The sequence below is a fragment of the Pituophis catenifer genome, unplaced genomic scaffold, assembly GCF_029215685.1.
Source record: "Pituophis catenifer annectens isolate HBS135680 unplaced genomic scaffold, rPitCat1.0.hap2 SCAF_4, whole genome shotgun sequence".
Classification (NCBI taxonomy): domain Eukaryota; kingdom Metazoa; phylum Chordata; class Lepidosauria; order Squamata; family Colubridae; genus Pituophis; species Pituophis catenifer.
The window spans coordinates 32,217,060-32,361,238 of NW_027256884.1; the positions used below are offsets into that span (position 1 = coordinate 32,217,060).

At 38.8% G+C, this 144,179-nt stretch overlaps 1 protein-coding gene across 1 annotated transcript; it reads right to left on the reverse strand.

Annotated features, from left to right (window-relative positions):
• Positions 1–13,997: 13,997 nt before the first annotated feature.
• RASA3 (RAS p21 protein activator 3) lies at positions 13,998–112,452 on the reverse strand. The gene is made up of 23 exons (XM_070942880.1): positions 112,337–112,452; positions 101,516–101,619; positions 94,009–94,103; positions 72,228–72,304; positions 52,716–52,796; positions 51,679–51,751; positions 40,273–40,352; positions 38,742–38,846; positions 38,272–38,428; positions 35,446–35,594; positions 33,078–33,192; positions 32,045–32,119; positions 29,345–29,468; positions 27,191–27,297; positions 26,079–26,156; positions 24,510–24,587; positions 22,808–22,881; positions 21,336–21,442; positions 21,054–21,136; positions 20,452–20,660; positions 18,384–18,487; positions 16,343–16,526; positions 13,998–14,211 (listed from the first exon to the last, which is right to left on the reverse strand). The coding sequence occupies exons 1-23, from the start codon at positions 112,411–112,413 to the stop codon at positions 14,136–14,138; spliced, it is 2,412 nt and encodes an 803-aa protein (XP_070798981.1). The 5' UTR covers positions 112,414–112,452; the 3' UTR covers positions 13,998–14,135.
• Between the last annotated feature and the right edge of the window lie 31,727 nt (positions 112,453–144,179).

Sequence of the window (144,179 nt, forward strand, 5' to 3'; positions counted from 1 at the left end):
ACCCTTGTGGCACCCCACAAGCAAGGTGCCTCGGGGTCGACCACTGCCCCCCTGTCAACACAGATTGCGACCGGTGAGAGAGGTAGGAGGAGAACCACCGCAGAACGGTGCCCCCCACCCCCAGCCCCTCCAACCGGTGCAACATGATACCATGGTCGATAGTATCACAAGCCGCTGAGAGGTCTAACAGGACCAGGATAGAGGAGCAACCCCTATCCCGAGCCCTCCAGAGATCATCCACCAACGTGACCAATGCCGTTTCCGTGCTGTGCCCAGGCCGGAAGCCGGACTGGAGCGGGTCTAGACAGACAGCTTCATTCAGGTACCGGGGAAGCTGCTGCGCCACCACACTCTCAACAACCTTCGCAACAAAGCGAAGGTTGGAGACTGGACGATAGTTAGCCAAAACAGCCAGATCCAGAGAGGGCTTCTTGAGGAGGGGTCTCACCACCGCTTCTTTCAAAGCGGCCGGCAGGACCCCCTCACTCAGAGAAGCATTAACAATCCTCTGGAGCCAGCCTCGTGTAACCTCCCAGGAAGCCAGTACCAACCAGGAGGGACACGGGTCCAATAAACATGTAGTCGCGTTCAGCCGTCCCAGGATCCTGTCCATGTCCTCGGGAGCCACAGGATCGAACTCCTCCCAGATAACACTCTCAAGACCTGCCTCAGTCATCCCGTCCGGACATACCCAGTCAGAGGCCAGCCCTTCCCGAATCTGAGCGATTTTGTCATACAGATACTGCACAAAATCCTTGGCTCGACCCTGCAAGGGGTCATCCCGCACTTCCAGATGGAGGAGGGAGCGGGTCACCCTAAACAGAAATCACTTTTTTCAGCCCTCTGGGTAGTCCTTTTGTGCACATGGACTACTCAGAGGGCTGAAAAAGTTATTTTTGACTGATCCTCACACTTTTGACCAGTTCTTGAATTTACGACTGTCCTCACATTTTACGTTTTTTGCCCTATTTTATCACCATGGTGAAAAGAAGCAGTTGTGAAATGAGTGACATGGTTGTTAAGAATGCTGCATGGGCATAAATGTGAGGATGGTCATAAGTGTGGGGACCAGTCAAAAGTGCGAGGACCTGTCAGAAATGACTTTTTTCAGCCCTCTGAGTAATCCCTATACACATAGCCGTGGCCACCCGGTCACATGACCAGCTAGCCACGCCCACCCGGTCACATGACCTCCAAGCCACGCCCACAAAATAAGCCATGCCCACAGAACCGGTAGTAAAAAAAATTAGAACCCACCCCTGGTTGGGGGTCACCACAACATGAGGAACTGTATTAAAGGGTCACGACATTAGGAAGGTTGAGAACCACTGCGTTAGAGCATGTTATATCGTTAACGTGTATAAAGGTATCTGAAGCTGAATGACTGTGGTTAAAGAAGGTCAAGATGATGGTTAAAGGTAAAGGTTCTCCTCGCACATATGTGCTAGTCGTTCCCAACTCTAGGGGGCAGTGCTTATCTCCGTTTCAAAGCCGAAGAGCCAGCGCTGTCCAAAGACGTCTTCGTAGTCATGTGGCCGGCATGCAAGTGTGACAGGTTTACAACCTCACTTCTGCTACAGTTGTTAAGGCAATATCCAAAACTCTCTCAAACTGTAAGAAAACCCTCCCTATGGTGCTGATTCTGCTGTATATCTTCCATAGGATAAATGTGATGAAAAAGTACTCTCCTTTTAACTTTTACGTGAGGAAAAAAAAGCAAATGTTCCTCCTAAGAAGTAGCTCTCCTAATTATTCCCCAATCAAAAAGAAAAAAAAAATGCAGTACAGAACCCAATTTTTTTTAATATGTTACTATTTATAAATGCCAGTGGAGCTGTGATTTAATAAACTTCCTATGATCTATATGGCTAAAAATAAATTTGGTCTAAAAATGGAGAGTCATACTGCTCACATTGCCTGTTGCAAAACACAAGGAAATAACTATAACTTTAGCATAACATTTTATAATGGCTATTTTATAAAAGATTTTAAAAACCCTCCAGCTTTATTGGGTATTAATGCTTTTCTGATTGTTAGCTAGCTACCTACTGCAAAGAAAGATTGGGGATAAATATTTAAAAATACGAATTCTAATTCTAATTCTAAAATTCTAACTCTAATTCTATTCAAAATACTTTTTTTTAAAATTTGATTTATATGCCACCCTTCTCCGGAGACTCAGGGCGGCTTACAATGCATTAAGCAATAGCCTTCATACTTTTTGTATATTTATACAAAGTCATCTTATTGCCCCCACAAACTGGGTCCTCAATTTACCTACCTTAGAAAGGATGGAAGGCTGAGTCAACCTTGAGCCTGGTGAGATTAGAATTTACAGTAATTGCAGACAGCTGGTGTTAATTACAATGCTATCAGTCTGCTGAGCCACCAGGCTCACTTGTAGTTCCAGCACCACTTCCTTTTGGACTGGGTTCCTAGCAGAGAAGTCTATGAGGTGGAAAGTGATGTTCAAACCACCATTTTGACTTTTGCCTTCAATATAATGCCCGAAGATGTATATCACTTTTTAAACTAAATATCCTATGGCTTTAATAAATTTAACATATTTGGTAGAAGAACTAGAACAGTGGTCCCCAACCTTTTTATCGCCGCGGACCAATCAGCCTTTGATAATTTTACCGTGGCCCGCTGAGCGCGCGCAGGGGTGGGGGCTTTGGGCCACACGTGCGTACCTGCGCAGGGCTCTCTTCCCTGGAGCCTTTGCACACGGCCCAGGAGCTTTTACGCACGGCCCAGGAGCCTTTGCGCTGCAGCGTTCATGTCCCCCGGCCGCTGCGCGGCCCGGTGCCAGGTACTCCACGGCCCGGCACCGGTCCGCGGACCGGGGGTTGGGGACCACTGAACTAGAATATGTCTTTCCGTGTCTTTGTGGCAGGATCGTATGTATAACAAGTTAAAAAGATGTTTCTCTGACTTACTTCTTCAATTCTATCTCTCAGGTCAATTTCCACAAATGATGACAAGTCTTTCTGTAGTTGCTAAGATAAAAGAAAATGCAATATAGTTGAAAAGCATCTATGGGTGGAATTGCATCTTAAATATAGATGGGTCTAATGAAGAAGTAAGGGATACTTTTCATAAGGAAAATCAGTTGTTTTGTTTATAATTTCATTGTTTCATTATAAAGCAAAGCAATATCAAAGAATTATGTAAAACTCAGGTATCTCAAATTGGCATTTTTCAAAACAATGAATTTGCAAGAGAGGAGGGGGGGAGAATATTGTGAAATTCATTGCTAGGGAAAATTTTTGTTTTTATCTTCCAGAATACAGTACATCTTCTGTTTCAGTTTCTGCCTTCACATTTAAACATAATTTTTTTAAAAAAAAAAGCTGCTCAGCTATTGGCAGTGTTTTCTCTAAAGCTACCACAAGCTTGTGACACTGATGTTTTTCTTCTCTGCTCGGTTGTTATCGTTTTGTTTGCTTGATTAGTATTTCTAGCGAGGTTTGCCAAAAGACAAGAAGTCTATAATTTGTTTCTGCCACCCTGGGAATGTCAGAGTCCCTGCTTGTCCTGCCACCATGGTGTGTTGATAGGATAGGCATAGGAAGTGTTGGCAGGAAGTATGGAACTTTGGAATGGGTAGTTATTAAGAGAGTATCATTGTTCAGAATGTTCTAATTATTGTCTACACTGTTTGTGATTAATTTTAGCAAATCTTCTCAACATCTGAGCCCTCCAGGACTCGGAATCCGTGGAGGCAGGGGGGAAGAGAGAAACAAGTGTTGTAATGTGCACCCAGATGTTCTCACCAAAGTAATTTATGTTGCCTACTTTTCATATAGAAACTCTAATGGTCTAGCCCAGTGGTGGGTTGCCCCCGGTTCGTACCGGTTCTATAGAACCGGTAGTAAAACCGGCGGGAGGCTCTGCCTACCGACCCCAACGTCATCAAAATGCTTCTGCGCATGCGCAGAAGAGCACGCATGTGCACGGGCGAGCGAAGCGAGCGTGCACGCGCAGCCCCATTGCGAACCGGTAGTAAAGGTAAGTAGAACCCACCTCTGGTATAGCCATAGTCTAATTAAAAATAGAACAAAACAAAACAAAAAGTCTTAAGTGATGTACATCTGAAACCACCCTTATATCTTTTTTCTGTGAAACAGTGGGGACTGTAATGCACTCATTATGTCAAATCCAGCTGTACTACATCTGCATCAGCATGGATTTGCCCACTCTTTCATTAGCATGAAGAGATGGGTTGACAATGCCATTTATTTAGGAGCTGCATTGGTTTTTCTAACTCTACTCCCAGCTGCAAAACTCCAGTCACTTTATAAATCTAACACAGATGAACAACTAATGAGCCACATGATGCATTTAAGGAATATATCATTCTTAGTACAATATATTGGTTAACACCGAAATGATTTTTAAAAATCCCTGTTGTCCAACCTTTTGTTTACTGCTGTCCACTCTAGCAGATTCAGCTTGTCCATGGCTGATCTCTTTATCTTTGTTAATTTCACACACTTTCCTCTTTATCACTTTCAGACTGGATGGGAAAGGAAAAGGCAACATTTAATCCCCTTGCATAAGGATTCAGCTGAACAACTGAAAATAAATTGGAATTCAGAGCAATAACTTATATTTCATCTTTTTTTATATGTTATTACTATAGAGTAAATTACTTTTATACAAGGGGATGATGGCAAAAATTTCCAAATGGGAATTGCAGCTCTGCTGTTTTAGCTCTGCATATTTTTAATTTGTTGGTTGTATGATGGACATAAAAAGGGGGCAATATTATGACTGTGTTGCTGCGACTGCCGTCTTGCCTATTGTTATCCTTCGGTGAATGATTATGATGCTATACAGCTCAAGCTAAAACAGAATTAAACCAAACAGGAGGAGAACAACGCAATAAGATTCAACAAAACCACCAAAATTAAAATTACTACCAGGTAAGAGTTGGGGGCTGGGGTACTGTATCACAGCAATTGCTCTTATGCCAGGAAACCTCAGGGAGTAACATTGGAGGTCTTCCCACTCAATAGCTATGCTGTTGGGTGCCATGTTCTATCCTTCAATTTTTCCATTTCTATGAAACCACTTGGGAGGGTCATCACGGGTTTTAAAGTTGGTTGTCACTCATAGGCAAAAGACCCTCAGATGTGATAATGTCTCAATAGGGAAAACTGTTCAAGTCCTTGAACCATTGTCTGGCTTCAGTGATAGAATGGATGGGAGCTACTAAACTGAGGCTGGATCTCACTAAAATAGAAATATTTGTAAATATATTGGGGAGATTATCTGTTATAAATAGGGTTGCGTGCTCTCTGAAAAAAATAGTACTGCATTTACTTTCAAGGTATTCTTATCTCTTACTTTACATTTTATTTTTTGTTATCTGTCTCTAAAAATAGGTGAAATGACCTTCAAGTAAGGTCCTTCAATTGCTCCTGGTAATATCTTGGACACATTCATCACATTTTCTTGGCAAAAGTATGGAAACTGTTTGCCATTGCCCTCCAGAATTTTTTTGGCTTCTTCACTTTAATTTCTACTTAAGGTCATTTCTATATTTTTACATAAGGTCATTTCTACGTATTTGTGGCATTTCCATGCAGAGATCCCTTCTGGGGAATACAATTGCTGCATTAGGACTCACAATAAAAGCAGACAATAGTTTTGGTGCAAAAGAATGAAGGATGCGGTGATTACGGTGGCTGATTCTACAAAAGAATTCCAATGAGTTCAACTTGCCCATCAGTAATTCAATTATTAGAACGAAACTGAAAGGTTTGAGCCACTGTTAGGAAGCCATTCTATCTATCCATGAGCATATTTGAAACATTGGTCGTTTTGCATGATTGTGCTATAATAACCATGGGTTGTTAAATAATACACAAAGCTCAATTTACATGCCAAATTGAACCAAACCAAAGAAATAAACTGCAGTTTAGCAGGTTGTTTGGATCCAATCATTGCTGTTTGCAAATTGTGGATTAGGGCTTTATGTGTTTCAAATGCTGTATTAGTCCAGATTGCTTTTTTTCCATTTATGTTTTCCTTTAATCAGTATTAGATTTTGTACGCTATCCAGAGTTTGCTGGAGTGGGCAAATATATTTAATGGAATAAATATTATGCAATCTCAGGTGACTATGATTTGGTAACCATGGCTAAACAAACTGTGCCTTAACATGAAAGCAAACAATATATAGGCATTGTACAAATCAATAAATTGAAATTAAGCAAACAACATTACTGTAATTCTCATTAGACAATAAGTATATTATTGTTACACCATTAGATTGATAACATCTCATTGGCATTGGCATCCTTCAGTCTCATGAGACTATGGTATCGTGCTCTGGAAAGAGGTCCTAAAACAGCATCTAGTGTGACTAAAAAGGCCAATTCAAGAGTGGCAATCCCTTCTACACTGAGGGCAGATACATTCTGTCCCTTGCCTGGCCCCCAGATTTCGCTGGTTCCGGGACTGCCTCTTTGCCTCAGCCTGCCGAACAAGTGTCTCTTCGAATTGGAGAAGGCCATGCTGCGTCTTTAGATAACATGCTGATGTTATCATCCTATCATGCTAAAGACGCAGCATGATAACATAACTTTCACAGAATATATTAATAATATATGGTATGTAAGGTAGATTAGACAAATTTATTCTAGTAAACATATATACAGCTACAGTAGATAGTAGCAGCTGAAAAAGAACCCCAAATACTTGAGCAACATGACAATTAGAGAAAGAATGAAAGAGTGTTGAAGGCTGTTCCCTTCAAACCCTGCTTCACTGTAACATCTGGAAAATCACAATGAAGAACAGAATGTTGGACCACACATCCAGACTTGTTCCTATGTTATTACCAAATTACACTTGCTGTGAAGTTTCCGAAAGATGCCCTAATTAATTCATGACACTTGCATCTGACTGTTACATAGAAATGCTTTTTACCAGTGAAGATCTTCTTCTGAACTCAGTACTTCTTCTTTACCTGAAATTTCTAGAAAAAGGAAAAGTTACATTAGATTTGTAAATAGAGTCCTGGAATCTTATTTTGTTCCAAAGACTGTCTTTTCCCCCATAACACAAAAATTGTAGGGCGGATATCAGAATATGTAGAATTAGTAATTTCTGCAATGAGCTCTTGTAGCAAAAGGCAGAGAACTACAGTATCTTGCAACCCAAAGGTGCTTTCTTTCAGCACCTTTGGGAAAAACATGACCTGGATGACTGAGAATCTTCATAGACACTTGTTGGTGCAACTAATTTTTCAATTAATCATAATAATCGTAGTACAGACCCCTCACATCCTGGACATAAATTGTTTCAACTCCTACCCTCAAAACGACGCTTATAGAGCATTGCACACCAAAACAACTAGACACAAGAACAGTTTTTCCCCGAACGCTATCACTCAGCTAAATGAATAATTCCCTCAACACTGTCAAACTATTCACTAAGTCTGCATTACTATTACTATTAATCTTCTCATCATTCCTATCACCCATCTCCTCCCACTTACACGTACAACGACAATAAAGTTGTTGTTGTTATGATGATGATGATGATGATGATGATGATGACTGTATGACTGTAACTTATTACTGTATCCTTACGATTTATATTGTTTCCTAGTATAATTCGATTATTTGTACCCTATGACTATCATTAAGTGTTGTACCTTATGATTCTTGATGAATGTATCTTTTCTTTTTATGTGCACGGAGAGCGTATGCACCAAAGACAAATTCCTTGTGTGTCCAATCACACTTGGCCAATAAAGAATTCTATCTATTTATCTATCTACAATGTAGGGTTTTTTTTTCTCCTCTCCAAGCTATCTAGCTGGATAAGGAAGTCTTTTTTTTTCATTAAGACCAAAGCTTAATGGAGGCGAGGTTTAAACGGACAAGCAGAACTGTAACTAACTGTTACTAATGTTCTTTCTCAAATGTTGTTCAACAATATGATTTCTAAGTTTCTTACCTGCTTTCTGCAATGTTTTTTCAATTAGACCAGCTAGTTCAGGCTTCAGGGCATGACTGCCAAGTCTGGCACTCTTGCATCTGTGAAGATCAGAGCTTTCGACAACTCGGTGGGTGCCTGGAGATAGCTTAGTTGCAAAAGTCACACCTTGGAATCGTTTCCTGTGTGCTACAGCTATAGCCTTTGGTATCTTTTGATTCTTCATGTTAACTGATCATGGAAAATAATGAAGTCCTGTTTAGGTTATGTATTTCCTTAATGTGCCTTGAAAAGATGTGGCTTTTATTCACACTGAATTGTTGCAAAGTTTCTATGACATCACAAAAGAGACTAAAACAATTGCCACAGTCACCAACACTGCTCAGCTTTGAAGATTCTTCTAAACCTGGTATGTACTCAATTTAGGATTTTTACTTTAGATATCAAAATTTGAGGCAGCTTTTAAAAATATACTGTTTTCCCCAAAATAAGACATCCCCTGATAATAAGCCCTATTGGGCTTTGACTCAGTAGGGTTGCCAGGTCTGCTTCCAAAAAATAATAGACAAGCGGGGGGATGGGGGGGGTTAAGTAGTAAAAAAAATAAAAAAAATTTACAATTAAATTATATATTTTCTTACAAACATTTTAACACATATTAAAATAATCACTTCAAAACTTTACTTAAAATTCAAAACATCAAATATATTATAATAATATGTAAAATATTAAATTACATTTTACTTTGCTGTTGTGTGTATTTTTTATTTGACTGCGCAGCTTTGATCAATTCTTTGTGTTTAAGGAATAATTCTTTAATTTCAGTACAACGTTGAGAAATATTAAAAAATATACAAAGTTCACTTCAAACTGATGGTACAAGCAGTCAGTTACGTTCGTCAGTCCACAAATTTCCCATGACGCTGAAAATTCGTTCAACGTTTGCATTTGATACCGGAATTAATGCACAATACTGGAACAGTTTCAGTAAACTCGGAGCTGGCTCTTTCTTGAAAAAGTACGTCCACTTATCAAGGGATGAATCGCCCTGCAGATGAACATAAACTTCTTCTAAGGCAGAAATTTCATCGAAGAGAGTGTTGGGTGGAAGTTCTTCTCGCCATGGTGATAATAACCAGATGTTCGTCATTTCTTCTAAAGTTGGAGGATTATTGTGATCAATTAGATTGAAACAACTTAGTGACTCATATACTGAATCGGTGAAATTATACCACTTTTCTAGGTATGCAATGGCTCTTTGATACACGTTGATGGCTTCTTTCTTCAACTTTTGCACGGCATTCTCAGGCAAATGTTTTTTACATAAGGCAAATAAAACTTTCATTCCAAAAAACTGCTCATCGTATTTTTTTTGCAAAGAATCACGCAGCTTACACATGATAATGTGAAGATCACATGCAAGAATTTTCTTGCTTTCCAGTTTCAGTAGGGGTCTTGCATTATTGACATGAAGAAGTGCGTGAAATATAAATACAATTCTGAAATTGTTGGTTCATCGTCCTTTGCGAGTTCATTTTCCTGATCTGAAATAAAGTTCCAGATAACCTTATGGCACTCATCAGATCCAAGAGAAATAAAATACGATTTTAGAGGTATCCAGTTTAAAAGAAGTCTTTCGACCGCTTTAAACAAACTTAACCAACGTGTTGGAACATGGCGCAAAACTTCATGGAATTCTGACTCGCAAAACTTACGTACCATTTCATCATAAAGCTTTTGAATAAAAAAAAAAGTCCACTATTTTGTGAAAAAAAATAGTGAACATAATGTGAAAAAAGTGGACTGTCCGCTCAAATAGTGGACACCTGGCAACCTTAAGTTGAGTGCATGGCAATAAGGCCAAACGCTTATTTCAGGGTTCAAAAAAATATAAGATAGGGTCTTATTTTTGGGAAAACACGGTAGCTGGTATGATATAATGATTCAGGAAATGAGTATTACTCATATTTAATGGCAAAGAACTAACAGAATAAAATAAAAGCATAGCAGAATAAATTTCTACTGGAGGATTTTGGCATTCAATTAAATACTTAACATTGCTAACTATCTCCAATACCATTACTGATTTTTAAAAATACAATGTAAGCCATCTACATAATTTTGGGCTTTGTCATTAAATTCTTTGACCTTCCCATTACTCTACAAAATACATCGTTCAGAATTCAGCTACTGATACAGAAAGACCATATTCCTTTTTGTTTTTTTAAAGGGGAAAATACTAGGGGAAAAATGGAGAAAAGGAAACAAAAGAAAACAAAAGATGCAAGTAAATCCATTTCAGGAGCTAAGTCAACTGGAAATAATGTAACAGAAAAATTGAGACGGAAACATACACTTTTCCATTTCCAAAAAAATTCTTTACATAATTACTTCTGTGATGTTAAGCTATGAATACGTATGGGTGAAATAGCACTTTATTTTCGTATTCCTTTCTTATTTTTCAGACACTTAATCTAACAATGGATTAAGTAAGGCCAAGCCTTTTAATTTTATACTGTATTCTTTTTATCCAATGCAAAAATGGACTATCAAATAATTTAGTTGATTGTATGCCTATAACTTTTTCACAGATTAAATTTAATTAATCTTCTATTGTATTAACCCTTTGCATGGGGGGGGGCCTTAAAATACTGAAAGCTGAACACTTAATTATTTACTTGATTACAGAGTCCTTGACTCACAACTACAACTGGGACCAGAATTTCTGTTGGTAAGCAAAGCAGTTAAGTGAATCTGGCAGTTATTAAGCGAATTCAGCTTCCCTCTTTGACTTTGCTTGTCGGGAGCCAGCTGGGAAGGTGACAAATGGTGATCACATGACCCAGGATGTTGTAACCATTGTAAATACATCCCAGTTGCCAAGTGCCCCAATTTTGATCATGTGGGGGTGGTGAAGGCCAAAAGTGCAAGGACGGATTATAAATCACTTTTTTTTAGTGTCTTGTAACTTTGATTACTAAATTGGTTGTAAGTTGAGAAGTACCTACATTTACAAACATGATTGCTGATTCTTAAAATATATTATTTCATATTTTCTTCCTTACATTATTAAAGAATAAGAGTGGTGGCCTAGAGGTGGAGCTCTCACCTCACAATCAGGAGGCTGTGAGTTCAATCCTAGGTAGAGGCAGATATTTCTCTCTCTGGGCATAATGAGACTATATCTGCTGCGAACTCCACATTGGCGAAAGGAAGGGCATCCAGTCAGTAAACACTCAGCTCCATTCAGTTGCCCTGACTCCACCCTGATGCAAGGGATTACGGGGTCATTAAAAGTAAAAAAAAAAAAAAAATTATTAAAGAATTACTTTTTTCTTTTTTTAAAAAAATGGGTTTTGTTTATAATTGAACCAATTAACACTAGATTTCATTGATAGCCAAAGCAATACTGCTTCTCTGCTGCTCTATGAGCCGTGGTAGCGCAGTGGTTAGAGTGCAGTACTGCAGGCTACTTCTGCTGATTGCTGGCTATCTGCAATTTGGCAGTTCAAATCTCACCCGGCTCAAAATAGATTCAGCCTTCCATCCTTCCAAGGTGGGTAAAATGAGGACCCAAATTATTGGGGGCAATATGCTGACTTTGAGGTCTGTAAAGCACTGTAAAGCGGTATATAAGTCTAAGTGCTATTGCTATGTTGTTTGAAAACAAAAGCAGGCTTTCTCCAAAGTGAATGAGAATTGATGGCTATTACAGTTGATTTATTGACTGATCAAACAGATGATCCCTTCGGAATGCAAAGTCTTTGATGAAATGTTGCTGTAGCTACTGTGTGTACCTAGCTGAAGATTCAGCTTCTACCTTTTAAAAAGGTTGTCAATATTGAGTTTGCAATGAATACACATACGCTTTTCAGAAATAAAACACTTTAATTGGCAAATAGAACACAAATTGCAGGTCATTAGTATTTTGTCAAAAGACTATTAAGTTACAAATACATTTTTAAAAAAACAAACAAACTGGCAGTTTCAAATGGCAGTTCAGAGCACATGGTGCCGTTTTTCCCTAGCACTTCTGTTGGCAATTGATAGGATATAAATTCTCACCTTGTAGTTTCCTAATGTAGCCTAATGCTAAAAACAAGAACCCTTAAAAATAGATGCTGCATAAAAGATTTGTCATTCTCTTCTTTGTATGGATTTGACTATATGGGGCTAGTTTTGCAGACATCACTTTTAATATTAGAATCTAAAGAAGCTTTGCATCAAGTTGAATGTTCATTTATTGTGGTCCAAGAGTAGTCTCATTTAGCCTGTAACATACGTTGCTTTACTTTGACTTTTGTCAAAGCCCAACCTGCAGTGAATCAGACTTTTAGAAATATGACATAACCAATCAGCTATATTGGGTTGGATCCAGAAAGTCAGGCATATCTAGGTTAACTGAAATATACAAGGATTATGATGGTCATAATAAATGACTATCTAGCTATCAATGTGGCTTAAAGTGCAACTAACTTGATCTGGGTCCAAACCATTTTATAATTTTATAGCACACATACACCCACCCACATCAACCCCCCCCCAACAATATTTATTTGCATTCATGAGGTACACCGCACATTCCATTTCACCTATTCAGGGGAATCTGTGGAGAGGGGATGTTAAAAGGTCAAGATTGTGATTGTGTGGTTGTCATCTTGATTTTTTTTAAAAAAATTTATGCTCTGCATCTACTCATAACATATTAACAAAGAACAACTGTATGTTAATGTGATGAAAATAACCCAAACTTAACATATCTTTCATTATTGAAGCTGCATTATCTCACAGCTCTTGAAATAGTTCTTGTTTAAATGCTTATACATAACAATCAGGTAGTGCGAGGAGAACAGGAACTTCGGCCTCATGCAACATTCAGTATAAAGCTTCCATAACTTTCTGTTAAAATCTCTTTACTGATATCTTGCTGCTAACACCTTATCTTGCAACTTTAAGGGAGCATGAAGAGTTAATATTACATTATAGCTCGGCCGTCTTGTCTGTTTCATATGGAATGTTTTCCTACATCGATAATACTTCTATGTAGGTTGTGCAAACCATCTCGTAAAAAAATCTTTGTCTCTAGTCCTTGCTGAAATGTTTTAGTATGTTGCAGTCAACCTTGCTAGAGAAGAAATAGGTTTTTGTGTCCGAGACTATAGCCATTCTTTGCTTTCCAAATTCCCTGAGGAAGAACCTAGTGAGGTCACCTACAGTACTACTTATTAAGTCAACTTTTCATTGATTAATTTTTATCTCTAATTTCATCTGTAAATATCATTAAAAAAAAAAGTGTGTGCTCACTTCACTCACTGAGAAATTGCTTATAGTTGATTTTATTTCTTACATGGGAATATTACAGATGTAAGAAATGTATTGCATTTGAAATGGCCCTTAAATAGTAGAAAATCGTTAATTCTGATAATCAAACCATTGTTTTTGCAACTACTCTATGAGCATTCTTGAATTATACATACTTAAGTTGTTTGAATATGTATTTATTCAGGTTTATAACATTTTAAGTTTATAGGAAAAAAAATAGAAATTGATTGCTTTAGTGGAAACAATTTTGTATCAAAAAATTCCAGGGAGTACCATTAAATAGTAGACTTTCTTTTTAGAAGCCAGTTCTTCTTAAACCAATAATATCATGCTAATGCTAACAAAATACCCTGTTGTTCAGTCTTCTTAGGGTCAAGGCAAGCTCCAGTGAGGAGAGATTACATCTATAACCAACTGGGCTTCGCTTCATTAAAAAGCAAATGCTGCAAAGCTTTTCCTAATTGCTCTGTGGCATAATGCAAAGTAGCCCCTAATCAGCCATCAAAAATTAGAAATCTAGAAAAAGGCTCTCAGCCATGTAAAAGGAGTGTGGAAGTTGTCAATATGAAGTCCACAGGCTTTGATCATTGAACTGATCGCTAGATTCCAAGAAACCAGAGCAACACTTTTAAAAATGCAGAACAACACATATGATGAAAACCACCTAGAAGGCAGAGTTCCTTCATCTGTTAACACCAGATGAATAAAGTGCATAGCAACAATTGTAATAGTTCTTGGAGAGAGAGAAAACACTTAGCAAGCCTCCGCAAGCTTGACATTTGATATGTACATCTTGCTACAGGTGGCTTTTCTCTTTCTTCAGTCCTTCAGCTACACCATCTAATAACTTTCTTCAGACTTCAAATGGAATGAGCTGAGATTTCTGACTGTTGCCTTATGTAACTTTGGAAGCTCTTGTCACCAATGGGGTGTTCCCTAGAAAGTGAAAAGAAAGAGGAAAAAGATGAAGGAAAGGTTGACATGTTTATTCTTCATTTTCAGATTAAAAAGAAAAATCCTCCACAAAAATATATGGAGTGAAATCACAATTCACTAGTTTCTGGGCTTTTTTTTCTTCTGGCAGCCAGCAGACCCTTTGCTGCCCATTGGGAGACTAAGATAGATCTATTTCGGCCTTATGTGATTTCACTGAACTAGGGCTGCATAATATTTTGGTTTACATAGGTAGAACCTGGCTAAAGAGAATACACATAAAACCTATGAAAAAGAAAGAAAAACATATATATATATATATATGTAGGTAGGTAGGTAGGTCTTTGGTTATTTGGGTTTTCTCCCGCATAAAATTGGAAGTACCTTGGCGACGTTTCGACGAAGTCTCATTCGTCATCTTCCTGCTGGTGTCTTCGGCCTTGTGCTTCTAGGAGCACAAGGCCGAAGACACCAGCCTGAAGATGACGAATGAGACTTCGTCGAAACGTCGCCAAGGTACTTCCAATTTTACGCGGGAGAAAACCCGAATAACCAAAGACCTACATACAAATACCCACGAAAACCTCAGAAAACAAATACACATACACACACACACACACATCTGTGTAAGTGACACAGATTGTACAGGTTGAAAACCCAAAGATTTAGGGAATAATCACATGATTGTCTGAATTAAGATTTGGCAAAATTAGGCTGTACAGCAAGAACGAGAAAAGACACAGAGTATGTGATTTGCCTGCATAGGACATGCCTTAATACGTTAAAGAAATATCCTGATAGGAAGATTATGACAGTGGCTGTTCTTGTAGTGAATGAGTGAAACAAATAGTTTTGTGCTGAAATTACAATTTACCTTTCTCGGTTAATGTGGCAGAAGAAACAGGTCATTAATCCATCTAACTGAATATGCTGTAAATAAAATACCAGCTTCTTCTGGTATTTGGAAACCTTCTCCAGAATAAAATAGCCTGATATTTCACTGTTTGTCTAGTTTCCTTTGTAAATATCATGGAGTATTGCAAGAGAAAGGGGGGATTGCCCACGACTTTGTGATTTTAATTGCAGTATTAGAAGAGAAGAGAATACCGTGTTTCCCCAAAAATAAGACCACCCAGAAAATAAACCCTAGCATGGTTTTTAGCATGTGCCTAATATAAGTCCTACCCAAAAAAATAAGCCCTACTTAAGAGCCTGCCCACTCCATCCCATCTGTTTTTGTTTGCCCATGGCCATGGCTGTGATGGGGCAGGCAGTCGCACGGCAAATCTGGCAGGCTGGATTGTGTGCCTCTCCCACCCCCGTGCTGGATTGCTTTATCTTTAGAAGGGGAAAGCCGGCATAGCCATGGCTGGAGAACCAGGGAGAGGCATGGGTGGCGAGGCGGGAGCGAGGTGGGGGCCAGGTGTCAGCCGTCCACGAGACTGAAACAGGAGATAGAGGGAGGCAGATACCCAAAGGGTATTGGCCTGTGCACCTCAGATCAACTGTAGCGTGCCGTGGACAGCATGGCTGATATGGGATGAGTGGGTTGAATTGTGTGGGTTTCGTTACCCAATTGGTAACTTCATCAGTGTTACCTAGTTGAATAATGAAATGTCTGCAAGAAAGTAACCAAGCTCGGAAAGCACCAAGGACTCCATATACTTGGAACTTCAAACATTTTCCTGTAATGCTCCAATACTGAGCTACAAAGCATGTGGAATGCTTCTCTTTGTCCAAGACAAACTCATTTTTGCATGCAATATTCAGCAGCACAGATGCTTTAAGCGCTGCTGCTCTGAAGATGTCAATGCAAAACTAGTGTACTGTTAACTTCTGGCTCTCAATAAAATCATACTGCTAATTGTTAATGATTTGAAATTAGCCTGCAGAAAATTGACCTTCTATGACATGAACATTACTGACACATGGTATATGATGGTGGAGCAGAGTGACAGGCTCAATGACAATGCCACAGAGGAACAGATGGTGGAAATATGTTACAAATATGAACAAGTGCTTTATGAGCAACAACTCAAGAAAGGCAACAAATCTATCCATTGCAGGCCATTAGCAAATTGAAACTTAACCAACATTCCTTGTTTCAACATGCTTGAGAGCATCCCACACTTACTGGCTTCCGTATTTTGTCTTCTTGAACTTATCCCTCTTGTACTGGGCATGTTCCTGTTCTAAGGTTTTAACATTTGCTATAATCTGTTTTAGTGTCTTATAGGTCTCTTGAGGGTCATCAATGACAAAAGTTGAATATTCTTCTTGCTCTGGCCCATCATATACTGATTTGCTGCCACAAGCCTCTGTCAAAAGAGATTTCAAAAAAGAAAGATTTATAACTTGTGAGGCTAGTAAGGATTACACATAATCAGGATTCAGTTAATGCTGTATCCTGGGAATGACAAGACAATCTTAAGAATAAAATTGAATAAGAGATAATACACCAGAGTAGTTTGACCATATAAAGAAATCCTGTAAGATCAGGTTTTCATTTGAAAATCCACAGGGAGTCTTTAGAAGCTTCCAAGCTGGGCATGGAGATAACAGTATTCATAAGGAGATTGCTAAAGAGTTTTTATTGACAGTAGCAAGTTACCTTCCATTACTGGTATTAGCTAAAGATTTATTTTACAAGATATTTATTCTTTTTTATGATAATGTTATAAGACATACACAATACATTATATATTTCTCTGCTTTTAAAGCTACCTAAGCTGATGGCCATTAATGGCAATATGAATTCCTGCAGCCTATATCAGCCTTCTTCAACCTGGTGCCCACTTGTAGGTATTCTGGGAGTTCAAGTCCAACACATTTTGAGGCCATCAGATAGGAGAAAACTGTTTTGCAGGTGGCTTAGATAGAAAACTAAGTGTTGCAAAAGCATCTGTTAGTGTAAAGTGTACAACATGCCTGAGAGTCTGAAAATCTAGAAGATTGTAGCATCCTATATGTACTTTTGCATAGCTAAATTATGGCTTACTCAGGGAAGGAAGGACTTGATCCCACTATTATACTAGAGTTTTTGTTATTCACCTTGTGTGGCCTCACCCATACCTCCATTTGGCCAAATTAAAATCTCATAAATTACATTTATAATCTCTTTACTAAATTATAATCTATCAAATAAGAGATGTGAAGAGTCCTCGTTTTAGAATAGGACTGCAAAATGAAAAGCAGTGAGGTTTCATTCTTTCGATAATGGACCTGATCTGAAAGTCACCAATCTTAACAGCTGCTGTCTGCACTGAGGGTAAAGTTTCTACCAATTGGAATGGGACAACGTGCTGCAGCCAACTTGCCACCGCCAACTCACCATGGCCAGCTCGCCACAGGACAACTCGCTGTGGGATAATTCAACAATTCAATTTAATTATTTAAAATAATTAAAAATTATTTTAATTTTTGTCATTCACATTTCATTTTGTCCCTTTCTTTAATGATTCTATTCCACCATTTCTTCCATATGAGTGTAATTCATGTCCTGCAGTGAGTTGGCCATGGCAAGTTGGCTGTAGTGAGTTGGCCGTGATGAGTTGTTGTAGACCCTCCACCAATAGTAATAGAAGTTATCTTCCCAGTACAAATGGTAGCCATTGTGAAAGGAATGTGTGCAGTGAGAGTGGGGGATCCTGGGCAATGCTTTAAAAAATTCTGTCTTGAAGAACCCGATTAATAGCCCCACTCTCTCTGCAACTGTAATTTAAAAAAAGAAAACATTCAGGCAAAAGCTACTCAGATGATTATCTTCCAATCTAATATTGCCATAAGAAAAAAAAAAAATACAAGTCCCTAAACACAAAGATCTAGAAGTGTCTTTAGAGGTGGCCCCAGGATCCAGTGCTATCATTAAAATAATGGGGGAAAAACCTTTGTGTGCAATGTCACAGTGCCTGTACAAAAGCAGCAGAGTTTGTGCTGCTTTGCTGCAAAACTATTTTCCTCATTTGCTCTCCTTGCCCTCCTTTCCCCATTTTGTAAAGAAAGTGACTTACTCAGAATTGGAGAATAAAGAGAAAGAGACAAAATGTTCAGAAATGGAAGAAAAGTCCATTGTTTTTCAAGAAGTCTCTTAAAATTAGATTTTTATATAAAACAAAACATATATTGTATTATATATTGTTTCTATAGACAAAACAATAACTCATTTGCATACCCACCTTGCATTTTCTCCAATTTGGTCATATATAGATTGAATAGGGAGTAGATGCGTTCTGTTTCTCTATCCCCATCGATGTCTAATTGTATATTTGCTGGTAGACCCCTACACAATCATTTAAATATTGTCAAGAAATTTTGAAACTCTGTATTTCATTTATGAAACAGTTGAAATGGGTTTTGATGAAGAGAACGGGATTACACAATCAAATCATTTTCATTACAGACTGATAACACATTTTTAATAAACTGATGTATGAGACAAAGAAATTCTCAGGAACAAAATAATGGAAGGAGGAGACATTCCAAACAAGAACCATAACATTTGTATAAAAGAAAGAAAGCATTCTACTGCCTGCAGTGTATTTCAGCCAATCAGGCTGAGGTTATTAAATGTGTGAGTAAATGCATGACTAAATGCATAACTAAAAATTTGGCAATGAAAACCAAAATTATCTGTCTGTCTGTCTGTCTGTCTGTCTGTCTGTCTGTCTGTCTATCTATCTATCTATCTATCTATCTATCTATCTATCTATCTATCTATCCATCCATCCAATCCATCCATCCACTGATCATATCTATCATATCCATCCATCCATTGATCAAATTTTTGAAACTGCCCATTTCCCTCACAGAGGGATTCTGGGCAGTATACAAGTAAACAAATATTAAAAGATAAAAAACAGTTTGTGAAAATTACAAGTTTAAAAGGGAAGAATTGATTAAAAATTAATATTAAAAGTTAATTACAGTTTAATCATATTTGCCCTAGTTCATCTTCCAGGAAAAAGGCATTCCAAAGCCAGAATGTCCCACAAGGAAGGACTTTTGTTTTCCAATTATGAGCACTGAGGACCCCCTATCTTTCTTTCTTGCTGTCAGCTCCTCAAGGCAGGCCAGACTAGAAAACCAAGCCATGCAAGCTAATACTACTCTTCTTAGAAAGCTATTGTAAGAGAATCTGAATGTGCTTCCCTCCTATGTCCCTTTATCATCCTAAGAGCTAAGAAGGGTTTTGTCTGTAACATCTTATTGATTCTGGTCCACACCCAGATTTCTTTTATCTGATGGTTGTCTTGGTAGGGGTTCTTCTCCTGTTTTTCAAGGTTCTTCCTTACCTCCATCATACTTGCAGATTTTAATACTTCAACAGGTTGAAACCGGGAAGGATGTTCTCTGACCATCAGACTCCTAACTCATTAAGGACCTTACAGCTTACATATTACTAAAATTTTGAAGAATGCTATATATTTGCAGCCAATCTTGGTCCTTTAGGATCACTGTACCATGGGTTCTAAAAGATGTTTCAGACAGAAACCTTGATGCCATGCTCTGTATAAGCTTTTCCAAATCTCATTCAGGAATGACTCCATATAAAATGCACTGTGCTAGCATGAAATAATCATAGCAATGAGTCACATGGCCTGCCCATCCATGTCCAGGAAAATTCATTCTAAGCCACTAAGCAACTCTATACCTCCAGAAGAAGCACACAAAGAGCACTGATTATGGGATGACTTGAATCAACAAAAATATGCATCTGAATTAGTGCATACTAACAAAACTTTTATTTTGCATTTGGATGATGCACAATTTTGTTGGGGATAGGATTGATTTTCTTTTTTCTTTTCTTTTTTTTGAAAAGGCATCTCTTCTTATAGGATAGAGAAACAAGAATTCTTCTTTTAAAGATGGGGGCCTGTTGCAAGGGTTGCATGCACTTTTGGTGAGAACTACAGTATACAAAAAAACCCCCATCCAAATCCCTTCCTAGCTAACTGAGAATATTCATAGTAAATAAAAAGATCTAGCATAACCTACGTACTTAATAATTTCAGTTATAATCCTAGTTTTGTAAGAATGCATCTTCTAAACCTGTACCATATTGAAAAAGTTACTAGGCTTCTAGAGGGAAAACCAGATAGAGAAGAAAAACTAGGGAGTGTTTAATGCATGTTGTCAGGCCTGCCTGTTTATCCACAGCATCAGGTCTCATTCTTTCATCATCCACAGGGATACATCTTATCATCAAATACTTAAAGCAAAATTTAAAGCCGGAAGTGTCCTTACCCAGTGCAAGGAGTACAACCAGGAGCATTATCTGCTATAGATTTGCAGCACAGCCAGTGCCCATTTAGATATGCAGAAGGATGGTAGACAGTGAGCCGTTTCTTGTTACACTGGCTAACTTTGGTGAGGATATCAATCCAGTCCTTGGCCTCAACACAATTATTGGCCTGAATATAGAGCACTCTTTCAGGCTGAATCACTTGGAACATCTTAAAGGGAGAGAGAGAAAAATAATCGATTATTAACAGGGAACAATACTTAAAGTGTAATGTTTTAGAAAACAACTTTTAGGAATATGTATTTTTATCATTGAGTTGCTTAGTAGCTAGTTCTCACTCACACGATGGGCTTGTATCCTGAATCCTTTGATATGAATTGTATAGCAATTTATATTACAAGACACTCACAGACACACACACAATTGAGGTGATCTGAGAAAGAGTGATTGACCGAAATCAGTCATTCATGGCTAAATTGGGATTTGAACTCATAGTCTCCCAGTTTCTACTATGGTGCCTTGACCACTAGACCAAACTGGTTCCTCTAAGAAACAAGTGTATGGTAGGGGTTGTACTTAATAGTTAAGAAGGAGAAGTACTTACATTTTTCATTTTGAAGGATTCTTCTTCCAACTTTTCTACTGCCAGAATGTTTTCAATTGGAATGCTGCATAATGGATGATCACCTAAATGGTGGATAATTACAAGAAAAAATGTTTCAAAACTCCCTGTGTATACAAATACATGTGTTCAGGTCATAAGTGCATTATTCTGTGCCACTTAAATTATTAATCACCATTTGTGGGTTTGGGGTTTTTGATGAACTTTCTCCTGGAAAACAGTGTATTAATGTTTAAATTAAAAGGGAAACAAAAATGTTAGTACCTTTGCTTTTCTGATAGGTAAATTCATGATTGCTGAGCCGAAACCACCTCTTCTTGAAGTTCTTCATGCCAAATCTTTTCCTGCCTTGTGCCCTTTTGATCATAAACCTATTGTAAAAAAGTCCACAGCAGTTTTACATAAAGATATACTCAGCCTGGTCCTTGTCAGAAATTGTGCTCTTCTTATAAAGCAAGCAGTCTTGAAAAATCTCTTAAAGGCTGGGAAGCTTTGCACTATAGAAATCATGGTCAAAGTCAAACCATAATATAGCTGCATCCTCATAAAAAACTACACATTTCAGTTAAGGAGGCACTAGAGAGATAACATCATGTTGATATTTTTTTAAGTCAAATATGTATTTTTCTGAATTGCGCAGCCACCATCTAAGCCCAGGAAAAGGTATGTGTTCTTTAAGGAAGCACCAGAGGTGGGTTTCAGCAGGTTCTGGAGAACCGGTAGCAGAAATTTTGAGAAGTTCGGAGAAGTTCGGTAGTAAAATTTCTGACTGCCCCGCCCCAATCTATTCTCTGCCTTCCAAGTCCCAGCTGATCGGGAGGTAATGGGGATTTTGCAGTAACTTTCCCCTGGATTGGAGAGAGAATGGAGATTTTACAGTATCCTTCCCACGCCCACCAAGCCACACCACGCTCACCAAGCCACACCCACAGAACCGGTAGTAAAAAAATTTGAAACCCACCCACTGGGAAGCACCAACAAGTACAGCAAACAGACCAACATCTGCTATGAGGCATCTTTTTCTATATGCATAAACACTGATACATTTAGGAACTTGTAGCTGAATAGTCAAAGCCCTTAACTGAGGTGCTTAATAAAAGAGGAAGTACCCGGTATATTATATGACAGAAAGCTACAGCTAAATCTCATCTGTCTTTACCATCTTATCTCCATGAAATATTATTATTAACTTTCTTTAAAGTTATTTAAGCATATTTAATACAGCAAGCCAAGCAAAGACAATAAAAATCAGAGAACGAAAATACAGTTGCAAAAGTTCATTTTTTGTTAAAAAGGGGAGGTTAGAAAGTCAAATACTGTATTTGTGCTTTTTACAGACAGTAGAAATATTTTTAAAAAGAAAGCAATAAAGTTTAAGATGGCAGGTACATGTCATGGATCTAATTAAAATTAATTGCATTTAGAAGCAGGTATCCTTTTTACCTTGTAGTTAATTATATTTCATGTTTTTGGTATTTGGGAAATATTTCTGATGGGGAAAAAGTTGGCGTTTTCAACAATAATCCAATCTTCTTAAAACTTAAGAGTAATTATTTGCACTTCTTTTAATTCAATTTTTTTATTTTTTTTTTATTTCTGCACCCAAGCCTTTGACACATATTAGACAGCACAAAACTTACATAGAACTTTATAGAACCCTGCTAGACCCATTATAAACAGAAGGTGAAACATTTAATCTTACACATTTGGAAAAAACAACACTGATGTAAGCTCACCCTTCTTTAAGTAGTATTGGTTGTTCTATAATTTTGTGATCTCTCCTTCCGGAGGATGAAATCAAATCTAAGAACTTGGAGCAAACAATGAATAGATATGAAATAAACATTTAACATGGATGTCATCTAATTCTTACTTGTTGGAGCAAGTAAGTTCAAGTTTTAAAACACTGATTTATTGGCTAATAAGAAACAGAAAGGAATTAATAATTACTCATGTACAAATAAAATATGTTAAATATCTTATGCTTAATCATATTATGGGTCTGCATATATTATGTCTACCGTATTTTTCAGAGTATATGACGCACCTTTCCCCCCCCCTAAAAGGGGGTGAAAATTTAGGTGCGTCTTATACATTGAATGTAGCCCCACCCACCCACTGACCCCCACCCTTTGGCCTGTGCCTCGCAGCAGTTACCTCCTTGTAAGCAAACAGCGAGAAAAAACAGCTCCTTTCAGCTTCAGTACAGCCTAATTAGCACAAGTTGATTCCATCTGACTCCCGACTCTCAGCTGATTTGCTCTCAGCTGTTTTGCCTCTGCTGCTTGCTGCAAAGAGGTAAATTGCTGGAGATTTTTTTTTCCTTGTGCTAATCAAGCTATCCTGAAAATGAAAATGAAAGTAAAGCAGGTTGTTTGCTGTTTGCTGCAAGGAGGCAAAATTGCTCAGAGGCAGAGAGAGATTTCTTTTTCTTCTTTTCCTCACCAAAAAAGGTAGGTGCGTCTTATACTCCGGTGCGTCTTATTCTCCTTCTCCTGAGGCTTAATTTTGATATTTTATTGCAGCTGCAATCGAAGCTGGTGCAATGCCTCCACATTCATTGGAGGATACCTAAATCAGTCTATTTCTGATAGACCTGTGCCCTTCAAACATGTGGGAATCCAGCTATTATAAATTCCAGCCTATATAATAGTCTCTAATCTACATTGGTTTAGAATTAAAAGACCTGCAGTCCAACAGGTATGGAGGGCAACAATGAATTAAAAGTGAATGAAAGGCTTGAATGTTTTGTCAATGGATTCTGTATAGGAGATGCAGACATTTTGATAAGGGTATTGTCAAATATATTGTTCACAAATGTCTTACTAATCCATATGGCAGATGGCTGATTAGCACGGGAAGGAAAAGGAAAAAAAACATCTAAACAATCTTCCCCATTCCAATGTTCCCCAAAGATATTGGGAGCATAATCTTTAACATATTTCAATGGTAAATGGATGGTTGTAAATTCTGTATTTTATAGCCCCAATAAATCTAGAAGTAACAGAAAGTTGGTATATAGTCTAAAGGTGTATTTTTTTTTATAGCTAAGCTACTGAAATATAAAAAACCCCATCCTACCCTTCCTGAATGTTCAAATATCTGAGAATGTTCAAAATGATGATACTATGGCACTATTTCATACTGTTTATTGCAACTCTAAAGATATCTATTGAAGAAAACTTTAAATCAATATGCTAAAACCCATTCAGTGGCCAAAAGATTTATTTCCATATTTCCCTATCTTTTCCATTATTATATTTTTATTTCTAATTAATTATTTAGAATATACACACATGTAATTCAGTCTTCATAAAATATTGTCATTCATAAATTCATGAAATCTATAAAATGTTCTTTTAAAAATAATAAATAATAATTTATGGAACTGGCTGGTATTCCCCCAAAGCAGAACAAAATATTATTTCTAATACTTACATTTTTTACTGCATCTGCATATTTTTGCTCATTAAAGTAGTCGTAAAATATAGCCATATATGATTCCTTGAAACTAGCCTGAAATAAAATCACCATTTTGATCATGAAACTTGAACTCAAAATACAGGGAAAAAAATCAGATTCATTAACTCATGGATGAATAATTTTCTATGGTTAAAAAAAAAAAAGGTTTAAAAAACTCTTCCTGGTGGCCTAGGTTTTGATTTAAGGCTAGAAACAAGTCAGGAGTATTAGTTCATAGGACATGTGGCTCACAAACAAACTTTAAGCTCTAAAGGGAAAACGGATGGCCATACTGAGTGGATAATGTGAATCATCTCTCAGGTTTTTTTTGCCAATTTAGAGAAACTCCTGCATCACAATTCATATATTCTCAAGACCTGCATTGTTTTTGCGTCCTGCTCTTTCTTCCCTCCCAAGCTGATAAAAACATGGATTTATACAGATTATACTACAATCAAATAAAAAATATTCCATATTAGCTTATTCTTACTACTATCTGTTCAGTTGCCCTTTGTACACATCAGGGGATTTGGGACGTCTTATTATATCAGTGTGGTATTAGATGCAGACCCAAGCAGTGTGGCTTTTTGCAATTAATAGAGGGAAATTCTGTCAATGAACCAATTTTCTAAGTGGCATCCAAGATTTTTTGGTACAGCAACCACTATGCTAATATCCCTGGGACATCACGGCCAGTTTATGCCAGAATCTTTCACTTTTAATTTTGATTTTCAGATCTTGATATTTTGTGATCTTTTCCAATCCTTTGTCTTCTATTCTACTATCCCCTGGAATTGCCACATCAATTATCCACATTTTCTTCTTTTCAACTGCAGTTATATCTGGTGTACTTTGAGCCAAGATTTTATCAGTCTCTTTTCAGAAATCTCACAATATTTTAACCTGCTAATTTATTACTTTTGGTATTCTATGTTCATAACTGGTACATGATAATTTTTACAGATGTTCCAGTGAGTCATTTTGGTAATTGCATTATGTCATTGTATATTAACAGTTTGTGTGATCTTTTTGCATGAACTGAGTATATGATCTACTATTTCTTTTGCTTTTTTGCACAATATGCACTTTCAATCATTTGATGGTTTTCGACGAGGGTGAAATGCTCCTGGTTTGGACCGGATCAGGCGATCCGGTAGTGATTGTGGCAGGTGGTTCGGAGAACCAGTAGCAATGGTGGTGCGAGGCTCCGCCTACCTGCCCGGGTGTCATTACTTCCTGGTTTTAACCAGGAAGTAATGTGTTTTTTACGTCTGCGCGTGCATCTGATGTGCGTGCGGCATGTGCACTTCTGAACCGGTAAGGAAGGTAAGTAGATTCACCTCTGGTTTCAACTGATATTATTATTTTTCACCCTCTTAAAAATATATTTTGATCAACTCAAGGCGATCAACATAGCTAGAAATACTTCTATTTTGACTCATGCAGTGCCACTTTAGAGAAGGCTTTGATTACAGAAGTGCAAATGTAATCATAATTCAGGATATTGAAAAAGTTTTGTAGTGGAAAAAACCATGAAATACTTACAGACTTAGACTTTGATAAACTGCCCAATGTTTGTATAGTTTTAGAGATCAGTGTCAAAGTTCTTGAAGTTTGTGGATCCTATACAAAGGAGAAAACCACCATGTTATAATTTGTTGTGGGAAACCATAAAAGCTAGCTTCTGGTTTACGTTCATTAAAATGCATTTTCTTACTCTGTACGTAAAATTTAAGTGAATAAGTGAGAAGAAATTTTAAGGACTTTTGCATCTGGCAAGAATCTCCAGCTACTCTGCTTAGTTTAATGGCTAGTGGTTAAGAACATTTTATTATTTTCCAGTTGGACCAATAAAATTTTAATTTTTTGGTAGGCAGAAAAAACTTAAAAGAACAGAATTCTCTTAGTAGCTGCCCCAAAATTTCTATTAAGTTTCCTTTGAAAGACCCAACATTGCAGAATTAAGTAAATATGCTATTTACAGAACCAGGCTGAAAATAATTTTGTGTTGAAAAGAATTCAGCCTGGAGAAAAATGCTAATTGCCAATTTGGAAATAGAACTTTTTTTTTTTTACTAAGAATACAAAGGAATATGCACATTTACAGAATTCCATAACTGAATTATGCTTTTAATGTTTTTTTTCAGCAGCAAATTGCTGTACATTAATAAGATATATTTGAATTTTAAAACTAAATTGTTGCATATAAAGAAACAAAAATAATTCTTCACATATGCAGATGAACAAGTTAATTTTCCTCATGAGTCAGTTCTCCACCATTTACTTAATTCTTGATTTTTCCAAATTTTCACCACTTACTCTTTTTATGTCTACTGCTGGAACAGTGCCTGCCCTTAAAAGTTGTCAATCTTATGGTAAACATTTCTTGTTCACATTTTATCACCTTTTAGGAATGGCCATGTATGATATTTGACATGAAGTTTAAACACTCATATTAATATCCTGTGTACATATTTAAGTATTGTCCATTTCAGCATTTGAGTTGTAAAAAAGTAATACAAATTATAACTTGTTACTAACCAGATAAAGTCTAAAACCCAAATAATGAAAAAGAACCAACAGTAAATAAGACACAGGGCCTCAAAGGGATGGACACAATGGGCTTGTCATTGACCTCCTGAAGCTGAAGTACTTACTGGGTGATGCGGTGTAAGATGAAAAAGGTTTGGAGAAAGAATTGCAGGAGCAAAGAATCTCAGAAAAATAAAGCTGCTTACTGCTGTGTACCTCACATCTGGGTCATCTATGATTTTAAAACAGAATACAAGTGATCATGTTGCAATTCTACTCTGAAAAATGGTTCAGACCACCCCAAAAAGAAGAGAGTAATAGATGAAAACATCCCAATCAACCCAGGGAAAAATGTTAAGATGCACAATTGCGAGTAAAAAGATGGGAGGACTTGCTATCCAAATTCCATTTTGTCAAAATAAGGGGAAAGGTCAGTATATAAGAGATGCTTCTGCCCATGAAAACAAGAGTTGAGTATGCCAAGAGTAATCTAAAAATAAACTTAATACAGTGGGAATGGATAGTTAAGCATTTAGGTGGTAAAATAAGAAGTGTCAGGGTCAGCAATATGTTTAATGACCATTATTTGAACATGTATTCTGATCACATCTGTGGAAATAACTGCAATTCATAATCTTCCTCTGCAACCAAGGATATACAGCTATCATAAGTGAATGCATAATTTAATTTCCAAAATGAAGATATTTAACAATCTGGATAAAAATAAGGATAACAACAAAACACAAAACATAAGGGAAAGAACATAATCTTCCTCCTTCAACAGGAGTTTAAAGACATATGGGATATATTTCAGTTTCAGTGTGATTATGAGATGATTTCTGAATTCCCCTTAATAATCTTGAAACAATTATAAAGCAATTATAGATGTATGACTTCCCACAATCTTTCAGCTGAGATAATCTTTTCTCAGCTACATTCAGTTTAGAATTTACAATACTAGTAATATCTTTGAAGGCTTTTATATTATATAGAGATTACCCATCGCCTCTTTCTCAATAGCTGCCAAATTGCCTAAGTGGAAGGCAATTGTTGTTAATGTTTATTTATTTGGGTCACTGATGAGCATACGAATTAAAACTATAAAATTTTATAAACCTCCCATTTGAAGTGTCATCCTGACAACTATTAAGCTTCTACTGTCATCAAAACATCCAGTAATAACATGATTCAATAGTAGCGATTAGTTAATGTCCAACCTCTTGACAAATTTATTCCTCCTTGATTGGTTCCTAGTAAAACTCCTTCCAAGGATATCTTTAATATTGTTCACTTACCTTATTTGTTCACTGAACTTTTTTTTACTTCCCTAAGTGCCCCGTTATTAGGATGAAAATGAGGAGAACACTATCTAACAATAGTGTCATATTTATTTGAAGTTCAGTGTGCTCCCTGAATTTCTTTTTCCAGACCTTTTTTCACCTTTTCTCTTTTTCATTATGGAGATCTAGTGGTGCAGTGGTTAGAATGCAATATTGCAGGCAACAGTCTGGAGTTCCATCCTGATGGAACTTAAAGTTCACTCACTTTCCATCCTTCCAAGATTGGTAAAATGAGGTAAAAATAGTGCCATAGTGTCATCAAAATGACCCAGATTGTTGGAGGCAATATGCTGACATTGTGAACAGCCCAGACTGTAAAGCGCTATGGAGCAGTATTTAAGTGTAAGTGCTATTGCTATTGCTAATATTATGAATACTAATTCTAATATTAAATATGTAATAATGTTGAGATTCTACTGTATGAATATTAATTTTGACCCTGATGGTACTGTTCTGCTAATTCATTTCTTTCAAATATAAGATAGACCACAAATCTTATTAAATTTCATACGAAATGTACTATTTAAATAAGGATGTATAAACACACTACTGTAGCTCACAAGTAAGATGTCTATACAAATGTACACACATATCAGAAACATAGAAGAGCTGCAGTGGAGCAATGGTTAGAATATAGTATTGCAGGCTGCTTTTGCTGACTGCCGACTGCTTGCAATTTGGCAGTTCGAATTTCACCAGGCTCAAAGTTGACTCAGCCTTCCATCCTTCCAAGGTGGGTAAAATAAGGACTCAGATTATTGGGGGCAATATGCTGACTCTGTAAACTGCTTAGAGAGGGGCTGTAAAAGCACTGTGACGCAGTATGTAAGTCTAAGTGCTATTGCTATATAGTAAAAATGGCTTCACAAGAATCTACAATAGAGAATGTTCCAATTAGGTTAAACGGGAGAGCAAAAAAGAGTTTAAGTTTTATATTACCTTGGAAACGTATAGCTGCTGATTCCCTCAATGAAAAAAAGATGTCACACATCACTGTAGGGCAACTGACCCCAGATTTTGTAATAACTGTGAAAATTCGATCTACATACTGCCTAAGATTTTCCTAGAATAAAAATGAAGAACATAAAACATTAATTCCAAAATAATTTCAGACCTTTAAAACATTGAACAAGGTACATTTTAATTAATTTTCATATTAATAGAATTTGATTATTATAAGCAATGTCATTATATTAGTAATTATATTACATTAAACCATCTTATACTAATACAGGTAGTCCTCAATTTAGGACCACAACTGAGCCCAAAATTTCTGTTAAGTGAGACGTTTGTAAGGGAGTTTTGCTCCATTTTATGACCTTCTTGCCACAGATGTTAAGTGATTCATTGTAGTTGATAAGTTAGTAATCCAATTGTAATCTGTATTTTCCATTGATTTTGCTTGTCAGAATGGTGCAAAAAGTGATCATATGACGTAGCCAAAAGCCTGGGCCAAGAGACAGTTGTTAAGGCCCTCTGAAACATCCATTAATTCAAATTACTTTCAAAAATCTATTCACAAATATTTTCAAAACCATATCCCACGTATGATAGTAATGGTATTTGCCATGCTCAATTTATGTTACAATCCTCTAGTGTTCCTATATCTAACAAGAAATTTAATCAGATTATGACTTCTTAATTTTTTATTTTGAAATACTATAATTATATTCATTCATTCATTCAGTTTTTATAGCTGCCCATCTCACACATGTGACTATGTTTTAATAATATTGTGATTAGCATTGAAATAATATATTGAAACATTGAGCAATTAAAGAATGAAAGAATATACTTTAATATAAACATGTATATTACTATCAGAATTATATAGATTTGATGATTGTAAAAAATATGATTAGAATAATTTTGTATGTCTAAATAATATTGGAATTGGTATTAGAATTGTGTATTGAAACATTGAATAATGAAATAATGGATGACTGTATCTTAATACAAATAGATGTAGAGGGAAATATGGGAGGTAGGTTAAAAATGAACAGGATTCATAGCACCAAAGTGGGCGAGAGATGTTGGATAGAAAGAAAACGTCTTTTAATAAAAGGGTGACCTGATTAAAAGTTAGAATAGAGATAGAAATAAGAGAAAGGGGGAATATTAGTGTATACATTTTTACATAATAAAATAAAAGCAATTACAAGAGGAAAGTTTAGAAATTGAATGGCGGTATTATTATGTATGATCAAATAATATGGTGAGTGGTATTTGAGCAATATATTAAAACATGGAATAATTAAATAATGATAGACTACAACTTAATATAAATGTGTATTATTATTGGTTGAATGCAATAACTATGATTAATTTTACTAATTTTATTTGTATTCGAATGTATGACACCCAGGTGCCACACATTGATATGTATATGTAAAATAAAATAAAAAACTTGGGGGGAAGCAATTAAAAACAAAACCATTGAAATACATTTAAAACTGTAACAAAACAAAACCATGAGAGTGTGCACTCCAAACTTCCAAAGAATATACTCATATTTCCATGGATTCCCCAGGTCAATGACAAAACCAGGTTTAATAGCCTTTCAGAAAATCATATAAATTGTTTCTGAAGCATTATTTGGCTATGTTGTACTATTAGTTACTCTGTTTTACACCTTCATACATTATTTTTAAATCCAAATCTATGTCTTTACAATGTATCATGTGTCTTACTTATGGCACATAAAACAGGAGTCCTATTGCAAACCACTACTGAAATAAGCCATCAGTAAGTAATTTTAGAAATACTTACAAATAAGAATATTCCCATTTAGAAGTGCTTCAATATAGATGAATTTATATGAAGCCCCAAAATAGATTATAGTACTGTTTACAATACATACACACACACATATATATAAAGCCACATGTATAGATGAATTTTGATATTTTGATTTTGTGTGAAATATTAGGTGCTCACATTCTAGAACAGGGGTGTCAAGGCCTAGGGGTCAGATCCAGCCCACGGGGTGCTTAGATCTGGCCCACGGGGCCACCCTGGAAAGAGCGAAGGATCGGCCCTTGGTGCCTCTGCCAGAGAAAACGAGCTCCCAAGCTCCGTTTTCGGCTGGGACAGCCTTCTGCAACCCTCTGCCAATGAGAACGGAGCTTGGGGGGGGGGGCTCGGGAGCCTGTTTTCTCTGGCAGAGGCACCATGGCCACCACAGGTGCCCCTGACACAAGTGACATCAAGCTAGCTACGCCCACCCTGGCCATGCTCACCCCGGCCCCCTGAGGTCAAACACAACCCTGATGCGGCCTTCAATGAAATTGAGTTTGACATCCCTGTTCTAGAAGATGAACTAAATGGAGGGTCTGGTGGGATTCCATGCCAGAAAAAATGCCTGCCTGACATCAAAAACTACTTTTTTCCTTTCTTTCTTTTTGTGTTGAAATCTGGTAATATATGAAACAATATTTATGAAATATAATTTTCAACATATGGAAATTGGGATCAGTATCACCCTGTTGCAGAGAAGAGTAGCAAATTCACATCGTAATTTCATTTGTATTGAAAACAATGGTCTAGTCCCACCTAGTTTACACTTGGTAACACATTTCAAGGAGTAATCATTTTCATAGGTGAAAAACTGATTTTCTCCCCATCACTTGAACTACCTACCCTATTATTTTCCAAATTTTCAGCATCTTTCAACTTTACAGGATCAATTTCACAAGGTTTATGGAGCTGGCAGATCTGTGAAAAATAAGAAAGAAAATACATAGCTGATATCGGTGTAATGGATTAGTTACCAATGGGATTTGACATGTCTCAATTTTCAGATGAAATTTGCCCTACTGAAGTTGTTTTATAGGAATAAATGATTTGAAAACAATGTTCTTTCTTGGGTTCAATTTCTTATTTCTTTTTACTTTGGCAGTGACACTAACCATTTTTTCCGATTGAGAAATTTATAAACCCATTGCAAATCTAATTTCCAATACTGGCTAAAATGTAAATTCCAGTCTTAATTGTGTTTATTGACATTGCTAATGTGGTGCACATGATGATTAAGGAAAATGAGGTAAGGACAGAAATATTTAGGCTGTAGAGAAAACGTTATCATTTGGAATTAAATGGTCTACAAAAAAATGCAGTTGTAGTTTTTAAACTTTCTCCAGTGCTTTGAAATAGAATTTAGTTAGTTAGTTATTCTATATATTTAAATTTATTAGCCACCTAATTCTAATGGACTCCAATGTTATCAATATCCTATCAAAAGCATATTTAAGGGGGGAAATCTCATTGTTTTGAATAAGACAAAACATGATTATGACATGGTGTTGCAAACTGCAATGTTTTTTTAAAATAGCATAGATAATGGGCTAGCCATGACATTATCAACTCGGAAAATGCTGAATCAACTAAAGGAAATATGTGGTTTGCTTATTTCTGTCATTGGAAAAAAGACAAGACAACTGTAATATGGAGATAACAAGTATTGCCATAAGTTTAAGAAAAAAACATTTTTTCTGGATCTAAGAATAGTTATTTATACCAATTGCTTCTTTTGTATGTAGATTGCATTCTTTTTTAGAAACAAATGTTTACTTCTGTAACATACTGTTTATATGTTCTTGACTTGGAACATTGCTGATGGTCAAACACAACCATAAAAAGATATTGCATGTTCTGCTAATAAAGGTAAACTAACCTCATCAATAATAGGCTTCAGTGTGACTTGAAGATAATGCTTCCCTGCTAGTTTCATGGTTTCATCAATGCACTTGGAAGTTAATGAGTTTCCTCTGAAAATAGTATTTGGATCTCTGAAAGCAAACATCTTGTTAATCATTTAGCCTTCTTATAATAAACTTTTAATCAAAGAATTGCAGGAGATATGGGTGTATAAGGTTTATTTGGAGGCCCATTGAAAAGGACTAGTCATAGTGTGAAGACCACTAATGGTTATCAGCCTCAGACTGCTGCAAAGGAAGGAGGCCACCATAATTTGCTGGGCACAGATTGCTCCTGGGTAGCCAATCCATTGGCATCTCCACAAAAAGTTTCATGTTGGTATTGCAAGGCATGTGAAAAACCTATCCGCAACAAACATTTCAGAGATTTCTGGAACATTCCATTTCTTCCCTATGCCATCCTATCTTCCTGTACTAGTGGACTTGCTTGAACTAGTACCAGTGTGTGGCAGTGGTGGGTTTCTACCGGTTTGCCCCGGTTTAGGTGACCGGTAGTGGCGGTGATGGGAGGCTCTGCTCACCCGCCCGGACATCATCATGGCCGCTGTGCTCATGTGCAGAAGATTCTGCCCATGTGCATAAGCGCTGTGCACGAGCGAAATGAGTGCGTGCATGTGCATGCTCACAGTTCCGAACCGGTAGCAAAGATAAGTGGAACCTACTACTGGTGTGTGGTGTTCCAGATAAAATTGGAACCAAATCACATCTGAGGCATCAGAAAACATCCAACTGAAACAAACTCACTGCATCATTTCTGGAATAGCTGAACTGGTATGGTCCTAAAAAGAATGAAATAGTAGTTTGCACATATCTCTAGCGCTGATTTTTACAACACCCATCAGCATCTTGTTGTGCAAAACTCCTCTCCTTGCTGCCCTCTCTGGCATTAAGATCTGCAGGAGAGATCCTCTTGAAATGTCCCCATTGTCAGTAACTTGGTCAGTCTCAAGATGTGGAAGGCACCTTGCAATATTAGTGTTCTCCAGGCCCTCAGCATTTAAGAAATCCATAAAGGAAAAGCTCTTTTGCCAGGCTTGTATTGATCACATTATTTTAGTACAGGTAGTCCTCAACTTACAACCATTCATTTAGAGACCGTTACAACAGTACTGAAAAATGTGACTTACAACAATACATCACACTTACAATTGTTGCAGCATTCCCACAATCACATGATCAGACTTTGAGGCCTTGGCAACCAGCATGTATTTAGAATAGTTGCAGTGTCCTAGGGCCATGTGATTTCCATTTGCAATCTTCCCAACTGGCTTCCAATAAGCAACGTCACTGGGGGAAAGTGGATTTGCTTAACAGCCACATGATTCATTTAATTCAGTGATTCGCTTAACAAATGTCACAAAAGTATCATAAAATTTTGGACCCAATTGTGGTAGTATGTTGAGGATTACCTATATTCATCATGTTTTTAAATCAGCTGTTTCGTGCTTTAAAATTAGCAATTGTACGTGCTTATTTGAATAGAAAGGCAGGGCAAACTTTAAATGAATAAATAAGCAAACAAACTGGAGCAGCTGTTCTTCAGTTAAGTCTGGTCAGCAAAACCCAGGATTCTTCTAGAAAAGCAGGTAATTGAATAGGATAATTGTTTTAGTGGAGTAGCTGTCTATAAGCTGATAAGTCTATAATTCATAGCTGTAAGAATGAATCTGTAGTGAAGTAAGTGTAGAAGATAAATGAGCTATCCAGGCTTCAAATCTGGCTGCAGAACAAAGAAATACGCAGTTATGCAGCTTGGTCCAATCTTTCTCTACCAGATTTGCATTCTTTCTTTAATCCATGGATATTGTATCTGGTATCAGAATTTCTTCTTATAATAAACATGTGAGGCAAGTTACAAGGTATTTAATGAAATGGGATCTATCCTACTATTGTTCTGTGTGTTCTCTTAGCTAAGTTTTAGGAGAAAATAGTTCCCAGGATATCTTTGGAAACTACTCTCCTTGTATAACTATTCTATTGGTTGGTAAAAATAGCATAAGGAATTTAGCTATGGAGCTTCAGGGCAAAATATTGACCTTATTTTTTTTTTAAAAAAATCCTTATCTTGAAACCATTCATCAGTCTAAATGTTTAGATGATGCAATTCTATTCCTGTCTTTATTAACCACAATCACAACTTTTTGATGGAACATCACACACCAGTAGTGGGTTCCACTTTTTGAAAATACTTGCTATGGAATCCTTATCAAAAATGAATGTGGAAAATCAAAAGCCCATTTGTCCTTATGCATGACCTTCCCCCCAAAAAAATCATTATTTGCTACTCGGTACCTCTTTTTATAATACATGCACTATTGTACTTACTGAGTCCTTTTTATTTCTGCATTTGCAATTGCACTAATGAAAGGCACAATTTTGCCATAGTGGAGGAAGAGTCGAACCAGAGGTATGGCTGCCTCCTGTTTTTCTCTGCAGACTTCACCCAGTATGTGGGCAGTTGATGATGAAACAGGCTAAACAGAGAAAAACAAAAAAGTTTAAATAGAGGCATCCCTAAAAGAATTTTTAAATGAACTGCCAAATTCTTAAGAGCAATGTCCATATACATAGAAACCTATGACACGATGTATTGAGGTCTAATTGTATGTATGTATATCTAACATATTTCTTTCATTTAATGTCAGCTTTTACTTAAGTGGAATTACAAAAGAAAACTTGAATTTTGGGCACTTATCAATTTAAGATATGCTATCTATGACTACATTTTCTCCTTATTTTATTCCAGTCTGGGTTTGTGAAATGAAAAGACTTTGGCTTGGTTGATATGCTGTATTAAGCCATAATGCACAAATTAACAATATGTAATTGTTAATTTGTAAATCCAACAACTATTGCTTTTTCAATAAACTGGTAAAAATAAATGTTTAGTGGAATAAGGTATCCCAGTCTCTGGTATTTTTTGTCAAAGTTGCTACAATATGTCAATATGAGATTTACACTGCATTCTTCTGTGAGGAAAGGAAATTAATATTTGATGAAAGAAAGCTGAGAGCTAGAAGAGATTTTATAGAGGTTTAGAGACCATGGGGACAGGTCACTCAAAAGATTACAGGAGAAACATGGCTCATTAAGAAGAATACAAAGGAAGCATTGACCCTTGGCCTCCTGAAGAAATGACCAAATCACAAGTTCAGGAGAAGCCATGCAGTTGCATCTTCTCAAAGAATAGCAAGAATGCTAAGTAGACTAGAGAAAAGGCTACTTGAATGTTAGAATTAAAATGTAATTTCTGATACAGAACTATAACTCTGCCTAGCAGGCCGCATGTAGCTTGTATGTTATGCAGGGCTGCACTAAGTCAATTTTTCTCAAAGTTTCTGCAATTGTTAGCCACTAAATTAATGTTTGCAAAAATGTGAAGTCCACCCACTGAAAACACCTACTCCTAATGCTTTTTCTCCAATGGGAATTATGTTTTTGACAAATTAGTTAATGACCATAGTTGTGTTTAGGTATGATTTTCTATTACCTCTTAATTTTTCTAAAGATATTTCAGCTAATTTTGTACTCCTGCAATAATAACAAATCTTAACATGAATTTGATCAAGAATGTTCTTGGGTAAAAGTCTTTTAATCCTAAAGACTTGCTTGAAAATAAATGAAATCCCAGTTTTAGATACCTATTAGCATTTTTCTTTTTGAGTTGCTTGTGTGAGATCAGAGATTTACGTAGCAAAGAAAAGGAGGCGTAGCAGTCTACCCTGAAGACCTGTTTATTCTGCCACTGATACATTTTGTCATACCAGCTGACTTACAATATATGTGGGTAGGTTTCAGCTGACCACCTGATAGATCTCTGCAAACAGCCAGTATTCTATAACCACTGTTTGAAAATTGCTGCATTAAGTCAAGGATTACCAATTTATCGAGACAGTAGCTCAAGGGGTGAAACTCGCGGCTTCACATTGCTGTCACATGACGTATCGCGACTTTCCCTTTGCTAAAATGGGGGTGGGGATGGCCAGTGCATGATGCATCCGGGCCGCAGGCCATGAGTTTGACAACCCTGCAGCAGCTGATTCTAATCCAGTAGTAGTCAACCAGCTATCTTCAGAAGCTATCTGTATGATGGGCTTCCTTTCTCCGATAGTTTCTACTAGCTTACTAATCAGACCGTGATGGCGAACTTATGGCACGCGTGCCACAGGTGGCATGCATAGCCATATCAGTGGGCATGCGAGCTCAGCTAAGAATTTCAGTACTAGGGAAACAGGCTGTTTCCTGCCTCTGGAGGGCCTCGGGGGGTTGGTGGGGAATGCCTGTTTTTCTCTCTCCTCAGCCTCCAGAGCCTTTCTAGGAGTCTGGGGAGGGCGAAAATGGCCTCCCCCCCGGATGCCTTCCGGAGGCCGAAAATGGCCCGTTTGCCAACTTCCAGTGCGACCTTTCTAGAAGCCTTTCTAGGAGGCTGGGGAGAGCAAAAAACAGGCCTACCATGCCATCTCGTGCCAGGAGCAGGGGAGCGGGGGTCATGTGTGCATGCGTGGGGGCAGGATGCATAGAATTATGGGTGTGGGCATGCACGTGTGCAACCCCCCCCTCCACTCCTGGCACACGATGGCAAAAAGGTTAGCCATCACTGGACTAGACTATCAAAATAAATTACTGCAGTGAAGTTCTCCATGCAGGATATCAACAGCCTACTGATGAGTCTATGGATAAGATACTGGAGAAAGTTGGGGAGATTATTATTTTCCCACAGTTTACAGATGGAATACAGAAGCAGGTGGAATTCAGAAGGTGAGATACTAACAGGAAAGGGAAAATAGGAAGTTATCAGATGTTCCCTTCTAGGCCCTACTCAAGGAAGAATTGCAATGCAGAGATAAAATCACTAGTTTCTCATTGCTAGTAAGCATAGGAATCCAGAGATTAAAATGGGCTCCCACTGAAGTCTTTTTCTCTTATTTCAATGATCCTGGTCAGGACGGTTGGCTTCCCACAGCCAAATTATTTTGGGGATACAGTCATCATAAACAAGATTATTTCCTGAACATTTGCCCCAGGGGAGGTAGAAAATGCATATTTCAGTATTTGCCTTCTAATTAGCAAGGAGCCCATGTTTGCAGAGAGCGTGAGGACATCAGACCGTTTATTGTAAAATGATAAATATGAGAAGAAAGGAAAAATTACCTCAACATCTGCAGATTTTAATAAGAGGTCTCTAAGGGGGTTGTAATGCTCTGGAAGAAAGACATGGTCTTCTGTGTAAACCACATTTAACCGCAAGGAACCTAGGTCATCAGGTTTCAGTGTTTTGTTGCCATTAACTCTGGGCTGCAGGAAATACCTAACAAAGGAGAAAAACATAAAACAGCTTCTAAAACTATATATAGATTGTATTGCATATAGAAGGCCTTTCTTCCCAGTATTATGAAAGAGTCTATAAATCTTTCTTCATGTCTTTTCATTTTTATGTGCCTAAACACATTATGGTTGTGATGACATGTATTTCTACCTAAAACTGGATTGGGCAGGTAGGAGAAGGATTTAAAAAAAACACACTAGATAAGAAATCAATTATGACAGGGAGCAAAATTGTTCTGAAACAACTTATAAAGAAATACAAATAAAGGCTAAAATAGTTTAATAAAATAGAGTACCATGCTTCATAACAGCTGGACTGTCGAAGAAATTTGAGTGGCAACCTCAACTCTCCCAGAAATTCATCTCCAAACTTCAAGTTGCTTGCATTCCAAAGATCAACTCTGCAACAGAGCAAAAGGCAGAATGAGAGACAGAAGAATAAACCCTTTCTCCTCCTTTTTAATATTTTCATTTCTTTCTTCTCCAAAAAATACAAATCAAAATTCAACTAATTAACTAACCAACTCCAAGACAAAAGAGGAGGTTTTTTTAAAGTCCAAGCTGAAGCAAACATGAGAGTACTGCTATGTTAACTGGTAACTCATTTTAGGTTGACACAGTAAAAGCTTATTTCTATCAACCGAGAAGATCATTAAAGAAATAATAATCTGATTTCAGCATGTGATAAACATATAGAAATAGATTCAGGTATTCCATGTTCACAACACAATGTTTTGGCTGTGTGTATTTGTTTCCATTTCTTCCTGTTGTTTAAATCTAGAAGTTCAGGTTGTAAAATCATAATTCTTATAGCAATGTGTTCATTGATGTGACACACTAGTGAGCTTTGAAAGGAGAGTCATCTTGTTTTCAAGGTAAAGGTAAGTAGAACCCACCCCTGGTCTGTTCATATTTTTCTGTACATGGTGTTTGCTTGAATTTGTTTGGTTGTTTGAAAAAAAACCCGCAGAGATTGCTATGATTCAAAGGAACTTTGATTAAAAAAATCTTTTCAAAAGGCACTGAAATCCTTCTGAAATTTCTTCTCAGCCTCTTTGTCATCACTTTTCTGTTGTATTGAAAAGTTTCTGTAAATTGCTAAAGTGAAATTATGCTGGCAGCAATCAGGCAACTTCCCCAATCGCTCTGATTGAGATTAAATATTACAACAGGGTGAGGATTAGATATGGTAAATTCTAAATGCGTGCAGGAAAAGAGAATAATTACTGGCATCAAGAGAGGGAAGGCGGTATGCAAGAAGCAATCTTCAGAATTGCATGATTCGAAGAAAAATACCAATACTGAATTATCTCAAATAAACTGGAACAGAGCCAGAAACAAACTCAACGTCTCCAACAGATGGTACTGTAAAAAAAGAGGGGAAACCAGTTTCAAAGTGGAACAAAATGCTGATGTAGAAATGTCCCAACTATCCAAGGAGGAAAAGCAAAGGTAACAAATAGAAAGGCACTGCTACTTCCATTCATTGCTGATTTTACCAATAATGCAGAAGGTCCCCAACCTTTGCGGCTCGGTAGACCTGCTGCGAAAGGGGAGAGGAGAACTGGGCCATGTGAGTGACGGGCTGGTGTGTGCACACATCCCTTGCATAAGTGGTGGACCAGTGCGCATGCATGCAGCTCAACTTGTGCAAGTGGTAGGCTAGTGTACACATGTGTGAGTGTTTGCCGGTCTACTGCTTGTGCAACTTGAGCTGCGTGTGTGTATATTCTGGCCAGCCATCCACACAGCCCAATTCTGAATAGGCCACAGCCGGTAGTGGGCCACAGCTCAGGGGTTGGGGACTCCTGATATAAAGTATTTTACCTGATTTCCATCTTGTCAACTTCATCAGCATCTTCAATTTCAAAGTGAGATTTCTTGCTATAGCTGCTTGGCCTAGTAATCTAGTGCAAATAAGAATTTTTTAAAAAGGATCTTATTATTAAGAAAAATCCATTGGACACTTTATATAAGGAACCTCTGTGCAATTGCACATTATATTTGATTCAGTTTCATAAATTTAATTGTATTAAACTCCAACCTGTTTAGATAATGCTTTTATAAGCCTACATATGAAGCTGCATCACATATTGTAGTATAAGTTATCTATAACTCTTTTAATAAAGATATATGCAAGCCATTGAAACAGTAGGTATTTGTATACCACTGACTCATTTAAAATACTAAAAGGATCATTCCTATAAGCTGATTTGGCAAGCAAGTTTATTTTACTATACTTATGTTTACCATTATTCACTTACAAAAAGTGCACTATTTTTCAGATGTTTAAAATATTGCAGAAAAAATCAATTTCATTTAATGGAGAAAAACAAAGAGCATGTTTAGAAAATGAAACAAAAATATGTGTTAGTTATTCCAGAGTATTATGCAGATTAATTGCAATTTTCCATCAGATTAATTGCAATTTTCTTAGCTTTTACCCTGTTTCCCCTAAAATAAGACATCCCCTGATAATAAGCCCAATCGGGCTTTTGAGCACATGGCAATAAGGCCAAGTGCTTATTTCAGGGTTCAAAAAAAATATAAGACAGGGTCTTGTTTTTGGGAAAACACAGTATATATCCATAATTCTAACACTGTATTTTACTCAGTTTGTGTACAAAGCGTATTGATCACTCACACAATCATTCTGAGGCAAGAGTGACCAGAATTTACTTCTGATACAATAAACCAGAACATGACAATGTAAGATTTCTGTTCATGCCTGGTCAACTCATTCCATTTCTCTCATTTCTAATTGGTAGTAAGCATTGCAGGCAGGTCTCAGCAGGATGATTTACAGAGGATATCTTAACTAGAATATTCCTTCTCCCTCTAACCAATGGTTTGTTCAAAACTTGGTGTTTTCTGAAGTTCAATATGTGCGATATACCATTCTGTTTATTTATGACTAGCATTTGAAGACAGCAATTGGTATGATAAGATTATGGATGCCACCCCTCCACACATTTATCAATCTTGCAGAATTCTTTCATTCACCTTGACAATCCCCAAGGTAGGACTGGTATAGCTCCATGCACATCTACTTGTATTACAAATCCTGCTCTTGTACGTTAAATCCTATATTCCAAATCCTTTTTTGTGTTAAATCAAGAATGACATATTTACAAGTGGCCTGAAGTCAAAATTCTGAAGAACAATGGCAAGAGATATGAGCAAAAATCAAGGAAGCATGCAAGCAAAACACCTAAGACATTTGAATGTAAAACAAATATTTCTCTTACATCCTGGATAACACAATGACTGAGAATTCATTATAAGCAATTCCCCCTGCCTTTCCACCCCAAAGATTTATGATTCATGGCTACACAAAATCTGGACCTATGGGAGTATGATTCAGATAGCCTAGGGAACATACATCAAATCAACTGATACTGTTTGTTAAAACAATGTGGTCCTTTCATCTGATGTGACAAACGATGTCCCTCATGGACTCAATCAATTACAAATACTTGAAGGTTTTTCTTAATTAAAAAACACCAGGTAATCAATATCCAAATGAGAACAGGAGGAAACCAACCAAAATTAGTGATTAGAAAGAAATTCAGAAACAAAGTCTTCTAGTGAAGCCATTCCTCCAAATTTTAGTTTCATTTTTAAGGATGAAGCAAGCTTTCTTGATTTTTCCCTCTTCCTCTCATCTAGTTCTCTACAATTTTATAAGTTACAAAGGAAGAAAACAGCGTTGGTAAATATAGAACATTGTTTTCTACAATTAAGACTAAATTTTATTCTCCTTGACCTAGCGGCTAGGAGTTTTATAACAAATAAATATACCCAGCACTCATATTGGCAATGCAAATTTCAAGTACATGTGGAAATTTTTGTGCAGAAAGCAAAAAAACAAAACAAACTATCTATAAACAGATATTGTGGAGGACTGCTGCTTCACCTGCCAATGTCTTCTATATTCTAACATGATATCGGAACGTGGAACTTGCAAGAAAAGTGTTTGCCGATAGTAGAGGAATGTCCTGGGACTGGATATTTTTCAATTTCCCAGAGCTCCAGTAAAAACTTCTCTCTCTCTTTTTTTTACTTTCTAGAAAGGTTTGAAAAGACCCAGACCCTTTGGAATCAAAATAATTTAGCTTCATCTACTACTAATTTATTAATATTCTCGCTATTCAGATAATAGGGAAATATGTTATATTTATATGTCCAAGGGAAAACCGCTATCGGTTTGCCAATGCTCCAGACAAATTGTAGAGTTGAAGGCAGGAAAACCAACTGCCCTAAGCAACAACTGAAAGGCTTAGATAGAAGATGAAATGAAAGGAGGAAATAAAGAAAGGGAAGAATTTAGTCTGGCATCCTTCACAGCAAAATAGCCTGAAGGCTCAGTTTCACCGGCTATCTTTAAAAGGCCTGGCTTTATGGTTTTGGAGAAATGATGACAGGACTGAAGTCAGATGATGGGGCTTATGCTGATGCTTAATTATCCCCCTGAGAAATCTGGCTCAGTCCTGCAGGAAGTCAAGGGCCAAAGGAGCTCCATTTTGAGACTCATCCCTCCTTCTGCAATTCTTCTCCTGTATGGAAGATAGGCAGTTTAAGAAGACGAAGAAAAAGAACTCGCATTATAATGTCCACGGCTTAGGTTAATCTGTAATTATGAGTCAGTTTGAACTCATCTTTTTGTGGGCAAATCTAAAATGTAATAACCTTTGGAAGCGATTGCCGGAAGGTTAGAAACACTTTATTTATTCAGTACAGTTACAGACTGGCTAGTATAATACATGAATATAATATCCTGCAATGGGACATAAGTATATAGTTTGTGAAATAAAATGGGGTAAATATGTCCCCAAGACCCTTTGTCTCACAGCCTTAAAATCTGAGAAAGGAGAAGTCCACTCCGTATAAATTATATAAATACTCATTTCCCCCGAAAACTGATATTGAATAAATTTTGCCAGACATATCTGACCTTTCCTGTCTGAGTCCAGATATTTTTACTTATTTATCCTTGCTGTAAGTGCAGATAGTCCTTGACTTAAAGCCATTCTTTCAGCAAGAGTTCAAAGTTATGACAATGATAAATGATCTTACCCAGTGGTGAAATCCAATTTTTTTTACTACTGGTTCTGTGGGCGTGGCTTGGCGGGCTTGGCAGGGGAAGGACACTGCAAAAACTCCATTCCATCCACACTCTGGGGCCAGCCAGAGGTGGTATTTGCTGGTTCTCCGAACTACTCAAAATTTATGCTACTGGTTCTCCGAACTGCTCAAAATCTCCAGAACCTGCTGGATTTCACCCCTGGTCTTACCACCCATGTCCAAAGTTACAGCTGTTGCAATGCCCTCATGGTCATGTGATCAAAATTTGGGAGCTTGGCAGCCCACCCATAGTCAAAACTGCAGGGATGTTGCAACTACCGCTACCCACCTATCTTCCCCCCCCCCCATCAATGTCATTTTGACCATACATTCCATGCCCCCGTTTGCCTTCACTGTCTTCTTGCTCTCTTTGCTGACAAAGTAGGTGTGTCTGTCCTGGCTGCTATATAGGTCTGGCTTTGTTTTGTGAAAAACGGGAAAAGGGCTGCTTTCAGCCTGTTTCCCCCCCTTTTTGCAACACAAAGCCAGCCCAATAAGATCCAAGAGTGTGGTGAAAAAAAAAAAGGATGTTTTGGCACACACTGTCCTCATTAAGTTACCTTATGGTTTGTTTGTTTATTTTCTTTTTGCCATATGAGCCAACTTTATATGGCCCAGAAGCCAGACCTGGCATGCCTCAGCAGCAGCGGGAACAAGAAGACAGTGGCAAAGGTGAACTGCGATGGCACTGCGGAGGGCAGCAGGGTGGTGAAGGCATCTGGGCCCAGGGAAGCTGGGCTTGGCAAGCAGGCCCAGAGCCACACACTGTTTGCGGTCCTGAAGGTAGGGTGCAGGATGGTCAGAAGGGCAAAGATGGGGGTGAGATAGTGAACAAGATCCCTCCTGGCCCCTTATCTTGTTGAGGCTCAGGGCCAGGAGGGACCAAGCTTGGAATGGCTTTGGATTTGGGTGCGTCCTTGGTTAATGACTGCTAAAATTCATTTAATGACAGCATGGAGACTGCCAGAATTGCAGTCATGTGATGCAGTCATGCGATGTCTCTGTTTATGACCTCATTCTAAATTGAGGATTACCTGTACTTCAAGGACAGAAAAGCAAAAGGATAATAGAAAATAGTATCCAGACAGATTAAAAAGCAATCAAATATAACAGGTGTGTCCAAGGAACATATCCAACGATGGGGGTGTACGTGCACGAATGTGTACGTGCAAATATATATACCAATAGATTTTAATGCTTCTGAATACTTGAAACATTTATATGTTCCTAATAATTCCTAACAATTTCCTATCTGCTAAATCAATAATACCATTCAGCTAAAGCCATGACAATCAGTCTCTATGAGGAAATTAAGAACTGTAGATTGTATTTATCCATTTTGTTTGCTTGTGGGGTTTTTTTTTTTTTTTTTTTTTTACATGCGTGTTATTTATTTGGAAATAAATTGAAAAATGATTTGTTTTCTGAAAATCTCCATCTTGACTATATTCAGTATATGAAAGTTGGTTTTGATACCCAGAAATGTCACCTTCCTTCCTTCCTCCAGCCTCAAATATGCTTCAAGATGCTTTTCAAACACCTCAGAAGCAGCTGCATGTGTAAAGCATAGGAGGGGACCAATTTATCTTTACTGAAATTATCTATAAATCTTTCACCTAACCCAACAAAGACAACAAAAACGTTGGTTTTTTTTTTTATTTCTAACCAGACCATGACACGGTATGAGAGTACTCCACCCTGCAATAACCACAATATAATCTCCTCCTGTTAAAAATTCAGAAACTTTTTTCATAGTCAGGTAGCATTATTACTATATATTTTTAAAATGTATTAGCAAACTGATTAAACCGCATTTTAAAACTGAGTCAGACAAAGAAAATTCAGTTCTGAATACAAAGCCAAATAAACAGACATCTATGAGATACCTGCAGATTCACACACAGTGCATGATAAACAATGGAATTAAAACACCAAAACTAGAAACTTTAGTTATGTATTTAATTTAAATGTATCTTGGAATAAGAGTACAGTGACTCAGTGTGCATTACCATGTATGTTGCAATATTTTGTAAAATCTCTTCACCACTTCTTATAGAATTAATTACACTTTTGAATCTTATGAAGGATAGAGACACCATAAATTCAATTCAATTAGCACTTTAAAATTGGTTATACCTTCCACATTTTGTTAAAATGTTATCACTTTGAGTCTTTAAAGTGGAAATATAGCCATTGCTATACCTGCAGATCAGAGGTGGGTTTCAGCAGGTTCTGACCAGTTCTGGAGAACCGGTAGTGGAAATTTTGAGTAGTTCAGAGAATCGGTAAATACCACCTCTGAATGGCCCCACCCCCATCTATTCTCTGCCTCCCGAGTCCCAGCTGATCAGGAGGAAATGGGGATTTTGAGGTAACCTTCCCCTGGAATGGAGAGGGAATGGAGGTTTTACAGTATCCTTCCCCTATCATGCCCATCAACCCACACCCACCAAGTCATGCCCCGCCCACCAAGCCATACCCACACAACTGGTAGTAAAAAATTTTGAAACCCACCACTGCTGCAGATTGAGTGTCCCAGAGGACATAGGGGGCCTTAATAGATTTGATGCATATGTATCCTTCAATGTTCATGATTCATACTGTACATGTGCATATAGTAGCCAATTAAAATTCAACTCAGATGATAGCTGTGTCTGCCCCCATGACATTTTTACCTTGTCCTCCCCTGTTAGCCAACCACAGACATTTGTTTTTTTCAGAAAGCTGCACGAAAATATACCATACAGCTTCGGTATATTCCAAAATATATTTTGACTTCTGTACTCCTCCATACATCACAAGTATCACACAGATTCATAATGTGCTGTGCAGGATGAAAACAAAATCCAAGGACTTCTGGCTTAACTACAGTTTACACATCCTGGTATTTTTCAGGTACATTTCAAGTATTTTCATATCCTGGCTTTTTGCCGGTCTGTACTCTATTACTACTCTCTGCCAGTACTTTCTTGACTTGTTCTACAAAATCTTCCTTTTTAACTGCTGTCCAGCATTTTCAGGAAGTATTCCTGCACAACTGCTTCCTATTTTTCTCATGTATATATTTCAAGACAAGTATTAACTTCTGAGTAGGAGAGGAGTTGAGTATCCAACCCTACTAAGTATATCTTGCTTCTTCAAGAAGTGTAGATAACACTTTCTTAACACACATCTTAAAAAAAACCTAATTTTAGCTTTACCAGGACATCTTTGCACCTTTTGTCTCTTCTTAGTCATTTGATATTCCATAAGAAACTAAAAATCTTGGTTGTATTTATGGATTCATTTTATAGGGGAAGGAAGAGCCCAATGTCACTATGGTGAAAAGTTTAATATGATTCTTGGGAGGATACATATTGCTCTTCCAGAAACTGGATAAAGTCATATAAGGTCTGGAGCATTTACTGTATTTTTTTCCCTCTAATATTACACTCTTTTCAACAATAGTAATAACAATAGCATTTAGACTTGTATACCGCTTCACAGGGCTTTATAGCCCTCTCTAAGCGGTTTTACAGAGTCAGCATATTGCCCCCAACAATCTGGGATCCTCATTTTACTGATCTCAGAAGGATGGAAGGCTGAGTCAACCTTGATCCGGTGAGAATCAAACTGCTGAACTATAGTCAGCTGGCAGTCAGCAGAAGTAGCCTGCAATACTGCATTCTAACCACTGCACCATCACAGCTCATCAACCATCTCATCAACTCCTTTTCCAGAAAGAACATTTGCAAGATGGTTCTACTATTCTATGCAATGCTGAAAGTGACTACATTTTAACTTGCGGTTTCTTCTGATCATAATTTACATCTTAATGACAGAATCTGGAATTATTTGTAGTCACATCTCAAAAGTGGTAACAGAGATAATAGAACAAGCCAGACTCCTTGAGCTTCCAAAGGAGGCAGTCTCTTCATGTTCTATCAGGCACCCTTGAAGAAAACAGATGAAGGCAATAAAAGTCTGGAGGAATCATTAGGAAAACTTGGAATGTTGGATGAACTCCCGTGGAAACAATTAGGTCCCTTTGTAGTTCATCAATGTGCCCCAGGTGACTAAGTCATCAGGAATCATTTTGGGGTGATATATTAGAAAACTAGTATGGGAATCAGTTTGTTTTACTTATCATATGTTGTGTTTCTTTTCAGTTTGTACCACCAAACTTTTCATGCTCAAAATATCCTGCTGCATTCATACAGCAGGTTTCTTCTGTGATATTATCATTGCCACCTGCACCATCACCAGCTGCTTCATTTGTTTCACCTTCTTTCAGTTCTCCTCACTGATACTCAACCACAATGATCCAGAGTCTGTTTCCTTTTTCACCCAGACCTCTTATTTTTGCCTCCTTTTTTTTTCTGCACCAAAAAAATATACATGCTTCATTTTCTTTTCCAACAGATGAAGAAAATTTAACCACCTTATGAAGGGCTTTTGCTTCTTTCCTTCTCTCTGAGAAAGCAAGTAATAGGAAACCCCACCCTGAATTGCTTGTATCAGTGACATTATTCATTGAAGCTTTTGCAGCACCCCACACACAAAGGCACCATAAAAGGGCAATAAGGCCAGATGCAGAAATGCTACATCTCTTGCTGTACAGCTCAACTGTTCTGCCTCTCCCTTCTGTTATCTCCTGCCTCATTCAAGGAACCATCGCCACCTAAAACTGGTCTTGTGCAACAGTTCTGACAACTTTCCTCACCCATGCTCAGATCTCCTCTACTTCAGGTCATTGTGTGATCTTCCAGATTTCCAAGCCTCCTACTGCCCACCAATTTACCAGCCCCAATTTTCCAGATATGTACAAAGTCAGGTGGAGTGGAGAACTTCACTACTCAGCAGAGGTTTAGGATAAGTTGTCCTGTATTCAACCCAGGGGCTCTGCCTCCAGATAAAATGTCTTGAGCCCTTGATTTAAGTATCAGTGAGCATATTTCTTCTTAAACCATTATCCTATCCCATTGTTTGCAATAGCAAAGCATTATTAAAATTAATTTATACCTAAAAATATATGTGCAAACCTTATTGCACTATGATCCCACAAAAAATCTGGACAATATCTGCAAAGGCAAATGCAAGATTTTAGTTCAATGAGTAAGGTTCAGACAAGTTATGTGGTTCCATAGGCATAGGCATGTATCAGTATGCCCTTGAACTCTTTCCTCAGGGTTAAAAGACTCTAAAATGGCCCTACTCAGAAGTTTTGATCTGAAACATGACTAAGCTAACCTGTGTTTAGATGATAGGTGGGATATTTTTTTTTTTGTTAAAGGACTTATTCTCAAGGTCACACATTGTGGGCACAAGCAATTGCCAGCGAGAGTAAGGCAAGTGATGAGTAAAACCTGAATCCAAGGTGGCATTCATTGTTTCTTTGGCATATACCCTTTTCTCTCTCTTTCTTTCATTTTCCAACATCTTCCTCCTTTCTCTCCCAAAGAAATGCCAGTTACAAAAAAGACTGACAGCTCTTAACAGAGAGTCAATCTTTCGTGGTATGGAAATCTTTGGAAATCAGACCAAAGCTTCAATCCCAGGTTGCCAATTTTGATTTAAATTGTGTCTTTGATGGTCTAAGTAACTGTTTATCATTCAACGAGGGGAATCTCAGGCAGAAGAGGTTAGACAGAAATGCAATTAAACTCATATTTCAGAATTGTGGCAGCATGAGATCTGGAAAAACCTCATTATAAAACAGGATTTTAACCATTTCACCTAGAAGTCATACCCTGTTTCCCAATTATGTTTCATATTTCTACCATAGTAATTTTAAATTTTTCATGAAGAAGAGTATTCAGAACACTAATTACACTAATTAATTACATTAAATAATTAATTCCACAGTGAGTAGATACTTCTAGATTCCAAATCAGTAGAGCTCCATTATTTGTTTGCTGTCTGGAGCAACCAAAGCGTAAAATTAGTTGTGTGATTCAATTTTCACAGTGAATACATCACTTTATCCATGAAATCACTGGATAATATTAAGTAGACAATCTGTCTACAATATGGCATTATTAGGGATCTACACTGCAGGATAATGGTTAGGATAGTTGAGATAAGTCATACATGGACAATGTGTTAAAAGTACAGGTAGTTCTCAACTTATGACTGTAATGGAGCCTGCCCATTAGTAATAAACTGTGAGAGTCATAAAATGGGTCATCATGTGACCAACTCAATTTTACGACTTTTTTTGTAGCAGTCATTAGGGGAATCACCATGGTTGTTACATGAAACTGCAATCGTTAAGCAAACCCATTGCTTACTATGGGGCACTTTTGCTGGAAACCAGAATACCTGTTTTCAGCAAAAACATTGCAAGGTATAGTTATGTGTCTGTGGGGCACTGTAAAGAGCTATAAATGCAGGCTGGTTGCTGAGTGCCCATGAGACTGGGAGGGGGTGACCATCAGAACTAGGTTGTAAGTACCCAAGGGGAGGCAGTCCATCAGCACTTTGAACTGTCACTAAACAAGCAATTGTAAGTCACAGACTACCTTTACTTATTTCTATGAGCTAAAATTCAGGCCTTGTGCCTGCAATCCTACTGTAACTGACATGTCAAACTGGAATTAATCACATGCATAATTTCCATACATCCTAAATGTATCCAATACTGGATAGGAACAGCTGAGCCCTTCAGAGGATCTGAGGAGCTGTTGTAATTATTGGCATCCTTTTCAATACTGCCGTAAAGTGGAAAAAGCAGCACAGTGTGAACTATCAGTGGGCACACAGGCATTGAAGATAACAAAGTACTGATACAGGGCTTCATGTCACACACATCAAACTCTTTGCTTCACTACTGCACAGAATACAGCACCAACTGGTGGTGCCGCACAGAAAAAAGAAAAGCACTCAGAGTATTTTCTCCTTTTTTCCTCTAACAATCTGGCCAGGAACTATACCAAGGCAGAGAAGAAACAGTGTTTGCCTCAAACCTGGTAGCTGGTACTGATGTTTTGAAGAATGATGGCCTGTCAACATAGACAATGCTGATGTGGCTGGATCAGTGGTCTGATCCAATATGAAGAATCTCTATATTCAGCGATTTTACTTAGCTAGTGCACACTAATCACTGTGAGGATGTCCTTGAGGATCTAGTAAGTTATTTTAGTACACAAAAAATAATGAGATAAAAGAATCTAGAGCCATGGCGGAGAACCTGTGGCACGCGTAGCCATATCGGTGGGCACGCAAGCTCAGCTCCAACGCACATGCGCATACCGGCTAGTTGATTTTCGGGCCTTCTGGGCCCACCAGAAGTAGGAAAATAGGCTGATTCCTGCCTCTGGAGGGCCTTGGGGGGGGAGGCCTGTTTTTCTCTCTCCCCAGCCTCCAGGGTCGTTCTAGGAGTCTGGGAGGGCAAAAACGGCCTTCCCAACGCCCCGGAGGCCGAAAATGGCCCATTTGCCAACTTCTGGTGCGACCGCGATGGCAAAAAGGTTAGCCATCACTGATCTAGAGTGACCAGGATTCAGAACTGAAATAAACTTTAGTTCAAAGTTTGCATTTATCCCTCTAGCGATTGCTATCAAGACAAAAGAAAATAGTGGGGGAAGGGGAGGGGCACTTCTGAAGGTTGCTAGGTTTCACCTCCCTTCGTTTTTTTGAAAAGTCCTGTTATACAACGTCTTTGGCATTCTCAGTGGAAAGGAAGTTCTTTCTATCAAAGCAAAGAGACCTTTTTTGTGTTAGCATGTTGGCAATCAACCAATGAACTCCAGTTTTGAATCGGTTGCCACTACTGTTTTTAAAGCTTTTTATATTTCCTCTGAGACAACCATCCCATTATTGATAATAAAAAAAAAAAAGATAGCAGAGGAGCCGTAAAACTCCAAAGTCAAAAGGAGTCACTTATCAGCACCAATTCAAAATTGGATGACTGGTTCAGAAGCCCCAAACGAGGAGTTCAGAAATTCTCTGCAGAAGAACAATATTGCATTCAGCTGGAAAGTACATTTCTGCTCCACCAAATAGCTGGCTGGCTCCACGATACTTCAGGCTCTATCTTGAGCACTCTCTACAATCCAGCAGCTGGCACAGCATGGACCTATGGCAGTCACCTACAGCAGAAAATTGCCCCCCCACACCCAAAATACTAACCTCAAAATAAAATACTTCATCAAACTGTGGATTGTTTGTCTTCTTTTTAACTTTAGTTTTTTTGACTTCAGATCTGCAAGAAAAAAAAGGGCAAGGCAGAAATGTTATCCAAAATAGGATAAGCTGAAAGGGTCAGGCCTGGTGTTAAGAGTTATCTTAAAAGTGGCTTTTTTGGTTATTTCATCTCCCTAAGCTTCTTGCAGGATGAGACAGGAAGCAGACTTTTAGCTTGTCCATATCTCTTAGTGCATTTAAAACGAAACAATTAATTGAGGACATACATATGTACATTCTATCTTTCCTTTAGAAGTTCAAAGAAACTCTATGAGTTTTTGTTGCTGAGAGTGGACTTAAATTTCCATCTCTCTGGTTCTAGTCCAACACTTTCTAAGCTCTCATTAACAAAATGTAAGCATTTTAATTGTCTTGTGTTGATTTTTTTTCTCATTTTCTTAAAACTTTATAAAGTGATTTATAAAGAAGATAACTTATTCCATGCCCTTAAAAAGTGTTACAGGTCATAATTAGCTCTTTGAACTATGCCCAGACCAGTAGTGAGTGGACTTCTTAAAATATAATCACATGATCTGGGGCAACAGGAGCCTGGATAGCTCTGCAGACAAGGCACTGTAATTTAACACCAGCTGACTGCAATTAAAGTAAGTTCGAATCTTGCCAGGCCCAAGGTTGACTCAGCCTTCCATCCTTTCTAAGGTAGGTAAATTGAGGATCCAGTTTGTGGGGGCAATAAGCTGACTTTGTATAAAATATACAAAAGTATGAAGGCTATTGCTTAACGCACTGTAAGCCGCCCTGAGTCTCCGGAGAAGGGCGGCATATAAATCAAATTAAAAAAAACCAAACAGTATCAGTAGATGTTATCACAATAAAATCGGATTCTCCATAAAGCAAAGTAGGAATTTAATATTAAGTCACAAATTCTTAAAGACAGTTTCAATTTTTACTTATTTCACAGGATTCTTCACTTAACTTTAACCAGATCGGAAAAAAATGAATAAGCAATAAATGTTACTAACCTGTATGGTCCTGCTAATGTAACTGTTGCGTAAGGATCACACTGGCCATTCACAATCGGAAGTCCTTGGCATTCTAGAACTCTAAACAAAAAGACAACTATCACATAGAATATCAGAACAGGAAATGCAGCAAAAGGTGCTCTTCCAAATTTTTGTTTCACTTCAAAAATGCAGAATACCACAAATTGCCATATGGATTGACCTTTTGTTATGGCGATGTCTGCAGCTTAAAAAAAAATCTCAAAATGGCAGCTTCAATAGTATTGACTGAAGCTCTGCCATGTTTTATGTATGCTCCATGTTCACATATATTAAAAACAAAAAGTTGGTTGCAGGAATTTGATATGTCTAGTCTAGTAAAAAGGACTAGGGGTGACATGATAGCAGTGTTCCAATATTTGACGGGCTGCCAAAAAGAAGAGGGGGTCATCCAGGAGTGAAATCCAGCAGGTTCTGGCTGGTCCCAAAGTGGGGTGGGAATAGAGATTTTGCAATATCCTTCCCCCAGGAGTGGGGAGGAAATGGGGATTTTGCAGTATCCTTCCCCTGCCACGCCCACCGAGCCACACCATGCACACCAAGCCACGCCCACAGAACCGTTAGTAAAAAAAATTGAATTTCACAACTGGGGTCATCCTATTTTTCAAAGCACTAGAAGACAAGACAAGAAAGAAAGAAAGGATGGAAACTAATCAAGGAGAAAACCAGCTTAGAACTAAGGAGACATTTCCTGACAGCAAGAACAATTATCCAGTGGAATGGCTTGCCTTCAGAAGGCAAGTGTTGGGTGCTCCAACACTGGAAATTTTTAAGAAGAGATTGGATAATCACTTTGTCTGGAATGGTATAGGGCCATTATGGCAAAATGTAATAGAGGTAGAATAATAATCGGATAAAATGAATTTTTATAACCATACTTTTTTTTAAAAAAAAATGGGTTTAAGATGTTCTTCAAGATATATTGCAGAACAAAAGACATTAGATACTTTCTGCACTGTAGTCTTCAGTCAAATGTCAGGAGAACAGAGAACCAAATTCAACATGCATCTGGATAGAAAGCCAAAAGAGAATCACTCTGCACAGCCATACAATTATTCATTCATGTGGAAATCTATAAATGGTCATGTAATTAATGTCAACTCTATGGCCCTTAAAAGGGGACAACAATCTATTGGCTTTGAGCTCAAGAAAGGCAAGTTATGAGCTCAATCTTGCCTAACAATTATGAGGCTCTGGTATTTAATTAAGAAAAGGTTTGTTTTTTTCTCTTTCTGTTTTCATTTTTACTAATCTCTGAAATGTAACTAACATAAAAATCTGATTGAATTCATTCCATCATTTCTTCCTCTCATTAGAGGAACTTTAAAGCTGCAAATAGGTTTTTATATTCCACCAAAGGTTTAAAATACAATACATCCCGACAACTATAATACGGATTTCTTTCTTAAATGTTTTACTTGTTCTGATGCACTTCCTGACTCACTGCATTCCAGGCTCACACTCTCTGAATAGAGTGGCATTTAAGAAAAACTATTAGGAGGAAGCAAGGGAGGGAGGAACAGGAGAGAGAGCGTGGGTATCATTCTGTCCTTATTCATGGTGTGGAATTTTCTTTGCAACAACACTCTGCTCCCACCTCACCTACATGCGAAGCAGCCACACAGCTGTAGCATCCTTGCTGGTAGGGAAACAGAAGATCACTCATGTGCCTCATGGGCGCTACAGCAAGGCAGAATGAAATCAATAGATTACAGAATCGGAGGAATCAAATAATGGTCTCTCCAGAGACTATTTTGCCACTGTATAATAGGCTCTTCAGCAAATCTCTAATGTTTCCACACATTAGCAAAAAGAACTCCATCCAAGAAACCAGTTCTGCTTCCTAATCAGATTCATTTTCTATTAACCCCAAATCTGTTGAAGAACCATCAGGTACTTATTTGCAAGTTTGTAATAAATAAGTAGAACTTGATAGTCTTTCTTGACTAAACTCTATTAAATTACAACTGCTACCTCCTAACCCGGATGCTGCCTAAGGTTAATGACAGTTGAGATCATTCTCAAAGCCATGTTCTTATGTTCTCCTGTCCTTCATTTAAGGAAGATATTATCAGTTTTACTGGCCTCACAGCCTGCCTTTATTGTGCTTCAGTAACGAGGCCTGGTGATGTTGCTATCCTCATACAATGTTGAGTAGTTTTAGATCAGCAATGGTGGGCTTCCAATCATTCTTTCAACCAGCATCATAGATGAGTGACAAAAGAAACACCAGCCTCTCCACTGTATATATCATCAAATGGAATTGGGGGTTGAAGCACTAATTTTTGGGAGGAAAGGAGATTGTTTGACAGGTATATCAATCAATTTTCCATTTCTTTGACCATTTAATTCTCCATTTAAACTGCAAGTGATTGAAAGAGCTGATTTGAAATACAAAGCTGAGATGCCTGAACCAGAGACCCCACCCCCCCTCTTGTGTTTGTATGTCTCACATGCTTTCCCTTTTTTGGGATCTCCCAAATAGCAGGACTCCTGGGTGACAGAGCTATCAATGTCCTGTTCTGCAATGTAAAGAGAAAAAGACTAGTTGTCCACTCTCTTTTACAGCCAAATCCAAAATGGCCCTGTAGGCACAACATCCAGCAGCTAGATGAGGAGGGGGCATTTCCTCCACAATCTAGTTGGAACAACTGGAATTGTAGAGATCCCTTCCCCAATCAAGTCATCTCTGGGCTTTTCCCTGTAATAACCTAGATTGTAGGCAAGTTGACAAGTTTTCTGTTGGGAGAAGAACAAAAATATAATTTCCAAACTAGAACAATAAAGGTTGGTTCTAAGCTGTCACTATGAGGATATGTCCCTTGAAAACAGCTAGTCTTCATGCCAAGGGAAGCAAAATATGAGAATAACAAACTGGAGGAAGCTGATTTAATGCCTGGCTTTGGCATTAGTCCACTGAGATCATGAAGTTTCTAGTATTTGACTACTAGAAACTGACCAGCTGCTGGAAAAGGAAGTATTGCTTCACAAGAATTTTAGCTCTGACAGAAATCACCATATGCTGTCCCAAACAGATCCTACCTGGAGTGAAAAAAAATCCATCGTAATTTCTGTAGTGATGCTTGTCTTATTCCAGTCTTTCCCACCTCCTCTGGAAATACCAGTTTGAGAACGATATTCTCAAATTTCTTGTGAATCAAGAAAGTCTAGTTGTTCCTCTTTCATCCAATTTCTCAGGCTCTCCTGACCAACTCAGCAAATTAAACACAGGCATCCAGACTTTACATAGGTCAATTAATTTTCTGGGCTAGGACTTCCAAAAGTCTCACAGTCACAGTTTGGTTAGTTAAGAATCTTCATTGCCAACAAGCATGAAACTAAACAAAACAGGTGACTGTCCACTGCCAGTGTCAAGGTGCAAGTGACTCTTATATCCACAGTAGTTCAAATTCATAGCAATTTCCTTCTGCCCTTTCCACAAATTACAGGAACCGGTAGTCCTCGAGTTACAAATGTAATGGAGCCTGTCAATTACATTTGTAACCCGAGAATTCGTAGGAGTGAATCATGTAACTTGAATGTGATCACTCCCTGCTTTCGTCCACGCATTCACTAATCAAATGCATAGGTCGTTAAGTGCACATGAGGAATCTCAGGGTGGTGAAGGCCATGGGGGGCCTAGTGCAGAGACAACACCACTGCATCCAGCACCAAAGGCCTCCCCCCACCCATTGAGAGACCTTATTTTCCTCTTTCCACCCCTTTGGGTCCCAAGCTGCTTTGGCCTTGCCTCCCCACCCCATCACCGACTACTAATTTACCTTTGGTGCCACATTTGAGAGCCCCGCACTTCTCCTGGCCTTGGGTGCTGGAGTCCTTGTCCAGCCAAGCAGAGAAGCACCGAACTGGTCTCACCCCTTCCCCACTGAGCGCGGCCTTGCCCAACCACTTGCTGGAGTGCTGAACCTGCCTGGGTTTCACAAATTGTGCCACTGAAGAGCTGGAGAACATGGCGTGCAACCATCCCACTCCCCTCACTTGCCAAAAACACTCCTCCAAATTGTAAGAGGGGTCCTAAACAATCCTACTCTCCAGTTTGGTTGTGTTTCTCTGCCGCCGTGGAGCTGCCGAGTTTGGCGCACCACTCATCTCCCTTCGCTGGCCCAAAGCATTCCTTTGCTAAATTGCAAAGGGGCTCCTAAACAAACCTGCTTTCCAGCTCTGTTGCACTTCTCTGCCACCACGGAGCTGGTGAACTTGGCACTCCACCACCCAGCTCCCCTCACTTCATAGCACTTGCTCCTGTTTGGACATGAGCAGGAAGAAAGCACCTAGAGGAAGCTGGTTGCCCTGTCTAGCTTCTAGATAGGAAGGAATGAGACTTGCTAGCTCAGTTCTTCATCTCCTCTCCACGGTCTTGCTGCAAGATCTCCTAAATGGAGACTTTGCACAGGTGCAAAGCGCAACAATGTCTTTGCAGCTTTGCATAGCACAGTTTGGTGGAACCAGCTCACCCCTCGTTGCAAGCATGACTCCACCGGTCTGGAATCCCATTCCCGGCCTCTCCCTCTAACCTGGAACCAGAGGCAGCCCGGGGAGGGTGGGAGGCTGACCTCAAATGTCTGGGTGAAGCTGCCCTTTGCGTTTCGCTGCCTTGTGACTGTTAGGCAAGCAAATACCAGGTAATCCTGGTTCCCCTCCAAGCAAGAATGGAACAAGGAGTACCTTCCATTGCCTAACTGCTGCTCTTGGCTATGCCACTTAAAAAACGGAGCCATCCTTCCCCAGAACCAAGCAGGGAGTCCAGTTCTTGAAAAGACCATTGTTATGTCTGAAAGCCTCGCTGGCTCACTGGAACGATTAACTGATTAATCCTATAGCATCGAATCAAAGTGCTGCTACCAGGCATTTTAATCAGGGACCCGAGCTTTTCTCTGGGAAACAGTGTTAGACAAATTGTAGTAGCCCGAACAGCTCTGTCCCTACTTTGGGACAGATTAAAAAGTTTTCCCACAAGATAAACCTTGGCTTCCTGAAAGTCTACAGAAATTAGCTCCTAAACAAACCTCTTTTCCAGCTCTGTCGCGTTTCTCCCTGCAGTTTAAGACGCTCTTCTTTTGCTGGAGAAATGGAAAAGCCATGTTGCAAACGGAAAAAATGTGCAGAAAAACAAAAAAAGTTTGTGGGACTAAAAAAAAAAAGTTCAATCAGACCTTCCAACTTCTCACAAAAAAAATAAGATCTCGCAAAGTTGGAAGGTCTGATTGAACTTTTTTCCAATCAATCAGGGAAGGGGAGAGGTCAGCCTGGCACTTTTCCGCCTGGTTTGGGCAAGGGCTCCGGCACCCAAGACTGCGCAGGAGGTGAGCGTGGGCAGTTTGAGACTCTCAGATATGGCACCAAAGTAGCATGTTGCAGCATCTCTGCAGTCGGTTCGTAAGTGCGAACAATCACTGTGATGTTGCAACATATGTAAATTTGGGACCCGGTCGTAAGTACTTTTGGCAGGGATGTCATAACTTTCAGGGCCCGACTTTTTGTTGGGCCCTGAAAACACATCTATTTCATCTAGCCGGGCTGGTTTGATCCCATCCTTTCGGTTTTAATTTGTAATTGGTTTTAACTGGGTTGTTTTAAATTGAGGGCCAAAATTATTTAATGTCTTTTAAACTGTTTTTTAAATTTTATATGTTATGTTTTATCTCGGCTGTTCACCGCCCTGAGTCCTGTTGGAGAAGGGCGGTATAAAAATCAAAATAAATAAATAAAATAAATAAATAACTTTCAACATTCGCTAGTGAATGTTTGTAACTCGAGGACTACCTGTAATTATCTTGTGCTAGGGGACCTTGAAACTGAGTGGTTGTTGTCTGTTTATATAAGTGAAAACTATGATCTGAGAATCACCGGATATTGGCTTACAAGCCATGATTTATACCTTTTTTCATTCAGGAAATAATAAACCTCTATTGTAGCTATTTGATTATCTGTAGCAATGGGCACTTCCATTATGCTTGAAAAACATGAAGAAATTGTGTCCCTGAAATTTGCATTTGCTGGACAAGTGTTCCTTCACATATGCTTTGAGACAGATACAGGAATGCCTTTCAAATAATCATTGACAAGAAGCAATTCATCCCTAATGGCTTCACAGGAACCAATCTTGTGTTATAAATCATGAAGCGTCTCTCAGAATGATGCTTTGAGTTTGTAAAACACCAGCTGGGATACTTAGTAGAGGAAGCAGAGGGGAAAAACCTGTCAGTTATAATGCTATCTTAAGACAGAGAGTCAATTCATTAGTAGCTGAATTGTTTTATGAGTCGATTGTGAAAGTGCTCCAAGCTTTTCTTTTCTTTTCTTTAAGAAAAAGACCATTCAGAAAATCCTTCCATTCATATTTGTTACTATAAAAACCCAGATTCCATTTTCTCCAGCGAAGACGTGACCAGAATTTTAATGAATGCTGATGTATAAAGAGATGTCAAAAGAATGACTTTTATGCTTTTTAAAAAGCAACCGAAGATCCGGCATTTCTGTTTACAGTATATGTAAAATCTTACGTCATACTTAAAACTCTTTTTGCACAAGTTAATAACTCATGAACAAGAAAGTGATGTTTCCAAATATTTAGAATGAAGGGGCAAAAAAAGGCCACACAGCAGCTTTAGTCAACCAGCCTTAAAAACAAGGTAATTGTGTAAGTCTAGAAAGTGAACGTGACATATAAAATGTTAACAAATGAAAATACTAGTTGCATAAATTAGATTAAAGATTTCTCATTAAATTAAGATAGCAACCTATTATAATACTGGAAACAGAGGGAGATGTAAAACACTGGAATTTTTAGCGTATGATTAATAGTAAAGAAATACAAAGAGGGCAAAGCTATGTTATAAGAAAATTAAATGATTTGACTCTAGTGTCATTTAATGAAAAATAATATACATCTTCAACATCTGTTAAATTTCTTAAATTTGTTTAGTTAGTTTTCAAGAATAGTAAGAGAGTAAGAACCCATGGAATATTAAACAGAAGGAATTATTAGAGTCTACTTCCCTAATCCCAATTAAGGCAACTACTGGTATATACTTTTAAACATACAGTGATATTATAGATCAGCCTTAGGGAAACTTACTAAATTTATAAAGAGGAAAAAGACAAGGAAAAGAGGAACACAATAGAGAAACTGTATGATCTGAGGGATTATAATTCATCTATGAAGGATACTAAGGCAATCTCTTAAACATACCCATGAAGGACTATCCATTTCTTGGTGAGTAAACAGAGATTATGTAAGGAATATAAAGTAACCAAATTCCAGAGAATGTACTCACTGAGCAAATGAACAGGAAAGCAAAGATCAGCTCCTAAACAGTGGAGTTTCTAATAATTTTTTCCTTCAAGTGAACTCTACATATTTGGCTATTTTGGGAGCTTGAGAAGAGAATATGAAACAAAATATTTCTGCTGTAAAATAAAAGAACAGGAGTTTGCAGTTGAAATCTGCTATATTTGTAACATGTTCCTATTTTAGAGCAAACAGGAAAATATAAGCTTGTAGAAGTTCTTGAGGAAAAGTCAAGGACTGGCATTTTGGTGGAAGAAATAATTATCAAATTTGCACCAAATTTGATAGCTAATACCTTAGGAAGAAAAAAATAAAGTGTACATATTAAAAAGTTAGAGAAACTAGCTCAAAGTAAGAGAATAAAATTTATCAGAAACAAGTGCAAAGTTCCTCACTTAAGAAATGAACAATAAATGTACACATTTAGAATGGGAGATATTTGGTTCATCAATAATACTTGTGAAGAATATTTATTGAATGGTTACTACATATATGAGTTAGCAATAGTTGTAAAAAATAAAAGTTCAGTTTTAGGCAACAGAATAGCTATTTCCAAATCATGGGAAAGCTAAAAGAGGGCTAGTCAGCACTTTTATAATACCAGAAATAAGTCACATAGAAAGTTACAGTAAGTCTCGTTTTGCATTACTCAAGAGTGCAAGACATGGAATAATGGATTTAAGTTACAGGAAGTGAATGTCAAAAACGAATTTCCTAACATCAAAATAGTTTGGTACTGGAATCAATTATCTGAAAGAGTGGCAGGTTCCCTTTTACTGAATGTGTTCAAGTAGAAGTGAGACAGACCATCTGCCAGGGAGGGATGCTTAATCTGTAATTCAGTCCTGACAAGGAGCTGGACTCGATGGCCTCTCTAATCCTGATTTCTCCTATGCAAATTGATAGCATTGCCATTATCTGCATGTAACGTATCTTTTAACTAGCATAATGGTATATTTGAGGAAAGACGAACCTTAATTTTTTGTTGTCTGTTTATAAAATTGAAATGTACTTTTAAATTCTCTGTCATAATTTAATCAGATACCTACTCATAGCAGAGAGAATAAAAATTTCCCCACACTGGAAGAAGGATAGAATTCCAACAGCATCAGATTGGGAATTTAAACTTGGAGAATATACAGCAATGGTAAAATTAACAATATATATTCACAACAGAAGTTCAATCAAATTTAAGCAAAATGGTTCCCATATATACAGTACATCACAGCAAACACAAACATTTGCAGTCTTGCTTCCCAGGGGGCCCAAATGTTTATAAATCTTATAAATTAGCAAAAACACAAACAGGAAGAAGGTAGAAACTGAGTAGTTTTTTTTTTCTTTTTCCTTCATTTTACTCTTCTTTTTATTTTTTTTAATTGTCAAATTTACAAATTCATCTCTTTTTTTGCAACATGAACAAATAATATGAAGTAATAATATAGAAGAAACCTTAATACTAAGTAATCCACTTAAGACAGAAACCTATATTGTCATAACAAATATTTTGATACAATCTGCAGGGCTTTTTAATGTTGTATTCAAATTTGAATAAACAAGCTAAATAATTTTATGCTCCTTAACATTGACAATATAAATATAAATTATTATATTATATTATTATATTATTATAATTATTATAATAATTATAATAATTAATAATGATATAATAGTTCTCTTTTTTATCTTCAATAGTCTTAAATTATCTAAACATCAGAGGTCTGCAATTAACACATGCGCAAGATGGCGGCACTAGCTGAGATCGCAGTGTGAGGATGGGCACTGACCTACCTTTTGGGACCCTTTGAGGGTCGCCCTGAAGACCTGGCGACCCTGGTCCAGTTGGGGGAAGTTCCTCCCATTCCAGGGATGGCTTTCTGCTCCCTCTTGAACATCGCGGTCGGAGCAGAGAGCACAGCGTCGGCGAGGCTCGGAAGCCTCGGAACAGCTGAGAGGCGGTGGGGCGGCGTTTTTCCCCTCCAGCTGGAACTCGCCAGGAGTGGGAGCGGCGGCGGTGGCATTGCGCTGGGGGCACCTACCATGTGGACATTGCCCCAGGCCCTGGCTTTGTTGAGGTGCTGTTGGGGCTGCCAGTTCCCTGGAAAAATCTCAGGGACGCTGCCGGGATTTCAGTATGGCAGTGGGGGATGGCGACGAGGGCAGCAACCACGAAGACTTCCGGCTGGCTCTTGGCGGGGAGAGGAGCGCCCTATGGCCTTGATGAGGGGCGCTAATGTGGCTGAGGACCATCTTTTCGAGCCAGGATAGACGAGGACTGGGTGTGTTATTGAGGGGGGGCCTCCGCTGGGGTGTTTTAGAGTGCCCTCGGGGACTGGGGGGGTTAAAGCATAATCCCTCCCCTCATTCCATCTCTCCCCCCTTGCAACACGCCCCTCTCGGACTTGCGCCCTCTTTTGGCTTCACCTCGCTGACATAAATAGCTCGCTTATTCCACCTGAGCCCTTCCCCTACTTGTGTGGAGGACTAATATCATCTGAACAGGAGCTGGTATATGACTCCATCCCACCAACTGGGAGGACCAGCCAAAAGCCTAACCACCGTGAGAGGGTGGCTTGTGCTCTGGGCCCCACGGGTTGAGCTGGGATGGCATTAGCTATTTTGCACTCTGCACTTTGTACCTGCTGGCAGGGGAATGACCATTGGACAAACCGCCGTGAGTGGGCGGGTTTGGGGATTTATATCCTGGGTGCTGCACTGTTTCTGTTGTACCATCATTCGGCACCTGCACTTTACACTTTGCTGGCAGAAGGACGGACCATCGAATCTGCCGTGAGAGGGCGGATTTTGGACCTATATTATGGGTGCCGAGTGCACAAGTTGGACCATTACTTCCATCTCACCAGTAAAGGGGGCAGACCATCGGGCCAAGCCGCTGTGAGAGGGCGGTATGACTTATCCCTCCCCCCCCCTTGGACTGTGTCGACCTGGAGACGGACTTGGCCTCTGTTGTGAGAGAACAGTGGACTGGGTCTTGAATCCTTTTGTGGCTCCTGTCTTCTTATGTTCTCCCTCGGACTTTTCTGTATGGACCCTTTAGGGGACGGTCATCCCATCCCTGCGGCAAGATGTACGCAGCAGCGGAGCTTCTTGGTCTGCAAGATTCCCCCCTCTCGCAGGCTTGACCCTCCACGTTATCGAGGGCCTACCTTGAGGACGGATTTTGGAATCCCGAGAGGTGGCATGCCGCAAAGAGGGGGCTGAGGGCTTTTTTAAAATTGTCTTTGTGTAAATTTTTAAGGGGTTTGGGGAGGGAGGGTGATAGGTCAGGCTTGGCACAGGGGCACGAACTGGGAGATCCTGTGACTCCTGAGGACGTGGACAGGATTCTGGGGAGGTTAAATGCAACCACATGTTTACTGGACCCGTGTCCCTCCTGGCTGGTACTGGCTACCCGGGAGGTTACACGAGGCTGGCTCCAGAGGATTATAAATGCTTCTTTGGGGGAGGGTTTCCTGCCGCCTGCTTTGAAAGAGGCAGTGGTGAGGCCCCTCCTTAAGAAGCCTTCTCTGGATCCGGCTGTTATGGCTAACTACTGTCCTGTCTCCAACCTTCGCTTTATTGCCAAGGTTGTTGAGAGTGTGGTTGCACAACAGCTCCCGCAGTACCTGGATGAAACCGTCTATCTAGACCCGTGCCAGTCCGGCTTCAGGCCTGGGTACAGCACGGAAACGGCATTGGTTGCATTGGTTGATGATCTCTGGAGGGCTCGGGACAGGGGTTGCTCCTCTGTTCTGGTCCTATTAGATCTCTCAGCGGCTTTTGATACCATCGACCATGGTATCATGCTGCACCGGCTGGAGGGGTTGGGGATGGGAGGCACCATGTTGTGGTGGTTCTCCTCCTATCTCTCCGACCGGTCGCAGTCTGTGTTGGCAGGGGGGCAGAGGTCGACCTCGAGGCGCCTTGTTTGTGGGGTGCCACAAGGGTCGGTCCTCTCGCCACTCCTGTTCAACATTTATGTGAAGCCGCTGGGTGAGATCATCCATGGATTTGGGGTGTGATGCCATCTGTACGCTGATGACACTCAGCTGTACATCTCCACCCCAGACCACCCCAACGATGCCCTTGAAGTGATGTCCCAGTGTCTGGGGGCCGTGCGGGTCTGGATGGGGAGGAACAGGCTTCGACTCAACTCTTCCAAGACCGAGTGGCTGTGGATGCCGGCATCCCAATATAGCCAGCTGGCGCCATCACTGGCTATTGGGGGCGAGTCATTGACCCCCACAGAGGGGGCTCGCAACTTGGACGTCCTCCTGGACACACGGCTGTCTTTAGAAGAGCATATGACGGCCGTGGCCAGGGGGGCTTTTTATCAGGTTCGCCTGATACGCCAGTTGCGCCCCTTTCTGAGTCGGGATTCCTTATGCACAGTCACTCATGCTCTCGTCACTTCTCGCCTGGACTACGCTAACGCTCTCTACATGGGGCTCCCCTTGAGGAGCACCCGGAGGCTCCAACTGGTCCAGAATGCGGCCGCGCGGGTGATTACGGAAGCGACATGGCGCTCCCATATAACACCTCTCCTGCGCGAGCTGCACTGGCTCCCGGTGGTCTTCCGGGTGCATTTCAAGGTGTTGGTTCTCACCTTTAAAGCGCTCCATGGCTTAGGGCCAGGGTATTTACGAGACCGCCTGCTGCTACCGATAACCTCCCACCGGCCAATACGCTCTCACAGAGAGGGCCTCCTCAGGGTGCCGTCGGTCAAGCAATGTTGGCTGGCGGCCCCCAGGGGGAGGGCCTTCTCTGTGGGAGCACCTGCCCTCTGGAACGAGGTACCTCCTGGAATACGGCCGATTCCGGATCTCCGCACTTTCCGTAAGTCCCTGAAGACGTTTTTATTTCAGCAAGCCGGCCTGGCCTGAATAGGTTTTAAGGGTTTTTTAATTGTATTGCTAGGGGTTTTAAATTGGGGTGGCCGTTTAATTTAATTTATTCTTAATTATTTTAACTTTTATATTGCATGTTATTTTAATTCTCGGCTGTTCACCGCCCTGAGTCCCTTCGGGGAGAAGGGCGGGATATAAATTTAATAAATAAATAAATAAATAAATAAATAAATAAATAAATAAATAAATAAATAAATAAAATCATTACTCTTCAATATTGCCTAATCTCAGTAAAGGGCTAGATGAGGGCTAAGAAGCTGAAATGAAATGTAGACAAAACAGAGTGTTGTTGGTACTGTAAAAGCTAGAGCCTGGGATGAAGTTTGTTCTAGATAGAAGTGTACTTGGCTGGAAAAATCAGGATTTCCAATTTGGGAGTGTTCTTGGGCCTTCAGCAGTCACCGCATTGCATGTGTTTGTGCAACCACAGTACACGAATGAGTTACCTAGTTTGGCAATGAAATGTCTGCAAGAAAACATCCAAGCTCAGAGAACACCTAAGACCTCACATCCCCCAAAACTTTGTGTAGGTTTGTAAAGCTGAAAAGGGATTTTAAAAAATAAAAATATAAACTCATAAGCATAGGATAAACATGAACATTACATGAGAAGTGCACTAGCGGTAGGTTGGAGCCAGAGATAAGACATAAACAGAGAAGGGAAGCCTAGAGAGATAAAACTAGTACATCAGAATAAAGTGGAATCTTCTAAGTGAGCATTTAACAGACAAGCCAGTCATCTTACTCAGCCTACCTCATCTCACAGGTTTGTTGTTAAGGGGAAATAGAGGAGGAAGGAGTATTATCATTTTAAGTTATTTATAAAAAATAATAAAGGCGGGATACAAATAAATAAAAGAAAAACAATCTCCACAACATTTATTTTTTGCCTTTTCATCTGTATTGCCTTATACAACAGCGTTAATTTTGGAGTGTATTCATTTTCTATTGCTTCCAATTTGTTTTTTTTTGTCCTTCCTTACATTTTCCATTTGGAAGACATGTTTCCTTTCCAAGAAAATGTAGACAGATATACCATATCTGGATTTTTAGATAAATCTTCCATCTCCACTAATGCTCTGCTTCATAATCATTGTTAAAGTGATACATGCATGGGAACTTCTGGCATCTGTTAGCTTGTTCAAGTAACAAGTTAATTATTTAGGCCAAAATGTATGATATTTTGAGGAAGAGAAATGAAGAATACATAGACATACGAGATGAAACTCAGTATTTTGTTTCAACTCATTTCATCTTAATACTGAATAAAATATGTTTTGTCCCTGAAATTATTCAGTGCTAATCATCCATTTCTGCTAAGGTTTTGTGAAAATTGCTTATATCCATCTCTATATAACACTGCATCCTAAAAAGGTAGCAGCAAACGTGCAAGAATTCAATTGCTCATAGCAACTGTATTTTGGGAGTGCAAGAAACTGCTTAATATGGATTGATACCGTTCTTCTAACTTAGTTCCATATTTTTTGTGACAAAGGACACAGATTCTCCAGCAATTTCTCAGGGAATAGGACACATACTTAGGTTTTGGTAAGGCATGATTGAGCCACAAATGCATCTGTTAACTTGCCCAGTACCGAGTGTAATGAATGAATAGAATCTAGATTTTCTTTAACAGAAAATCTCTTCCTGATAATCCCATTTATACTATACCACAGATGAATATGAAATTGTATATTTAACATTCCACTAACAGTCATTAGGAAGATGAATTTGTCCTCCAAATAATTTCTGATTTGCTTAATAGACTAAAGACATCCTAGGTAGAATTTTTTTTTTTAATTTAGCAAAGCAATAGTCTCCCCAAGCAGGCTAACTTTCAATTATCCTTCAATTGCATTTTCTGTAATGAATTATGATTATATGCTGAATATTAAGAATACTAACTGTATTAATAAATAATTAGGTTAACTGCATTGATTTTATTATGAATTCTAATTCTGTAAATGTTGTCTTGTTTTTCCTACATTCCTTGTTTCCTAAAAAAAACCCCTCCTTTTTATATGTAGAGATTCAACTTCATTGACTTAATATGAAGTTTATTATTAAAACTTTTCCATATCCAAGACAGCAAGGTTGTTGTATTATTTATTTATTTATTGTTTCTATTCTGTTGTGATGTATTGACTCTCCATTATACAGTTACATGGTGAGTTTCAGGAATCTGTACATTTCTGGGTGTTGGCTAGTGGATTCCAAACCATGTTCCTCTCTGTTTTTCCTAGGGCTGGGATGTAGGAGAATAAATTGATGTACAGGTTAGAAATTCATCTTAGTAATACATATCCCTGGCCTTTGCTGAACGTACATATGCAGGAAAATAGGATATTGAAGCATTGCTGCACTGCCATCATTTTGCAAAATAAAATTCTTATTTTCTCTGTCTTTTCCTCATGAACTGCTATACGTATAAAAATATTCCTAAGAAATATTTCATCTAAAGTGATATGAATGAATGGGGGAACATTCCTTCACACCAGCAAGGATGCTGAGTATGCATGTGTAGACAAATCCATCACAAACCCATCTTGCAAGTACATATACCACAAACCACACCACAACACAACTTGCAAGTACATGTAAAGAACTACTACACACCTACTATTAATCATCTAAGGAACATACATGTTGGACTTAAATGAATTAACATAACATACTATAAGAATGGGAAGGAGAAATAGGAAAGGTGCAAGAAACAGTGGGAAGCCCAAAGAACATTAATTACTTCCATATCACCATTTCTCCTCCCTCTCGTCCCTAAAAGATGTATAAACCAATGCGCCAGACTTCAGTACTGTGATAATAGTTTTTCTTCATAGATTTGTTACTTCAGTGCAAATGGTTACTATTTAGGGAGGATGGGAAATATTCAAATTTATCAGACCATTACCTTAATAATACTATGTTGTGCTTCAAAGATCTGGAACAATCAACTTCTATGGGAAGCAGTTAGCTTGAGCCCAGGAGCCAGGATGGACAGGTTCCTGTCACAATTGAGCTGGCAAAATTGACTCACTTGTTGAACCCAGATAATGAGATGAGAGTACACAGGCATGTCTCTATGACTGAACTAGTACCAAGGCAGTATGTGGAAATCTTAAGGATTCTGGGGTTTGCATAATGGTTAATGCTAGTTGGAGGAACCTGCTCCCACTAGAAAAGAAAACATGAATGCACGCAGCATTTCTTTATCTTGTACATAAAGTTAAGGGACTGGAAACATTACGTCCACACTGGCCAAAAACAATTTAGTCCAAATGCAAAACAGACCTGGCAAAGTACCATATAGAGATAGAGAAATAGATATCTCAGTAACTAGTGAGACATTTTCTCCCCTCTCAGACTGATAACATTTGTGGACAGAAAATGAAGCCATACAGTGTTTGTTTTCAGCAGTGGTTGAGAGAAAAAGCTTGTATCAAAATATCTATGTTGATGAAAATAAAAGACTCTAGAAATTAACCATTGTGTGGCCATTCAACATGTTGCCTATGGTTGCCTAAGGCCATTCAACATGTTGCCTGTGGTTGATTTTACATGTGTGCCCAGTTTAAGTAAAGCTTTACATTTTACACCTTATACTTACAACCCTAACCCTAACTCTTCCCAAACTGCCCTACTGGGTTTGCTTCCCAGGCTTTTCTTTCTATCTGTTATTTGAACTAGATTTTCACATCCATTCTAAATACTGAGCCATTTCATTCATTATAATAAAAAAAGAAGTGCACAAATACAAAAACGTCAAAAGGTGGAGAAAAAGGAAGGGTGTGTGTGTCTCAACAGCAACTGTGGTTTCTATTAGATGGTATCTTTATAAAATGTGACCTGATCATTGTAACTTAGTTTTCATGAATGCCAGGATTAAGTGATGTCTCCTGAAGAGAGGGAGAAGAGTGTCTCTTCTAAGCATCCAGTGGGTCTACCTGAAGAGGACTATGATCTGCCTGCTAAATTTTCTCACTAGTCTTAAAATGGAGATTAAAATGGAAATATAAGATATAAGAATAAAACAGAAAGATATTGATAATGAAATTATACAACGGCATGTAACATAAAATATCTTACACAATATGCTCCAATAAATACAACCTTGCCTAATTTTGTGCCCCCCCAGACTGGTATAATTCCAAAGGCCATTTTTGGCATCCGATCCAGCAATGAAGACAATTATAGTCTACCTCAACTTGGAGAACATCAGATTGTGCAAGGCAACTCTCAGACACAATTAACTTTTACTTGGGTTATCTTAAAACAGAACAACGCTTAACAGAACACTTTGTAGTTCTTGAATCATAATGAGGGGAAGCACTGCGCTGCAATTCTGACCATACTTTAGAACAAACTGTGCCATAACTCTTCTGAGCAGATTTCATAGCATGATTGAGAAATGTAATTCTTATCAAAATTACTGCTGGCATCACCAAAACTGCTACAATCTATGCCTTTTATTTAACAGAAGAATAGTAACAGAAAATTTGGCTCATGTAATAAAAGCTGATAGCGTGGTTTATTTCCCCATCAGCATTTCCTGATTTTCCAGACAGTCAAGCTATGAGCTTCTAGGAAAGATACTTATCTTCTGATGTTCCTGGCAAATTCAGAATGTGTATACAATGTAAATATCTCTAACCAAAAATAACATTATTAGAGATCTCATATGAGTTTGCTATTCTATACTTAAGAAATAGAAATAGAAAAAAAGAACATTTTTTTTTTCAAAAACATGTGCCCTTTTTATACATATATATAAAAAAGCCCATCTTTTATTGACTATATAGTTTGGTGTCTAGCATTTAAAAACATGAATAACATTAATAGCTAAAAAAACCTCCAAACCCAGAAAGAAGGAAAGATCATTGACAGATTTATCCCTGCTAAAATAAGAAAAGTTATCTGAAGTAAAAGTTGTTGATTATTAGACTTGTTGATCACTTATTGGATACAACAATGCCTTTTCCTAAACTAAGCAATGAATTTGCTTTTTAGAACTTCCATTAAAGAATTACACCTATTTTATCACATTAGATAGTTGGTGATTACACTTCAAATCCATATTGTTCAAATTCAGTTTTCAGAATAAAGAAAGAGTTTTTAAAAAAAGAGTATAGAGAAAGGAAACAGAAGTACTTCTATCCTTTTGGTTCTGCCTTCCTTCACTGCCCAAATGGATTCCCCAACAGCCCTAAAAAAAGGCTGTGGTAAAAAAGAAATCTTCCTTTATATGTTTCCTAATGATGCAAAAATCTAAGTTGATAGCATATGGCAATTATTATTAATTGGATTACCTGGATCCGTACCAGTCGGGTTTCAGGCCTGGGTACAGTATGGAGACGTTATTGGTCACGCTGGTGGATGATTTCTGGAGGGCCCGAGACAGAGGTTACTCCTCTGTCCTGGTCCTATTAGATCTCTCGGCGGCTTTCGATACCATCGACCATGGTATCTTGTTGCGACGCCTCGAGGGGTTGGGAGTGGGAGGCACTGTTTTACACTGGTTCTCCTCCTACCTCTCGGAACGTTCGCAGGTGGTGTTTTCTGGGGGACAGAGGTTGGCCCCGAGGCCCCTCATTTGTGGGGTGCCCCAGGGGTTGGTCCTCTCTCCTCTTTTATTCAACATCTATATGAAGCCGCTGGGTGAGATCATCCGGGGTTTTGGGGTGAGGTATCATCAGTATGCTAATGATACCCAGCTTTTTATATCCACCCCAAACCAACCCAGCAAGGCCCTCGACGTGATGTCCTGGTGCCTGGAAGCGGTGAGGATCTGGATGGGGAGGAACAGGCTTCGGCTCAGCCCTGCCAAGACCGAGTGGCTGTGGGTACTGGCGTCTCGGTCCAATCAAGTGATTCCAACTTTGTCATAGGGGATGAGGTGTTGCCCCCTGTAGACAGGGCGCGCAACTTGGCTGTCCTCCTGGACTCACGGCTAAACTTGGAAGATCATGTAACGGCCGTAACCAGGGAGGCATTTGCCCAGGTTTGCCTGGTGCGCCAGTTGTGCCCCTATTTGGACCTAGATGCCCTATGCACGGTTACTCATGCGCTTGTCACCTCCCATATTGACTACTGCAATGCCCTCTACATGGGGCTGCCCTTGAAGACCACTCGGAGGCTTCAGCTGGTGCAGAATGCAGCCATGCGGGTTGTGATGGGAGTATCTCGACACTCCCATGTTACACCTCTCCTACACGACTTGCATTGGTTGCCAGTTGCCCTCCGAGTAAGATTCAAGGTGCTGGTGATTACCTATAAGGCCCTATATGACTTAGGCCCAGGATATTTGGGGGGCCATCTGCAGCCAGCAACAGCTGCCCATCGCCCGGTGCGTTCCCACAGAGAGGGCCTCCTCAGGGTGCCGTCGGCCAGACAGTGCTGGCTGGCGACCCCCAGGGGGAAAGCTTTCTCTGTGGGCGCACCTACCCTTTGGAATCAACTGCCCCTGGAGTTCCGGGTGGCTCCCGACCTCCGCTCTTTCCGTCGCGACCTGAAAACGTGGCTGTTTCGCTTGGCTGGCCTGGACTGATGGGGTTTTAATTTTTAACTTGTTAGTCTTAATTGCACTTTTAACTGTTAAATTATGAGATTTGGATTTAATTTATTTTTAACTTTTTCATTAGATGTTTTTTACTGTTGTGAGCCGCCCTGAGTCCAGCTGGAGATAAGGCAGCATATAAATCTCAATAATAATAATAATAATAATAATAATAATAATAATAATAATAATAATAATAATAATAATGCTATGTAATACCACTATGCTGTTTATGCTGTAGAACAGATTATGTGCTAGTTAACATGCCAATTAAAGGATGTAATTCTGCTGCAGCTTGTAAAATTTAGGCTTCATCCAACGCAAATTTACTTTTTTAAAAAAAAAATGTTATCAACTGAAAAGATATATTCCTATTACATATGTAATGTTATTTGCAAAGTTTATGTAGCCCTAAAGAGTGTCTGAGATCCAAAAAATTATTTCTGGCTACTCATTCAAGTGGATATTTTCTACTCACTCCATCAAACTAATAGTTTTTGAACCATCCAAAAAGATGGGTGAGGATTTTTCATATTCATGAAAAAGCTAGTTGACAATCCTGCTTGAGATTTGAAACTGTTTGTACTTTTCCCAAGCTATTTGAAAGGTGTATTCCTCTTCACCTTTGGTATATATTAGGATACATATTCACAGTTATTGAAACAACAGTGTTGGTAAATATTATCAAACATCAGGGATACCTACCGTGTAGCAAGTTTATGGCAAATCACACCAGTATCTGTTATGACTTCACTTAGTCTCAATTCTAGATGAACCTTTCCCTGAAATGTAGAATTGCAAAAAATAAGACTGTAAGTATACAAATGTGATTGGTAAAAAAATACAAAAATATAGAGATTATTGAGGGATAATATGAAATCTTGCAATCCAGCATCAATCAGCCTATCAAATAAATAATGGAAGGAGGGAAATCAACAATAAGTATAGTTGCAAGACAAATAATCATGTTTTCAGTTTCAATAGTTTAAATAAAAAATGTGATTATATATGCCTCTAAATTGCTGTAAATTAAATATGTATTAAATGCATATGTGTGTGTGTGTGTGTGTGTGTGTGTGTGTGTGTGTGTAGGTCTTTGGTTATTCGGGTTTTCTCCCGCGTAAAATTGGAGGTTTCTTGGCAACGTTTCGACGAAGCCTCATTCGTCATCTTCAGGCTGGTGTCTTCGGCTTCGTGCTTCTAGGAGCAATGTGTGTGATCGCAGCTGTTTCTTCCTTTTAAATGCCAGTGGGGGTGTGAACTGATTGGGTGGGGGCTTGGCTGTGTTCTGATTGGGTGGAGGTGTGTTCTGATTGGTTGGGGGTTTGGCTGTGCTCTGATTGGATGGGGGTTGGCTGTGCTCTGATTGGATGGGTGTGTGTTCTGTTTAGGTGGGGGCTTGGTTGTGCTCGGGTTAGTCTGAGTAGCAGGGGGATTTGAGCTGGTGAGCTGTGTTGCTGTTGTTTGGCTTCGTGTTCGTGGCCGTGCTACCTCTTCATGCTTCATGTATGGATTGGGGGAGTTTAAAGGGGCTAATGATGCAGCTGTGGTCTGGCTTCTGGTCCGCGGTCGTGCCTCATCCTCAGTGTGGGTTTGAGTCTGCTTTCTGCGTGGATGTGTGGTGGTTACATCCTGTGTGGCTCTCGTGAGTGTGGGTCTGGTGTCATTCTTTGTGTTAGGGACTCGTTTGTCAATAAGGGTGGGTTTCCAAATGGCTGGTAGACGGGAGGTATCATCTCGTTTATTCATGCTGTGTGGACGTTTTTCTATCTCGATGGCTTCTCTGATTATTCTGTTGTTAAAGTGTTCAGTTTTGGCGATAGTTCTGGTCTTTTTAAAGTCAATATCATGTCCTGTGGCTTTGAGGTGTTGGACCAGGGAAGAAGTTGGTTCCTCTTTTTTGACTGAGTTCTTGTGTTCTTCAATGCGTGCACTTATTCTTCTGTTGGTTTGTCCGATGTATGTGGTGGGGCAGGCAGTGCATGGGATTTCATATACTCCTTGATTTTCTAACTCAATTTTGTCTTTGGGGTTTCTTAGGATGGTGGATATTTTTCGGTTTGTGCAGAATGCTGTCTTGATGTTGTGTTTGTGGAGGATCTTGCTGATTCTATCTGTGGTGCCTTTTATGTATGGGAGGAGGGCTTTGCCGTTTTCTTGTTCTCTGTCTTGGATTTTAGTGGGGGTTTCTTTTTTGATTAGGTTGGTAATCTTATTTCTTTGGAATCCATTGGATGTTAATACGTTAGTGAGAGTGTGTAGTTCGGTTTTTAGGTGTTGTTCGTCAGCTAAGCGTTTTGTTCTGGAGATGAGTGTCTTGGCTACGGAGTTGATCTGTGCTGGGTGGTGGTGTGAGAGTGCGTGCAGATAGCGGTTTATGTGTGTTTTGAGGCACGACCGCAGACCAGAAGCCAGACCACAGCTGCATCATTAGCCCCTTTAAACCCCCCCAATCCATACATGAAGCATGAAGAGGTAGCACAGCCACGAACACGAAGCCAAACAACAGCAACACAGCTCACCAGCTCAAATCCCCCTGCTACTCAGACTAACCCGAGCACAACCAAGCCCCCACCTAAACAGAACACACACCCATCCAATCAGAGCACAGCCAAACCCCCATCCAATCAGAGCACAGCCAAGCCCCCAACCAATCAGAACACACCTCCACCCAATCAGAACACAGCCAAGCCCCCACCCAATCAGTTCACACCCCCACTGGCAGTTAAAAGGAAGAAACAGCTGCGATCACACACATTGTTCCTAGAAGCATGAAGCCGAAGACACCAGCCTGAAGATGACGAATGAGACTTCGTCGAAATGTTGCCAAGAAACCTCCAATTTTACGCAGGAGAAAACCCGAATAACCAAAGACCTACAAACAAACACCCGCGAAAACCTCAGAAAACAAATATATATATATATATATACACATACATACATATATATACTGTAAATTAATTATAAATAATTAAATATATGCCTCTAAATTGCCCGTAAAGAATTAAGAATAAATGACACTTGTATTCATGATGTCAGGAGACATCCACAATCCATACTGAGCCAATTATCATCTCAAGCAAAAAAATTAAAAATCCAGAAACAGAGCACAAAGAATAGACTTTAAAAATTGGGTTTTATATTTCCAAAAATGGAAAATAACTACAGTATGTGCTTTCTTCTTCTTCCCTGCAAATTCCCAGAGAGTGTCTGATGCAATCTAACATTGCTTCTCTGCATAACCTAGACTAGAGCCTAATCTGCATGACTAGAAATTCTCCATCCAAGAACATTATCATCTACAAACAAATTGGGGAATTTTATCTATCTTCTCTGATGAAAAACTTCTTGGAAATTTTGCCCTAAGATTAAGTACATAGTGTACACTGTGAGAGCAATTCCTAAAGGTAGTTTATCTCAGAGAAATGGATAGCATATTTTCTCTGTTTTTCAGTCTGGAAAAAACATCTATTTGGTTACCTATAAAAGAATTTTCGCAACTTCCATCCCTGTATGTGATGAAACAGTATCGCATATATGAGTTTACTGTTGATTTAGCAAAATCCTTTGTGAGACCTGACAGGAATATAAACTGCAGCATGAAAATGTCAAGCACTAGGGGAAAACTATGAAACTAGCCATAGAAATTAATTTTCAAAAGCCTACTGACAGTCATCAGGCATGAGACATGATGGTACAGAATATTAAAAAGCACTTTTTTCAAAACACCTTCCTTTTCAAAACAAGAAAAGGGAAGTACTATTATTACTCAGATATAACAATTATAAATAGGCCTGCATTCAAGATTTTAAACGGCTGGGCTAAACAGATTTCAGTTTTAGTAGATTTTAGATGCATTTTTTTTTTCCTCCAAAAGTCACAAGCAGCCAGCAACACCTAGCTGACTTTGGCTGATCTTAAAAAAGCTAAACTGGGTCAAACATAGTTAGGAAGTGGGTCAGAAATTACTGTACTAGGAAATCCCAAGACACGTAAATTGAAAAACAAATATTTTGGAAGCAGACAGTAATCAACAATTTGGAATACAACATGGATACAACCATCCAGTCAATGGGACACAAGTTTTATTCAAGTATGACTTTACTTATTTTTTCAAAACAGGTAGCCTTTAAAAAATATTAAAATTTCTCAAAATAATAAATACAAGTCCAGACATATGTGAAAAGGGAGTGGGGATTTAATGGATTTTCTATGGGATTATAGGCTTGTAAACTACATGGAATCACTGTGAGTTGAGCCACATACATTTTGTTAATAAATAATAAAATAAATAAATAAATAAATAAATAAGATATTGCTAATTATAAATATTATCTGTTAATAAAGAAAAGCATAAACTTTTCTCCTTGTGCAGAAATATCTGAAGGATTGCCAAAAAAGTAAAGATGGTAACTTCAATAGGACAATAGAAGTTCCGTCAAGTTTTTAGGTGCCTCACAGCTGCCATCTTGAGTTTGACAATCTCCTCTGGACATCCCTTGTATAATAGATGTAATTACAAGGAAGATAAGAAGGATATGTGTAATGCTTTCCGATCTCTAGTCAGTCTCTATGGGGGAGGGGGGAATAGAAGGGCAGCATTTTTCACCAGTGGCCTTTTTGTGAAGACTGTCTGCAGGTAGTCCTCAGTTATGACAGTAATTGGGACCAGAATTTCCCTCATTAAGCAAAATAGTCTTTAGGTAAGCATTTCATGATTGCACTACTTAAGAGATGGGCAGATGGATTGAGTTCAAGTACAGGGGTGGGTTCTAAAATATTTTACTACCGGTTCTGTGGGCGTGGATTATTTTGTGGGCATGGCTTGATGGTCATGTGACAATTCTTTAGGATTTAGCAGAGGTACTGGTCTACCAGACTTTTAACTGCTTGCAGAGCTGTCTATTCATTTGTTTTTGCGGGCACTGGTCTACCCATTTATTTTTGCAGTCCACTCATTTGTTTTCTTTTAACACTGATCAACTGTAGGGCGGCCCTTTGAAGCCCCGCAGCAAGAGTTTAAACAGTTTTTTCCCCTCTAGCCGATCAGCTGGGACTCAGGAGGCAGCAATAGATTGGGGGTGGGGCCAAATAAAAGATAAGAACGCAGGGGGGGGCGGGGGAGCAGAACCGGTTTGGTGACGTCATATCGTCACTGCTACCGGCTCAGCGGAACCGGGAGGAACCTACCACTGCTCAAGTTCATGCTGAAGTTGTAAATGTGGGTGGGCTGCCAAGAGTCCAAATTTTGATCACATGATGATGGGGATACTGCAATGGCTGTAACTTTGAGAAACAACCTACGCAACTATTCCTTTTCCTTCTTCCCTATGTACACCTGCCATACAAGAATAATGCCATACAAGAATAATATTTGGAAACAGGATTCAACTTTAACATAATTTCAATCTTTCTGCTTCTGTCCAATACAGACTGCTAGCAATGCCATGGTGGAGATGACAATTGCAAACAATTACTCAGGCATTTCAAGGGGTCAAAACATCATTACACTTTTTAAAAGTAATCTACACTATAACCATCTGAGATGGATATTGTAGAGATATCACTTTCAAAAACATGTCATTTTCCCATGTGTCCATTTCTAGAATGAAAGAAGAACAGGAAATGCAATTGGAGCCTTCCTTTTGGTTGTGCACATCATTATTACATGGGGAAATACTGCAGGATTCCATTTTAATTCCAGAACATGCCAAGTAATCTGGGTCTTGTGGTTTTCTGAGAATCAAGTTTCCAGAACAATTGTAATTTGTAGTGTTCTGGAAGTGGCCTAACCCTAAAACAGCCAAAGGTTCAACTTTAGTCAAAATTGGCTCTATTTTATGGACTTTTATCAGCACATGCAAGACAAGAAGGATAAACAGTAAACATCTTGTCTGAACTTAGCTTCATGAGAGACTCCTTGACTCGCCTCCAAATTATCAGACTTAGGTCTTTCTCTTTTTTAATTAGATTAGGGTTAATGTCTACATTCAACCTTCTACACCAAAGGTAGACAGTTAATTTTCCCAAAAGCCCACACAAGAAACTGGTATTGTTGTGGAAGGCCAAACCAATAGCTGCACTCCACCCACTTGCCCACAAGAAAGCACTTCAACTGAGGCAGTAGTAGGTGGCCGAGCCTTGCTCCAGTCATCCAATGACTGCCACCACTTCCTCCAGGCGAGAGACAAATGCTGCACGGGTGCAGAAAAACACCTTCTTGCCAACTGAAGGAGCACATGGCAACTGTGCAGAAATAGACCTGACTCAGCTTCTTCTCCTGCCTCTTGTGGTGTGCTTATTTGCATTCGATTTCTAATTTCCAATTGATTCCACACACCCTGGACAGGAACAGCCGAAGGGCCAGAGGTGGTCCAGGAGCTGTAAAATGCACAAGTCTATTCTACATTCTCTGATCAGATATGTGGTACACCTGACTTGTGCAAACTCTAAAGGAAACAATAACAGAATAACAGAGTTGGTAGGGACCTTGGAGGTCTTCTAATCAAACCCCCTGCTCAAGCAGGAAGCCCTATACCATTTCAGACAAATCATTGTCCAATCTCTTCTTAAAAACATCCAGTGTTGGAGCACCTGCAACTTCTGGAGGCAAGTCGTTCCACTGATTAATTGTTATGTGTTAGGAAATTTCTTAGTTCTAGGATGGTTCTCTCCTTGATTAGTTTCCATCCATTGCTTCTTGTTCTGTCTTCAGATGCTTTGGATAATTGGTTGACTGCCTCTTCTTTGTAGCAGCCCCTTAGATATTGAAATAGTGCTATCTTGTCACCCCTAGTCCTTCTTTTCATTAAACTATACATACCTAATTCTTGCAACCATTCTTCATATGTTTTAGCCTCCGGTCTCCTAATCATCTTTTACTGTTCTTCTCTGCACTCTTTCTAAGAGTCTCAACATCTTTTTTTATATCATAGCGACCAAAGTCCATGGATCCTCTATGGATCAGGCACACATTGTATGTGGCCTACTAGGCAGCCCTGTTGCTGTTGTTGTTTTTTTAAGTCAGTGAATGCACTGTTACATTGGATCACTTAGAAACTAGGGCATAATCTCAAGCCACACACAATTCATGTTTATCATTCTTTTCTGTTTTCTGATTTTATTGCAATTTATTTGATTATTGTGAACTGCCAGAGATGTTGAAAGTCAGGCAGCAGACAAGTGATGATGATGATGATGATGATGATGATGATGATGATGATGATGATGATGACACACTAAACCAATGCTGCAAAAGACGTTAACCAATAATTATTTCAAAATGGTTTATTAACTGAACTTACTTGCCCTAAAACATTATGGTTTTAGCAAACCAGTGTGTCCTGCCCCTTGAAATTGACCCGATCTGTTGATCTTTTGGAGAAATTTGGTGCCAACAAGGCAGCTGACAGTGGAGGTTAACTGGCTGGGCTTCTTTGAATTAAATTACAGTGGTTAAAACCACTGTGTCAAATCTTGCTTAAGGGGATGTTTTATTGTAGCTTAGAGGCCTGAAACCAGACTAGTGAGTCATGACCATGACAATGTGAGGTTCTTGCAAGCACATGTTCTGTGCTGTCTGCAAAAAAAAAAAAAAAAAAAAAAAAAATCAAATGAATTGGAAAAAAAAATTGAAAGTAAAAGGAACAACATTACGAGGTCAGATAAACTGTGCTGGAGGCCGGAAATTTTAGTTTTGATTTCATTGAGACAACACAGCAAGCGGAAATGAATGAGATGAGGGCAATTTAGTGATTACACGGTGAATTAAATGATCTCAAAGAGAATGTATTCTTGGATTTAAAAAAAAGATGCCAACTTTAGATTTAACTTGCTCATCTACTTGCTAGTATTATATCCCACATTTTCTTAAGGAGCTCAAGCAACATTCCCCCCCCCCAAATACTGTGACACATATACAACTGAAAGACTGATGTGGCTGATAGTTACCCAGAAAGCTTCCATGCATCTCCCTTGTCTTGCTCCAATTCCCTAATTTCTGAACTAGAGTGTAATTGCTGCTGTAAATCAGCAGCATAAAACACTCTCAAGATTTCTCATTCTGGAAGAATATAATTAAGTCTGAATATATAAGGTAGTTTATTTCTGCAATACATTTCTTTTCCCCCTCCAAACTTTAAGTTTGGTGCTTCTTTTATGGGGCAGGGAGAGAAAGGGTGTATGTAAACTTTGCATTGTGATGCTAATCCTGCTTCTCTGCCTTTAATTTTCTGATCTATTTACTAAAATAAGGCACCTATTAAATTAGTAACCTACCACCGACATACCTCACTGCCTCTCTCCTCTCATGTAAATTTAAATAGATTTAATTTGCTAGTCAGTTATTCAATTTGCAATGCAGAGTTTCATTCAAAGGCCATAGAAGCAATTAAAGTGGATCACTGGCTGCTTTATCTCACACAAGAAAAATACTAATAAATGACCATATTCGCACTCTGGAATGAATGTGAAGACTCGTCAATATTGATTTGCAAGGCAAACTATTTCAGTGCATTCAGACGAAGCTGCATGTGTTTGTGTTGTAAACTCTGTCAAAGTACATTTCTGGAACTTTACTGAACAACAAAAATATTTTCAGACTTCCTCATTCTCATCACATGATTGGCTACTAATATAAATTTGTCCACAGCTGCTTGGATTGGATAGAATCCACTGTAAGTACATAAGAATACATTAGCATACTGAACCTAATGTTTTAATTTGTTAACCCAAACTGAATAGGTTCAAAAACAGGAGCAGAGCATTCTAATTAATTTCAGTTAGTAGGTTTGAACACTACAAAAGTTCAAGGGTTCCTAAGCACAGCATGTTTATAATGTAACGATTTTTACAGTTGAACAGGCATGCAATAAATTTTTTTATTTCTTTGGGAATAGAAAAAACAAGAGCTATTAAAAAAAAAAGATTGTTTATTAGAGGAAATGGTCACACCCTTTTGTTTCCTGGGTGGGGAGAGGCTTGCCTGCAAATAGTGTTTTTTCACTTTCACATGGTTTGTGTGGTTACACTTCAGCAGCACCCATTCTGAACTCTGTAAATGATTAATTCTGCTGTTTGCTACTCGATACATGCAAATCAGTTGAGCAAGCATTGTTAAAGCAGCTACTGAATTATAGCCACACTATTTGTTAACCATTTATTGATTCCTAAATTAAACTTCTCAGCCTGTGATCTCAAACTCATCCCATGAAAATGGGCTATTCTTATGCTCTACTCTTACCATAAAAATGAGAATATATATTATCCAATCAGAAATATAAAATATAATCCAAACATGATAGTGCCCAGTTGATATCCAACTTCTAAAACTGCAGAGCATTCTTTTGGCATAGCCTAAAAGAATCCAATAGTTTTTAAAAAAACTAAAACCTAATCCAATAGTTTAAAAAAAGGAAGTGGCCTCATTGGAAATTATAATTTTCTCCTTGATTATTGTGATTCTCTGAAAACATCAAGTTACCTTGCAATTCTGACAATGGAAATTAAATTGTCATAGATTATTCATTCCTTGGAGAATATTCTTGAAATCAAATTAAATCATAGGGTTTGAGAGTATGGGTTGTACCCAGTAGTGGGTTGCTACCAGTTCTACCCAGATCGGCGAACCGGTAGCGGTGGCAGTGGCAGGAGGCTCCGCCCACCCTCGTCGGATGCTTCTGCGCAGAAGGATCACGCACATGCGCAAATGCGCACGAGTGAACCGGTAGCAACGGGTTTTGCAACCCACTATACTGGTTGTACCATTTGTATAAACAGATCTGATTTCAGCGGTGTCCAGATGATATTAAAGTGTATGCAGTGACTTCATAGTCCTACTCCATGCCAGGTTACAGATTATTGTAGCCAGATGACCAATTCCAAAAAAGACTTTTAAAAATTCTCTTCCAAACACCGAGAAGCATGTTCTCTTCCACATTTTAGCTCATGGATCTACACTACTTCTGGAATTAACCTCAACATTCAGGACTGGAGACAAAAAGGGTGAAGACCAGAAGGACAGACATATTTTGGAATACAGATCTGTTGAGTCTCCAGGAACGGTTGATCAGGAGGGCAATGTCTAATTGCCCCATATGCGCCTGCAGCATCACACCTAATAAAATGTGAGCACTGGAATTGTATACAATAACATTCAGTTTCACCCATTGCTTTTATCAGTGAAAAGTCTATTTTGTGCTCTACCCACATCCTCCCTGCCAGTAATTAAATATGCAGGTGGCTGTTATGAACTATTCACAGCAGGCAATTTCATTTTGTGGGAAAGAAGCTAGATCTTTCGAGTTCAAGCCTTTGGAATCTGCATTTCTCATTTTATCAATAAATCAATCTGGACTTCATCATATCATTAATTCATTTTTATTCAATTAATAATAATAATAATAATAATAATAATAATAATAATAATAATAATAATAATAATAATAATTTTATTTCTATACCGCCCTTCTCCTGAAGGACTCAGGGCGGTGTACAGCCTATTTAAAAACAGAATCAACATCAATTTAAAATAATTTAAAAATATTAAATAAATTTGGCTTAATTTAAAACCCCAAAAATTTAAAACATCCAATTTAAAATTATGTTGCTAACCCAGCCTGGCGAAACAACAGGGTCTTGAGTGCGCAGCGAAATACCCAGAGGTCAGAAATCTTACGAATTTACGGGGGCAGTTCATTCCACAGGGCTGGGGCTCCCACAGAGAAGGCCCTCCCCCTGGGTGTTGCCAGCCGACATGACTTGGCCGATGGCACCCTGAGGAGACCCTCTCTGTGGGAGCGGACTGGTCGGTGGGAGGCTATCAGTGGCAGAAGACGGTCTCGAAGGTACCCGGGTCCTGTGCCATGGAGCGCTTTAAAGGTGGTGACCAACACCTTGAATTGCACCCGGAAGACCACTGGGAGCCAGTGCAGCTCGCGCATGAGGGCTGTCACGTGGGCGCAACGGGTTGCACCCATAACCACCCGCGCGGCCGCATTCTGGACCAGTTGGAGCCTCCGAGTGCTCTTCAAGGGGAGCCCCATGTAGAGAGCATTACAATAGTCCAACCGGGAGGTAACAAGGGCGTGAGTGACTGTGCGCAGTGTGTCCCGGTCCAGAAAGGGCTGCAACTGGCGAATCAGGCGAACCTGATAAAAGGCCCCCCTGGCCACGGCCGTCATATGCTCTTCTAAAGACAGCCGTGCGTCCAGGAGGACACCCAGATTGCGAGCCCTCTCTGTGGGGGGCAAAGATTCACCCCCAATAGTCAGCGATGGCAGCTGCTGACTATATCGGGATGCCGGAAGCCACAACCACTCGGTCTTGGAAGGGTTGAGTCTGAGCCTGTTCCTCCCCATCCAGACCTGCACGGCCTCCAGGCAGCGGGACATCACATCAAGGGCATTGTTGGGGTGGTCTGGGGTGGAGATGTACAGCTGAGTGTTGTCAGCATACAGATGACACTTCACCCCAAAACCACGGATGATCTCACCCAGCGGCTTCACATAAATGTTGAACAGGAGGGGCGAGAGGACCGACCCTTGCGGCACTCCCCAGGTGAGATGCCTCGAGGTCGACCTCTGTCCCCCTGCCAACACAAACTGCAAGCGGTCGGAGAAGAAGGAGGAGAACCACCGCAGAACGGTGCCCCCCATTCCTAACCCCCTCAACTGTTGCAGCATGATACCATGGTCGATGGTATCAAAAGCTGCTGAGAGATCTAATAGGACTAGGACAGAGGAGCAACCCCTGTCCCGAGCCCTCCAGAGATCATCCACCAACGCGACCAATGCTGTTTCTGTGCTGTACCCCTGCCTGAAGCCCGACTGGCACGGGTCCAGATAGATAGCTTCATCCAGGTGTCGGGGAAGCTGTCGTGCCACCACGCTCTCAACAAACTTCGCCACAAAACGAAGGTTGGAGACCGGACGGTAGTTGGCTAATTCAGCCGGGTCCAGGGAAGGCTTTTTGAGGAGGGGCCTCACTACCGCCTCTTTCAAGGTGGCAGGAAAGGCACCCTCGCTCAGAGAAGCAGTTATAATCCCCTGGAGCCAGCCTCGTGTAACCTCCCGGGAGACCAGTACCAACCAGGAGGGACACGGGTCCAATAAACACGTGGCGGCACTAATCTTACCCAGAACCCTGTCCACATCCACTGTTATGACTTCAGTATTATGAAAGAACAGATAACGCATATTTAAGATTTTATGACTCCTTTATATATTATGAATATCCCATAGTAGAGGAAGAAGCATAGAGGTTTTTATATGGTTATACTCTACTCCAGGCCTGTCAAACTGTCAGCCCGCAGACCAGATGTGTCATATGCAGGCCACACCACTCCAAAAGCACTGCAAAGGCAAAAAAAGGTCACAATACGTCAAGATACGCATTCGAGTTTGACATCCATGCTCTATTCTAATCTGCTGAAAATCTTGGCTTTTTCTAGAAATGTCTCCCATCTCTCAGGTCTTCCAAGATCTGGTCCAGATCTGCATCATCTTAGAATGAGCTCTAAACTGAACTGAGAGTCCATGTTAGTAAGAATGGCCATCAAAAGAATAGAACATTTGCAGACAACTGATAACTTTACAACTGAGTGAAAGAATTGTCTTTGTAAAACTATTTAATATTAATAGAAATCTTTCTTATTCATCTCAGAAGTGCCAACAGTATAACACATAAAGCATCCATTAAATCTAGTTCAGCTTCTGGTGACCTATGGATACATCCACACAGTTTTCTTATCAACACTATGGAAATGATTGGTACTGCCCTCTTTTAGGATATTTTTCTTTACTTCCTACTCCAATCTATAGATCCATGGAGGCTAATGATTTTCCATCCAAGTATCAACTAGGTCCATGCTTAATTTTTTTTTAAGATCAGTCGAGTAACATAAGCAACTTTTATCATTAATGAGTAAGAACAGCCTCACTTTGCATAATTTAATGGTAATCTCACCAACGCTGTTCCCAGCTCTGAAATAGCCTCCTCAGTGACAGTAAATTGGGAGGTAGTTTATTATGTTTTCAACATTAAAGCCATTGTTATTCTTTCAGATCTTTTAATATTATAAAGTTAACTACTTCAAATTCCTTTTAATTATTTTAGTTGGTGCTCTCTGTAAATTATTGCAAATTGCACAATACATTGCTTAAACCTCTATCGGACTTCCCCGAAAATAAGACCCTGTCTTATATTTTTTTGAACCCTGAAATAAATGCTTGGCCTTATTGCCATGCGCTCAAAAGCCCGATTGGACTTATTATCAGGGGATGACTTATTTTGGAGGAAACAGGGTACTTTTAGATTAAATATTTTAGAGATATTTTTAAATGATTTCAAAGCTACCAATAGGGTAATCTATAAATTTTCAGACTAAATATACCTATATTTTATGTATTTATCAACATTTTTACACTGCACAAGGTCAAAATTGTCCTTTCAATTTACAACACAGAGATAAAACCATAAAAAACAAGAATATAACAATGCAAACCACTTGAAGTAAATATTTATAATCAAGCTCCAAACATAAAGAAGCTGACTTTTACAAAGCAAAAATAGAGGAAGTGATAAACTGCATAAAAATACTCTAGCATTTATAATTAGCATTTAAAATCCATGTCCTAAATAAGTACTTTTTTTTGTAATGTACTGCAAAAATAGAAGGAGTCATGCTATAAATAATCAGCAGTCTCCAAGAAAGCAAGTACCTCATCTGCTTGTATATCAACAATATAGTGAGTATTGGCAACACATAAAGGCCATATAAATATTGACTCACTTCACAAGACAAAGGAGATTTCTCATGTCTCACAGGAAATAAATACTATGAACACTGTGTTTGTTTTCATCTCCTGCTGTTATATTAGTTAAGTCCAAGTCCAATTTAACATGTATCAATGGCTATTACATATGATACAAAAATAATAGATGAGGGAGCTATTTTGATGTATCAGAACATTAGCATTTTATAAAGCGATTTAAATAAAATTATTCCAAGGATATTCTGATTTAAATGCTAACATTGCAATAGACAAACAGGGTGAGATAAAAAACAGGAGGCTAGAAGAGAAAGGGAGAAATGCTTCCCCCCCCTCCAATCTGTTTTACGTTCATTCAAATTTATCTGATACTTAAACTTAAATATATTCTAAAGATTATTCTTTAATTATCTATAAAAATACAATGAATTTGGAATAAATCAAAATATATTTCAATGGTGAAAGCAATTCAGGAGTTTTAGAAGTTAATGCATCTAATAAGGGTGTCCAAGCTTTTGCCTTGTCTGGGCTACATTGGGTGAAAAGCAATTGCCTTGGGTCACATATTAAATATATATTTGATATACAGGTAGTCCTCAACATACAACATTTCAATTGTAGTAGTACATCAAGGACTACCTGTCATATCATAATGTTAAAAATTTAGATCTTGTGGGGCTGCATTACTATCTGTCCAGGGCCACAGGCTTGATATGCCTGATCTAAACTAAATTGTGAAATAAGAAATGAAATAAAAAAATTCAGTTTCAGACAATCCGTTCCTCTTAAACTATGCCAAATAATTTGAAAAAAATCCTATTACCTATTAGCTGATCTAAAGTATCCTTACGAGCCATGAATGTAAAAAAAAACAGTACCAGTAATTTTGAGATATAGATTAACCTAAATTTTATATTATTCCATGACCTTATCGTGTAGCTAAGACTCAACTTTTCGTATCTCAATCTCTTCCAAAAATACCTTGCAGCTGATATTTCCAGTGCTGGAAATACAGTAGAAATTTCACCAAATAAGATTGGGAAGGTATGCAAACCATGACTTCCCAAATTATTTCAAGACACTTAATTATAGCTCCACTCTTGTATCAAATGACCAGGAAGGAGAGAGACTTAGAATAGAGAATTTAGCAATTTTCTAAGAAATTCTCCCTTTCATACAGATGCACTAGAGATTTTTTAAAAAAAAACCTTGGCAGAACCCTTGGCATGACCTAAACCATTTTTAACTCAATCCTTCTTTAACAGAAAGATTTAACAGGATTAAACAGAAGGATTTAACTTTAACAGGTTCTCCTCCTAGATCGAATTCTGTTCTGTTCAAGTTTAGAGAGTTACCATTCTGGTTGATAGAGAATCCTGAATCCATCTATATAATTTATCCCCACCATTCCATTAGCCTGAAAAGAATAAAGAAGACCAAGCCTCTTCCAAGATATTAAGGATACGTAAAGGTTTGTTGACTTGATCACTTGGATTTTAATAGCTAAAAGTCCTGGATACATATATCAATCTTGTATTTAATTTTTTAAAAAATTTTTAATTTAAATCTTTTTCTAAAGACTCAAAATATCAGATTTAATAAAAAAAGTAATAATTACAGTATATATAAAGATGATAATTTTCTTGGGTAATTATTCTAGGATATTTCAAATATTAAATTAAGGTCTAATTTTTAACACATTTCAATAAACACATTATAGTATGGAAGATGTATGTGAGTAACAGTTATTCACCAAACTATTACACTAAATCAGAACATTTTAGTATACAACGTAATTATCAATTACGCATAAAATATCACTAGCATATAATAACTGTTCATCCACATAAAGCATTTTTATGGTCCAAATGTTCTTTGATTGCCTGTTTAGACATACCAATGGACCCCATATTAAATTAAAAGACATCTTGGAAGCATTTAATTAATTAATTAATTAATTAATTAATTAATTAATTAATTAATTTGTATACCGCCCTTCTCCCAGAAGGGACTCAGGGCGGTGAACAGCCAAAATTAAAAAACATACAGATACAAAAGTTAAGATTATTAAAAAGAATTAAATCATTAGCTTCCCAATTTAAAACCCCCAACCATAAAATTTAAAATCCCAATTAAGAACCATTTAGGCTAGGCCGGCTTGGTGGAATAAATAAGTCTTCAGGGCTTTATGGAAGGTCCGGAGGTCCGGGATCAATCGTATTCCAGGAGGCAGCTCGTTCCACAGGGCGGGTGCCCCCACAGAGAAGGCTCTCCCCCTGGGGGCCGCCAGCCGACATTGCCTGACCGACGGCACCCTGAGGAGGCCCTCTCTGTGAGACCGTATTGGCCGGTGGGAGGTTATCGGTAGCAGCAGGCGGTCTCGCAAATATCCTGGCCCTAAGCCATGAGCGCTTTAAAGATGAGAACCAACACCTTAAAGCGCACCCGGAAGACCACCGGGAGCCAATGCAGCTCATGCAGTAGAGGTGTTACATGGGAGCGCCACGTCGCTCCCATAATCACCCGCGCGACCGCATTCTGCACCAGCTGGAGCCTCCGGGTGCTCAAGGGGAGCCCCATGTAGAGAGCGTTGCAGTAGTCCAGGCATGACGTGACGAGGGCATGAGTGACTGTGCACAAGGAATCCCGATCCAGAAAGGGGCGCAACTGGCGTATCAGGCGGACCTGATAAAAAGCCCCCCTGGCCACGGCCGTCATATGCTCTTCTAAAGACAGCCATGTGTCCAGGAGGACACCCAAGTTGCGAGCCCCCTCTGTGGGGGTCATTTACTCGCCCCCAATAGCCAGCGATGGCACCAGCTGGCTATATCGGGACACTGGTATCCACAGCCACTCGGTCTTGGAAGGGTTGAGCCTGTTCCTCCCCATCCAGACCCGCACGGCCTCCAGACACTGGGACATCACTTCGAGGGCATCATTGGGGTGGTCTGGGGTGGAGATGTACAGCTGGGTGTCATCAGCGTACAAATGGCATCGCACCCCAAAACCACGGATGATATCACCCAGCGGCTTCACATAAATGTTGAACAGGAGCGGCGAGAGGACCGACCCTTGCAGCACCCCGCAAGCAAGGCACCTCGAGGTCGACCTCTGCCCCCCTGCCAACACAGACTGCGACTGGTCAGAGAGATAGGAGGAGAACCACCGCAACACGGTGCCTCCCACCCCCAATCTCCCCAGCCGGCGCAGCATGATACCATGATCGATGGTATCAAAAGCCGCTGAGAGGTCTAACAGGACCAGAACAGAGGAACAACCCGTCCCGAGCCCTCCAGAGATCATCCACCAATGCGACCAATGCCGTCTCTGTGCTGTACCCAGGCCTGAAGCCGGACTGGCATGGATCTAGATAGACGGTTTCATCCAGGTACTGTGGGAGCTGTCACGCAACCACACTCTCCACAACCTTCGCAACGAAGCGAAGGTTGGAGACCGGACGGTAGTTTGCCAGAATAGCCGGGTCCAGAGAAGGCTTCTTGAGGAGGGGCCTCACCACCGCCTCTTTCAAGGTGGGAGGCAAGAAACCCTCTCTCAAAGAAGCATTTATAATCCTCTGGAGCCAGCCTCGTGTTACCTCCCGGGTGGCCAGTACCAGCCAGGAGGGGCACGGGTCCAATAAACATGTGGTTGCATTTAACCTCCCCAGGATCCTGTCCACGTCCTCAGGAGTCACAGGGTTGAACTCGTCCCAGATAACATTCTCAAGACCAGCCTCAGTCACCCCGCCAGGATCTACCCAGAGTCCAAGCCTTCCCGAATCTGAGCGATTTTATCGTGCAGATACTGTGCAAAATCCTCAGCTTGCCCTTGCAAGGGGTCTTCCCGCGCTCCCTGATATAGGAGGGAGCGAGTCACCCTAAACAAGGCGGCTGGGCGGTTATCTGCCGATGCAATAAGAGCGGAAAAGTAGTTACGCTTTGCCGCTTTTATCGCCACTAGATAGGTCTTAATATGAGACCTAACTAGTGTTCGGTCGGATTCGGAGCGACTAGCCCTCCAACCACTCTCTAGGCGTCTTTTCCGGCGCTTCATCTCCCTCAGCTCCTCGGAGAACCAAGGGGCCGGGCAGGTTCGGCGTCGGGTCAGAGGCCGCAAAGGCACGACTCGGTCCAGAGCACCGGCAGCCATCCTATCCCAGGCAGCCACCAGGTCTTCAGCCGAGTCGTGAGCCAGAGTTTCAGGAACTGGCCCAAGCTCCCTCTGGAACTTATCAGGATCCATCAGGCGCCTGGGGCAGAACCACCTGGTCGGTTCCGCCTCCCTGCAGTGGGGTGCAGCGGTCAAAAAGTCCAGCCTCAGGAGAGAATGGTCCGACCATGACAGGGGTTCAGTGACTATATCCCCTGTATCTAGACCATTCAACCACTGACCAGAGATAAAAACCAGGTCCAGAGTGTGTCCTCCGGCGTGACTAGGGCCATGAATTAGTTGTGTCAGGTCCATGGCTGTCATGGAAGCCATAAACTCCCAAGCCATCCCAGACGCCTCACCGGCAGATGGCACGTTGAAATCCCCCATGACCAAAAGTCTGGGGGTATCAACCGCCATCCCGGCAATAACATTGAGAAGCTCGGGCAGGGCCGCTGTCACGTAGCAGGGATCCAGGTACGCGATCAGCAGGCCCATCTGCATCCCATGGCCCCACTTCACCAGGAGAGACTCACATCCGGCTATCTGAGGTACAGTGGCCTCCCTCGGATCAAGACCTTCCTTTATAACGACCGCCACCCCCCCCACCCCTGCCCTGGGCCCTTGGCTGATGGAATGCGCGGAAAACTGGTGGGCACATCTCTACGAGGGGGACCCCCCCTCTTGGCCCAACCAGGTCTCTGTAATACCTGCCAGGTCCACACCCCCCTCCTGTATTAGCTCACAAATGAGGGGGGCCTTATTAACCACGGACCTGGCGTTGCACAGCATCAGTCTAAGGGCTTGGCTCTGAAACTCTGGACAGCCGGGGGAACGAGAAGAGTCATGGGGAACGAGAAGAGTCATGGGGGCCGAGGCATGCCACCGCTTGAAGATAGCGGGTATGTGCCCCCACCACCTGATGTGACCCCCTACTCCCGCCATATCTGCCCCTCCCAACCACGGTCCTGATAGAATCGCCCTCCACCCTATCAGCACTGAGCTCCTCCACACCCCGCTCCCCGCCTTCCGTTCCATGCCCCTGTATCGAGCCTGACCTATGCCAGTCCCTCCCCATCCCCCACCCTAAACCCCTTAAAAAATTACAAAAAGACAATTTTAAAAAACCCCGCAACCCCCTCTTTGTGGCATGCCACCTCTCGAGGTTCCAAAGCCCGTCATCGAGGTAGGCCCTCGATAGAGTGGAGGGCCAAGTCTGCGAGAGGGGGGAGTCTCGCAGACCAAGAAGCTCCGCTGCGGAATACATCTTGACCACAGAGGATGGGAGCAACCATATCCTAGGGGTCCATATAAAAGGTCCAGGGGAAAGACATGGAATGGGAGTCTCAAAAACATTTTCACAAGACCAGGTCCACTGTCCCCTCACAACAGAGGCCAAAGTCAAGTTCCAGGTCGACCACAATCCAAGGGGGGGGATAGATCCAACCACCCTCTCACGGTGGTCCGGTCAACCAGTCGACCCCCTCTTGTGGTGAGATGGCAGCAATGAACCAATGTAGACAGCACAGCACCCGGGGCTGAGGTCCAAAAACCGCCCTCTCACGGTGGTTGGTCCGATGGTCAAGTCCCCTCTGCTGGCAGATGCAAGAAGATTTGATATCATCCCAGTTCAGTTCCCAGGGGCCCCGACATCAGAGCCACCCTCTCACGGTGGTTTAAACTGAGCCCAGCCCTCTCAGCTGATGGGATGGAGCCATGTACCAGCCCCCATTTCAGATTTAAGTAGTCCTCCCCACAGTTAGGGAAAGTCCAGGTGGAAATAAGCTTGGCGTCAAGTGAGTCAGTAAGCTAGCCGACAATCCAAGGTGGGCATAGTCCCGGTAGAGAAGCATTGAGGAGAAACAGGGGCAGCTATCTCTAGCCCCCCAGCCCCCACATAACCAATGGAGGCCTCCCAAGATCTAAAAGCATCTCATTTTGATAGATGAAGAATTATTTGTAGTAAGTTTGGTAAGTGAATCAGAATTGCATATTTTAATCCAGTTAGTTACAAAAGAAATAGACATATGGCCAACATTTGATCCCCAAATTTGAATTGCATCATATCAAAGGCATCCCTTAAGACCATGAGGGGCAATTAATTTTCCCAAGGGGCTACCTGAGAAACTGGGACTGTTGTGGAGGGCCGAACCAATGTAACCTGAATTGATATCCTCAAACTCTGTCACCTCAGCTCTTCAGGCTGTTCCAGGCAAGCGGAGAGCAGCAAGCCCAGCCAAAGAGGGCATGATGACTACACAGAACTTGACCAACTCAGCTTCTCTCATGCCCTGCAGCATGCTTATCTACATTTGATTTCTAATTTCCAGTTGACCGCATGCAGCCCAAAAAGGAATAGCCAAATAGATGGATGTGGATCAGGTCTCCTCAAAATTAGCATTGCTGTTTAATTTTTTTCCCCTGAATTGATACCTAAAATATCTATTAGTAAACTAATAAGTAATTAGTAAACTAATAATTCACAAACTGTAAGGGAGTGGTCTTATACATTTGAAGCTTGCTAATATTTTATGAATCCATACAATCAAAGCTAATACCATCACTAATTTGTATACTTTTGAACAAAAAGCTCGAGCAATCCCAATTCATTAAAGGAAGTTGGAAAAACTTTATTCAAAAAGCATTATTATAAGTCTCTAACAGAAGATATCAAACAACCACCAGGAACATTTTTCATGTTTTAATGGATTTAATAATGTGTATTATTTCCTGAAAGATGCAGTTTGATAAACAGCTTGGTTTTGTTAAAAGTAAGGAGTCTAGTACTCTAATAGAACTTTTCTAACAAATGTTATTAAAAGGTATAAGGATTTGTAAAACTACAGCAATGATAATGTAGGTCAAGCGTGTTTGAATACAATGCAAGTATCTAATTATCAAATTACAGTATATTATTATATTTTGCACCACTGCACCACTCAATATACCACTCACTGCACCACAGTATATTATGATATGCTTGTGATTATTTTGGTACCATTGTAGTTTGCTGCGGATACCATTGGAAATTCTAAGAAATAGTTAGGAACAAGTGTGATAAGGAATGGTAACAAAATGTACTCTTGCTATGGAAGATTTATAAACTGACTTATATTTTTCTAACGTAAGCTTGTAACATTTTCCATGTATAAATATTAGATTTATCTGGAACAATATTAAGATCTAATAAAGTATCTAAAAATGGAATAAGCTTTCCAGCCATAATTATCTAATCCATAGCTAAATTAGTACTTGAATACTTAAAAGTATTCAAAACACTTAGGCTATTGTTTTGATCACTAATATTTTTGTTTCACTACAAGATTACTACATCGCTAACAGATTTTAAATTCTAGAACTTTCTCATATAAAATAGTATGGGTTAAAAAACAAAAAATAATAATTGTATTTTAATTTTCCCAATTTAACAAGCATTTCCCTGCTTCTGGAAGGATAGCAAAGCCCTTTTATATGCAATGAAACTATTAAAGTGAAGGTAAGTGAAAAAAACTGTACACAGAAAAACTGGAATTTAAATAACTCAAAGGAAAAAAGAGAAAGATTTTAATGTAAGAGAAAAACTTTAAAGAATTTAGTTGTTTGCGTGGTCTTTGGGATAGAAAGTTTGCATATCCCTCATTAACAAACCAATGGTTAAGAAGTTTAGAGAATATTAAAAGTGTTGAATATAAAATGAGATTAATTCTGTAAAATAGATATTTTCATGTTTGATGCATACCTCAAAAACGTTCTAAAAGGATTACCGGTAGCTTGAAATGTAAAGAGGAGGGGGTGCACTAAAATATATAATATGGTCTTCCTGTATTACTGTTCTTTGGAAATATATTTAAAAATCCACTGTGCCTCGACATAGCTAAAATTATGAAATAATGGTTGTTTAAATAACTGTTAAATAAACAAGGACCTAAGTGTTAATTTTTTCAGTTTTATCTGTTCTGACATTGTAGATTATATCATAATTTCCCATCATGTCAAGACTAGATATCTCTGTCTTCTACCTGGATATGGGCACAATAATGTTTCCAAACATATCTAGATAATTTAATTTAATTTAAGAGTCTTCCCACATATTCAGTGAGACAAGGGTGATTTTGGACTGTCTGTTCTCCTCCAGAATAAGCAGATTTGTCTAACATCTACATGATTGTATCTCAGTGATCATTAGGTGATCAACTGATAACCTTATCAAGTAAACTCCAAACATTATTCTATGTCACACAGAATATCACTTATAAGCAGTAGTTCCTATTTAACAAAAGTTAAAACGAATTATCTGAGACTTCATAATATTTCCTCTTTCCACTCGGAAGGAAATATAGTGGTTTCCGCTGATACAAATACCATGTTAACATAGTATGTTTATTACAACACAGCAACTTTTTATAAAATTAAATTCTTGGGATACATGTACAGATGTGATTATCCAGGCATTGACTGAAACATCCAGTTTACATTGATCTATAATATTTTCAAAAATAATGGGATCCAAAAACATTCAATTGTGACAGCCACCATAATCATAAAGACCATGGAAGAGACAATCTTACCTGCACTTCTGAATCAGCATCAACATGTTGCAGTTGAAACCAAGTGTCTCGATTATGATATTTCTGCAAATCTTCCTTCAAAATTGCTACTTTTCCTGCAAATAGAGCAAATTGAATGCATCTTGATGAATATAAATATTGTTATATAACAGCCTTATTATTGGTCGCATTGGTTGATGATCTCTGGAGGGCTCGGGACAGGGGTTGCTCCTCTGTCCTGGTCCTATTAGACCTCTCAGCGGCTTTTGATACCATCGATCATGATATCATGCTGCACCGGTTAGAAGGGGTGGGGGTGGGGGGCACTGTTTTACAGTGGTTCTCCTCCTTTCTCTCTGACCGGTCGCAGTCTGTGTTGACAGGAGGGCAGAGGTCGACCCCGAGGCCCCTTATATGTGGGGTGCCACAAGGATCGGTCCTCTCGCCCCTTCTATTCAACATTTAGGTGAAGCCGCTGGGCGAGATCATCCGTGGTTTTGGGGTGAAGTATCATCAGTACGCTGATGACACCCAGCTGTACATCTCCACCCCAGACCACCCCAATGATGCCCTCGAGGTGATGTCCCGATGCCTGGAGGCCGTACGGATCTGGATGGGGAGGAACAAACTCAGACTCAACCCATCCAAGACCGAGTGGCTGTGGTTTCCGTCGTCCCGATATAGTCAGTTGGTGCCATCTCTGACTATTGGGGGCGAGTCGTTGGCCCCCACAGATGGGGTTCGCAACTTGGGCGTCTTCCTGGACTCGCGGCTGTCTTTAGAAGAGCATATAACGGCTGTGGCCAGGAGGACTTTCTATCAGGTTCGCCTGATTCGCCAATTGCGTCCCTTTCTGGATCGGGACTCGTTACGCACGGTCACTCACGCCCTTGTCACCTCACGCCTGGATTATTGTAATGCTCTATACATGGGGCTCCCCTTGAGAAGCACCCGGAGACTCCAACTGGTCCAGAATGCGGCCGTGCGGGTGGTGACGGGAGCAATGTGGCGCTCTCATGTGACCCCCCTCCTGCGCGAGCTACACTAGCTCCCGGTGGTCTTCCGGGTGCGCTTCAAGGTTTTGGTTACTATCTTTAGAGCGCTCCATGGCTCAGGGCCAGGGTACTTACGAGACCGCCTCCTGCCACCAATAGCCTCTCACCGACCAGTTCGCTCCCATAGAGAGGGGCTCCTCGGGGTGCCGTCGGCCAAACAATGTCGACTGGCGGCCCCCAGGGGGAGAGCCTTCTCTGTGGGGGCACCTGCCATCTGGAACGGGCTCCCCCCAGAGTTACGAAAGATCCAAGACTTATGCATCTTCCGCTGTGCCCTGAAAACGTTTCTATTCCAACAGGCTGGTCTGGCCTAACTCTCCCTTTTAAATTAGCTTTTAAATCGGGTTTTTAAATCGGGTTTTAGATCTCTTTTAGATAAATTTAGATGTTTTGGTTTTAATTTTTTGAGCCTAAATTATTTAATCTGTTTTTTAATAGTCTTTAACTTTTATATGTCTTTGTATTATTTATGACTGTTCACCGCCCTGAGTCCTTCGGGAGTAGGGCGGTATACAAATATGAATAAATAAATAAATAAATAAATAAATTTACTTTGGAATATAGAGTATTACAACTGCAATTCCCTTAATTCCAAGCAAAAGTCCATGTTGGCTGGAAATTCCAAGAATTAAAATCCCAACATGCTCTCAAGGTTCCAAATTGGGAAAGTTACAATATATATTTTAGGTAAAACAATATGTAAAATGATTTTGTTTAAAAAATTATTTCTGCATAATAGAAAAGTACATGCTTTAGATACTAACTGTTCAAACAATGTTTAAAGAGCAATTATGAAATCAACCAAGTTTACTAATAATATTATACATCAAGTTCTTCATCTTGGAGAAAAGCTTACAATGGTCTGGATTTTCGCTCAGCCTGAAAGCTACTTTTGTCAATTAATAAACTCTCTGAAAACAGTATAGGAAGGGAGGTTGCAATAGCAAAAGCAAACTGGAAGATCTGAGATGCTGTCTTGCACAGCTTCCACACAATGTGATTAATAATACTATGACAAAAAGTAAATTGTAAATCCTAGTCAATAGCATATTTTCCCATTGGGCAATATTCTTGCATACATCCTTTGTTGATCAAAGGAAGTAACTTCACTCTATCTAAACATTTCACTTAAGAAATTCTCATGACTGAATACTCAATTTATATTTGCTACATAAATGAAAGCTTTGGCTTCTCATCTGTCTTCCTAGTTTGTAAATTAGGCCAGAAATAATTGTGCATCTGTCACATGAAGGGCACCCGGTATAAGACCCTTTTATTCTTTCAGATAAGTGCTAAACGATCAGATGATGTAGCATGTTTCCTGTTTTTAACTGAAGGTCACAGAGGCTGAACTGTTCATTGCACTGCTGCTAAGAATTCTGTTGTTAATCTATTTTCTAAGTTCCCAGAATTTGGCCTACAGCATTTTCAAAGCCTCTTTTAAATGTCCCATAGTTAAATCAACCCAGTCTCCTAGAAGTTGGCTTCAACTCCTGATACATTCATGGACAGGGTCACACAGTTTATTGGCCACTGTACAACTACCAAGATGTTTTTCATCTAGCCTACACTCTTGGTACTCTCCGGAAGCTTCTCATCCAAATATCATCCAGGCTGAACCCCATTTCACTTCTGAGCACCAGCAAGTCCAGACAGGCAATGTCTAAATAGTCCATTAAATTTTCTTTTGAATGCTTTTATCATATTAAAAAAAGGGACGCAGTGGCTCAGTGGCTAAGACGCTGAGCTTGTCGATCGAAAGGTTGGCAATTCAGCGGTTCGAATCCCTAGTGCCGCATAACAGTGTGAGCTCTCGTTACTAGTCCCAGCTTTTGCCAACCTAGCAGTTCAAAAGCACGTAAAAAATGCAAGTAGAAAAAATAGGGACCATCTTTGGTGGGAAGGTAACAGTGTTCCATGCACCTTTGGTGTTTAGTCATGCTGGCCACATGACCACGGAGATGTTTTCAGACAGCGCTGGCTCTTTGGCTTTGAAACGGAGATGAGCACCACCCTCTAGTCGGGAATGACTAGCACATATGTGTGAGGGGAATCTTTATCTTTACCTATCATATTAAAAAGGAACCATTTCAATACTTTCCTAAATAGTGTCCTGAAGTTAGTAAATCTGGCTTCCCTATCGATTTTGCTTGTCAGAATATCACATGACAGTACATATCATATTATTTTATATAACAGGCTTAGCAAAGCCGTAAACATAAAAGCACTGAAGTCAATTCATATTAAATACATTAAATTACTTCAGAGAAAATGTATTATAGGTAATCCTCGATTTACAGTCATCCATTTAGTCATCAATTCAAGTTACATTGGCACTGAAAAAAGTGACTTATGGCAGTTTTTCACACTTATGGCCGTTGCAGATCCCTGTGTCATGTGATCAAAATTCAGTCCCTCGGCAACTGGTATGTATTTAAGACAGCTGCAGTAACCTGTGATCATCTTTGTGACCTTCTGACAAGCAAATTCAATAGGGAAGCCAGATTTACTTAACAACCGTGTTGCTAACTTAACAACTAAAGTGATTCACTTAATAACTGTAGCAAGAAAGGTCATAAAGTGGGGCAAAACTTACTTAATAATTGTTTTGCTTAGCAACCAAAATTTTAGGGTCAATTGTAAGTGGAAGACTACCTTTATATTGGTAATTGTGTGGATCCTAATTAGACGTCTATGCATGGAGAATCACTTTCCATTCATATGTAGGACTGAATTCCAGTGGAGTATCCCATCGGGCAAGGAAAGAAGCCATTTTCAAGATTTTAGCCCTTCTCTAAACCCTTCCCAATGTTTCATGGGATTCCTCATCTTTCTAAGCAGATCTAAATGAGTGAAGCTGCCTCCCATTTCCTTGGCAAGAAAACCCCAAAGGTAGATATTGTGGAGGATTAGTCCCACTAGCAGAAGAAAATTGATTACCCACCTTCATTATTTATAACAACCTTTCCTAATCCAGTGAGCTGGATTATATTCAACTACTATATTATATCTTGAATATAGCTGATCAGGGAAGGCTGACTTAAAACTTATCTGCAAAATTTAGAATATGAAATGTATTATTATGGTTAGTTGCACAGTCAGCCAGATGTTTTGACTAGATTTGGCATTTTTATCCATCTATCAAGTCCTTCTCAAAGGCCTGGGATGGGCAGATCTTGTTGTTGGATGGTATTTAAGGTACCGTATCATCGCAGGGTGTAAGCTGTTCCAAGTAAAGCTGCCTTTTGCAATTGACTATGGGGCTTTGGGAGGCGGCATTTCAACTTACTTTCTTTGATAGTTATGCCTCTCCACTGAAAACAACTAATAGATTTTGGTTTGGCTTAGTGTGAGCTATCTCCCCTATCTATACATTATTTGGATTCAGTGGTGGGGTTCACAAATTTTTACTACCAGTTCTGTGGGCGTGGTTTGATGGGTGTGGTGTGACTTGGTGGGCGTGGCTTGGTGGTGTGGCAGAAGGATACTGTAAAATCTCCATCTCCATTCCCTCCTCACTCCAGGGGAAGGTTTCTGCAAAATTACCATTTCCTCCTGTTCAGCTGGGACTCAGGAAGCAGAGAATAGATGAGGGTGGGGCCAGTCAGAGGTGGTATTTACAAGCTCTCCGAACTACTCAAAATTTCCGCTACTGGTTCTCCAGAACTGGTCAGAACCTGCTGAATACCACCTCTGTTTGGATCCAACTAAAGACACCCCAAAGTACAGGCGGACAGTTTTGGATCCAGATTACAAAAAGATAGATTATTTTATTTTTTTTGCTATTGTGAATTCACAGGTTCCTCCTTTGTTGCACTTATATTTTCCATGCTCTGCACAAAAGGGCATTTATTCTGGTATAAATGGATAACCTGCCTTCAACAGTTATAACACAGAGATATAATAATATGCCTTATCAAGATTGTTGTTCCAGGGGTTCAAACACTGAAGTTGTGTCTGTGGCATGTGTATGCCTAAATTGCCCTCCATTTCATGCCTGCTGTTTATTGAATCATTTGTCGGCAAACTCTGCCAATTAACTCAATCTCTGTTAGATGAATTTGCTGAAACACAGAGGAAGGTCAAAAGATATTTAGTTATATAAATGGACGTAAGCAGCACCCTAAAAGTTTGGGATTCTCTTTATTATCATAAACCGTGACTTTGTTAAGTCACATAGGCTGGCAGGCAATTTTCAATCCATCCATTCATCCTGGATGCTAGTGCCTTATATGGAAGGAAAACATATAGACAGTGGTGGGATTCAAGTAATTTAACAACTGGTTCTCTGCCCTAATTATTTCTTCCAACAACCAGTTTGCCAAACTGCTCAGAAAGTAAACAACTGGTTCTCCCGAAATGGTGCGAACTAGCTGAATCCTACCACTGCATATAGGTATATGGGCAAAATGTTTCTCTTTTTGGATGTTACACATCCAGGAAATAGTAATAAGCACTATCTGGGATTGCCATGGTGACTGACTTTGCATTATGCAAGCCTCTTACATCAAAACAAAAATAGAGACAGAGGGAGAGGAAATGGGCAGCTTAGTGTCAATCAAGCAGCCTAGAACAGCCGTGGATCCTACAACAATTTGAACCCTTAATAAATATATAGACAGAGAAGACAGCCTTACATTTCACAGATAAAGAGAAAAACCCTTTGGAAAGTTTTTGTAAACAAAGTCCGGTAACACAACTTTGCAATACAAACATATAAAATTGAATGTGCGTGATAAAAAATTATGACCCAGGAAGCAGCTTTTTGTTTCCTCTCTTTGTTTTTTTGGACACATACTGTTCTTTTCTTGTTATACTGTTTTGTTTGTAATGCACACTGCCCAGAATCTTTATGGGAGCTGGCAGACTTATAAATTTGACAAATAAATACATTCTCCACTCAAGCGCTTCTTTGGTTTCTTTCTGAATCTCAATATGTAAATATATATATATCCTAGTGTTGCCATTTGTTAGATTATCCCATATAACTAAACTTTTTAAGATTAAAAAGCACTTTGATATTAAAACATTTACATTTAACCAGAGAAGAATACAAGATAGCCAAGTGTTATCCAACAGGTCTCTGGATTTTTTCTAGTTCCAGAAGTGAAAGTATAGTATGGCATCCGCAGTAAAGTGACCTAATTGCATCAATGCTGCCACCACATCTTGGTCTCCTAACTTATACACAGGTATATACACTGCAGCATTTGCATGTTTTCAGCTTTTGCAGCACATAGTTTGATGAAATCAAGTATGAGTTTCTTCCCTAAGAACATCCATGGAAATATGAGAAATATGCAGCGGATACCTGACTATGCTTCAGTAGGTCAGTTAGGCTGAGACCAATGTTCAATCCCACCAAGAAAAAAGACTGAGACTAAATTGTATATTATGCTTTCTCACCTTAATAAAAACCTATTTCTTTATACCTATGTGCTATCTTGGCAGATTTGCAGAAGCCAATAAAAACATAATAGAACATGTTCTGAATTGTAAGGTTTAAGAAATTAGAGAAAGAACTGCATTCCAGACCATACGACGGTACAGGAATATTTTAAATGAATGCTCTCTTTTCTCTTTTCCTCATTTCCCTACCCACTTTTTTTCCATTTACCTGAACTTTGCTCAATGTTTTCCTGATTGCTACAATGCTTTGAGAATCCCTAGCAGCATCTCTGCTGAAGATGGAAACATTCTAATCCTTTGGGTTTTTTTGCTTCCAAAACGTCCTCCTGACTCACTCCTTTTGTTTTCTGCTTGCCTGCCTCCTTTTGTAATTGTGATTTAATTTCATCTGTCTGTCCCAGAAATGTGTATAAATCATCTTTGGACTTTGGGCTATTTCTCAATCACCCCAAATTTAATATTTTACACACTTTGCACTTGCAATCTGAGAACCAAAGGCACATCAAAGAAAGAAGAAAGAAGAAAGAAGAAAGAAAGGAGGGAGGGAGGGAGGGAGGAAGGAAGGATCTACAAAATTTTCAAAACTTTGTTTCTTCATATGTTCAAAACATCACCAAAACAGAATTTAACCTGCAATTCAACTGAAATATTCAAACTAAAACTAAACCAAAGTTTAAATGAATACATCCATTCAGCAACATTCGGGATTGATGAATCTCTTTATCTATTAGTTCACAACATGTTCAGATTAATTGCTTTATTTTTTTCAAAAGAGAGGTACTTTTTGAAAAGCTTGTTTCATCTCACTTAGAAATACAACTTGTACAGATTTTTATTTCAAAGGAATTTTACCCTCTTTATAGTTACTGTATATAGTTATTTAAGAACATGACCATAACTCAATCATGATGAACAGTATGTTGAAATGTTTATGCTACATTTAAAGGGAAACAATACATGCTTTTTTTTATTCAGTACTGTTGACAAATGTGTGAACATACAGAACTTCTCCAGCTAGAGAAAATAATTAAGACTGAAAATTGGACTAAGATAGAAACACATACCAATGATTGAATCCCTGCGGAAAACATCTCTATCGAAAATGTAAAATGACAGATGTCGAAAACTCCGTGGAATTTCACAGTAAAAGTCTTCTCCATAAAAAGGGCTATGTAAAACAAAAATAAAACACTTTAGTACAATTGTTAGAAGCTGGAAATCATCAACTGTCAACTTTCCCATTAAAGCTTTTACCTGGCACCTTCAATTTGCCTACTTCTATCTCATTCGTGCCACTTAACTGTCCTATATGCTGCCACAGCTTAAAGCTACCAAACTTATGTGGCTTCAAAACATAATATATCACATCTTCCAAACTGCTTTGGAAGCTGGATCTTTTTTTGATATAGCTTGACTTTTGAAAATGGAAGTCCAAAACTGCCTTTTCAAAGATTAATAAAATTAAGCATACAGCCTTATTTTTGCAGTGTTGCAAAACCTAAAAGAATATTATATTGCAATATCATTTTATATATTCACAATTAAAGTATTATTCCAGACAACAGGTTTTGCATTTTTCTAGAAAAAGAAAAAGCTTATATACAAATTAAGATAATTTGGCAATTCTCACATTTCAGACTATGTGTATATAGTGACCTAGATACATCAAACTTCTTTTCCTTTGTTATGGAATAAATTGCCATAAAATAATTATAAGTACCACCCATTTTATAGACACATTCTTTTCAACGTAATTGTTTAAGACTATCCCATTGTTCAATAAACAGTCTGAGTGTCATAAAAAAATAGGCAGTAGTCGGCAAGTTATATGCATTCCAAGTACAAGCAATTGGAATGTTATTAGAAACATCTTAAAATAATAGCTGCATATTCCTTTATTTTTTTTTCCGCACTGTCTTTTTTAATTCTCTTGTGAGAGTAGGACATGGCCTCCAGCTGCCAGGATAACACCTCTGCTACTTTCTCTTGTATTTTAGTACTTTGTCTTATCTCCTTTTCCATCCCTTCTCTCCCTCCCAACTTGGCAAACTATGGGCACAGCTGAAATCACTACGCTGCAAGGAATAGCCTTTCTTCTATCCTGCTAAACACATTAGGACTCTAACTCTCAATTAGTATGGACAACCAGAGGCTCCACATTCAGAAGGCTGATATTTCTATTGCACAGAATATTTATTCTAAGGATACTTAAAGTGCACCTACAAATGATGTCTTTCACCCCCAGATAATCATTTCAGGGTTTATATTTATAATGAGCAAGAAAATATAGAATAGAATCCAATAGAGAACACAGCTGGAGAAGTACGATTTAAAATATCAGATCTTAGTACAAGGTTTAATGCTTGGACATATTCAGAATCCTGAACCAACTTATTTTATTTGTATTTCCTGTCTGATCTGGCTAACTGGAACTACATCCCTCATTTGGTGGGTGTCTTTCCCCAACTAGGAATTAATATTATTCAGCACAAGGCAAAAAAATATTTTTATAATTCAGAAGAGTTCTTGAACAATTTCTTCTCTTCCAGACTACTAAAAGTGCTATTCTCTCCTACAGAATGCAAGTTAATACTGTAGCAACTGTTGTGAGCCTACTTAATGGGCTTATCTGTAAATACGATTTTCTTAATTAGCAATGAAGGTCTAAATAAGGAAAAATTAATTTCAATCCATTTGTTCCATGTTGGAAGAAAGCAACGCCAAAGGCAAAAAATCATACACATAGTTGGGAGTGCCTATTTTTTAAAAAAGTCTTATTTTTACAGAATTCCTGAAAGACTACATACGGGAAGGTTGTGACATTCCCACCAATATAGCAGTCACATGGGCAACAAAGTCATGTTATCCAGTGATTTCAGAACAACTTCTAGAAGCAGCACTTCCTATTTCTACTTGTCTGAAGAAAAATAAATGCTAGAAGAATGCAGCCAAATGGGCACTGGGAAGACCTTCAAGAACAATATATTCTTTGTAAGAGAAAGCTGATCCTCAGTGCGTCTTTCTCACTAAAAAAAGTACCTCTTGAACTATCAAATTATTATAACATTATTTTAGAGCAGTAAAGACCACAGATCTTAAATATCAAAACAAACACCTACAGATGCAAACAGAAAATATTTAAAGCTAGTTTCAAAGAAAGAGAAATATTTAGATAAGGAATTGAATGAAAACATGCAAAAAAATAAAACCGAAATTTAGAACCATACCTGGGCTTTTAAAAAACAGCCTTTGGACCCTACTAAAAGCTGAGCAAAGAAGGAATTGATCTGCTTTCTTTATGTAGATAATTCATAGCAAGATGTTTTACATAGAATAAACCCACTACGTTCACTTTTTCATGATAATGGAATTTATAGAAGAAACTTTGAATGTCACAAATTACACATAAATGTATGTGTGATAAATATAAGAAAATTCATGATTTAATATTTACTACAAGTTTCAATTCTTGAATGCATAACAAACATCTGTATTTAAAATCAGGTTAAAAAATGATTACATATGTTTACACTGAAACTATTAAATTAATTTCCCCCATATTCTTCCCTAACTTTAAAGTGTCAATTATTAGATTCATTCACAAGACCTGACTGAGAAACAGTAAAATCAGTGTATTTTAAGATCCAGCTTTATGGCCAATAGGTCACATTAGTTCTCTGGACTCATTCTTAATGGCAAGGTATTTCACATGTATACTCTTACCCAGTTTTTAGATAAATTCCATATCCAAGGCTATAATTCTTTTTAGTTTTTTTTCCCCTTATATTCTTTTACATTAAAAATGAAGACTTGGATAAGATGAAGAGTTGGGTAAGAGAAAGTAATAAACATGTAGTTTTAACAATTGGATTCCTAATTATATTTTTTCATAATTTAACCTTTTAGCTCTGCAAGATATTGAATTTCATTATAATGTAAAACCTATAAGCAGTTAACTTCATACCCAACTCTATGAAATTCCTTTATTAGCTTGGAATAAAATTTGATAATTTTAATAATGCTTTGGAGGCTTTCTCCCTCAATTATATTATCTTACAACGGAGTCTCTTGGATAACATTTGATAAATTTAAGAATTAAAAATACTGTTTCATTTCTCAAAATGAAAGAATTAAGAATGCAGAATTACATTGCAAACTTTACAGTAACTAATAATAAGAGATCCCAAACTGAATGTCTCCCATGTGGATTTTAAATTATTTTTAAAAAGAAAGTAATTAAAAATGCCACCGCAAATATTATATTCCATGGCAGGAATTTACATCACAGAGTTAAAACAGACAGAAACCAAATATGCATATGAAAAATATAACATGCAATGTACAAATAATTAGTAAATCATATGCAAAAGTTTAGGTTCCCTTAGTCAAATTGCATGTTTCAATGAATTCCTAAAACGAGTAGAAACTGAAACAGCTTCCACAGGGTACAAAGTTAAATACATCCTTCTGCAAATGTAAATGCACCCTTGTTTTTTCTGTGTAATTTGTTTACAGATTCAAAGTAAGAAATATGGCAGATGCAAAAATTGGACACCCTTCCAGGCAGTACTTTGGTAGAGATACAAAGGCCTACTTTGATAGAGATACATGTTTCTAAGCATTTCCTGTATCCAGCTTTAAAAAACTTTCTATTTAAGCTTTGGGATTTTTTCCTCTATTCTTCTTTGCAGAAGTCTTCTAGCTCAGAAAGATTCTTAGGTCTACTTGCCTGCAGTGCAATTTGGGGAGCCAGCCCTTCCCACTGAAAGTTCTTTGTATGCATTTGATTCTACCGGGATTGCCAGCAAGTATAGTCAATGGCTGGTCTCAGATAATGTACAGTAGAAGATAATTAAGATGCAATACTACTTCTTCATGTAAAAATAGCAATAACTCTGGAATAGTTCCATTTCTTTTGTTCACTTCAAAAAAAATTTGGAAGTTTTTAAAATAAAAATGTTCCATTTAAATAAAATTTAAATGATTTCAATGCTTTCAATGCTATTTAGATGTTACACAGCATGCAACTTTTTAAATGAGAAAGTTTAGAGGTGAACATTGGTAGGACCAATAAGCAATACCTGAGACACTTCAGGAACTTAATAGAAGAAAAAACCTGCTGAAATCTAAAAGGTTTCACCCAGTGGTGAAATGTAAAATTTGTTAGTACCGGTTCTGTGGGCGTGACTTGGTGGGGGGTAATATGACTGAGTGGGCATGGCCAACTTTTTTTTTTTTTTTTTACTTTTAAAACCATTTTTTCTATAACCTCTTCAGCAGAAGAGGTTGTAAAAAAAAAAAAGCTTTTAAAAGCCTCTGACGATCAGGCAACTCAGCTGGGATTGTCAGAGGCTTTTAAAAGCATTTTTTCTACAACCTCTTCGGCAGAAGAGGCTGTAAAAAAAGCTTTTAAAAACTTCTGATGATCCCAGTTGAGCTGCGCAATCACCAGAGGCTTTTTATTTTACTTTTAAAAGCATTTTTTTCGGCCTAAGAGGTTGTAGAAAAAATGCTTTTAAATTTTTTTAAAAAAAAGCCTCTGATGATTGCGCGGCTCAGCTGGGCATGGGGGGGGGCAGGGATTTTTGCTACTGGTACTCCGAATCACCCGCCGCCATCGCTACCAGATTGGGTGGTCCGAACCGGGAGCATTTCACCCCTGGTTTTGTCCTTTTATCTCCTTTCTCCCTTAAAAGGAGCTTGGATAAAAGCAATCTCTTCCCAATCTGCTTTATCAGCCAATAGCTACCTTTAGCTGGGTATCAGACTCAACAGGCAGAAAATGGAAGAAAAAAACCTGATGTCTAGCTGCCTGACTGGTATTGTGTCAACTGTGGTTCAGATCAGTAGTGGGATTCAAATTTTTTCTACCAGTTCTGTGGGCATGGCTTGGTGGGCTTGGCTTGGCTTGGCATGGCTTGGTGGGCGTGGCAGGGGAAGGATTCTATAAAATCTCCATTCCCTCCCCACTCTAGGGAAGGTTACTGCAAAATCCCCATTTCCTCCCAATCATCTGGGACTCAGGAGACAGAGAATAGATGGGGGCGGGGCCAGTCAGAGGTGGTATTTACCGGTTCTCGGAACTACTCAAAATTTCTGCTACCAGTTCTCCAGAACTGGTCAGAACCTGCTGAAACCCACCTCTGGTTCAGATGTAAAATCTGACAGAGAAAAGGAGGAGCATAATATGTACTAGTGGTCTATTCATGTGGAGATATATTCAAGAATTAAGAGAAAACTTGTTCAAGCTGTTGCTGCTGCTACATTCAAACGCTTCTCTAAAGAGAAAAAAGCTTGAGGTGGGACTGCTGCCCAGTCACTGTAAAGCTGAAAGAACTTTGTTTTGCTGTACAGTTATTAGTGAACTGCTTCTATGCATGAGGGGGAATTTTTTTTTTTTTGGTAGTGTACATAATCTCTCATACTTCTAACTTTGCAAAGTGTGTGTCTGGGAGATGGAATATTCCCAGCCTCTGAACACATTCCATGCCCTTGAAGTGATGTCCCGGTGCCTGGAGGCCGTGCGGATCTGGATGGGGAGAAACAGACTCAGGCTCAACCCATCCAAGACCGAGTGGCTGTGGTTTCCGACATCCCGATATAGTCAGTTGGTGCCATCACTGACTATTGGGGGCAAGTCACTGGCCCCCACGGAGAGGGTTCGCAACTTGGGTGTCCTCCTGGACTCACGGCTGTCTTTAGAAGAGCACATGACGGCCGTGGCCAGGGGGACTTTTTATCAGGTTCGCCTGATTCGCCAGTTGCGCTCCTTTCTGGATCGGGACTCGTTAAATACGGTCACTCATGCTCTCGTTACTTCCCGCTTGGACTACTGCAATGCTCTCTACATGGGGCTCCCCTTGAGGAGCACCCGGAGGCTCCAGCTGGTCCAAAATGCGGCCGCGCGGGTGGTTATGGGAGCGACGTGGCGCTCCCATGTGACCCCCCTCCTGCGCGAGCTGCACTGGCTCCCGGTGGTCTTCCGGGTGCGCTTCAAGGTTAGAGCGCTCCATGGCATCGGACCGGGATATCTACGAGACCGCCTTCTGCTACCAATAGCCTCTCACCGACCAGTACGCTCCCATAGAGAGGGGCTCCTCAGGGTGCCGTCGGCCAAACAGTGTCGACTGGCGGCCCCCAGGGGGAGAGCCTTCTCTGTGGGGGCACCTACCATCTGGAACGAGCTCCCCCCAGAGATACGGAAGATCCCGGACCTGCGCACGTTTCGCCGTGCTCTCAAAACTTTTCTATTTCAGCAAGCTGGCCTGGCCTAACTCCCATCTTTTAAATTTTTAAATTTTTTAATTCGTGATTTTATAAATTGGGTGTTTTAATCTGTGTTTCGGCCGAAATATTTAATAATTTTAAGGGATTTTTTTAAATATTTGTATTATCTGTATTTTATCTTGGCTGTTCACCGCCCTGAGTCCTTCGGGAGTAGGCGGTATAGAAATTTGATTAATAAATAAATAATAAAATAAATAAATAATAATGATATTGTAAGAAAAAAAACTTAATCTAACGTGATGCCCAAATGTTAGATGTAAGGCATTATGTATGCAACAATATGCTTTATATGTATAGAGCTGAATACCATGCTTAGCTACGAAATTATGTGATGGGGTTTGATAAATTGACACTTAAAGCTTGAAAATTAATGAGTAGTTACGGTTGGCCTCTCCTCTCCCCTTCTCTCCCTCAGCCGTGCCCCACAGAAGCCTCCCCTATCCTATCCCCTTCTCTCCCTCAGCCTTGCCCACAGAAGCCTCCCCTATCCTATCCCCTGCTTGCTGCTGTGAAAGTAAAACTGAAGCTGAAACTCCTCTCCTCTGCTTGTGTTTTGCATTTGGAACAGATTTCTTTTCAGGTGGGGAGGGGGAATAGATCTTCTTAGCATCAGAGGGCTGTTTGGAAAGTGAAACAGTATTTGCTGTGTGAGCAAGAAGGAGACAGGAAGGAGCCTGGCCGTGGCTTAGCTCAAGTGTTCTGTATTAAAACTGCTTCCTGCTGTGAAAGTAAAACTGAAAGTGAAACTCCTCTCCTCTGCTTGCGTTTTGCATTTGGAACAGATTTCTTTTCAGGTGGGGAGGGGGAGTAGAACTCCTTAGCATCAGAGTGTGTTAATAATAATATAGGAAATACTAATGCTCTGATGGTCATTTCAAAAAATCCTTTCTTAGTGAGCACCTAGAAGCCACGAGGAACATACATGGCAAATTTCAAGTTTGTAGGCTTTATGGTTCTGGAGATTTCGTGATTACAGCGTGAGTGGTTTTTGCTTTTATATATAGAGATAAAGAATCCATCAATTCGCTTTGATTCACAAGAATCCTTTAAAAACCAATAATTAATATTTTTAAACATCTATGTTAGAAAAGGATTAAAAAATAAAGAAAACGAACACATTTAGCCTTAAGTTGAATATGTTGTTTAAGATGATGTGTCAACTGATGTGATAAAAAATTGTTTTCATATTTTATGTTGTCATGTTTCATCATGTATCTGTCATTGGATGTTCACTTTCACATACTGTACTAAAGTACTTCTTTAACCTATCCTGCTCTCCATCCATATGCCTAACAAAACACAAAAGGGAAAAATTAATCATTCTGCATCCCTAACAATGCTAATCATGGATGCTCTTTTCCCTGTTTTGTTCCCAATCAATGTGTTTTTATGAACATGTCTCACCAAATATTAGACCTTGAGACAAGGCAGCCTACGGTGCTTTGGTTCCCAATACCAAAGAATCCCCCTCCCATTTCAGGCATGACAGTTATGAATCTGCTTGTTAAAAATGAATGCAGACCAATTTCTATGTGGCTGATGAAGAAAAGGCCAAAAAAAAAAGGGGGGGTGATTCCTATAACCTAATTGGGCAGCAAAAGTTTGGGACTGCAGACTTTAAAGATGCTGTTTTGTCATGAGGTCCAGAATTATTTGCAAACAGTTAAGTAAAAAGTAAAGTAGAAACTTGTGCTGCTGTTTGAACCTTCCATGTTCTTCTACAGTAAGACATGTGGCAGTTCTGCTACAGTGGAAAACTGCATATTTATATAATTATTTCCTGAATATAATATTCAGCAGTGCAGACAGATGTTACCAAATGTATATATTAATTTAAATATTCTGTCTTTCTCTCCAAGGCCTGCTTCCTAAAAGCAGGAAAGGGTCTTTTTCTGTATTCTGTTCCCAAATCCCTACTCTCTTGAGGCTTAGGAAATCTGTAAAGGTGCAGCTCTTTCTGTTAGTATTAGTCAATTTTAGAACATAATTCTTACTTGGCCACTTTCTATCCATACATTAATGGCCCTCTCCTACCCATGTTTTCCTGGCAATAAGCATCCTAATTTCATGTCCCTTGGGAGTTGGGCAGCATAGAAATACGACTAAATAAATGTATGTATGTATGTATGTATGTATGTATGTATGAAGGCTGTAGTACCTCCACAGGCCCTAATCTCACCCATAGCCCTACAATCCCTATGGACCCTCTTCCCCACAGCCATCTTCAGCAACAGCGGGTGACTCTAGGGCTAGGCCCATGATGGCGAACATACAGCATGCGTCCCAGCCGTGGCACACAGCGCCTTCTCTGTGGGCACGCATGCCGTCGCCCCAGCCCAGCTCCAATCGTATTTCTCCATCGCATTTCACTCAATCTCACGAAGTTGGAATTGATTGAGTAAACTTTTTCACTTGCGTGTTTCACAATGGGGGAGGAGGGGTCCCGTCCCCCTCCTGAAGCCCATTACGACACGGAGCCACAATGCGACCCATGCAGCTCTTTCACCCCTCTGCTGCGGCTCCCTGTCACAGCAGAGGGATGAAAGAGCTGTCACCTTGTCACTGTGGTGGCGTTGTGCGGAGCCTTAGTGCGGGAGCAAAGCACCCCTGTACTTGCCTTTGCGTGGCAACAGCATTCCGCCTTTATCGTGGTACATGTGCTGTTGCAAAGAGGGCTGGGAGAGAACGGCAGGGGCAGATCTTGCAGGGTGGTGGCCATCCCCCAAACCTGGCCTTTCTCCTCCCTTGTCGGCAGGGCCAAGAGAAAGAAGGAGGCGGTGTGGGGAAACACTCCCCTCCCCCGGCCAAGCACTACGCACAAAAGCCCAGAGGGGGAGGTGGCTGGCCCAACAGAAATGCCCCCATTGGCGAGTCGGATGATGGAGAGGTCTGGCCAAGCTCTCACAGCTGTCCCGCTGTTCGGCACCTCCAGACGCGAGCTGCCGCCTTTGAAATATGCCACACCTTTGAGAAATCCGGACAGCGATGGCTGCGGCCGTGGGGGGGGGTAGCGAAGGCATCAGGGCTGCTCCCCCCCTCAGCAAGCCGGGCCTGGAGGAGCGTGAAGAGTTGCGGGCCGAGTGCCAGAGCATCTGAAGGCGTGCTCCCACATTGCCCCAACATGTGTTTCCAGTGCACTCTCCTCTGTCCTGAAATGGGATTGAGTGGGAGATAGGGGGAAGAGAGCAGGGAGCAGGGGGAAGGGTAGGGGGGCTTCTAGGAGGAGAAGCCCGTCTGGCTTTCCTTTTGGCGTGGGGTGGGGAGAAGACCCAATAAAAATCCAATTTCCCCCAATAAATGGGAAAAATAAAGGCCCAGCAGTCCAGAGTCCAAAAAGTGGGGTGAGGTCTGTTCATTGGAGAATCGGAGAGGAAATCAGTTGAAATCTGGGCGGGAGGCTATTCAGAGAGGGATCTGCCTGGGTCTCTTCTTCCCTCCCCCTTAGATTCCCTCTTCCCGGCTTTCTTCTCTAGCCTTGTTTTAAGGGGAGGGGGAAGCAAGGTGGGACAATAGTATCTAAAAGGCTGCATGGGGGGGTTAGGGTTTATTAAAGAAGGGGATGGGGAAAAGATCCCATTCCTTTTCCAAGGACCCAGAGAAAGTGGAATAAAAATAGGTAGGGGTGTGTGTGTGTGTGTGTGTGTGTGTGTGTGTGTGTGTGTGTGTGTGTGTGTAAATAACAGCCTGGGATAGCTTCAGCCACAAACAACAGCTGCTGTTATTTTTGCTGAGAGCTTCTAAGCTACACAGCATTCTTTAACTAACAATAACATAATAACCATAAAAACATTAACTAACCATAATATACAGGATTAAAGGAAGAAAGGTGAAATCAGAGGAAGGGGGAAGGAAGGAAGGAAGGAAGGAAGGAAGGAAGGAAGGAAGGAAGGAAGGAAGGAAGGAAGGAAGGAGGGAGGGAGGGAGGGAGGGAGGGAGGGAGGGATGGATGGATTAGGATGTGATGGCCCTCCAGACGCTAGTACACTACATTCCCATTATTCCTGAGTTGTGCTATTAAAGAAGTCCAGGGCCACCAGGGAGAAGTCAAGTTGTGAAAGAGTGATTGAAATTCCTCACCAAATCTCATTATTCAGGTTAAATTGCCATGTTGGCACTTTGTGATAAATAAGTAGGTTTTGGGTTGCAGTTTGGGCACTCAGTCCCTAAAAGGTTCACCATCACTGCTCTAGGCCAATCACTTTCTACCTGCCCAGCCTACCACATAGGGATGTAATTGTAGGGAAATACTGGAGGAAGGAATGGCATTTTGTATACTACCTTAAGCTCCTGAGAAAAGGCAATGTACATACATCGAATATATTAAAACAAAAACTAAATATAACAGAGGATTTTTAACATTTGGAGGAATAAAGTTGCTAGGGAACTGTTGATTTTATTGAGCATTCTGCATTATGTTTGTGCTCTATTATATATATATATATATATATATATATATATATATATATATATATATATATATATATATTAATTACAAATTGCTTGATGACAGTTCTCACTTCACAAAACAAGAGTATTGTGCCTAAACTAAATTAAGATACAAATGCTGAAATAATAATTTAAATTCAGTGAAATATTACCATAGTGATTTCTCCACTATTTTGGTCCTGAAAACTTCTTCCTGGTCCAAGTTTACTGTACAGTAACAATCCCGCATTTTGTTTGGCCCTGGATACGTAGGAAGATTCTTAGCTTCCCCTAAAGACAAAAAAGAAGACATTGAGTGCTGATACAGCTGAGAGATATTCATCTCATAAACTGATATTTCAAGTGAATATATCATAACATGTGCAATATGCTTTGCTCAAGTTGGAGTATACATTTAAAGGGTGCTTTTATGAGGTGCTTTAAAACTAAGAGAGAAACTAGGATATCATCCTGCTGGCCATAAAGCAAATGAACTATTTGCTAACCATGTTTGATGGACATCTTCACATGATGTTGTCTCCATCTTAACCCCAGCCCAGAGCCACCCTTAGTTGTTCCAAGTTTCACGATTTCCTTCTTCTCCCAATACAAAAATCCCCATGCAGATAATCTTGGATGCCTCAAAGTGAACCATGTGAAAAGAGCTACCAGCTCAGCTGCAATTAGCCCATCAAAAGACACACGGAAGTGGTACCTTTCCATCCACTCCTGGGCCTTGTGTCTCCATAGCCATTTCAATTTGGCTGCAAATGTGACTGGACATGTGGTCTTTTCCCTTTAAACAGGATTTCCAAACTCTCAGAACTGTCAGCCAGGAATCCTGCTATTTTGTGGTGGTGGTGGATATAATATGTGTGTGGGTGTACAGTACATGGTTTGTACTAGGAAGATGTTAAATTAGGAAACATATGTGAGTCACACATGCTATACATGCAAAAGTGGGATGGGGATGGGAGTGAGAAGAGGAAAATTGCCTAAACACTCTGGTTTATACTTTGTGCTTTATATTTCAAATTACCGGTAGCTCTTCCAATTACTTTGACTACTTTTGGGAAGATGGGTTAGTTCACCTTCTATTTAGGACTTTTGTGGTTCTATGAAATGATTTTACAGATGCTGTAAAATCAAGAAATTACCTGTTACTGCAGATTTCTGATAGTATCATCTACGAAATCATTGGATTCCAAGAATAAGTGGAACACTGATAAAAAAAAATCATTTGTTGAGAGGATGTTATCTTGAGTAAGGTGGCACCACTATCTGCATAATGTTATGCTTGATGCTAGCTTGAAACTGCAATAAGAAAGGTGACAAATTATGGAATGATCTACCATTTCTATGAGTATAGTCTAGGGCCGTGATGGTGAACCTTTGGCCAGAAGTGGCACGCAGAGCCATCTCTCCATGCACGCCAGCCGTCACCTGTTGCTCTTCTGGGTTCCGGGGTGCACATGCATGCAGGCCAGCTGGTCTTCACGTGCACATGCATGCCAGAAACTGGAAGACCAGGTGACCCGCGTGCATGCGCACGCCATAAACCAAAAGCTCAGCTTCCCAGTGCGCACATGCATGGCATGAAACTGCTCTTCCGGTTTCTGGTGCTCCCACATGTGCGCCAGGGAGCTGCTCTTCTGGTTTCTGGTGCTCCCCGCTAAGTGCGCTCCTGTTTTGGCACTCGGTGCCTAAAAGGTTCGCCAACACTGGTGTAGAAAAATAGTACATCTACCAAAAATGTGGCATTTGGACATAATGTCTTTAGAAAAAATGTAATATAGGTTTCAAGTTTCTCAAAACTAAACAAAACTATTCAGTGGACTCAAATGTTCTTCCAATGCCACTGATTGAATTCCAAAAAACAAAGGCTTAATTTAACACTTCCTTCATATCAAGAAAACAAAGATTTTGGATGAATATCAAAAATAGAATATAGATATCCAATATCCGAACTACTCTTGTCAATTATTTTAATAATCATTAATTTAAAGCTACCTTTTGGCAGAAATTACACAAAGACACAACTAACAAGCTGGATGCAACTTCAATTTAATCAGCTTTCTCACACAACAAAAGGTTGGCAGGCAAAGCACACATTATGAATAGGCCAGTGGACAATTGAGGGTTTCAGCTGTTAAATCACTGTGCAGATGGCTCTGCATGATAGGGTTTAAAAACTTAGCAAGATTTTGTTTACCTTTAATAGTGAGAGAGATGTGGCTGTAACTGCATACATCACTACACATTCATTTTGGATTCTTAGTATTTAGAAATAAAGCAAGAGAAATAATCCAAAGGAAAGGAAAGTTTAATCACCCTTCCTTAAAAATTGAAGCTTAGTTTTAATGTGCCAATTGATTACATTTTTCTGCATAGACCTATCTATTGGATTCCCCCTAACAGAAAACAGCTGGGATTGAATATTATATTGAAAGGGATAAGTGCTATTATGATTTGAATTATGCGTTCAAGTACTTTAATTTATCAGGCTTTTTTGATCATAGCCATTTTTGGATTTCAATCTTTGCAGTCTTTGGAGATTACCTCATTTAAGACTGAGGCTATCCTCAACAGCAGAATTTCAAAGTACACTGCTTCAAAAGATACTATTTCATACCTTGTTTCTGATCACCTTAACCATGATAATTTGCAAGCATGGGTAGAAATTTACCTTCTGATCCTTTCTGATTTACAGAAGAACTACCAACAGCAGTATCCTGCCAAAAATCCATAAAATTCTCCTTCTTCCTTCCCATCCCCACCAATTTGACAATGGGGAATGATTTTTAATAAGTCTTGAAAGCTTGAACAATATATGCCTCATAAATGTACAAAATGTCCTTTTTAATAGTCTTATCTAAGTAATTATCTCTATTGGAACACAAATTATGCTGGTCATTCAAGCAATCTTTTCTCCACACTTTTTTTCATTTTAATCTCATCATCATCTTTACCTTAAAAAAAACTAATATAAGGCATAAAGGCCTACATTCTTCTTTTCTGTGCATTATAAGGTTGGACCAAGAAATAGAATTCCAACTTATTCTTTCCCTTATATGACATTTTGGCATTTGCACTCTCTTGCTCTCAACTGTAAAAGCTACAGGACTGCTATCTTGATTTTTACTTCAAATAGATGTTCTTGTTAGAAAGTGGAACATCCTAATTAGATGCATAGCATTCATGTTCTCAGTTTATTTTCAGAGACATGCATGCTATTTTTACATATGCAGATAAATAAAACATTCTATTATCATGCATGATTCTGATTTCAGGTATAAGTATTTTTTTTACAGATAATCATTTCTGTTATTTAAGTTTTTGTGCAACAGAATGAATAGCAACAATATTTTCTTCATATGTATCTCACTAGATTTGATAATGGGTCTGTCATCTTTTTTTACCACTTGATGGAAGATAGGGGAAAAGATGACTGAAGCACAGAAGATTCAGATTATATTCAACACACTTTAGCATCGATATAAATTTCCACGAGTGTCCAACAGATTTTATAGCTTCTGCCAAGCTGAAGAATGTTGCAGAAAGACTGGTCCACTGACTCTTGACTCTCTTGAGACATTCCTGAAGAAAGCTCACTGGCTTAGTATTTATCACTGACAATGAGGAAGGAAGTGCATTTGGCTATCTACAAGGAACAACTGGTAGAGACCTTCAACCCATGAATTCCAGAACTCTGTAGTTCTCTTGACCTAGCAACTACATCTAACAGAAGCAGTTATTTTTCCTTCCACAAATATTGTTAGAAGGGAAGCTTTTTTTAAAAAAAAAGGAATGTGGAAGAAGGACTTTCTTACCTCCTCTCTTTCTGCCCTACTCCGTGTAAACTGGCAACATTAAGGAAGTCCTTAATTCTTTCTCCATGGAATCACTCTACTTACTTCAATAAGATTGTTATATTAATATTGGGTTTTACTATTTACTTTTATGCTTTTCTATTAGAACACAGTAAAGAAAAAGCAGAAATGCAGTCCATCACTTTGTTCCCAAAGCAGTCAACCCACTGAATACCCAAGCAGCGAATGAGCACAGCATCACACTGCTATTTGTGCACAGCCTCCAGTATTTGCGTCATATTATCCTGATATGGGGGGAATCTTACAGTAATTATTGTGACTAACAGCTGTTGATAGCATTATCCTTCATTTTTTTGAGTCCCATTGAAAGTCATTGAAGTTGTTTGCCATCTCTTTATTTTATTGTAACAACCAGAATAATCTATGTGCCATATGAAGAATTATTTCCTTTATCCATTCAAATTTTCCACTTTTTTCAGGTTGCAGCATTATGAGATCCAGATAAAATGTTCCCATCCACTTTCTTAAGACAACGTGTGACTTTAGATCAGTGGTCCCCAACCTTTTTATCGCTGCGGCCCGCTGAGCACGCGCAGGGGTGGAGCCACGGCCCAGGAGCCTTTGCGCAGGCCCATTGCGCACGGCCCAGGAGCCTTTGCGCAGGCCCATTGCGCACGGCCCAGGAGCCTTTGCGCAGGCCCATTGCGCACGGCCCAGGAGCCTTTGCGCAGGCCCATTGCGCACGGCCCAGGAGCCTTTGCGCAGGCCCATTGCGCATGGCCCAGGAGCCTTTGCGCTGCAGCGTTCCTGTCCCCCGGCCGCTGCGCGGCCCGGTGCCAGGTACTCCACGGCCCGGCACCGGTCCGCGGACCGGGGGTTGGGGACCACTGCTTTAGATGACTCTATGTGCCTATGTTTGAAGCCCCAAGTTCCAAATCTTACAAACTTTCACAACAGTAGAATTGTTCCAACCTGTTGATTGTTTTGGGTATTATTCTCTGCCCCTTCTCTAACTCCATGATAACCTTTTATACATCCTCCACCATACCCAGCAGCTAGAAGGACAGATCATTCTTATCAGAAAATTGAACTCATCATTTGCAGAGGCTCTTCTCTCTTTCCCTTCCATTATTGTCAGTGATAGATTGCACCTCTCCCTCCCATCCTTTTTTCTTCTCTTTTAAACTTCCTTGGCATTCATCTGCAAACATTACGCTGAGTGTTACAGGTTGCTCCACATTTATAAATGTTAACCTTTAAATACAAAGTTATCAAATAACTTATCTCTGCTAGAAATCACAGAGAAATTGTTTTTCTGTTGATTTGCTTAAATCATTTTAAGGCTTCTAGTCATCATCTTGGGATAGGATATTCTGTTAAATTAAATATACACTGCATTAAGTCCTTTTGGAAGAAAGAAAAATCTATCTACAGCATCTACTTCCTCTGCAATGAATCACTGGGCATAATTTTTCTGTCATCATATTCCATTAGTGTTCTCTTCCCCACTCCCCAAATTACATGTTTAGCCTCCCATGTTTAGCTTTTCCTTTAAAGAAATAGAACTCAAGACATAAATCATACAAACTCTGTTCACACGTTTTGCAATAGTACATTATCTTTCATGAAACCTAAAATCACAACTTTCTCTAGATCTGGTTCATACTCCATATAAACTGTTACAACACTGATTACTTTATTTCCAATTTCATCCTAACCTTCATTTTTTTTCATGGCTTATTTTGGACAAAGTAATATTTACTGTATTCCCAAAGGCCCTGCACCTTAAACTCTAAATAAATTCAACCTTCACTGCTTTCCTTCATTTTCAACTTTCCAACCACTATTTAGATTTTATTGTATTGTTTAAATGTTAACATAGCAATATATATTTTTAATATTGTTTTTGCTTTTCTTATGTCAATCTTACGTTTATTATGTCGCAACTGTTTATTTTCTTCCTATGGGTCCGACTCCTAAATATGGATTTCTCTAGTGCTGCTTATGAATTATATTGTTACGTTCTGCATTTGTCTATGCCTTTCCTAATCTAAAGCATGCATTTATTTACAGTTTTTATTACAATGGATTAAGTCTTCTAATTTTTTCTTTCAATTTCTTTTTTTAGTTACTTCTATCATTAAAAACATTAAAGGTTTTTTTTTTTAAATAAAGTGTAATTATAAGGAGCGACCAGCGCAAACCTCCTTTGGAGTGCCAATCAGCTGTGTGACTGGGAGGCGGCCAGTGCAAGGCAACTGTGACGCCCAATGATCAGCTGTGCATCCGGGACACCCGATGATCAGCTCTGCAGCCATGCAGAGCTGGGCAAGCAACTTCTGGGCAAGGCCTGCACCAGCGGAGGGCGCGGCTTGCCTATATAAATGTGCTGGGAGGCAAATGCTCCCAGTGCTGACTTTAATTCTGGATTGTATCTGTTTTGTGACCAGAGCTTTTTGGAGCTCATTTGTGTGCCTGAGTCCAGCTTAATAAACCCAGTTAGCACACGCCCACATGCCTAGGGTTGTTACTACTGGATTAGGTCCGGAGCTCGGACCTTTTGAGAGCTAAAGAATAACTAAAAATATATGGACGTAGGTCCACCAGACATGTAACTAATACTTCACCAACTAAAGTTACTGAGAATTATTCTGTTTTGTTTAAAGAACTGACAGCAAAATACAAAGCAGTATTTTAAATTATGAAGAACAATGCAAAATAACCTCTGAAATCTTGTAATTGCTTACTCAGAAAGTATACTTGATTAAATGGGATTTATTAATTTGTTTTCAGCTATGCTAATTTATATTCATCTTAAATAAGCTAATTTATTTCACTGTTCTGAAAGGAAGCTGTCAAAGAAGCAAAATGGGGGCTGCCAATCCTTTTCATTGAGGCAGGTTGTCAGAAAAGGGATAGGCTGGTTTTGTCAAAGGTCCAAACTGGTAACTGCAGACGGCCTCCAAACGAGGCGGTGGCTTACCACTGCTCCCCTCAGCATATAGACTTGTAGCTGATGTCACTTCTCCAAATAACTATCCACTGTTATGTTCTTTTGCTTCCAGATGAATACAGCCAGATATCAAACTATCACTGTTCCTTTCAGGAATTATTGAGTCTTATATATACTTTATTTCTTTAAAAACTTCAGAATGGATTTGTCTAATCTGTGACCAAATGACTGACAATACTGATAGCGATTATATAATCCAACACTATTGTATTGCCTTTCTAGACCAAGAATTGGATTTCTGGTGAGAATTTTAGGATGCTCAAATTATAATCTTGTGTTCAATTTACTTTTCCTGTTCATTATCTGAATTAAAGCACTGAAATAATGTACCTACAATAACTAGCAAGTACAGTCCTCACTGAAGAAAGTTGCTTTGTTGTGAGCATAAAAAACATAACCCCCATGGATCAGATGTGTATGTATCATACTTATTTCTTAGGAGTTATCCATAGGATATAGTAAACAAAGCTTAACCTATTTCTTACATGCATCATGGCCATAATCTACTATTTTGATCTTGTTCCTCTTATTTCAGCTTTTTAAAAATCAAAGATGTTCCGAGAATCTTTTTAAAAAAATGCAGTTCTTAAGGCATTTAAAAAGCTGTAAGCAAGCTCATGTTAAGCAGTAAAGCGTATTACTGGCAAAATACCAAGTTATTTAAAAGAGAATTCATCTTCTCTCATCTTCACCAAAAGAGGCAACTTCTATTTCAAACTGAAAAGTAAACTGGAATATTGAAGAGTGTTCACTAATCAAACTTCATTTGAGAGCCTGATAAGGATTTTACAGGCTTCTCTTGTTTATTTCTCTAATAAGAGGTTGTGTGGTCAAAGGCCTACTTTAATTACAGTGTTTCCTCAGATTACCAGCGGCCAATTGCTTTGTCAAACTACTGTATGTAATCAGGATAAAATCAGATTACGTTGACCCAGTAAAATATGTTATTTTAGGAGGAAGAACAAAAAATAAATAAAATAGGAAATATCCAAAAGTCTAAGTCATCATGTTTGATTTATGACCAGTCTTGGAGTTTGGGGAGAGCTCTCAGATATTTTATTCCTCTTGTTCAGAAATGGATGCTATAGAAGGCAAAAATAATCACACAACAGCAATTTACCCTAATGTTCCTTAATCACCATAATCAAAGCCTTAGGACACACCCTGCTATCTTGCTTAACTAGGTCCTCTACAAGGTAGGCCAACACGCTGACAAACAATACTGGACTATATCTGTGCACATTTTTTTCAACATACCGCTTAAATATAAAATCAGGTGAGGCAGGATACCAAAGGAGGTTTTTGTTGGAGACTGGAATTAGAAATTCTTTTGCCACAACCTCCTTTCAGAAAATGCTTGCAAATTAAATTTAAAGAATTGCTCCCACCAATTTAATTTCAACCAATATCTTAGGCAACTGCACGTGCAAACAGTTTTAGAAGAAAATCCTACTTCAAGTCTCCATAAAGCATTGGTGATAAATCAGAGGGTCTCGATTAGATTCTCATAAATCTAGACTGAAATACTTGTAAGACCACTACATCCTTGTAAGGATAGAATTGTACGCCATACTTTGTATTAAAACACAAGGTTGCACATTCAAATTTTTTATTCCTTACAAAGAAATTCTTCATATGGATATATACACGTGTGCATTGTACATAGATTGAATAAGTATCACCAAGATACATGTTAATTTGTACCAATAGCCAAACATACACTTGATAAGAAAATGACAACAGGACACATTTTCAGGAATAACTCCCACTGAATAAAAAAAGAATTTCTTTCATATATGCATGTATAAAATAAGAGGTTCAATTTCCTTCAAACACAAAAGACCAAGACCCATGCGAAATTCCAATTAAACAGATGTATTGCTTATGCCTATGTACAGGAATATTACCAACTAATGATTAGGCTATTAAAAGTAGAGAAGGGTCAATGGAATTCACAATGGGTAGGACTTAGAAAATTTGTGGCTACATAGGGATTCTAGGCTGATCCCTCTTTTAAGCCCGCCCCCAAGCTCTGCCACTCTTTCGCCTACATTTTCCCCTCAATTTAAAAATATTAGAAATCAGTAATTAAAACTTATGAAGTGTAACATTTATAAAGTTATTTTTATTAGAGAAGTTTTAAAAGTTGATATAAATATACAGTAAATATAAATGCAAACTTTTTTTAAAAAGATTAAAGTTGATATAAACATACAAAGCCATGTTGTTTGTTTCAGAAAAAATATTATCATGAAAAGAGACTGAAAATCATGATTCTCCAGTTCCTTAAAAGTGAGCAGTCTTTTTTGTTTTACAATAGCGGGCAGATGAAATAAAGCACATACTGTAAATTAAGGACCAAACATCTGCTATGTGATTTGTTGTACAAAATTTCAAAACAGTGACTAATTTGAACTTTTGAAGGAAAAAAAAACATTGCATGAATCTAGATCCGAGAATCAAGTCAAACCAAAACTGAGTCACCATCCAATACACTGAAGATGATAAAAATCAGATTCTAGCTTATTTTGATTCACAAATATTCTGAAAGAAGTTTTCCTTCTTCAATATCATAAAGTGAGGAAATAAATTTTGAGTTATATGAATATAGGCATAGAGAATTTCAATCTAGATGGTAGGTTAACTTAATATCATTGATCTCATTGTATGTCTTGTTAATTTTAATGAGGTAGCAAAGAGGTTGAAATGCATGAAACTGAATTAATAAAAAAAGTAAAAAATCAATTTAAACTTGAACTTGCATAAAATTTGAGGCTTAACTTGATTAAACCTTTTATCCAGGTCAGACACTGAAGTTTGTTTTCCCCATCCAATCAATGCAGCTCTAGCAATACATTATTCCAGCTATGGCGAAGTACAAAACTATTGAGAAGCAAATGAGTAAACAACTAAGCATCTTCAGATTTAAGTTGAATTACTTCTCCCTTTTTTATTGATTCTTCTAATATTGTATCCTCCCCACCCTCCAAAGTCTTAAGATGCTTCATGATCATCTTTACATTTTTTTCCCTTCTGAACAGAGGAAGAATCTTTGCAGTTACTGGGAATGAGATTTTGGAAGATTTAGATATTCTCTCTCAAACCTATCCCATCTTGTGCATGCACAAATGCTCTATGTGAACATGTGTGTAGAATTATCTACTCACTTTTACCAATTCCCATTCTAATGTAACTCAATATTGTTATTTCCCATATTACATATGAAAGAGAAAGCACTTCTTAAGTCTAACGCATAAGATTGGATGCAAAAAATGCACATTCAAGGCTTTCCATTTTCTAAGTTCAATAATTTAGATAGCTGTGTAATAACTTGATAATAATATTTATTTCAGCTGGCCGCCGGAAGCCGGTAATGCTGGCTAGAAATATTTTTGTTTTTGTATTCACTGCGTGCCGAGCCAAGTCCAGTAAAGATTTCTATTGAACCCCTCAGCGTGGCCTCTTCCTTTGCTGGCCAAACTCAGAATGGTGACAATTTAACTTTGTAGCCTAAAAGTATGTTTTTTTTAACCAATCTAGGTTAGGTTAGGTTGGGTTGGATTAGGTTAAAGTTATTATGAAGTGAGTTCAGTTCCATCTTTCCTTATTTTTCAGAAGTCCTTCAAGTTTTGGCTTCAGCATCAGACCTGGGGGGAATCTCAGCTGACTAGAGAACTTCTGAGGTAGATCCACTGCTAATCAAATCTCGTGTGTGTGTTTTTCAATTTTTTAAAATATGACTGTGTTTGGCATGCCTATTGTTTTATACTTTTTTGCTGAATGCCACTCATGTGAGATGGGTAGCCATATAAATTTGATAAATAAGTTTGGAATATTGTCCTTTCTGGTTCATTTTAAGTGAAACCTAAACAGTCACCTTTCTTCTTATTTTGCCCATGTATGACCCTGCAGAAGGGCTAGGTTGAATTTTGTCATTGTACTGGTATTGTATTAACCCTTCAAGATGGGCCAGATCAAGAAATAGGAAGACTAGAGCTACACTTTATTGAAGTAGGCTCTAATAATAAAGCCTTGCAAATCTGTTTGTGTTTTCCCTTTGCTCCATCTTATACCCCAGGAAGGAGGGGTAGTCTGAATATGTTTGTAACACTCCTCCCCCACTTCCCTGGACTAAACATATGTTTCTTCTGCACCTGGTATTTCCTTAATGGCCACTGGATTCCTTCCCCAAGGTCATCTCCCTGACTCTCTACAAAATGTTATTTTAACTGATGTAATTTACCATTGCTTAATTATATTCATTGTTGTATTGCAAACAACGGAATTGCTTGCCAGGAACATGGAAAAATAAGCTTGACCATAAAAACCTCACAAATGAATAGCTGACTTCAATAAACTAAATTACATTGTCTTGGGTGATATTCTGATGAAGTGTTTTTAAGCTGTGATTTTTATAATCGCTCTTGAGGCCACCTCAACAACATTTCAGGTAAATGTTTAAAATATGAAGAAGTGGCTCTGTTGGCCAAACCGTTCCTGCTTTGGGAAAGAAGTGGTTTGAAAAAGAAAGGAAACTGAAAGCATTTGAATGACACTTGAAATACCCACAAATATTTGAAACACACTATTACAGCCTTTTCCTAGTGGAAAGATGGGAATACACACTTTGTGTCTGGACTGTGGTGGCTTCGGAGGGGGCAAGGGTATTAGGTTAGGTTAGCTCTGGACATTAAAATTACAATTCTGCTCAGATGCTTAGCAAATATAAAATTATACACAACATTACAAGACAAATTGCAAACTGGAATAAAAAGTTTTTTAAAATGAATTATATGAAAATAATGTTATATAATTTGTATCTTCCACCTTCAGCCTCTGAAGAACAGATGGTCGTTAAATCTAACAAGCAAACAAACAAATAAAATCAAATTGACTTGAAGAACATTTATATGGTATAAGAAGGCACATAACAAAAGGTATATTCTCGTCTTTCTTCTCTGCTCTCAGGCCATTCTTCTTTTTTTTATCTTATGATATAAATGTACATGAATTATGGGTATACAAAATAGTTAATTACTTTACATACCCTGTTTTCCCAAAAATAAGACATCCCCTGATAATAAGTCCAATTGGGCTTTTGAGCGCATGTGCTAAAATAAGCCCCTCCCCCGAAAATAAGCCCTCCCCAAAAATATTTAAACACAGAGCTGGAAATCAGGTAAGATGACAAGAAGAGCCCCATCTTGCTCCAAGTGCCCCAAAATAATAAGACCTCCCCGAAAATAAGGCCAAGCACTTATTTCAGGGTTCAAAAAAATATAAGACAGGGTCTTATTTTCGGGGAAACATGGTATATATGCGTGTGTGTGTATGTGTGTGTATGTGTATATATATATATTTAAGTCATTAAAATTATATGTATATGTTTCATTAATATGGCTACTGTCAAGTTGTATGTTATTTATTCTGCTTCTTTTTATTTTAATTGACAAATATAAATTTGGAGCCAGGACTTGAAAAACAGATTGGCATGAAAAGCAACTGTTTTTAAAAATTAGGTATGATTTAGACTTAATTGTATTCAGAGTATATCCTCTGAAACAAATAGGGCTGAATTCCTATTGCTTTCAATAGACGTACTACATAACTATAGCTGGATCCAACCATTACGCATAGCTTCTTCATGGTGTTTATTGCTATTTTAGTCAAAATATACAATGAATGCAATGCAAAATTAAAGCCAAGTGGGACACCCAGCAAAACATCCACGTCTACCCTGCTAAGAAGTTGGTGAGGAGCTGTTACTTTTTTAGAAATATATCTGCAATATGTGAAAGCTACTTGTTTAAAGTTCCAGAACATCAAACATCAAAAATATATTTTGACAACTTAAAGACAAATTCATACTTTGGGATATAATTGTAACAAACATATGGTCTGCACAACCAAGGAAAGCTGCAATTTAGTTTATTTTAAAAGGATTGCTAAATATAGACTACAGTAAGGCATAAACAGCTCTGTGTCACAAAGAAAAGATCAGCCATTAGCAAGCTAAGAATATGGTGGTTCTTATGTTTTTAAAAAGGATCTGGAAAACTGAAGCCTGAACTTCATCATCCAACATCACTCAAACTCCCTTCTAGATGTGGTAGCATGTGCCAAGGTACATCTATCAAATTACTTCTAATAAAGTACAATTTTATTTATATGCAATTCAGTATTGTACTGAATACCTACATTTTTCCGATTATATTACACCCCCCTCCCCAAAATATTCCAGTTAAACCACTTATGATGAAACCCTCATGGACTGTGTTTACTATTGTTGCAGACCATCCCCAGAGAAGAATAACCAGAGCAAACTGAATGTAAGTGCTTTCTATCTCTAATAAAACAACTCTAAATAATCCATCTTTAAAAGGTGCATAATAATTTAGATAAATGACTTTCATAAACTAGACACATGTTGAACAGATTTAGAAGTGCTGATTTTCACTGTAACATTTTCACTTTTCTGGGGAGAGAAGAGAGGGAGGGAGGGAGGACAAAGATTTGAAACAACATCAGATTTTTTCATGTAGAACAGTGGTGTCAAACACACAGCCATGTGCCGGATGCGTCATATGCTGGCCACGCCTACCCCCATTTTAGCAAAGGGGAGAGGGGAAGTCGCAATACGTCATGTGAAAACGTGACGATGCGACTTTGACACCCCTGCTGTAGAATCAGTGGTGGGATTCAAAAATTTTTACTACCGGTTCTGCGGGTGTGGCTTAGTGGGCGTGGCATGGCTTGGTGGGAATGACAGGGGAAGGATACTGTAAAATCTCCATTCCCTTCTCACTCCAGGGGAAAGTTACTGCATAATCCCCATTTCCTCCTGATCAGCTGGGAATTGGGAGGCAGAGAATAGATGGGGGCAGGGTCAGTCAGAGGTGGCATTTACCGGTTCTCCAAACTACTCAAAAATTTCCACTACCGGTTCTCCAGAACTGGTCAGAACCTGCTGAATACCACCTCTGTGCAGAATCATACCAGAGGTGGGTTCTACTTACCTTTACTACCGTTTTACAACGGGGCCGCGTGTGCGTGCTTCTGTGCATATGCAGAAGCTTCCTGATGACATCAGGATCAGTGGGCGGAGCCTCCTGCCAGTTTTACTACTGGTTCTATAGAACTGGTCTGAACCGGGGCAACCCACCACTGAATCAAACTAGGGAAGAGAACTAAAATCTGGAGAGAGAGGATTATTAACAGGCAAACACTTCCAATATATTCTACCTGAAAACCAATGAACTACTACTTAATTTTTCCGCACCTTTTCATAACCAAGCAACCCCAAACAGCCAGTGAACAAGATGTCACAAACACTAAATTAACATTGTAGGAAAATTTTGACTAGCCTGATTTCAAAAATCATGACCAATATATTTATCTTTATTTGTTATTCTGTGGATGGTTCCTTAAACTAGACCACAAACTTATGTTTTGTATTATCTCATGAGGGTACTTTTACATTTTTTAATTTGATTTTTAATTTAAATCATGATTTAAATCACTAGTAAAAAGGCTTGATTTAAATCAACTCGATTTAAATCATAATTTTTAAAGAGCAACTGTCATCTCTGTCCCACAGTGGCTCCTCCTCTGACCTGCTGTTGACTCACGGACAGTCCCAATATTGCAGAATATACAGCCTCATGCTACATAACTAAGCTCCATTTCATGCTGAATAAACTAAATTATTAATATATCTTAAATAGAAAATTATCTTAAATAGATTTTTACTCCAAAAGCATTTTATTAAAATCTGATTTAAATTTTAAAAAAATCAATTTTTATCCAACCTGCTATCCTTTTACTGGTAGTCCTCTTACGCCCATATTGAGCCCACAATTTCAGTTGTAAGTCATACGGTTTTAAGTGGCTCACCACATGACTGTGCCAGATGCATCTGGAGGCTCCAGCTAGTCCAGAATGCAGCCACGCGGGTAATTACGGGGGCTTCTCAATACTCCGGTGTAACACCTCTCCTACGCGAGCTGCACTGGCTTCCGGTAGCATACCGGATTCGTTTCAAGGTGCTGGTGCTTACCTATAAAGCCCTTCATGGCTTAGGCCCGGGGTACTTGCAGGACCATCTCCAGCTGATCTCCCACCGTCCTGTGCGCTCTCAAATAGGCCTCCTCAGAATGCCATCAGCCAAACAATGTCAGCTAACAGCCCCCAGGAGGAGAGCGTTCTCTGTGGGAGCCCCGACCCTCTGGAATGATTTGCCCACCGAGCTCAGGATAGCCCCCCGACCTCCTTTCCTTCCGTTGTGAGTTGAAGACGTGGCTCTTTCATCAACTTAACTGATCCATTATGGGCGTACATTGTTATAATTTTAAATTATTTTAATTGGATTGTTGATTTTAATTTTATTGTGATTTGTATTGGATATTGTTTTTGTAAGCCGCCCTGAGTCCCTTGGGAGAATGGCGGCATATAAATCGCAATAATAAATAAATAAATAAATAAATAAATAAATAAATAAATAAATAAATAAAGGCTAACCTTTTCTGGACTGAGTGCCCAAAGCGTGTGTGCATGAATGTGCGTGTATGCGCCTGAACCCCCAAAATGCAATGTGCGTGCAGCCCTCACGCATACACCCCACCTCCCATGCATGTGCACCCTCTGCATGCCCATGGCCCCCCACCCATGTGCACGCAGGCCCCCGTATGTGCACCACCCCCCGCCCATGCGTGGCAGAGACACGAAGACCAGCTGGCTGGTGGAGGCGCGCACACATGCGCGACGAAGTTGAACTGGGGTGATGGCTCGAATGCCCACAGAGAAGGCACTGTGTGCTACCTTTGACACCATGTCATAGGTTCGCCATCACGGATCTAGGGTTTCTGCTTGAAGGCTTCTCATGCCTTACTGAAGTAGCCAGTTTGAACTTGATCTCTTCTCTATACTAACCTCAGCTCTACCACCAATCTACCATAACTACCCTATTTCAAGATGGCTCTGTATTGCAGCTGGTGAAATTTTGAAAAAACAGGTAGAAAGTCTTCCTTCTAAGATAAGCTTCTATTTCCCTGTCTATCTTAGCTTTCATCTTATGGTCTAATTGGTCTTATTGGTTAGATGGCTCAAATGGGGTCAAGTAATTATGGAAGACCAATGACGGAAAGCAAATATGTAAGTATAAAAGTTGCAAAGAAGAATCAGAGAAGTGACAGCATTGTCACTTCTCCTGATGGATGAATACAATTACCTACAACACAAATATCAATAAAAAGCAAGGAAAAATTTTTGCCTTTAGATCAATCCTTATTAAACAGTAGTTTCTAGCAAATAATAATATATTCTGTCCTAATTCAACCTGAGTTTACTAATAGCAGAAAAGACAGAGGAGTTTAGACTAAGATGTTGCTGGTTAAAGTAATCTAAAATTACATTAGATGCTACATTTTCTATTTAATTCTGATTCTTGTCTATCTCATTTTGTCAGCTAACTCCTCTTGAACTCATATAATTCATGCTTTTTAAAGATTGTAATTATAAATCTATTTTATAGGAAATGAGAATTCAATTATGGAGTGTGATGGTGGAAAGTAATTACTTTTATTAGACTAAATACAGATATGCAAATATATAAAATAATAATACAAAAGAGAAATTCTAACATCTAGAAATTCAAATAGAAATAATAGAAGATTGCAAGAATAATGTAAAACAAGCTATACCAATTAGATAATGTAAAACAATATATACTTATTATAAGACTGTTTTCTCATTAGTCATTTCCTGAAGAAAAATAAAAGGAACTTCATACTCCTTAAAAAGTTGAGGATTTGAGGAATTACAAAACCAGTTAGCCTGGAATTCTACTCGTAGGCAGGCTCCAAGAACTTGTGACTTATAGAAATCTGAATTGTAAAATAACCACACATGATTACAAGGTCCAGAAATCAATAATTCAATACTTTGTAAGTAAATGTATTTTATTTGTTCCTGTCCTCAGTAGATTTTTTGTAAGTAGCAACCCTCTATCATTTCTTCACTCTTTGTTGTTTTGATGATGATTGTTTCTACATCTGCTTAGCTGTATGTGTTAGCAATATAAAGAAAAAGTCATAGGTAATTTGACTTACAACCATTCTTTTAGTCATTGTTAGAAGTTATAACAGCACTGAAAAAAATGACTCAAATCCTGTCCTCACACTTACGCCACTGCAGCATCCCTGTGGTCACATAATAAAAAATCAAGCATGAGGCAACTGCATGTTTTTATGACGGTTCCAGCATCCCGGGGTCATGGGATCATCATGTGTGACCTTCCCAGCGAGCTTCCAGTAGGCAAAGTCAATGGCGGAAGCCAATTTGCTTAACCACCATGTGATTCCCTTAACAATGGCAGTGTTTCGCTTACTCACCATTATGAAAAAGACTGTAAAATCGGGCACAACTCACTTAACAGCCAGCTTACTTGGCAATGGAAATTCTGGCTGATTGTGACTGTAAGTAGAAGACTACCTGTAGGAAAAAGGAATTATTTCTAGAATAGAGAGGTTGAAATAAGGAAGTGCTTAAAACTAAATAAAGGAAAGAGAGGAAGTGACACTAAACTGTCTTATCCAGGGGTGTGTTCTACTTACCTTTACTACCGGTTCACAACGGGGCTGCACGCTCTCTTCTGTGCATGTGCAGAAGCTTCTGCACATGCACAGAAGTGTTCTGATGATGTCAGAGTTGGTGGGCGGAGCCTCCCGCCAGTTTTACTACCGGTTCTATAGAACCGGTGCGAACCGGGGGCAATCTACCACTGGTCTTATCCACAGAATAAAGAGAATTCTGTTTTAACCTATCACATACTATGGTTTCAATTTTCTATTTCACATTTAGACGACTACTTCCAAATTTACTTTTCGAAGATCAACATTTCAAATTAGTTTAAACTGGGCAGTACAGAGGCCACCCAAATAATTTTGTAGCCAAGCATTGACTTCAACCTGCAATTTCCCAACACAGTATCCTATTTGCTCTTGACAGTTTGCAGCTGAGTTCAGTTTAGACAAAGGTCAGCACGGCTTTAGGCTGATTGTAAACTGATAAATCAAGACTTTTGCTGCCTGCCTGCAACTAAAAAAGGGACTGTAAAACACCTGGCAGGCCACCATACATAGTTGGTGTTCTATATTTGTCCTAAAGGGTTACAATTTGTGCACCAGCTCAACTCTCTTCCACTTCCATTTTTATAACACTATTAAGAAAAAAAAAGTTGCATTAATCTCCTGATAGGCTGATAATCTGCACTGACATGTTGTTCTACATACCACACAGACATGAACTGAAAGGGACCTACATTTTTAAATCTTAACTGTAAAAATAAAAAAAAATGTAAATTAAGAGAATGCCACCAATGTCTGATTCTTCAACGTTTCAAATTTCTGACCTTCATTCTAGCTGCGAAATAGGATTGGATTTTGTGACTTGCCAGACAGATTGTGCAATATACTCATGACCTCAAGTGAGCCTCATCAGTTCCAGAGATACTAAGTTCTTCCATGGCTCCAGATCAAGAGCTAAACATGAATCACCACTTCCTCTATTTATGGCAGAAGAAACATTAACACAAGACGGGCAGTGGCATTTAGCACCTCTAAGTTTCATTTCCACATTACAGTACTCTCTCGATTTCTTGCTATGCATCATTCACTTTAGCAAATGATGAGAAATGTTGCTAATGAAGTGAACACATTACTTGTCTGATTTTGCAGAGAACTGGCAATGCTTTGCCCCAAAGCATTTTTCAAACACATAGTGTCCCCAAAACAATGAATTTAAGACAGCAAAATATTGTTATGTAAGGAAACATGGGTTTTCTTGCAGGCCAAAGGCATGGGGCCGCGTTTTAAAATCCATAATCAAAAAGTCTTTTTGTAAGACTTGCTTTTATTAAAAGTTCATAAACCTGTATGTCCCTCATCTCATAAATATTACACTGCTATAAAATACATAAGCATTTTCAAGCCTACAGTTCTACATACTTATTAATGAATCAGCTCATTAAACACAACTGAACATATATTTAAGAAAGTTGGGTTGCCCTTGGGATTCCCAACATAATATCCTCATGTGCCATTAATTTGTTAGATACTGGGATACTTGCTTGCCATGCCATGTTCTCTGAATGTTTACATTATTTTTTAAAGGAAACTGACTTTTAGGAATGGAAAGCATCAGCCTCTAGTAGCTTCTTCATTTCCAAAAATAGCTCTAAACCCAAATGGGTAGTATAAACTATTTAAGAAATAAAAAGATGAAAGGGACAGTCCAATGGCTTGTTTAAAAAATATGTATGCCTGCCCAAAAAAAAAAGCTGGGAATGAAGGAAGCAAATGAGTGAAAGGGGCACTGGTAAATTAGCACCTTATTAAGTCTAAATGCACCCATGAATCCCAACATGTGGATATTTACATACATATTTACATATTTACTTTACATCACAACTTGATATCCCTCTTCTACCATATGCATTCATAATGCTCTCAGTTTAACTGGAAAGGCATTCCCAAAATACTTACAGAAAACTGCTTGCTGTTTGCAAGATCTTTATAGTTTATTTAACACAGTCATGCTAATAAAATTGCCTTTTAGATCCAACAATTGAAAATGCACTGAGTATATCTTAGTGTTACTTGACTGTTCTCACATCTTAGTAAGAAAATAATAAAGGGATCAAAGCAGCAACTAAACATTTTAACATGTACTTTCTAAAAGGTTTAGAGTGATATAATGAATTTTTGGAGGGCACTTGATTGCACCACAGTTCCTATATTGTCGCTGTAACATATATGTCAGAGTTTATATTTCCTGAGAATATAAATACTATTCATTTCTATTTTTAAAAAATGATATAGGTGGATTGTTCAGCATTTGCACACTGTGTTTAAAAAGGGCCTTTTCATGCAGTGCTGTAAGGACTGAGTTTCCTCTTTCCAGCTCAGTCCCCAATCTCCCTGAACTTTTGCCAGAGCCTCCAGTATCATCTCACTTTGGACTGGATAACTAAAAGAGACACACTTATGAAGGTCAGAAGTGCAGCAGAACGCTCTTGGTGTTGGCACAGATAAAACTATTTCATCCTTAAGAAAATCAGTGGAAACTACAAGTAGCCTACCAGAGCCTGTGAAGTCAACTCCATTACATCCACCTACTACACACTTACAGAAAGGAAATGATGACCAACTAAAAGAATTTCATGGATTCAAGATGTAGTCTAACTGAAGTGCAAGCTGGAAATTTATTACGAAGGCCACTGCTCTGCTATACATTCTCTTAAAGAGATTTTTAAAAGTGTTTTTAGTTTTAACAAAAACCATATATGTTAACATTCATGTTAATCTGAGATTAGTTATTCAACAGTCAGTTTTGGACAAACAAAACCTGACTTTTTATTTTATTTTATTTTATTTTATTTTATTTTATTTTATTTTATTTTATTTTATTATTTTATTTTATTTTATTTTATTTTATTATTTTATTTTATTTTATTTTATTATTTTTTTATTTTATTTATTTTATTTTATTTTATTTTATTATTTATTTTATTTTATTTTATTTTATTTTATTTTATTTTATTTTATTTTATTTTATTTTATTATTTATTTTATTTTTTCAGATTTCTATACCGCCCTTCTCCTTCCGGACTCAGGGAGGTGAAATTTAAAGCAGCCACTACTTTTTTCAGGTTTGCTCAGAGGCCTTAATAAAGAGAGGCTGCTTTAATTAACAGAGGTTTCTGCTCATGTGAGGTCCAAACCATTTATTCAGAATCATTTGCAAAGCAATCACAGCCCTAACATGTTTAGGAGATCAAAGTCTGACATACAGAAAATGCAATAGCTACAGCAGAGGTGTGCAATTCTGTAAGTTATGTAAGCAAGCAAACAAGAAATCCCTTACGCTGGAATGGTCTTGACCGAGAAAGATGGTAGTAATATCTAGCAGGAAAATGTAGAAAACAAACTGATTTGATATTAATAATGAAATAAAAATCAATTTGTACTAGTGTACTAGTGAATGTGAAAAATGTAGGCATGCATGCTTCTAATAAGTCATGTAATTTATCTTCTCATAGGGATTTACCAAGGATGTACACTCAGCAACACCCTATTGATCAGAAAATACATAGATGTCTGCTCAAGATTCCTTTTGATGCTCTACCCAGATTCAATTTCATTTTTGTAGTATTTTTGTAAGTTAAATTTGTTAGCATTTTATATGACAGGTGCTTAAAAATGCTGTTGATTTTAATTCAAGCTATTTATATATTTTTTTACATTTTTATTTATATTTTTATGTTAGCATGTGATGATACATATGGACTGCATAGTGGCTCAGTAGTTAAGATGCTGGGTTTGCCAGCTGGAAAGTTGGCAGGCCAGGCTCAAGACCGAGCTCCATGCTATGGGGAGAGCGCCCGTCCTCCCCACAGCTCCTGCCAAACTAGCAGTCTGAAAGCATATAAATGCAAGTAGATAGATAGGTACCATTTCATTGGCAACTAACCGCACGCCATGACATCATGCTGGCCACATGACTGTGCAGATATCTTTGGACCATACTGACTCAATGGCCTTGAAATGGAGATGAGCAATGCCCCCTACAGTTGGCCACAAGTAGCAGAGTAAAATCCACAAGGATTCCTTTACATTTATATACATACATACATACATACATACATACATACATACATACATACGTATGTATATATATATATGTGTGTGTGTGTGTATGTGCATATATATGTGTGCGTATATATTCGTGTGTGTGTGTGTGTGTGTGTGTATGTATATATGTATATATGTATATATGTATATAAAGCAGCTGACATTGTCAAACATAAGAAGGAAATATAAGAGGGAAAGTAGTTTTGAAAATCCAATACTATTATTTGGTGCTAAAGCTTTTTTCCTATGCACTTCCCCACACGGCTACATGCATCCTATTTACATAGTACTCTCAAGTTTTGAAAGCTCTCTTTCCAACAGGAATGTACATGCACAAAGCAGATATTTCAAGATCATACTTATATTAATCAAAGCAAGTTATGAAATTAACTTGAAAATTTCAACATCAAGCAGCCTGGCTCCAGAGCAAAGTGAATTAAACTGGAAGGCTTATGAGCTGCAAAGGCGGAGCAATATAAACACAAGGGTACTTTCAATTAATTTACACCAAAGAAACTACTATGGGTTTTTGAGTAGTCATAAATTAAAATGACCAATTCCAGTGACTTGGGAATTGAACAGAATATAAATCAATGTAGCAAATCAATAAATATTCCAGCATGTTAATCAGAAGTGGACAATCTGGGCCTCTAGAAGTTCACACAACATATGGACTTATTTTTTTGCAAAGCTGGGAACCTTCTTCAGACACAATCACCAAAAACCCGCTGAAAGATTTCCTGCCTTTTTTCAGATAGGAAGACAAGAAAACTGAAACTTTAAGCCCTAGAACAACATTATCATAGTTAGAAAACAAATAAAGGAAGATGACGTAAAATGTCAGGGGGGAAAAGTATGTCCCACAAGGTTCCATCCACTTTCATCCTCCTTCCTCTTCCAGGCCTTGCCCTCCAGAAGAGAAGGGTCTGTCCCTAGGCATTCTCCCCAGACTGCTCCCACTCCTCATGTAATCCATTAATGAGGTAATTTTTAAACAAAGTAGTATTTTTAATTAGATAAAACCTCCAATTCATGGCTCACAGGGTCTGGCTGTAATGTTGTATTCTTTGTCCTGTGGTTCTCAAGCTGACCAGCTTAAGAAGATGGCCAATACTTTAAAAAAAATAGCCTCAGGCATGGAAGGGATTTTTTAATATTAAAATCCTTACAAAATGGTTTTTCCCCTTGCTACCTATTCTTAGCAGAAGGCATTTGGGTTTTATGGACCACCATCAATATTTTATTCTTGTAGAACGTTGTTTTGAAATAAACATTTTAGCAATGAACTGTCTAATTGTTTCACCCAAAATAGAACTTGATCCATTCAAATCCACTGCTGTGACAAAAATGTTCAAGAAATTTCTGTTACTTGGTTTCAGTAAAGTACTCTATGATGTATTTTGTGGACTAGGTTTGTAACTAGGTTTGTAAGACAACTGAAATGGACATAATACTCATTTTTACAGAGGGTAACCACAGAAACCTATTAATCACTTGTGGAAAAGTATCATTGGATAGTGGCATTCCATTGGTCACAAATACATGATTCAGAATTCATATGTATCTCCACCATCTGTCCCACCATAATGTGTAGAAATAGTCCATCAACGATGAATGACTACATAGGTATATAGTATGCACTAATGGGCTACAATGTTTTTATCTACTTTATTTTACAAAGTTGCAAGATTCCATCTTGGATATATAGATTAAACATTATGTGTAATTTCTGCAAGACTGAAATACTTTGTTTTATTCAAAATAGGGGTTGCACACATTGATTTATCATTTTAGGGAGTCATGATACCATGATACTATGCCTTAATATAATAAACACATGCCCCATTTAACTCAATGGAGTTGAATTTACATTATGCACGGGGAGATTTGTGCTGTTATCTTCTAGTGCTAAATGGATCTTTCATAAAAAATGAACACATAAAGTAAGAATAAGAGAGATGCACAGTGTATTGAAGGCCAAGTATTATCATCCCAGTATGCCTAAAACATCCCACTTTGGAATCTAACACTTGCAACTACTGGCAAGAACGTCACAGCTATAGCTTTTCATACAGGCAGTACATAATACTATTCCATTTTGGAACATTATTCAAAGAGCAAAAAAGATTAGGCAAAGATATTAGCCAAAGGAATTATGAATATAACAAAAAAACAAAAACAAAACCACAGCTAAAGCATGTTTACACTAACAGATTTATTACATTTATATATTGCTGCAAATCAACATATAAATGTAACTTGGTAGTTAATTCAGTATTTTATTAGTAATTAATTCTGTATTAATGCAGTTAATACAGAAAAATTAAATAAATTCAGCATAAAATCAAAACAATGAAACAACAGCTCCAGAACAAAACTATTAAAAAAACAAAACAGAAATGGTCCAGCCTCATTACAATGCATTCCGAAACAGTTCTGTTTTTAGTATCTTCCTGAATGCAATCAGGGAGGAGGCTGATTCCCAGAGAGAGGATGTTCCCCAAACTATGACCGATACCAAAAAGCAACACCCCTCCTGGGTGTTGCTTTCAAAAGTGAGGTAGTAGGAGCAGTTTCTCTCTAAATGACCCAACAGATCTGGTTGGAGCAAGCTTACTTTTGGGAACCTGATGCCAAGCCCCATGAAAATCACCATTTCTTTCACTATATCCATACACTGGCCCATACGTTGCCTTTTCTTTTTAAAATTCTTGCCTTTCTCTTTGAGGAACTCATTAACTCAATCCAACCAACATTTTAATAATTTTCCCCTTCCTCTTTATCCATCCAATCAATGTATCTTCATATATTTGTTTTGCAATTCAATCATTTTTCATTCTTTTTATGATCAAGTCCTCTCAGCAAAGTTTTGTACTGATCACTCATTTTTAAATTCCATTCATCTAGTCATTCTTGACCCTATATTTTCTTGAATAACTCATTGTCATTGCATTCAGTTCAATGTTACGTTTCTCCTGATATACACCTGAGCCAGTTTGGTGTAGTGGTTAAGGTACCAGGCTAGAATGCAGGAGGCCGTGAGTTCAAATCCCATTTTAGCCACAAAAGCCAGGTGGGTGACTGGGTCAGTCACTCTCTCTCTCAGCCCCACCCATTCCACAGAGTTGTTATTGTGGGAAAAATAGGAGGATGAAGGTTGTTGGATATGTTCGCTGCATTGAGTTATTTGTAAATATAATAAATAAATAGAAAATAAAATACTCAACTTGCATTTCAATTGAGCAGAACATTCTTCATTTGTGTATCTTAAAATACCTCCATGTATTTTTATATATTTAGTAAAACTGTACCATAAATTAACAAATTAATCTATAGATTAATTAATAAACTAATCTATAGATTAATTAATAAATTAATCTATAAATTACAACCCTTTATATGAAGCTTCCCATCATTCATTCCATTCTTCCTATCAAATATAACTATTTTTCCCTAAAAGGGAACAATAAATATTCCAATCATTAGGCACAGACATACAATTCATTCACTCACTCTCTCCCACACACACCCATTACATAAGTTGTAGATGTACTTCATAAGTATACAGCATCCTTACTTCAACATTTATTTATACCATCTAAACTTACCAGTTTTATTATTTTTCAACATTTTCACAGCATTCAAGACTTCCTTTTCATCATTTTATCCTTGGAGACTCACATTTATAGCATCTATTCACCCACATAATAGTTTTTTTCTCAATGATCACATTCATTTATAATGTTGCAGAATTCTGTCATATTACATACGCTTGCATTTTTTAATGAATCAAAAGAGTTACACTTGAAATAGAGGGCCAAGGACCGAGTTATAAATGGCTTTGTTAATATGACATATCAAAAAGTATTTATTTATTGTTTATTTATTTATTGGTTCAATTTATATATGCCACCCTTTTCCGGAGACTCAGGGCAGCTTACAATGTGTTAAGCAATAGCCTTCATACTTTTGTATATACCTGCTTAGTAGGGCTTTCAGCCCCCCCCCCCCACAAGCGGTGTTCTTTTTTTATACAAAGTCAGCTTATTGCCCCCACAAACCGGGTCCTCATTTTACCTACCTCGAAAGCATGGAAGGCTGAGTCAACCTTGAGCCTGGTGAGATTTGAACTTACAGTAATTGCAGGCAGCTGGTGTTACTTAACAGTGCTTTAGTCTGCTGCGCCACCAAGGCTCATGTATGAAGTATGAAGAGTTCACTAAATATTTTATCAGTTAATGCATCCTATTTTCACTTTTTTCTAGCTTGCCTCTAATGAAGCTCAGCTGATGCCTTACCTCCCACAAGCAATCTAAATTAATGAAAAGCAGCATCCTTTCCCAATGAGCTACCTCGAACAATTCCCAACCTACCCCTGAGATACTGTTTCCCTGAGATACTGAGATAGAGTTTCTAGTTAACCCAACATGACTGGGAACAAGCTGTAGCTTTTGAGCAAAACTCTCCTTGTGCAACAGAAATTTAGCTTCTTCAGCTTGATCTCTAATATGCATGTCTCTCTTAATCTCAACTATTGTGTAATTGTTTGCATTCCTTTCCCAATTCTAATTTTGCACAAGTGTTTCACAAACTACTTGGCACTATGCTCGTGTCTCATTTACTCTTTCCTTCCTAACTGAAAATCATGTCAAAATCATTTCTCTTGAGTAGTGTATAACATTTTCATTACAAGAACCACCAGCGTGGCTTTTAGATTCCTACGTGCATCCCTCACGTGAATCCCAATAGTAGATTTTTTTTTTTTAATTTGATTTATATGCCGCCCTTCTCCAGAGACTCAGGGCGGCTTACAATGCGTTAAGCAATAGCCTTCATTCTTTTGTATATTTTACAAAGTCAGCTTATTGCCCCCACAAACTGGGTCCTCATTTCACCTACCTTAGAAAGGATGGAAGGCTGAGTCAACCTTGAGCCTTGGAGAGATTCTAACCAGCAGAAATTGCAGGCAGCTGTGTTAATAACAGGGTGCACTAAACCACTGTACTATCAAGGCTCTTCTCCAAAGAATCCCTTGTTTCTTAACTAAATTTCATCTCTATGTTGGTCATTCCTGATCCAGTAAAAGGATTACTTACATTCAACTGCTGAGGCAGTTTTTTTTATTTAAATCTGATTTTTTTTTATTTAAATCGGATTTTTTTGATTTTTATCGAATTTATTTTAATTAAAAAGTTTTGAGGTAAAAATCTATCGTAAGATAGTTTTCTATTTAAGATGCATAAATAATTTAGTTTATTCAGCATGAAATGGAGTTTAATTATATAGCATGAGGCTGTATATTCTGCAACACTGGGACTATCGGTGAGTCAACAGTGGGTCAAAGGAGTAGCAGAGATGACAGTTGCTCTTTAAAAATTATGATTTAAATCGAGTTGATTTAAATCAAGCCTTTTTACTAGTGATTTAAATCATGATTTAAATTGTGATTTAAATCAACTCAATTTAAATCAAATCCACCCTGCAACTATGTGGTCTTCCAACTCCCAGGAAGCTAGCTGGGAATTGAAGTCCATACATCTTAAAGTTGCCAAGTTTGAAAAGTACTGTGTTTGAAATCATGTGACTTCCCTCAAGAAAGAAGGTCACAAAGCCTAACAAGTTGTACATACTTTTACCCAATAAGGGTAAAAAAGATTATTTTTACACCAGTGCAGCTAAAGATGATCTAAGCCTGACTCAGCCATGAGTTTGGGGCAAAATGAAGGCAACAACACAGAGAAGCAAAAAGATGCTGCAAATGTGTTTTTGTGCCATGGTGAAGTAAAAACGGGGAAAGGTCCTAAAATCAAATGCCAGGGGTTAAATCTGCATATTGTTAATTTGCAAAGGGACTCTAATGAAGTAGGACATTTGTAGACATTCTTCCTCACTTGATCTCTATATCTAAGCTATAAAAGTTGTGGCCTATGATGCTATTATGCGGCCTATGATGCTATAATGTGGCCTATGATGCTATGTGGGAAGACCTTGGGAGACAGGAGGAAGAGCCGCAGCATGATTCTGTTAGTGCAAACTTACAATAAAAGTATAATTAGTACTCATGGTTGGTGCTTCCTGTCTGGACTACCTCAGAGGGCTGACTTCAGTCTTGAAAGTCTCAAAATTATCTCTCCTTCCTTTATTTTTACTTTCCTGAAAACAAGGGAGAGTCCCTTCCTCCACCCCACCTCTTTCGGACTCAGATTTTGTTCATCAGCCTTGTCTAGACTGCAGTTCTTCTTTCAGTCTCCCAAGGTCATTCCCACACACCATTACAGGGCTATTACACCTCTTTTGCTGCATGGAGAACAATCAGAACTCTTTCCTATAGATGCACACAGCATGCTGCTGGGCCTTAAGAAGCATTCACATTACAATGGGCCCTGGGCCCTGTCACTCAAATCATGCAAGTGATTAGTTGCCTGTCCTCAGTTTTCACAAACGCTTTTGTCTAAAAAGTTGCTTGCAATGAATTCTTCCACTGAACTGATGGTTGGACTAAATGACCTCTCATGCCTCCATGACCCTATTTCAGTGGGAGCACAGCCTCCAACTAAAGAAAAAAAAATTAAAAAAGAAAGATTTCCAAGTGGGCAGTTTTCAATGGCAGAAGGGAATTTTATTCTTACGTAGTCGGAGGGGGAGAGCAGACTAAATAAATGCTTCCATAGACATCACTCAACCTCTGAAGTATTGGGAATAAATACATAAGGAAATTATGTCATATGTTGCACACTACCACCCAATAAGAGCTGCCATCATAAGCAATAGCTAAAAGCAACTCTGACTTGTATGTAAGCACATTGCATAGATTTGCAATAGCAGCAAAGGAGTCTTCTGGCAATATTCAGCCTCTCTCATAGTTGTTTTGGCAAAACACAATCTCTTCATAACTCAAGGAGAATCCTGAAAAAAACCCAAACTAATGCTAACCAGAAGCAACAGCCCTGTAAATGCATCTTCCATGCCGTAAGCTAATTATAATTGGTAATACCAGTGTCCAGAGTAGTTTTTCCCAGCCAGGTGTTCATTGAGTCTTGGGACTACAATACCCAGAATTTCCAGCAAGCAAATCCAAAATCTGCAAAATCTGACAGTTTAGGAAGGAAAGCACAGACAATACTAAACTTCACAAATCACCATTCTGTGGTCTCTGAACTAGTTTTCTCTTACCATAAATTAAACATAGTGAAATATATCCCCTCCCCCATCCACTTAGGAGCTTCTGATTAATTATAACAAAATATATATTAAATTACCTACCTTTAAGAGCAGTTAAGAAACATCCAATGTGTCTTATTGGTGGCATTTGTTTACAACTTGCTACTGAACGAAGGTATCTGCCATGCCAACTTATCAAATATATTTTTCATACATTTAAGTTTTATTGTCAGCGGAGATTTATTTGATTCAGATGTCAAGTAAAAGATTTAGTTGCACATTCTATGAGAAAGTGTCAGTTTTGTAACAACTAACTTGGGATAAGTCCACTAGGTAAAATTAAAGGCCAGCAAACAATAATTATGCATTACAGACCTTACAGGTTACCTACTCCCACAAAACAAAATTATACTGCTGAGAAAACAAATTGAAAGTTAAGACATCTTTGTAATACTATGCTAATTATACCTGTTTCTATGTTTCCAAAAACTCTGCATTGTCAGAGATGAGGAGAGAGTAAAAAAGAATGAGGAACGGGCTAGATCTGTTTCTTGTCAAAGTAGAATTCTATTATTTGGGAAAACAATTTTTACTCAGGAGAAAGAACAGTTACAACTTCAGTTGAAAAGACTCTTTCACATCTAAGCAAATGCTTAACTCTTGTTGCAATGACACAAAATATAGTCTTTCCAACCACAACCATCCTAAACAGACAGTTCTGACCAGAAATGCCTCCAAGTTATATGTAAAGCAGCTCTTTCACTCTGCGTTCTAGGTATGTCATCGACGTCCATTTAGTTAGAGCCCAAACTCCATAGCTATATTTATATATTCCAGCTACAATCAAAGCCCACAAATTACAGATGGGCTCGCTTTGCAGCAATTGTTTCTTTTTAACTATCTGTTTATCCCTCAAGTCACTCCCTGATGATGTCCTTGGTTTTCTGGCCTCCCTATTTTATCCTTTCAGAAAAACTATGTGCTAAATTGGATGAGGTAAATTAAACACAACTTTTTAAAATTCCACTCGGAAATCTTACAATTCCATTTGCTCCCAGGTAGATGGGATTATTACTTCATTTTAAGTGATACTTAAGGCCATACCTTGAACTGAAGAAACAGTATTGACTCTTTTGAAATTTGGTAGAGAAAATTCTTGAGACTATCATGAACTGCCAAAAAAGAAACAAACAAATCAACGCAATGTTCTCACCTGAGATACAAATGACCAGGCTCAAATTATTCTACTTTAGATGTGAAGATTTAGTTCTCTGGAGAAGACTCTCGCAGTGGGAGAGGTAGAAGCAAAAAGAAGAGGATGACAAGTTACAGTAGCAATGGGAGTGCTATTGGAAGAGTTAAAGGTTAGGGACAAATCATCATGGAGAAAGTCTACCTATATCAGGGATGGGGAAACATGGCTCTTTTATGTCTTGTGGATTTCAACTCCCAGAATTCCTCAGCCAGCCACCTCGATTGTGGTCTCTAAGAGTCTTAATGACACATAATCGAAGAGTCCCTACAAAACCGGAAGGAACCATTACAAATTTTTTTTTTTAAAAAAAAAAACCTCCTAGCTTCAGCACTATCTTCATTTCCAAGAATTCTTGGAGCAGAGAAGATAAGCAGCATTTCATTTTGCAGTGTTCCAGTCCTACAGAAGAAAGAAAACTGTGAGATGGGGAATGGTATGGAACATCCTGAGGGATTGAAAGGAATGGGGAACAAGGATGGTACTTTATCCATGTCCTATCTTGTTGGTTTGTAGTCTGCATTTTGTCTAGATGCACACCTTGTGTGTCCAATCACAGTTGGCCAATAAAGAATTCTATTCTATTCTATAAACATTTCTGTTTGGAGAGTAAGACGTAGTTTCCTTCTCTGCCTTGGACTTCAATTCCTGGTTTAGACATGTCACTTATCTCTGAGCTTCATTTGCTATTTTTCTGGCTTACAGATTAAGAGGGACTATGATTTCTCTCCTGTCTTGCACTTACTCCTGAGCAAATGAGCTCACATTTGCCATGATAGATATTTGCGAAAGTATGCAAATCCTTGCAATATTAATCTGAACAGCTGGAAACCTAGGTGATAATAGGTTTAGTATGCATCTTCTAAGCTGCCCTTCATGCTGCTCTCTTTCATGCAGACGCAATGAGAGCAGCGAAATAGTCAGGTTTCGCCCCTTCCATCGCTACAAGATAAGACCTAATATGGGTTCTTAACTGTGTTCAGATAGTTGAGTGGTCTGGGCAGGAGTTACGTCAAGAAGGCTGATGTGTAAAGCATAGGACCAAAGTATGAAGAACTATCTCACGCTGTGGAGGAGCAGCTTCAGAAGTAGCACAAATGCTGCAGTCCTAGTTTCTGTCACATATTTTGGAACTAATATTTCTAAATATGGAGGCTCCTCAGTAAGAGCTACTTACTAGTAACTATTTTTTTAAAATAGAAACATAAGTACACTCTTGATTTAATAGAGCCCTGTTTAACAGATTTGATATGCAACAAATCAAATCTGTATATCTTCTTTGAAATAACAAGCATGTCCAATGCATCTCCATGAGTCAGTTAAATTGCATTTGTTAAATTGTGTTATTTGCATAATTACATCATTCAGCAAATAAGGTAAATTGCCAGTTAACAACATTTTCAATTGTAATGCCCATTGGTCTATCAAAAAGTACAAGGTATTACTTGTATATTTATGTTTAATTCCAGGGTTACATTCATCGTTCCCCAAAAACATATGTTTGGAGATCAAGCATTCAGATGAAATGGCCATTAAGAAATCACAATGTTCTCCTTTTCCAACTTAGTACACTTTCAGCTTCTTGGAAATGTAGAAATTAATTTCCCAAGATATCTCTAGCACACAAAGGTGCCTATCTTGTACAGGAACCCACCTGCATCTAGCACCCTCTTGGATAACAACATAATCATAACCAGGAATACCTTAATATACTGTATCTGTGAAAAATGTAACTTATAGACCGTAAAATAAAAACTGCAAAGATATCTGTAGTGGTGCTTCTTAAACTTTTGAAGAAGATATTGTTTTAAATGAAGAACATCAAAATCAATAAAAGTACATTGAAATAAACTTATTGAACCCTTCACATTTTAAACACTGGTTATAACCATTATTATATGGCATGCATACGAAGTGTAGCATGCAGAGATGGCATGAAATTTGTCAAACAAAGATCTAAAGTCAGTGCAGGATTCAGCCTATTTCAATATTTGATTTTGGCTGCAGCAAGTACTGAAAAATCCACTTTCAGGAAATAATGAAGGAATATTTAATGTGTATTAATGTATATTG

What these genes read in the sequence shown, in the direction of transcription:
- RASA3 (XM_070942880.1), bottom strand. Translation starts at nt 112,413, where the DNA reads ATGCGGGATTGTTACTGTACAGTAAACTTGGACCAGGAAGAAGTTTTC. An exon ending in TAAAATCTGCAGATGTTGAG is followed by an intron (nt 35,595 to 38,271) that starts GTAATTTTTCCT and finishes TTCTCTGTTTAG; the next exon opens with CCTGTTTCATCATCAACTGC. An exon ending in GTTTATCAAAGTCTAAGTCT is followed by an intron (nt 24,588 to 26,078) that starts GTAAGTATTTCA and finishes ATTTTATTTCAG; the next exon opens with GCTAGTTTCAAGGAATCATA.